At 46.3% G+C, this 144179-nt stretch overlaps 2 protein-coding genes and 1 pseudogene across 4 annotated transcripts; 1 reads left to right on the top strand and 2 right to left on the bottom strand.

Annotated features, from left to right (window-relative positions):
• Positions 1 to 20039: 20039 nt before the first annotated feature.
• Positions 20040 to 37649, bottom strand: LOC149859596 (uncharacterized; annotated as a pseudogene). Its single transcript, XR_016443632.1, has 4 exons — positions 34868 to 37649; positions 33462 to 33617; positions 33146 to 33324; positions 20040 to 24606 (listed from the first exon to the last, which is right to left on the bottom strand). The product of XR_016443632.1 is annotated as an uncharacterized LOC149859596 (transcript).
• Positions 37650 to 46674: 9025 nt separating this feature from the next.
• CXCL12 (C-X-C motif chemokine ligand 12) lies at positions 46675 to 66589 on the bottom strand. 2 transcript variants are annotated; one of them, XM_090056852.1, is made up of 4 exons: positions 66194 to 66589; positions 60492 to 60609; positions 56673 to 56759; positions 46675 to 51190 (listed from the first exon to the last, which is right to left on the bottom strand). In XM_090056852.1, exons 1-4 carry the CDS (start codon positions 66252 to 66254, stop codon positions 51175 to 51177), a joined length of 282 nt encoding a protein of 93 aa, XP_089912978.1. In that variant the 5' UTR covers positions 66255 to 66589; the 3' UTR covers positions 46675 to 51174. The 2 variants fall into 2 exon arrangements, with proteins under 2 accessions (XP_089912978.1, XP_089912979.1); XM_090056853.1 differs by lacking the exon at positions 46675 to 51190 and having other exon boundaries at positions 51197 to 56759; positions 66194 to 66382.
• Positions 66590 to 135877: 69288 nt separating this feature from the next.
• On the top strand, positions 135878 to 139833 carry LOC149859598 (uncharacterized). Its single transcript, XM_090058045.1, has 5 exons — positions 135878 to 136000; positions 137904 to 138065; positions 138484 to 138639; positions 139036 to 139139; positions 139581 to 139833. Exons 1-5 carry the CDS (start codon positions 135878 to 135880, stop codon positions 139654 to 139656), a joined length of 621 nt encoding a protein of 206 aa, XP_089914171.1. The 3' UTR covers positions 139657 to 139833.
• The last annotated feature ends 4346 nt before the right edge of the window (positions 139834 to 144179 follow it).

The raw sequence follows: 144179 nt of genomic DNA on the forward strand, positions 1-144179 counted from the left end.
CTGCATCACTGTAGACTCACCCACTGTGACCTGGACTGGCAAGTTACTATTTGGGTCCTTCTTTGGCCTTTATCCTTTTCTTTCATGGGTTACTTAAAGTATGAAATATTTCAAACCCCATTTGAATCTACTGTGTAGCAACTTCTTGTTCAAAGGACGTGCTTCATCCCCTGAGGAAAGGACCTGGAGGACACTCAACAAGCAGTAACAATTACTTGTGCACTCCAGAAGACAACAACCACTAAAGGAGAGGAGAGGGCACAAAGGATGCTATGGTGAGCCTGGGAGTGCCGTGGAATACCAGGCCTTCCTGACAAGCAGAGGGGAGAGTCCTTGACCCCTCAGTGGCACACCTTGACTGGAAGCTCTAATTGAGTCGTTCACTCACATTGCTAGAGCAGGTCAAAATCTTTCCAAGAAAAGTTTCTGTAGTCCAAAAATGTGGTTTGAAGACACAGCTATTTTTCATGGCAATGTCTTGAAATGCTCAAAACTTTGTGTTTTCTTCCAGAATTTCTTGTTTGTTTGCTTTGAAACTGTGCAGTAACTTACAGGTTCAAGTTTACCTTTTTTCCTAATATTTTTATACAAAAAACAAGGCAGGATTAAAAGAATAAAGGGATTTTATGGGAAAGGGGTCAAGAAAACTAACTTTTTTCATTTTTTTTTATTTCTCAACTATTTTTTTTTTACTATTGGGGAAAAAGGGGAAATATGTTTTAAAACTAGAGAAAGGGGAGACTTTATTAAGAAAAGTGAAATGAAATAAAATGAGAAATGGAAAAACTTTTTTTTAAAATATCCCCAGAGATATTTGGCATAAATTATAACTATCTTAGGAACCATATTCACTAGTGCAGCGTCTCATTTTCTTCAAGATATTAATCTTAATTTTCTTCAAAATATTAATCTTTCCTACAGCCCTGCTAAGCAGGTAAATGTTATAATTCCTAGTTTGCTGATGGATAAATGAGGCACAGAGGTGCCAAGAGACTTGCTCAAAGTACTACCAGAAATCATGTAGGTAGAAAAATTTGAACCAAGATTCCCAATTCTTTTCTGAGGCCCTAATCAACAGCAGGCAGTTCTTACTTTCTAGAAAAGATGGATGAATTGTAACAGTAGCCACCAGACTGAGCAAATATATATCCTCCTATCTGTCAGATGCAGTTTTCAGCACCAGGAGGTGAAAAAAAAAATGTAACCTGGAAACTCAGCACTCAGATTTTGGACACTACTGAGAGGCAGTAAACATGCCACTCCACTGCAACATAGGTAGAATGACTGTACTCCAAGTCAAGTGATATCAATCGAGACAAGATAGAATTCTAACTTTCTGTTACTGTATAGCAGATACGTCTGCTCCCTTCCTATGTAGGTATGTTATTAATATCATTATATCCTCTTAGAGCATATTATGTTCTATAAACCTTTGAGTGCTTCGCTGTGACACTAAGGCTAATAGGGATTAATGCTTATTACGACTTTACATTTTCAAGTCTTTATCTTTGTTCCATAAATATAGGTGTGTTAAATTTTGTACGAAAGAGCATGCTCCTGAAAGTTGAGTTTCTGAGCACTAGGGAAAAGCAGAAGCCTAATGCAGCCTATACATCATTTGTATTCCCAGAGACAAGGTGAAGGTATATTTCTAAGGGCATCTGCTCCTCGGGTTTTTAATAATTCTTGGCAGTCACAAAGAAAATATTTTCCAGTGTGGGAGTGCAGATGTGATACAGTGTAGATCCCATTTCCCTTATTGCCTCAACTGTATAAATATAAGGAATGAAATGCATAGGGGTAATGAATAGCAGATTGTCCAAGTATAAACTTATAAAATGTTTTCTTATGAAAAAAACACATAATAAAAGTCAGTTGCATAATGGAACTGAGCTGTCCATATGTTAGGGTACTGGTACACACCATGGTGTTTAATTCTCATTAACTTAACAAGTATTAAAAATATTAAACTGGTTTATTTTGGCACATCGGGTTTGTGTTTACACGCACCAGACTTTCGAATGAATTAAGTCCCATGTGTAATTCCCCGCAAATTCCAGCAGGGGGAGCCAAATACCAACCTACCCCCAGTTATGCCTTTCCTAATGATTTACAGCAGGAGGCGCCTGCTCATCAGTAAACCAGCCTCCACAGTCCCCACCCCCACCAGAAGTCTCATGGTAAGCCCTCCCCAACCCCCCACAAGCCATGGGGGACTGGCTGGTGTTGTGATGGTGTTGTGTTGCCAGAGCAGATGTGCGCCATGAACGTTTATTACAAAACTAACGGCGTAGTATTAGTACGGTGTGTGGCAGGTGGAGGTGTGGGGGGCACGAAATCCAAAAGTTGTTTGTTTTCTGGGTTTTAGGACTACATTTCTCAGCATTCCCTAGCTACCCAAGCTTGGAACAGTTTCCATGGGGATCCCTCACAGGGGCTGCTTCCCCCACTCTTCTTCCCTGCCTATGTGACACTGTGAATACCTGCAGCCTTGTGTGTTTGTGTAGCACAACATACTGTTTTGTGAAATGTTGGGGTGTTGTGAAATGTTGTTGAAATGGTGGGGTGTTGGTGGGGTTGGGCTTGGGGTTGAATATTGACTTCACCCCCTCCTCCAAACTTTCCCAGTACAATGATGCAGTAAATGGAGACCATATCTTTACTCCAAAAAGTGTTCTTTGCAGTTTTGTATGAAATTTGGGAATGAAGTGGCTGTAGGAAGATTTTGGTGCTGCCTCCCGATAACCTAGGCAAGAAAACCCCATTCTCTGCCCACCTCCTCACCCCCTGTCCACACACACATATAAACTGGACTCCTGCAGGCTGCTCATGCCACTCACTCCCCATCTACCCCCCACCTCCCTCTGGCCAGTGAGGAGTCTAATTAACCCTTTTGGAGGACATAATCCAGGCTGACTAGGTGGTGTTGCATAATAAGTTGCTCTCCACCCCCCCCCCCGAACCAATGCCAGCAATAGCCCCCTACCCCAGTTCACCTCCCCCCATGCCCTGCTCATCCTCCACCCCATCCCCTCCCCACACACACCCCTGCAGACAAACATAGATGTTTGTTTTATAAATAGTAAAATAATTTATTTTATTCAAGAACAACCATTACTGGTGTTGGCAGCATCCATAACGTGCTGCCAGGCAATCCCGCACAAGGACTGCGCAACTAGCTTCCCCTTATGGATGTGCCCCATTCCCTGCACTGCTGCCCATCCACATCTCTGACTGGCCACTGCCTGTTGTGCTTCGTCAGCCCATGACTGGCTGAAAACCTCTCTGGAGGGCTCACAGAAGTATGCAGGCTACTACTATACAGGCCATAATGTTTTCTGGCTCCAGCTCTAACTGGCAATTAAGCGCCCTCCATTGTCGTTTCAGCCAGCCAAATGCACATTCAACAGCCACCCTTCATTTGCTTCAATAAAAGTTGAAAACCAGCTTCTGCGGATCTATAACATTCCCTCCATAAGGTTGCATGAGCCAGGGCTTGAGGGGGTCAGCAGCGTCCATTATAATAAGTGGGGAACAGCAACACCACGGATCACTGCTTCCGAGACTCTGGGTGCATAGTGTCCTGTCTCCATGAGACCAGGCAGTGGAGAGTTTCTGAACACGCATGTGTCATGCATGCTGCCAGCCTACCGGATACAAATGTTCATGAACCAGCCCTGGTGGTCCATCATGGCTTGCAGGATCACAGGAGCAAATCCTTTCCTGTTTGTGAATGACCTCCCCCTCCCTGAAGGGGACTGCACTGGGATGTAAGTGTTGTCTAAAGCCCCAATGCAGTTAAGGAACCCCATGACTTTGAAGCCATCTATGACTCCCTGAGGATTCCCAAGGCAAATATAGTTGTTTGCCACAAGTATGCAGATTGTTTGCCCTGTGTGAGGAACCCACAAGCCTAAAGGACAAGCAACAATTAAAAATCTTTATCTGCCCAGGGAATAAAAATACTGACACCTCCCTCTGTCCACCCCCACCCCCATTGCCATTTGGGTGTTTGAGGATGCCAGGCCTTCCTAGGCATAGTCATAGGGTTTAGGTAAAGAAGACATGCCTTTTGTGAGGTTTTAAAATCCTCTCATGTTATGCTTTTCCCCTCTGTTAAGATTAAACACTTCTTTGGTTCAGGAATGGTGTTTGGATCATTCCATTCTCTGCTGGACTCAAGCACCTGAAGAGAATAACACCAAAAAATGCAGTGTTTCATAGGAAAAAAAATTTCAGTCCTCATGAGGCTTTACAGCAATTCAGGTGGATGGAGAAATTAAAGTAGATTTGAAATAGAACATTTCATTTATATTATCCTGGTGGACATTTTTTTCAAAAATTGATCTTTTCCCCTATAACATTGGTTTTGTTACAGCTCTTTTTCCATAGAAAAAAATGGAACATTTGAAATTTTCCAGACCCTGAGAATAGCTTTGCCCAGTAGTTTGCAGTCCCTTAAAGGGTCCTGAATTAAAAGATGCCCACCATTATATGAACATTTGACTATCTTCATTATCTGCAATGTTACTTGCTGACCCAAAATTTAGTTAGCACAGCCCTCTCACCCCAACTTTTATAGCAGCCATCCTTCCAAAATGGGATAATTGGGAGATTTTGCAAGGACATTTCCAAAGACAAGGGTTTTTTTTAAGTGTTATACGATAAAGCCACACAACGTGAGAGTTCTGGGAAGAGTTTAGTCTAAAGCTGGACTCCACTCAAAGGCATGAATCCTAGAGTTACTGTTATATCTTCTATCACATGGCCGGGATCTTTCTTGGCACCACAAGCTGTTGCTACACCTGGTTGGCGCAGGAAGCACACCTGATCCAGGGAGAGGCCCTGTCCTTTCTGTATCAGCGCTGAACCATATCATTCTATCCCTATCCAGGTTAATGTTATGGGGCATTTATACAGGTGATCCAGCAAGCAGGAAGGGGGGGAGGGGCACTTTAATTAGACTGGCTCTGAGAGCTGATCTAATTAAAGCAGCTGGAGCATCACATTTATCTATGTCTCTGCACTGAAAAATGCCTGTGGGGGCACTTTAGCTATAGCTCATAGAATAAGATTTAGTTAAAGTGCCTCCACCACCATTTTTCATCACGGGGGTGCCAATACAAGTGATACTGGAGTCTGCTGGAATCGAATCTGCTCAAGCTGGCTGCAATTACAACATATCAGAGCCGTTTCAGTGCATGTGTATTGTATTGGGTAAGAGTTGATTAATTTGTTCAACTCAATATCAGGTTTAATAAAACTCTTCATACCTGCAAGTACATGGCCTGGTGGTGCCATTTCACTGGACTGTGTGTGCTGTTTTTCTTTTTTTTTTTCTACATCAGTAGAAACCTTCTGGCATGATTGTAGTCCCTCATTACCTTACAACTGAATGAACAAAAACAAGCACCAAAACATTCTTGAACATTAGCAAACGCACACATCCACACAAGCAGAAACTTCAGAACAGTGCAGCCAGACCTGTTGACAGCTAGCAAGGACATTTTTTTTCACTTTTAAACAAAGTGAAAACTGGAAAGCTAAAGTGCAAACTGAAACCTCAGTTGAAATGCAACTCAGCAAACTGAAGCTCAGAACAGAAATGCAGGGAGGTTTACTGATGGTAATACCCGCTGCTCCTGTCATCTTTTTTTACTTTTCATTCCCCTCCCATTATCTCCTTTTCCTCTGCTGTCCTGCTGTGCAGGTGTCAAGTGGGAGATGATTGTTTGCCTCCCTATAAGTGTCAGAGCTGCTCAGGAGATTCATCAACAGTTTTACTTCCTAAACTGTCTGCTGGTTATGATAGTACACTAGACAGGTTGGAAGAGCAGGGGGTTCAAGAGGTCCTTGTACCTAATTAACAGGGATCCTGGTTTTCCCTGATAAAAAATACCAAATTCTCTGCAAAAAAACCCAAAATATGTGATTAAAATTAAAGCCCTCCCCCACACCCTCACCCTGGCCCTGCAGGTGCCCTTCACTCCCCACCCACATCCACCACAGCCTTGCGGAGGGGATCCGCTACCAGAGCTATGGACCCAGGTCCGCAGCTCCCTGCCCGCCTTCCCCATCTGCTGAGGGCTCAGGCAGAGTGGCTCCCCACTGCTGTGTGCACTCCCACAGGGCAGGAGGGATCCACGCTCCCCCACTCTGTACCAGAGGTAGGTGCAGGCTGAGGCTGCTGCACAGCCAGGTGGGGCTTTGGGCTTGGGGCTGCAATGTGAGGCTGCAGGGCCCCAGCAGGAAGCAGGACGGGGATTTGGGTGGCTTGTCTGCAGGAGGGGGAGGGCCAACTCCCTCCTGCCACATGCAGTCCAGGGGGGCAGGAGGGACCCTTGCCCCTCAGAACTGTACCCAGGGCAGGCACAGGTTGTCGGCTTGAGCTCCCGCCCTGCTTCCCTCCCCCAGGGCCTCCTCAGCCCAGAGGGTATGACCCACTGCGGCTGGGGACAACAGGACCGTGTGGGGATTCCTTGCTGTTGCGAGCTGCCCCCCCCCCCCACACTGCCCTGGCAATGCACCTCCAGTGCCTGCTACTCTTCCCTACTGCCTTGCTTCCCTCCCCCACAACCTAGCACAGCAGGGAGCAGAGAAGCCACACATAAAACCTCCTTGCCACTTTTCACCCACCTGCTGCCCCAACGATGTGCCTCCTGCACACAGGGCTGCAGTGAGGGCAGCGGCATGGGGCTGCACCCCTCAAAGCAATGGCAGGCACTGGAGGCACATTGCCAGGGCAGCAGGGGTGCAAGGGGAGGAATCCTTGAGCAGCCCCGCTGTCCCCAGCTGCACCAGATCATGCCCGCTGGGCTGGGGAGGCCCTGGGGGAGGGAAGCAGGGCAAGAGCTTGAGCCTGAAGCCTGTACCTGCCGCAAGTACAGATCTGGGGGGTGCAGGTGCTCCCTACCCCCCAGGAGTGCATGCAGCAGTAAGAAGCCTGCCCTCCTCCTCTCCCATATGAGCCACCGGTGGCCCCATCCTGCTCCCTGCTGGGGCCCTACAGCCTCATATTCCGGCCCTGGGCCCCAAGCTCCACCCATCTGGGCAGCAGCCCCCTCCCTGCCCAGTTCCCTCCCTACAGGGGCCTTAATCCCCCTCTCCCTCTGCACTTACCTGCTGGAGCTTCTCTGCAGGCTGCTTGGGGCCATGTGCACGTCTATGTACATGGTGGCCCATCTTTCCACCTTCCTCCCACTCCCTCCCAGGGAGCTTGTTGCAAAATGGAAAAATTCACAGGTAAAATGAAAAAATGGTAAAATGAGAAATCCACGTTTGCTTTTGATAAAAGGCAAAATCCATGGTTTAGGGTCCCCTCCCCTCTGAAGCTCTGCAACAGATACAAACCTCTTGCAGCCCCAGTAGAGCCTGCAGAGCTGCCCAGCTCCTGCAAATAAGGGAGGAACACACAGCTACCATCCCTGCTCTCCCTAAGATGAAATGCAGAGTGGTTGTTGTGGGAGACTCCCTCCTGAGGAGGACTGAGGGAGCAATCTGCCACCCCGATCCCCTTGCCAGGGAGGTCTGCTGCCTCCTGGGAGCCCATATCTGGGTCATAGCAGAGAGGATCCCAAAGCTTATCCTCCCCTTCGACATGGCTGTGTCATGAGTGGCTACAGGGCTTTGGGAGTGTGACTTAGGGGGTTGGGGGCACAGGTGGTCTTTTCCTCGATCCTCCTGGTTTTGGGTCATGGGCTGAGGAGGGAGAGGAAGATTGAGGTAGTCAACTGAAGACTGTGGCACTGGTGTCACCATGAAGGTTTTGGCTTCCATGATCACAGTCCGCTCTTTGGTAAGAGAGGCATTGGTCTGCTGGGAAGAGACAGCCTCCACCTCACTTCACTGGGCAGGAACCTCTTCTCAGCCAGAATGGCTGACCTGCTTGACCTGGCTTTAAACTAAGCCTGCCAGGGGATGGGTGGACAACCGCCAAAGCAAGCCCACTGAGCAACTTCTGCAAAACCAGCAGGTTAAGACACTCAAGGGAATCCACCCCCACCCCAGCTCTGGAACCATGTCCTCCTGGGAGTCCAAGGAAGCCTAGGGCTTCCAATGGGTCACTTACATGCCTGTACACCAATGCCAGGATCTTAGGGAACAAACAGGAGAAATTAGTCCTCCTGCTAAACAAGAATGCCTATGACCTCATAGGGATAACGGAGACCTGGTGGGACTCCACCTATGACTGGACCACAGGTGTAGATGGCTATACCTTGTACAGGAGATATCACATAGACAAAAACGGTGGGGGTGTAGCTCTCTATGTCAAGGAAAGCTATACGTCTCTGCAAGCCGATATTGGCATCCAGGGTGGATGACTGGAGACCCCCTGTGTTCAAATAAGTGGAGAATGTGGCACAGGGGGCACAAAGGTAGAAGTCTACTGCAGACCTCCTAATCAGGAACAAAAGCTTGACCAAGAATTCACCAAGGAACTGACTGAGGCTGAATGGTCGTCATGGGAGACTACAGCTACCTGAACATCTCATGGGAAGAGTACTTGGCCAAATCCAAACAGTCACAAACCTTCCTCACATGTGTGGACAAGCTCTATCTGACTCAAGAAGTCTGTGCACAGGCAAGAGGTAAAGCGCTGCTTGACCTGGTACTGGCTAAGGGTGATGATCTAGTCAGCGATCTAAGAATCGAAGGAAAGCTGGGAAACAGTGACCACAAGCTGATCATTATCACTAGCCAATACAAATCTGGCAAGTCAGTCAGCAATGCAGAAGTCCTCAACTTTAGGAAAGCTAACTTTGATAAGCTCAGGAGGCTTGTTGCTGAAGTCCTAAGGGACCATGGGAGGGGAGTTCAGGATGAGTGGTTGCTCCTTAAGGGAGCAATCCTGAAAGCACTAGTGATGTCTATCCCATCTCAGAGGAAAGGTAGCAAAAGGGCACAACACCCCCCTTGGCTCTGCAGGGAACATGTGGACCTCCTGCATCTAAAAAGAGAGGCTTATAAAGGATGGAAGACTGGATCCACCTCAAAGGAGGAGTATTCAGTGTAGGCCATGTAAAGGAACATCTTGAGAGGCTGGGCACCTTCAAATCATCTGGTCCTGACAGTTTGCACTCCAGGGTACTTAAGTAGCTGGCAGGCATCAAGTGACACTCAGGTGAAGTGCCCAAAGATTGGAAAAAAGCCAGTTCTGTGCCTATCTTCAAGAAAAGGAAGAAAGTAGATCTGGGGAACTACAGGCCAATCAAACTGACCTCAATCCCTGAGAAGATCTTGGAAAAAAATATCAAAGAGGCTATTCTTGACAAACTGGCTGATGGTAACATCCTGACAGACAGCCAGCATGAGTTTGTTGCGGGTAGGTCTTGCCTGACCAATCTCATCGCCTTCTACAACCAGGTGACATATCATCTGGACAAGGGAGAAGAGACTGACATCATATATCTGGACTTTAAAAGTCTTTTTCTCCTCATGGAAAAATTACTCAACTGCGGCTTCGGCTACACCACAGTCTGATGGCTGGGGAATTGGCCCCGAGTTTGGACCCAGACAGTGTTAATTGATGGAAGTGAATCATCATGGTGCTCCATGACCAGTGGTGTCCCCCAAGGCTCTGTCCTTGGACCTATACTCTAACATCTTCATTAATGATGTGGACATTGGTGTTAAAAGTGGAGTGGCCAAGTTCACTGATGACACCAAAGTTTAGAGTAAAGTGTCCACACATGAGGATAGGCTGATGATCCAACCCGACCTTGACAGGCTTAGAAAATGGGCAGATAAAAACCTGATTACATTTAATACAGAAAAATGCAAGGTACTCCACCTTGGTAAAAAAAACCAACCCTCATCATGTTTATAGGATCAGCAGTGCTACATTTGCTCACACCATGGCCAAAAAGGACTTGGGGGTCATGACTGACCACAAGATTAATATGAGCCACCAATGCAGTGTCACTGCTGTTAAAACGAACAGAACTCTGGCTTGCATCTATAGATGCTTCTCAAGCAAATCTCAGGATGTCATCCTCCTGCTGTGCTTGGCCTTGGTGAGGCCACAACTGGAGTACTGCATCCAGTTTTGGGCTCCACAATTTAAAAGGGATGTGGAGAAGCTTGAGAGAGTCCAGAGGAGAGCCACGTGCATGATCAGAGGGCAAGAGAACAGGCATTATGATGAGAAGCTGTGAGCCATGGGACTCTTCAACTTGGAAAAGCACAGGCTCAGGGGTGACTTAGTGGCTGCCTTTAAGTATATAAGGGGTGTACATCAGGATCTGGGGGAACACCTGTCCACCAGAGCAACCCAAGGGATGACAAGATCCAAATGTCACAAACTCCTCCAAGATCATTTTAGGCTGGACATAAGGAAAAAATTATTTACTGTCTGAGCCCCCAAGGCCTGAAATAGACTGCCTCCAGAGGTGGTGCAAGCATCTACTCTGGACTCTTTTAAGAAACATTTGGATGCCTATCTTGCTGGGATCCTTTGACCCTAGCTCACTTCCTGCCCCTGGGGCAGGGGGCTGGACTCAATGATCTTCTGAGGTCCTTTCCAGCCTTAATGTCTATGAAATCTATGAAATTCCACAGCTCCTTTTAGGTTTTTTGTCCGTTTATTTTAATGTTCACTAACTTTGAAAGGATAGAAACTTGTCTGCCCAAGGTACATTTTTGAGTGGCTCTAATTTGTTTCAGGCTGGACAATATACTGAGGACATAAACATAATGAAGGTCCTGAAGGGTAAAGAAAGGTAGCATTCCAAATCAATGGAAGAGTATTCTGATCTATCCAAGGATTTGTAGGCATCTAGGCTAGGAACAGACATTCAGAAAACCTAAGCCTGGACTGATTCAACCTGACTAGGCTGAACCAGTTTGTAACTGTGCAGACATCCCCTTTAGACTGGAGAAATGCAGGGACATGCCTGCAGTGGCTAAGTCTAGAACGTGGGGGGTGCTAGAGCTACCCTCCCTTCCCTTCCACCGTACTGAGCTGAGGCAGGGCATGGCCCAGATGCTCTGATTAGGGAGGGTTCCCCACCCCCCACCAGCCCAGCAGGGAGTTGATAACACAGTGTTTATCAGCCTGATGAAAAAACAAAATCCTCTCTCATTAGTTCAAGTTCTTCTTAAAAAACTTTTTCCGAGGAAGGAATGGAAGGACATTACCAGTTGAGCTTTTGATTAGCTCCAAAAGCCTTAAGTGGACACTGTCCTATCTGCCTCACACAGACATCTCTCAGCATTAGCTAGCATAACACATGCTAGCTACAGTCATTGTGGAAGAGGGGAGGAGGGAATCCCTGCCTGAGCAGCGAGCAACAGCTGGGTGGGGGGTGAGAGGGGGCAGGGCAGAGGAAACCAGGCAGAGCTGCTGTGCCTGCTGTCTCTACCAGACCTCCAGCCAGGGAGCAGAGGGGAGGGGCCATTTTAGCTGTCTGGACCAGAGAGCCCCGCCAGAGCTGCAAAGCATCTGGAATGCTGGGGGACTCTGGTTTAATTAAGTCAGGACAGCACCTAAATTAATGGCACGGTCTAGTTGGTTACAAGAGGGGACAAGCAGTTTGCTTTACTGAGTGAGCTAATAAAGCAACTATAATTCATACTTAAATGACAGTTTTGCAAGAAAGGACTCAGAATACATTGATAAACTGTGGACTGCCACCCCTCATCCCTGACCTCCAACCCCACAGAGAGGAGAAATGAAAACTAAACAATTTGGACTTTGTCATTGAGAGCTGCAGTGATTTCTTTCTGCAGAAACTGTAAACACACAATAGAACCCTTGCCAAGAGGCATCAGGGATGGCTGCCACCCCCACACCATTACTAGGGCAGCTTCAATAGAAATAAACTTGCAAGGACTGATGACTTTTATCATTAACAAATGCTGTAAAATCAAGAGGCCATGCAGTTCCCAGGAAAAGCCACAACTTCATTCTCATCTGAATTCTTTGAAACTGCAATCCATGAACAATATGCTTAAACAGTTTGTGGCACTGCATTAGACAAAGTATCAAAACTGATAAGGCAGTACTAGGAGACATTTGGCGCTGCATTTAGAGATTTTTTTCTCCACTCTATGGCCACCTTGGGACACCCATAACATAGTGGAGAGAAGGGCTGGGAGGGGGAGAAAAGGAGCTCCTGTGTAAACCCCTTACATAGTTCCTGCTCTTAAACAAAGGCATTTATATTATGGGGAACAGAAAATCCCCCCACACTATTCATCCATTGGCCATTCACCAACAAACCCTTCCCCCTGTACTCAAATACTGCCTTGAAGGCAAGAGCAAACATGGCAGGCAGCACTTCTTTGGCCAAGACTCCAGTTGCTCAAGTTTCATCTCCATAGGGCTGTCGTCAGGCTCAGCACTGAATAGGTTGTCAGAAAATCCATTCCTTCTTTCTCTCTTTCAGTAATGATTGCAGAAAAAATGATTGACTGATTAATGAATGAGTGATTTGGTGAAAATATTATTTTTCTTTTTCACGTTTCCTTTCCTCAGTTTTTCATTTCAATTTTGACAAATTAAAAATAAAAGCAAGCTTTTGTTTCAGATTTAAATTACTCTTTCCCCGTTTTTCTCATTTTGAATGGTTTTGCACTTAATGTTTTTCTACTTCTGGTTTCTCTTCTCCCCTTTTCCATGAGAAAATGGAACAAGGAAAGAGGAATTTTTTTAAGGAAAAAAAAGGGCTGGGAAATCTAAATACATTTTTTGAATCTGGAAAAAAAATGAGTTTGATTAAAACAATTCTATCAGCATATAACAAATAAATGAAAAATCTTGCAATTTTATTTTTAAAAAATTATAATTAAAAATTATTTTCCTCAACTTTTTTCCACAAAGCTTAAATTTAAAATTTTAAGCAGCTTTACTTTCAGCAGATGCTGTTACTCCCTGACATGCATTTTGGGAAGCAGTGAGATTTCCAGCTCTCATGGTTTACTTTGTTATGAATTACAAGCTCTGCATGGTTTAATGTTACTTATTTTGTCCATGTGCTCTCTGCCTTCTATTTTCTAACAAACACTGAACATATGGTTGGTCTCAGGAAAAAAACCACTCCTTGTGTCCTGGAGCAGGAAAGCCTGTGGTGAGGTGTTCCTTGGGCCCCAAGAGCTGGAATCCTGCTGAAGAATACATGCCAAAGTCTGAACAGTTAGGATGGCAAGATGAAAGCTAAAGATAATCTAATTTAATTCACATGCAGACATGTTCAAAAAGTTGAGATTTTAAAGTCCTGAGGAACTAGTAAAACACAGTCACTGAAAAGTCCAAGGGAAGCTACTGACCCATGTTCTGATCTTGGTCACGTGGCATAAATACAGAGTAACACCCCTGACTTTAATAGAGAATTCTGGGATTAAAGCTAATGAACCTTATATCAAGCAGAGCCTGTGATGGGCTCAGTCCTCTGGCCCGTACTATTCAACATCTTCATCAGTGACTTGGACGAGGGGGTAAATAGCACCCTGTTCAAATTTGCTGACGACACTAAGATGTAAGGGGATGTGGGCACACTAGAAGTAAGTAATAGGTGATAATTGGACCTAGACAGGTTACAGGAGTGGGCAGAGCAGAATAGGACGGGATTTAACACTGACAAGTGCAAGGTGATGCACCTGGAGAGGAAGAACCAGCAGCATACCTACAGGCCAGGGAACTCCCTTCTCATCAGTACAGAGGCAGAAAAGGGTCTTGGAGTCATCATTGATGCCAAGATGAACATGGGCCGGCAGTGTGGGGATGCAGTCAGGAAGGCCAACTGCACCTTGTCATGCATCCACAGATGCATCTCAAGCAGGTCCAAGGAGATGATCCTCCCCCTCTATGTGGCACTGGTCAGGCTGCAGCTGGGGTACTGCATCCAGTTCTGGGCACCGCACTTCAAGAGGGATGTGGACAACATGGAGAGGGTCCAGAGGAGGCCACTCGCATGATCAGGGGGCAGCAGGGCAGGCCCTACGAGGATGGGCTACAGGACCTGAACCTGTTAAGCCTCCACAAGAGAAGGCTTAAGGGGGATCTAGTAGCCTGTTACAAACTAGTCAGAGGAGACCAGAAGGCATTGGGGGAGTCCCTGTTCCCACGAGCACTACCAGGAGTGATTAGAAATAACGCTCACAAGCTGGCAGAGGGTAGATTTAGACTAGATATCAGGAGGCTCTACTTCATGGTCAGGGCAGCTACGATCTGGAACCAACTTCCAAGTGAAGAGGTGCTGGCTCCTACCCTGGGCGTCTTTAAGCGGAGGCTGGACAAACCCCTTGCTGGGGTCGTTTGACCCCAGTACTTTTTCCTGCCAGGGCAGGGGTTGGGCTTGATGATCTGCTCAGGTCCCTTCCGACCCTACCAACTATGAAACTATGAAACTATAGCCATTACCAGGCAAAAGACTGATCTCCAGGAATTAGGCAGAAACATTTAAGGCCTGATTCTTGGTGTCACTGAGACTAGTGTAAACGAGGACTAATATGAAGCCATAAGTATAAAGCTTAAATGAATGCAAAATCCATCCCTCAGTCTGCATTGTTGCACAGGGATTTCAGAGTATGATATTTTTGAGCTTTGAACATGCCTATTTTTTCCCTTGATCATTATTCTGCACTTCCTGACTTTGTCTGCAGTTTAAAGCAGAAATGCAAAAAATACTACCCCAAAAGGCTATTTTGGTATCATTTCCAAGCTGAACTAGCATAGATCTTTTTAAAAGAAAGATCATTTCCCCTAAAGATGTAAACCTTACTTACTGTCCAAAGAAAATTTGAGGTATTAAGCTTTTCATACTCTCCACATCTAGATAACACACATGTATATCTAACTCTATTTTTTACTTTAGAGTGCTGCCAGCAACATCTAGCATTGCATCTAAACCTTTAGCTCCGAACCAAATCTCTGACCTTTGAAATTTCAGAGTTCACTAATACACAACAACCATTGTGACAGTGGCTGAACCAAGGGGATGCAAGTGAAAAGGTGCTGAAGGGTTTGCTCAGGGCTTGCAAGCCTGAAGGTCTGCTTCTGAAGGGGGTTGATACTGGGAAAAGTACTTCTGAGAGGACTACTGGCAGAAGAATTGTTGCTGAGTGAGCTGCTACTCAGGGCAGAGAAGCCATAAATTACTGAATACCCAGGATTGCCTGGTATCTATACTAAAGCAGCAGGGTTTGTGCAAACCAGTTCCTCTCCCCACTCTTTAGTTCCCTGGGTGCAGGGATTCACTGGGAGGGAATCAGGGAAGGGGGTTCTCTGGGACAGCTAAAGAAAGTAGCAGGGAATCTTGGCTTTGTGGGAGCTCCAGCAGAGAGAACAATAAAGTACAGCCAAGAAGGGGCACTCCAGGTGCCAAACACAGGGGAGATGCCTTGGGGAAGCATTTGGGGCTGGTGTGATTGTTCGCAGGCATCCAGGAAAGATTGGAAAGGTAAAGAAACCCCTGTCTCAGGAGCAGCTGCACCCAAGGGCTTGACAAATGACTCCATCGTCTGACCAGATAACAGCATTGCCACATCTCTTTTGAGGCAGTGAGCACAGCTCCACAGGGACTCAACTGCAACCATCTCACAACTGATTGCTTTGCTGTGGGCAGAGTGATTCTGGGGGGATCCGGCTGATTAGGTATATATATGAGAGGTGTGTGAAGCTATGATTGTCAATTCAATTTGGAGAATATTTGGCCTGATCTGGTGGCCAAATCATCGAATCTAAATCAAATCAGGAGGCCCATTAAAAGCTCTGAATTAATTCGAAGCATCCGAATTAATTCGGAAAAGATTTGGCAATTCAGAGATTCAGAAGGTGGTCTTGCAGGGAGGAAAGACTGCTCTGATATTGACATCTGTAGCAGGCCAGGGACTGTGATTTTTCCCTGAGTTCCCTTCCAATCACAGTGGTCTGGGGGAGGGACATAGAAACAGCATTTAAGGCTCTGTGTGAAACCTTTCTCTGCCTTTTGTGAGCTGTCTTTCTGGAAGCAACAGTGTGTCAAAGGTACTGGCTGCAGTGGCTAGCTTCCTAGTCAGTCTCTTGCTAGTCTCTCTTCTTGGAAAGGATTGGATACGCCTTACTAATTACCCTTGCCTAGAATCCTTCTACTTATCCCTATCCAATCCATTCCTTTCAACTTATTCTTCCCTCAAAATCCTCTTTAAACATTTAGACATTAAATACCAGATCCTGCTCTGGGAAGATAACTGAGCCAGGGTTGCCTGTGTGTGGGGCTTGCTTAGTGTTGTTTGGTGGGTTGTGAGCTTAAGCATGTGCTCTGAGTAGCAGAGAGGGGTGATTGCTGATTGATTGCTGCCTGGGTGTTGCAAAAGGCACTAAAAAAGGGCCCTTAAAAAAGGGGCCTAACCAGGTCTGGCCCAGGAGAGGTATATAAGGAGACACTGTAAGTCAGGGGTTTTCAACCAGGATGGCCTCAGGGGGCTCTCAGCAGCACATGATGCCACTGGCACTTCCACCACTTTCCACCACTGATGATTAACTGATGGGGGACACCCGCCCCTCACTCGCCCATCAGCCACCAGGGGACTCCTGCCTTCTTGACCAGCTATCCGGAGTACGCTGATCCAAAAAGGTAGAAAATGCCTACTCTAAATGACCAGGGAGAGCAAACAGGGAAGTTTGCCACCCCATTCTTTGAAGGGAAACCTGTAAGATAAGATTTTTCTCTCTTTCTCTTTTTTATATGAAATTAAGACCAACTAACCTATGTAGTTTTATTTTAAGCAGCTAAAACTCAGCAGATAGACCAAAACTTAAGCCTCTTATTCAACTAGAGTCCAGAGCGAAGGGTAGTTTGCTAGGGAATTTGCTTGAAAACTCTCTCACATTCCTTCATTGTAAGCTTGCTGAGAGGAAAGAGGTTTACAGGTAAAAAGGAACCATTCAGGCTCAAGAAACATGTGCTAGGGAAAGAGAGGCAGAAAGTGTGAGGCAGCAGATCAGAAGCCCCAGAGAGATGTCTGGAGGATGTCACAATACCAGAGCCACTGCCACTTCCAGCTCTTCCTCTGCTTCTGCCTGTCAGGTGTCTGTCCAGGCAGGACTACTCACCGTCAAGACTTCCATCCAGGTCCCAGTTATCTTTGAAAACTCGTGATGATCAGGGGATGTCCCAGATGATTGGAAAAGGGCATGTTTAACAAAAGGAAAAATAATCAAAAGGGAGGATCCAAGGAACTACAGACCAGTCATCCTCACCCCAGTTCCTGGAAAAATCATGGAGCAGGTCCTCAAAGAATCCATTTCTAAGCATTTGGAGGAGAAGTAGGTTATCAGGAACAGTTATCATGGATTCACTAAGGGCAAGTCATGCCTGCCCAACTTGATTGCTTTTTATGAAGAGATGACTGGCTCTATGGATGCAGGGAAAACAGTGGATATGCTATACTTTGGCAAGGCTTTTGATATGGTCTCCCACAGTATTGCAAGCAAACTGAGGAAGTATGGGTTGAATGAATGAACTGTAAAGTGGATAGAAACCTGACTGCATTATCAGGCTCAACAGGCAACGATCAATGGCCCAAGGTCTAGTTGCCAGCTGGTATCAAGGGGAGTGCCCCATGGGTCAGTCCTCGGGCTGGTTTTGTTCTGTATCTTCATTAACAGAAGATGGAATGGATTGCATCCTAAGTAAGTTTGTGGATGACACCAAACTGGGCGGTGTAGTATACGCTGGAGGGTAGGACTAGGATTCAAAGTGACCTAGACAAATTGAAGGATTAGGCCAAAAGGACTGTCCTGACATTCAAGAAGAATTGCAAAGTCCTGCACTTAGAACGGAACAATCCCATGCACTGGTACAGGCTGGGGCTGACTGGCTGAGCAGCAGCTCTGCAGAAAAGGACCTGGGGACTATAGGGGACAATAAGATGAATACGAGTCAGCAGTGTGCCCTTGCTGCCAAGAAGACTAACAGCATACTGGGCTGTATTAGTAGGAGCACTGCCAGCAGATCACGGGAAGTAATTATTCCCATGTATTATGCACTGATGTGGCCACACCTGCAGTACCTTGTCCAGTCTTGGGCCTCCCCACTACAGAAAGAATCTGGATGAGTTGAAGACAGTCCAGTGGAGGGCAATGAAAATGGTTCAGGGGCTGCGGCACAAGACTTCTGAGGAGAGGTTAAGGAAATTGGGTTTATTTAGTCTGCAGAAGAGAAGACGGGGAGGGTGGGATTTGATAGTAGCCTTTAACTACCAAAAAGAATTGAGTTAGATTGTTCCTGGTGGTTGCAAATGACAGAACAAGGAACAATGGTTTCAAGCTGCAGTAAGGGAAGTTTAGGTTGAATATTAGGAAGAACTTTCTTACTAGGAGGGTGGTGAAGTACTAGAACAGGTTACCTAGACAGGTGGTAGAATTTCCATCCTTGGATATTTTTAAGGCCCAGCTCAAAAAAGCTCAGGTTGGAATGATCTAGTTGGGGATGGTGCTGTTTTGAGCAGGTGATTGAACTAGATGACCTCCAGAGGTCACTTCCAACCCTAATTTTCTATGATTCTATGATGTGGATGCTGCCTTAGAAGGGAAGGTGCCCTGGGTACTAGGCTAGGACCTCCCTCTCAGCCAAACAGAATTTTTCCACTTATGTTTACCCAAAGAATATGAAATGTAAGAAGCAGTGGATAAGCAGCTTAGGGCACTTTGCTAGGAAGGAGGAAATGCATCTTCAGCCTTGGTCCCCCAGGTGAGTGAGGGGGATAGACACTGGTCCTCCTGCTCCCTGGGAAAGCATCCTAACCACTAAGCTATTGGACAGGTAAGCCTCTGCACACTTCCACCAGAATTTTACTGCTATCAGGTAGCCACCCACAGCTGTTACATTTCACCAGAGGGGGAAATAGACTCCTAAACTGTGTGTTTGCCAAAAGCTACCGTTACACAGTAGGCCTGTACAAAGTGGCTAATATTCTCTTCAGATTCAGACTTGGCCGATTTGGGGGACAGTGATTTGATTCAGTGATTCAAATCACTGCCCCAAATCAACTTGGCTGAATCTGATTTGAAGATTCGGCTACTGCTGAATCGGCTGAATCTCTGAATCGGACAGGCCCCATCCCCCGCCCACTCTCCCAGCCCTGTCAATGGTTGCCCCACCTGGCCCCAGCTCCCAGTTCTTTAAAAAAAAAAAGTCCAAACTCATTGGCTCCTTCCAGGCATGGGGGAGTGATCCCCACTACCTCCCCACTGCCCCACGCTGCATGGGGGCTCTGCCACAAGCCCCCAGAAGCCCCAACAACTGCTACAGCAGCCAATGAGTGGGGGCTTTTTTCTTCTTTTTTTTAAAGAACGGGGAGCTGAGCCAGGGAGGGCAGCCATGGCGGGGGGGGGGGGGCTAGGAGATTGGGCAGGGATGGGGTCTCATTGCAGAGCTCCTGATGCAGAGTGGAGGGGAGCGAGGATTGCCCCCCCCCCCCCCCCCCGGCCTGGCAGCAGCTGGTGAGTGGGGGGGCTTTTTCTTTTTTTTTTTTGACCAGCCGGGAGCTGGGACCAAGCAGGACATCCATGGGAGATGGGGCGGCTGGGATCAGGGGCACTCAGGGGGGCTGTGGGGGCAGGCAGGGGATGGGGCCTGGCAGGGTCCCTCCATGGCCCCCTCCCGCTTCCTCCAGCCTCCCCTCCCCTGCCCCCTACTTACCAACACAGAGTCTGGGTCAGCTTCCTGCAGCAGAGGATGGGGACTGCCCAAATCTCTGAAGCTCTCTGAATCTTTTCTGAATTAATTAGGAGAGCTTTGAATTGGTGTCCCAATTTGATTTGGATTTGGGGATTCGCTCACCGAATCGGGCCAAATCTCCTCCGAATCAAATCAACACCTAAAGCTTTGGACAGCCCTATTACACAGCTGCATTCCTGCCACTTGGGTATGTAAAGTGAAATAGTATTTAGTCCTTAGTTCATAGTACATCTGCTAAAATGAAAAAGGGGAGGCAATTATTATAACAGTTTAATGAAGAACAGGCAGAGTAACTGAAAGCGCCACATAAACAGATGAGAACCCTGAGCCTCCTTCTAGCCCACCACAGACATAGCCTCCTAATGGGAACTGCACAATTGGAGCTTTATTATAACAGGTGCTGAACAACACCTCTAGCCCTGCTAATTTCAGGTTCTATTGCTGTCAGTGTAGCCAGGTCCCATATATTAACTGGGAATAGTTCTTCCGTCACCTAATCTCCCAAGAATTATTACCTCTAGGGACATGAATGATCCAAGTGTGGAATAAGAAGAAATCAACAGCAGAACTATAATGTCTGGTTATATGGCTGAACCCACCCCAAGGGGCCTGACTGCTTGGAAATGGGCAAGAGAAGCTGCCATTCCACCTTCCCCCTCTGGCACCTTGCCTGGCCACAAAAACAAAACTGGCCAGAAAATGGAAACCCCTTCCTTTGTAATGTCTGACATTTTGAAATTCGTTTCCATTCCAAATTGGCACAAAATGTTAAAATTCTGACATTTCTTGGAAGAAAGAAATTTCTGGAAAATATTCTTTAAATATTTCATATTTCATTTAAATTAAATAAACACACTTTGTTTTTTATACCATGAAACAATAAAGTCATAACAAAATGTTTCTTCTTGTTAAAATTCAACATTTCATCAACATAAAAAATCAGCTGCATCAAAACAACTGGTGAAAATTAAAACAGAGCACTGTCATCTTCCTGTTGAAAATGTTATTGAAATTGATGAGTTCCCACAAAATATTCTGGCTTCAGTAAAACTGTATTTTTGGATGGCAGGCTGTTCCACTGAATTTGTTTGCAGACACTTCTGTTGGCAAGATTGCTAACAGGAAATCTTCCCAAACCAGGTCTCTTCCAAAAGTTGTTCCTCCTTCACAAGTGAAGATGACTGCATCCAGCAGGAGGGGCAGGTGGAGGGAGAAGAGAGAAAGGAAGCAGGAAAGGAAAAGGGAGAAAGAAAAGAGAAAGGGAGAAAGAGAGGAAAAGGAGAAAGAAGAGAGAGGAGGGGTTTAGAGGCTAGGTCGCATGGGAATGCAGGTGATTTATAAAGCCCAATCTTTGCCCTGAACAATCTGCTGTAGCAGGGGCAGGAGAGAGATGAGGACTGGACACAAGGGGTCCTTGTTTTCCTGGCCATGTGCTTCCTCACTGCCTCTGCCATGTGCTGCTGCTTGAAGTCCAGTGCTCTGCTCCGGACTGATGACCTCCAGGATGAATGGTCGTGAGCAATTTGCTCCCGTGACTCCGGGTCAATGCCAAAACTCTTTAGGTACACCTTTAGGATCCCTCTTCCAAAAAGCCTTCTGAGAAAGGACCATCTGGCTGTGCCTGCCCTGTGAGTGTGCACTGCCACAAGTTTTGGCCAGAGCCCAAGGGAAAGAATTGCCTAATTGCGAGGACAAGAGACCAGAGGTCCTCTGTGATTGTTTGTTTATCAAGGTGACCCTTACTGATAAAGGGACTAAAACAATCCTGGGTGAATTCCTGCACCCAGAAAAGTATAAAGGAGAGGTCTCTACTCATAGGCCATGTCCACGCAAGCTTGGACATTTGGTTCCCTGGGGACAACTAGCAGTGGGACACCTTGTGCCACTGCTAGTTGTCCCCAGGAACACCTGTGCCATGCACCCTCTGGTGCATGGCAGGTTACCCCAGGTGAGATAGGAGAGGCCCAGGCCAGCACTGGGCTGGCCCCAGCAGCCTTACCTGGATTCCACACAGCTGTTTTAATTTCCTGGGCTGGGTAGTGTATCTGCACAAGCATAAATACCCTTCTCTGAGCACTATGCCCTACTTCACAAGCACTTTGCCATTCCTGTTGCAGGACAGTTGTTTCTCTGGTTTTGAAAAAAAAATAAAAATTAGGATGGGAAACTTCTTATTATATGTTACACAGCCATAAAGGTTTACTGAAGAGCACTCAGGTAAAATCCTTCATGCATACGGGTGGAGAGAAACCTGCTAATGAAGCCTAAGGTGTCATGCTGCAGGAATGTAGGTTGTAGCTGTGTTCGTCTAAGGACATAAGCAGACAAGATTTTTTGGGTGAATCTGATATCTTTTATTAGCCGAACTTAAATAGTTGGGAAAAATGTTAAGCAAGCTTTCAGGTTCAAAAAACCTTCATCAGGCTAAGGAAGTTTCAGCAGTTGATGTGTGCTCTTCCTGGATGGAATGACAAGTAAAGTAAAGAAGCCAGAGGCTGGGCTAGTCTGCTTACAAGACAGGCAATCAGTGAAGATATAGATTGAGGAGTCAATGGGTGCAAGTCAGGCTGCGTGGGGAGGAGAGAAGGAGGATGAATAGTGGAGAAGTACCTGGGGAGTCAGCTGTCAGGCAGGTTATAATGTGTCATAAATCCAATATCTGTATTTAGTCCATGATTTTTAGTATCCAGGAGGTTGATGAAGTGGAGTTCATAGGCTCGTCTCTGGGAAGTGTTTTGTAAGTTTCCTTTGAGGATCAGGACTGAGAGATTGGAGAGAGAGTGGTTTTCTTGTGAGAAATGTGCCCCCACAGGTAATTGGCTATTCCTGTCTTTGATTTCCGGTGTGCATTCATTCTGGTGCACAGTTGTTGTTTGGTCTCTCCTACATATTTTCCATCAGGGCATTTGGTGCACTGGATGAGATATATTACATTTCTGGAGGTGCAGCTGTAAGATCCGGGAATGCTGATGGCTCTGTTGTGGGGTGTAGCAATTGTGGGGGTGGTAGAGATATGTTGTCAGGTTTTGCATTTCTTGTCATGGCATGGTCTGGATCCGTTTAGTGTGTCTGGGCCTGAGGAAGTTTGCTTCTGGTGATGAAGTTAGTGAGGTTCAGTGATTGTTTGAAGGCTAAGATGGGTGGCTTTGGGAAGATCTCTTTAAGAATAAGGTCTCTTTCTAGTATGGGTTGCAATACTTTGAGGATTTTCCGTATAGGTTCAAGGGAGGGGTGCTACGTCATAACCAGCAGTGTGAGATTTGTGGGGGGGTTTCTTCTGTACTGCAGCAGTTCTTCGCATGGAATCCGGGTGGTTCTTTCAAACGTGCGATCCATCTCTCTGGAGGAGTATCCTTGTTGAGTAAAAGCCTTATTAAGATTTGTGAGGTAGCAATTCTGGGCGTTCTCTTTAGTGCAAATTTGGTGGGATCTGAGGTCTTGGCTGTATATCACAGCTTTTTTGGTGCGTTTAGGGTGATTGCTGGTTCTGTGCAGATATGTGTGTTGGTCTGTGGGTTTCTTGTATAATGTGGTCTGTATTTTATCATTCTGGGTACTGATCATCCTATCTAAAAAGGAGATGTTGGTGCTGGAGTATTCTAGATAAAGTCAGATAGAGGGATGATGATTGCTGAATTTCTGATGGAACTCAGTCAGAGATTGCAGGTTTTCAGCCCAAATGATGAAGGTATCATCGATATATCAAGTATAGCAAGGGTTTGATGGCACAGTTCTTGAGTAAGTCTTCTTCCAGGTGGCTAATAAAAAGGTTGGCATACTGTGGGGCCATTTTGGAATTTTTCCTTATTTAGGAACTGCAGGACAAATATTTTAACAATGCTTGGCACATGCTGACATAGGTAGTCCTATTGTTTAAATCCTTCTATGAACTGGGGCTGCCCAAGCCCATCTGCAACATTTTAAAAGTCTCTGTGGTATTTGAAGGCAATCAGAGAGTGTGTGCTGGAAATTATATATTTATCATTTTATATACAGCTGTAGTTCTAGATGTTAAAGTGGTTTGGCAGTACGCTCCAGGTGTGTGTGTGTGTGTGTGTGTGTGTGTGTGTGTACTGGGTTTTGTTACACAAATTGAACAATATGCAGAAAATCTCTTCTTAACATACTTCCATGAATGACTTGTGCCCCCTGAGACTAAGGGGGCACTATTTATAGGCAGCAGCAGGAACCACCCACAGACATGGTGGTGTTGCAGTGGCAAGCGGCGAGTGCCAAGCGGGGACTGCCTGCAGATGCCAGTGGTGGTGTCAGCAGTGGCAAGCGGCGAGTGGGGACTGCCCACAGATGCCAGCAGCTGCATCAGCAGCAGGGGGTGGGGGGGCGGTGATGAGCAGCGACTGCCCTCAGAAGCTGGCGGCAGCCAATCTCACAGGGGGGCACATGCTCCCCAGTGCCTGCCCCCACAACACATTGCATATGCAAACTTCTGCTTTTAGTAAATGAAGGTGATACATAAATATCGATCATCAAAGCCAAAACATTCAACTACTGAAATAAAATAAAAGGCATTTCAGGCAGCTAGAAGTGATTTTTGGATAATCAGGCTGCAAGAATTATACATATCTTTGATGATTTAATAGGATACAGCAATATTTCTAAGCTTCTCCCTTTTTATTCCTCAGAATATGCTCTTCAATGTCCTTTTAATAGCCTGTCAGGATTCACATTGAACTTCATCGTCCTGTTCAAACTGGAGGTGAGCCAAGATGGCCTGATTTGGGTTATCTCAAAACAATTATCATGCGGTTTGGTTTTTCCAGCCCACACAGCAATGACTTCTGATTGGCTTTTCTATTCACCAGCAACAGGAAGCAATGAAAGGTTGCAGTTCTTCTTGAGTAGCCCTTAACAGTAGCTGGACTTAACAAAAATAAATAAAGCTAATAATATGAAAGGGAGGAATTTAAGTTCCAGGGTAGCACTTCTATATAAGAAGAGAAATGAGAATAAGTTAGTTGATGACATAGGCAATGCAAAGGGAGACACAGAGGGAGCACATGCCCCCCTTCCCTCCCGATTTCTGCACCAATGGCAGGACACAGGGTGCAGGGCTGCAACACAGCTGGAGCCAGTGTCCGGCAGCAGTGTGGGGCAGCAGTGGCAGCACAGAGTTGTGCTCTCCCACTGCCAATGCTTATGTGTCATCTACAGTTGATGGAAACAGCTCCAGAACACAGGCTGAAGGACACAGATGTCTCTGAGGGTGTCTACACATATGCTTTAATGTGCCTTAGCCTATTTTAATACACATTAGGCATCACTTAAAAACCATGGGCACTTTTGCATGTGCTCAGGGGGGTGGGGGGAGCAAACATTAACTAGAGTGGTTCTGAGAGCTGCTCTAAGTAAAGCACTGTAGTGTCTCATGTATCAGTGTCCCCATCCACCAAATGGCAGTGGGATGCTTGAACTAAAGCTCATTTGATGAGCTTTAGTTCAAGTGTCCCCACTGCCATTTTTAAGTGCAAGGGCACTGACATACAAGATGCAGGAGACTGCTGGAATGCAGTAATTACTACACTCCAGCAGACTCAAGTAATTACCACATGTCAGAACAGCCTTTATGCTCATGTACAGGCACTACATGCTCTTTAGTTAATTCACATTAAGACAGGCTAATGAGCATTTTCCTAGTACTTCACAACAGCAGTACCGTACTAGATTTAATGCACATTAACTTGAGCACATTCATGCACGTATAGATGTGCCCTTAAAGTCTGTGGGATCCCACCTCTATATATGAAGATTGTAGTCCCTGATCTGACAATGGAATGCCTAGAGGAAAGAAATGGAAATAACCCCCTAGTCAGAGCTCAGCAAATCAGAAAGTGAACTTAACATTAGACAAGCCCTTAAACCAGAAGGGGGCTTCTCTGAAGAAGCTCCCCCATCTTCCAGGAAACCATGGACACAAAAATCAGTGATAATCATAGTTCTCTGTCCTCCCTTACCCAATTTGATTTCAGTTTCCCCTGACCCATATGCCAACATGTGAAGGGCCCCAAGCACCTAGCAAACCATTTCCAACCATACAGAGCATCAATAGTTTAGTTCCAAGCTTAACTGTGACCTTTGATCTACATGTGTTATTAATCAAAGGCAAGCTGAGGCAATATCTGCTCACATAGAACAAGTAACATTTTTTGTTGAAATTATCCTGCAAAGGAAGTTAAAAAATAGTTTCTCTTTAACCATCTTCCTCAAAAAAAGCCTAAAGAGTATCTTAAAAACAAGAGTTTGCTTGTGTAATTTGTTATGGTACATACTGGTTCATAGGCTATATATGGATGAAGTTTAAGGCGAAAAGGGCTCATTAGGCCGTGCATCTATTCCAGTCTATCACAAGCGAAATAATTTTAACCAGTATTCCATGAATTAAGCCCAATATTTGGCACTTGGCTAAAATACATTTTCATGATTTGCAGGCATCAGAAGATAACGATATTACCATTTCCCTTGGGCTCTCACTGCAATAGTTCATCACCCTCATATGCACTTTATTTCCCATGTGAATTTATATCGATTTAAGTTCATCATTAGTTATTTAAAGGCTGGAAATTGCATGCTTGTTTATCTATAAGACTACTGAGCTGATATAAGAGCTAATGACTTTATCAATGGAGAAGTCAGCCATAAGATCCAGGAGTGTCCACAAATAGACTTGCAATCACAGCAGCTCTGAGGAAACATCCTCAGCATTTCATGGTTCAGCAAATAGTAGCAGTTTCCTTCTCTTTGGACAATCTTGTTGGTTGATTTTCTCTTAGTGTGCAAGAGTGCCTTGAACAGACTATATAGGCAGCATTCCAGACTAGTTGCTGGTGTCCTTAGCTGTGTGGAAGGCTTTTAATCTTAGCACAGCACTGATTAGTGCATGGATTATGGCAAACTCTGTCAGTCTCTCTTATCCATTAGCATGCACCAGTTACTTTATGTCACACTTCCCAGCTGCCTCTAAATCACTGCCTCTGGCCAATCAATATCATGGTCCCCCCGACACTTTATTAACAGGAAAGAATGAAACAGAAAGCAGAGGCTGGCCATTAGGATTGTGCAGAATGGCACCATTTTGTTTCGACGTCTGTTTTGACAGGACAGTGTTCTGCTTCAAGTTTCATTTCATTTTGAAGTCCTGTTCTGTTTCATTATGTCAAAACTGTTTCACTGTTTCGATGTTGTTTTGATGTTTTGCCCATAAACTATAATGCGGAAGCATGAACCTGCCTATAACTTTTTCATTTCTTCATAGATTTTGATGATAACAGCAGAAATGGTAGCCCCTTCTGAGGCCACAAAGCCTGACAGGTTTCATGAAAATAGGTGCAGGGGTTTCTGGAAAACTGCACCTCAAGCCGCTGACAAGCAAAACTCATGATGTGTGACTGTATGTGTGTGGTAAGGCACAGCTGTTTTTCTGTCCCTCCCTCAGAGCACCATGACTGGAAGGGACTCAAGGGAAAGATCACAGACACTGGCCAGCTGCACATGTCAGTATTAGAGCAGTCCTTCCCTCCCTCTTCCCCCTCCCTCTCCTTAGTTTCTGTTTCCCTGCAAGCAAGCCCAACTTCAAAAGTCGAAAGGTTTTGAAACTTTCAAAATGCTTTGACTGTCCTCTTTTAGTTTTGAGGCTGTGTAACCTCCCGTGCCTTTCTCCCAAGTGTTGCGCATTTGGGTTCTTTAAGAACCTCACCGTAGCTGCTTGGACTGTATGGCAGGCTATTGGGAGTGGCCTCAAGTCAGATCCCCAGGGGTCTCTCCTGCTACGTCTTTGATGATAAGAAGTTTCCAGTCAGGAGGACGATGTCTGGTCCTGCCTCCCTTGTCCTTTCCCTTGGCTGTCCTCATGACTGCCTCTTCTTGGGGCTCCACCTCCCCTACACCCCACCTAACGCCAATGATGATGTTGCCCGTTGAGACCGATGTTCAGGTTCTCCTCAGTGCTTGGTGCCTTGGGGCTACAGTTGTTGGCCACTGGTGAAGTTAGTGCCAAGCACTCTCCGCAGACCCTCTTTGCTCTTGGCTTACGCGGAGCTGGGTTCTACCTGGGCTCCTGCCTTCCTTGACATGCCATTGACCCCCCAAGTTTGGTATCTCCTGCCAGTTGTTTGGGTCAGGGTCCCGTCCTCGTTGCATTTGCCAACATCCCAGTAGCTGTGGCTACTGGCTCTGGTCCATGCCAGGTCCGCCAGTGAGTCCTTGGGCCCTCACTGGCCCAGTGTTCCCTTCATGCTCCCTTCCCAAGGGAGCCACCAAGCCTCCTCCTCCAGATTCTCCAGCTGTTCCCACCCCTCTGGGCCAGCTGGGAATGCTCTTTCCACATACCCCTGGCTTCCTTCTGGCTGGGTCTTTTCTGCCAGCTTCAGCTGCCTACCAGCCAATCAGCCTTGGCACACTTTTATACAGTGTGTCCAGGTTGACATGGGAGCCATTCCCAGCTCCTCCTGGCTCTGCCAAGACTTTTTCTTTTGATCTTTGACCATGGCAGCTCCAGCCACTGTGGTTTCACTTTTGCCATGTTCGGCTGTTGGTGCAGCATCCCACTGCCTCTCTCCTGATTCCAGTAAGTTTTCCTCACAGGCTGTTTCAAAGCCTTTCATTTCAGTTTGACTTCACGGTTTCAAGTTTGAATCAAGTCAAAACAGTGTCAAAACGAAACACCTGGTGAAATTTCGCACAGCCCTACTGGCCATGTTGAGCATAGATTTAACATGGAGACAATGTGCTTGCTTCTAGAAGAAAAGAGACTTCTGCTTAGTGTACAGATTGGACATCAGAATGTAGAGTTGGTCCAAGCAAGCCCAACTCTGTCTTGCCAGTGGCACCTCCATTCCTTAGTGACCAGTTGGAGTATTTGAACCACGTGGATTAATACCACATGCCACTGTATATGCTGGCAAGAAAACAGTTCAGGCTGAAAGCAAGTCCAATCAGGTTGTTAGGACACCCATGAAGCAGCCGCAGCACATCCGTGTTTTGGTATAGTTTCATAGGTTCTAGGGTCGGAAGGGACCTGAGTAGATCATCTACTCCAACCCCCTGCCATGGCAGGAAAGAGTACTGGGGTCAAATGACCCCAGCAAGAAGTTCATCTAACCTCCTTTTGAAAACCCCGAGGGTAGGAGCCTGCACCACTTCTCTTGGAAGTTGGTTCCAGATCCTAGCTGCCCTGACTGTGAAGTTGTGCCTCCTGATATCAAGCCTAAATCTGCCCTCTGCCAGCTTGTGACTGTTATTCCTGGTCACTCCTGGTGGTGCTCGGGGAAACAGTGACTCCCCCAATGCCTGCTGATCCCCGCTGACTAGTTTATAACAGGCCAGTAGATCCCCCCTCAGCCTTCTCTTGTGGAGGCTGAACAGGTTCAGGTCCTATAGCCTCTCCTCATAGGGCCTGCCCTGCTGTCCCCTGATCATGCAAGTGGCCCTCGTCTGGACCCTCTCCATGTTGTCCACATCCCTCTTGAAGTGCGACACCCAGAACTGGACACAGTACTCCAACTGTGGCCTGACCAGTGTCGCATAGAGGGGGAGGATTACCTCTTTCGACCTGCTCGAGATGCATCTGTGGATGCATGACAAGGTACAGTTTGCCTTCCTGACTGCCTCCCCACACTGCCGGCCCAGGTTCATCTTGGAGTCAATGATGACTCCAAGATCCTTTTCCGCCTCTGTGCTGACAAGAGGGGAGTTCCCCAACCTGTAGGTATGGTGCCGGTTATTCCTCCCCAGGTGCATCACTTTGCACTTGTCTGTGTTGAATCCCATCCTATTCTCATCCGCCCACCCTTGTAACCCGTCTAGGTCCGATTGTAGCCTGTTGTTTCCTTCTAGTGTGCCCACATCCCCCCCACATCTTAGTGTCACCAGCGAATTTGAACAGGGTGCTTTTTACCCCCTTGTCCAAGTCACTGATGAAGATGTTGAACAGTGCGGACCCGAGGACCGAGCCCTGCGGAACCCCACTGCCCACATCCTTCCAGGTTGAGTAGGACCCATCCACTACCACCCTCTGGGTGCAGCCCTCCAGCCAGTTGGTGACCCATTTGACTGTGTGGGCGTTAACACCACATTCCCCCGTTTCTTAATGAGAACGGTGTGAGAGATAGTGTCGAAAGCCTTCCGGAAGTCCAGGAAGACTATGTCCACTGCTTCCCCTGCATCTAATGATTTGGTGATCTGATTGTAAAAGGCCACCAGGTTGTTTTGATAGGACCTGCCATTGATGAACCCGTGTTGGTTGCCCCTAAGCATGCAGTCCCCTCCAGGCCCCTCGTGGATGTGTGCCAGCATAATTTTCTCAAACAGCTTGCCTAATATCGAGGTAAGACTAACTGGCCTATAGCTTTCCGGGTCTTCCTTTTTCCCCTTTTGAAGATGGGAACCACGTTGGCCCTCTTCCAGTCCTCTGGCACCACACCAGAGCACCACGAGTGTTCATAAAGCTGTGCCAGGTGTCCTGCAATGACCTCGGCCAATTCCTTTAGAACTCTAGGGTGGAGATCATCCGGACCGGCTGACTTGAATACGTCCAGTCCCTCCAGAAGTTCCCTAACTAGTTCCTCACTAACCCTTGGCCCAGGTGTGCCTCCCCTGGGGCCCGAGGGGGGCCCAGCAGGGAGGTGACGGTTCTGGTCCCTACTTAGAAAGACGGAGGCAAAGAAATCATTAAACATGTTAACATGTTAGCTGGTGTGACAACCAAATTCCCCAATGCGTCCTGCAGGGGCCCCACATTACCCGGAACCTTCTTTTTACCCCCTATGTATTTGAAGAAGGACTTCTTATTATCCGTAATCTGGGAAGCTAGCCCTAATTCCATCTCTGCCTTGGCCTTCCTGACTGCTCCCCTACATCCCCAAGCAACTGCAGTATAGTTATCCCTGGTGCTGTTCCCTTCTTTCCAGTGGGTGTATGCTTCCCTTTTAGCAAGGAGACATTCCCAGATGCTTTTGGTGAGCCATGGAGGCTTGTGTGCTCTCCTGCTCCCTTTGATCCTCATTGGGATTACCTTCCTTTGGGCTTGGAGGATCGTCTCCTTAAGGAGTGACCACTCTCCCTGGACACCTGGCTCCCCTCCCCTCTGGGACCTCAGAGCTTCTCCATCTATCCTCCTAGTATTTTCTTTGGATTCGTATCTGGCCAATTTAGGAGACAGTGATTTGATTCAGGTGATTCAAATCACTGTCATGAATCAACGGGGCAGAACTTGATTCAGAGATTCAGAGAGCTTCGAATGGATTTAGACCTTTTTATTGGTCCCCTGATTCGATTCAGATTTGGAGATTCAGCCACCGAATCAGGTCATATCTCCTCTGTACCAAATCATCACCCAAAGCTTCACACAGGCCTACTATCAACTGTGTATTTATCATCCCCACCATGCCAGCCCCCTAACTTCAGACTAACAGGGCTAACTACCTCTTTCTGAATAGCTACACCAGGATGAAACCAATAGACCAGTGATTCTCAACCAGGATGCCATGGCATCCTGGGGTGCTGTGAGATCCCCTTAAACAGGTTATGGGGTGCCACACCATGTTAGCACTGTTAAGTGTGCAAAGATAATTGACAAGATAAACTCAGAGATTTCAATCAAGAATCCCCCATTATCAAAAAGATTCTGACTTGTTGTTTCTCAGTTCTTTGCAACAAATGAATTGCTCTGTTATTTTTCAGTAGTGAGGAAATGAGTAAAAGCTATGATCTGGCATTTTCCAAGGCATGTTTTGAGTCTAACAACCATGAGAACCACTGCAATAGACCTATTTATGTTTGGTATTAATACTAATGCAGAATTCCCTGAGCTGAAATGAAAGGCCATATAATACAGAGGGTAGCAGAGTTCAATGCATTCAAGTTTCCAGGTGTTGCTTTGCTTTTTCTTTATTTTTAATTGTGTTTAAACTGCAGGTATAATAAAAAACAGTTTGGGATGAAAGGCCATGTGTATGGAATAAGCAAAAAACAGAGGAACTCAGAGCATTCAAACCATCTGCATTTACCTTCTGTGCAGGGTTGCCAACACAAGACAGTTTTTTTACTGACAATCTGCAAAGTTTTTACTGATTAGACTTTTTTACAGACATATGTTTTACGTATTGTAAATGTAAACTTTCTGCCGGACCTGGACAAGGTCTGGGTTATGCCATAGTAAAAAAGTTTGAAGATTATTCATTAAAAGAATGTCTTGGGTGGGTAACCCTACTTGACTGCAGCAATGATTTTACACTATGCTGCACCTCCCCCCAACAGGGGTCACCTACTAATACCTACATCCTGGTATCCCTATTAGGTCTGTGAGAAATTTTGCTGGAATGGGAGGGGGAAGAGGAGGAAATGACTGCTCTGATACTGACATGTATAGCTGGCCAGTGACTGTGACCCTTCCCTGAGGTCCCTTCCAATCCCAGTGCTCTGGGGGAGAGACAGAAAAACAGCATAAAAAGCATTGTTTGAATTGAGCTTTCTCTGTGCCTTCACACTTACAAGTGACACAAGTTTTGCTCTGAACAGTCTGAGGTTCAGTTTCCCTGAAACCCCTGCACCTATCTCCTTGAAACTTGGCAGGCTTCATGACCTCAGAAGGGGCTACCATCCCTGCATGTTTCATCCAAACCAGGCAATAAATGATAAAGTTATAGGCAGCTTTGTGCTTTCTGATTATAGCCAGTGGGTGAAACATCAAAACAGCATTGAAACAGTGAAACAGTTTCACCTGTATAAGGCTTTCACCTGTATAAGGTTTCATTTCATGTCATTGAAACAGTGAAACAGTTTCAATAACATGAAATGAAACAGTGCTTTCAAGACTAAACAAAACTCAAAATGAAACACTGTCCCATTGAAATGGTTAAACAGAAGTCGAAACAACACAGTGCTGTTTTGCACAGCCATACTGACTATACTCCACACTCCTCTGCCCCACCCAAAGTCCTCTGCTCACCCCCACATCCTGGTATTTCTGACTGTACCATGCTACCCCCACCCTTGAGTCCCCTACTGACCTCCACACCCTGGTACCCCCAAATGCATGCCACACTATGGTACTACCCGCCCACCCTTCACCCTTACCCCCAAAAGCTCTACTCCCCCTGTCCCAGCACAGACCTCTGAAGAAAAAACATTGTCTGCAAATGCAGATGTCATATTTAAGCATGATTAGTTAAAGCACATTAATGCATGTGTAGATGTGACCCAGCACTAACGTTAATCCTGGGTACGCCCAGCCACTAGGGGCACATGGTGGGGCTGCAGGGACTCAAAATTGCTTAATGAGCATTAGCTGCATGTGCATTAAATGTAGTCACACTTAAATGCATGTGTAAACCTGCCCATTGTGGATCTTTTAAATCTCCTCAACATCAGGATTTTTTTCCACCTTCATTTGTCACAGTATTTTTATTCTCCTGATTTGAAATTATTAATGAAAATAGCAATAAATAAAGCCTTATACAGGTGACCCTTACCATTTCTAGGGGATACATTCTTGAGATCCTCGTGAATGGCAAAATCCATGAATATGGCACTGCATTCATGAATGTCATGGCAGCTGTGACGGGAAGGTATGGCTGCACTGGCAATGGCAGGAGCCCAGCAGCAGTGATGAGAGCCTGGCAGCGGCAAGCGCAGAGCTCCCAAGAAGCTCCTGTAAGTGTATTTAAGATCCAGCTTCGGCATTCATGAGCATCCCAATCATAAGTCCCCCAACACCCACAGGCCCCCCACAATCCACCCACAGACTCCCACCCCCAAGCCACCCTCACAAACCCCTTTTCCACATACCTGGCACTATGGGTCAGAAGTGAGGGGACTGGGGCAGGGGGGCAGGCTGTGGCTTGAGAGTGAGGGGCAAGAGCAGGGGCAGGGTGCTGGCATATCAGTGCTGCTCAGTGATGCACATCTTGGTGAGTGTAGAGGGTAGAGGCAGCTCTGATTTTTCTATGAGAAAAAAGCCAGAAGTAAATGCCAAACTGTATAGATATCTAGATTTGATTTTATTATGAACTGGTAGGCTGCCAAACTGATTTAACATTGTAAATCTATCAATAAAACATTGCCCAACTGATCTCTCTCTCTATACATACATATATATATATATATATATATAGTGGTCTTTTGTCTTTATTGTGGAAGAACATAAATTTTGTGGTATCTTAAAGAGTGACCTTGGGATTTTTTTTATCAGGGATTTTGCAGTTTTTAAATAGGGAACACCAGAATTCCTGCTAGTGAAGCAAGTGGCAGGAACCAGGTAGAGGAGTCTGCTCAGAGCTGGAACCCGGGACCCAGTTGGAGGTGGCTTACCTCCTGGCCACTTGGGGGTCTCTGCTGGGTGTGCCTCAGAGTGTATCTGTGGCAAAAGAACCAGATGTGCACCTTTCCCACGTCCCACCATCTCCAAGCCAAGGGGCAAGGTTCCCATTGCTCCTGCCAGGCCAGTCAAAACTCCCAGAGGGCCTCCCTGAAGCCCACATCCTCCATCAGACTGGCATTAAAATGCCAATAAGCTGACCCCAGATGCACAGACTCCAGTGTGGGCTGGACCCAGACAAGGTGGTGATCGCTGAAGAGGGTTGGCCGGACACTGGAAGAGTGGACCTGGGCAAAATGTGGCAATGAGATATAAATTCAGTCCAACTGGGAGTGGTACACCTGCTCCTCCCCAACCCTTACTTAGGTGAAGGCGAGGGCTGTCAGGGGGAGGCTCAGGACCTCTGCAGCAACCCAGTGTCATCCTGGCCAAAAAAAACTCCAGTGCCCGTCTCTGGAGCCCAGATAGGATCTTGGGGGCCCAGGCAGGGTGTGTAAGCGGTGAAGAAGTTCTTTCTAAAGTCCAAACTATATTTGCTGTCTGTCAATTTGTGGACATTGTTCCCAGTTACTCCAGAGGGTGCTCTAGTAAACAGAGCATCGCCTATTCTGTGCTGTCCTCCCCTGATGAATTTATAGGCAGCCACAAGATCACCTCAGCCTTCTCTTGGGAAGGCTGAAGAGATCTAGGTCCCTCAGTTGGTCCCTCAGTTGGTCCCTCAGTTGGTCCATCAATTGGTCCCACAATTGGTGCCAGTTTCCCAGTGGGGAGGAGTTTGGGGGGACAGACAGACCCCCAGGTAGAGCAGCGAGCCCACCCCCCAGCGCATCCCACGGAGCACAGGTGAGAGTGAGCCTACCTGCCACCCATTACTCACCGTTAGGCCAAAACTCTTGACCCAGCTGACCTGCGCAAAGGAGGCTGCTGAGTACAATGCCTGGCAGGCCTCCACCTGTGTGAGGTCACTTGAGTCCTGAGCCATGAGGAGTATGTTTTCAATGTATGCTAACAGGACCAGCCACGCCACCACCTCCAGAAGCATCAACCCTGCCACCCGATTCCACAGGAGGATGAGGAAGGGCTCTAGGGCCAAGTCTACAGCTGGCCTGACAGTGGGCAGCTTTGACACCCCCACCTCCTGAATGGGATGGTCTCCGTCAGGGTCCAGTTGAGCTTGACCAAACACTCTGCAGAAGTGTACAGCACCTGGAGAGCCCACATGAAGTGGAGCCCAAAGCCAAAGGCCCACAGCATACCAATGAGGTACCCATGATCCACTCTGTCAAACTCCTTCTCCTGGTTTAGGGATAGGAAGGTGAAGGACAGGCCCTCCCAGCGCACTAGCTCCAGGAGGTCCTGAACCAGATACAGGTTGTTGAAGATGGAATGTCCAGGCACTGTGTATGTCTGGTCAGGACGGATCACTTCTGACAGCATGAACCGCAGGAGCAGTGAGATGGCCTTTGCTGCCACTTTGTAGTCCATGCAGAGGAGGGACATGGGGCACCACATCTTCAGCTCATGGGGATCCCCCTTCTCTGGCAGGTGAGTCAGCACAGCCCTCTGGCACAACAGGGAGAGCTCCCCACTTCCCTCAGCTTCATCCCAGACCACAGCAAAGTCTGGGCCGAGGACATCCCAGAATGCCCTGTAGAACCTCTCAGTCAGCCTGTCGATGCCCGGCACCTTGTTGCCAGGCAGAGGGCAGCCAAAAACTCAGCCAGAGTCAGCTTCTCCTGGTTGTCCGCACTGATCTGCGGGAGTCCCTCCCATATGGTCCAAAAGACTTTGGCAGAAGAAGAGCTCTTCATAAAAGGCCCATGGGCACTGGCGCATCTCACCTGGATCTGTGAGGGATGTGCTGTTGTCTGCCAGAAAGCAGCTGAGGTACTTCTTGGCCCCCCACCTCCTCCCTAGGGCATAAAAGAAACAGGAGCTGCAGTCCATCTCCCAAAGAAGCTGGATGTGCAAGTGGACAAATGCACCATGGGTGCGGTAGTCACCCAGAACACAAAGCTCTTCCCAACCCTCCCAACATTCTGAAGAGGAATGGGGTCACCAGGCACCTCTCCAGCTTCAGCACTTCCCTTTCAAGATGCTCCTGGACAGCATTCCTCTGCTGGGTGTACCCCAGAGTGTAGCTGCGGCAAAAGGCAGGATGCACACCTTCCCCATGTCTCACCATGTCTGAACCAAGGGGGAAGCTGCCTATTGCTCCTGCCAGGCCAGTCAGAACTCCTGGAAGGTCTCCCTGAAGCTCACATCTTCCAGCAGACTGACACTGAAATGCCAGTAGGCCAACCCCGGATGCCCAGGCCCTAGCGTGGCCTGGGCCCAGACAAGGTGGTGATTGCTGAATGGGGTCGGCCAGATGCTAGAGGAGTGGGCCCGGGCTAAATGTGGCAAAGACATATAAATCCAGTCCAACTGGGAATGGAATGCCTGCTCCTCCCCCACCCTCACATAGGTGCAGGCAGGGGGGCCGGTAGGATGACAGGCATGCCAGACTTCCACCAGGGAGTAGTCCACCAGGATCTCCCCTAGGTCTCCCATGGCAGCTTCATTCTGCTCCCTGCCTGGCCAGTCTTACACGTCTTGAGTGACATTAAAGTCACTGTGAAGGACCAGGCACTCATGAGGGTTGAGGGTGCTCATGTAAGTGGCCTCCTGGCGGAAAAAATCTGCCAACTCTGGGTCCTTCACAGGGTCATACACATTCAGAAGGTGCAAGACCAGTCCCTGAACTTGGACCCATAGGTGCAGCAGGAGGCCCAACACCACCTCAACATCCTGAAGAACCTCTGGTTGCAGGCCTGGGGAGAACACAATAGGTGGCTGAGAGGTGACTAAAAAGACCCTGCCTCTCCACTCCATCCTCCAATTTGACTCATCAGCCAGAATACAGGGCTATAGTCAGGGTCTCCAGCAAGAATACCATGGGATTACCCCCCCACCCCCCGCAGGAAGGAGAGCACCCAGCATCTCTGGAGACCCTTCCTGCAGCCATGGACATTGAGGGTCATGACCTTTAAAGACCTCATGGCTGGTGGGGGTAGAGTAGATGATTCAGCAGAGGCCTCACATATCTCACCACCCAGTATGGGGCACACTGGCTTGCACAACACCTTCCCATAAATATAGAGGGCATTTACAAAACTGGGGGCCCACCTATAGATCTGGGCATTGCAGCTTTTGGGCCCCTTGCCTTCCCCTGCCAGTGCCCTGGCAGTGGCACAGATGCTGTCAAAATCTCCCCAGTAGTCCAATGTGAGATGTACCTTATTGGCAGACTGCTGGATGTACTAACAGTCAAGAAACACAAGTAGCTCACCCTAGGGACCTCCAGGACCGAGAGGTCTGCAGGCTCCAGGAAGCCTACCGGATATTAGGTGTCCTTCTCCTGGTCCTGGGGTTCAGCGGGATCCTTAGGTACTGTCTGAACCCCATGGTCTGCTAAGACCCTGAAGTCCAGTTGGGATTGGGAGAGTTCTGCATCCCCTTGGGATGGGGGTTGGGGTAAGGGTGGGGGCAGGGTTCCCTCACAAGATGGCAGGGCAGACCTGGAACCCCTGGCAGTCTGCACAAGGTCCCCAACAACATCAGACTGTTGGTCTGGGGACCCCACCCCAACCCCTTGGTGTGGGACCATTAGGCAGGCTAGGAGTGGGGTTTGACTGAGAATGGGGAGGAGGAGACCTGTCAGGCACCAGGGTGGCATCATTGCCTGTCTCAGAGTTTTGGGAGAAGGGAATTCCCCCCCTCAGGACTCAATGGGGTGAGCCCCAGGACCCCTGTCTCCCCCAGATCGGAGGGGGAGGGCTCCACTACCAGATCCTCCATTGGGTTGGCCAAGGCCTCAGCCCTGCTCCCTCTCTCCCCGTGGCTGCTGCTGCCCTCTCTGGGACTCCACCAAACTTTGTTTGAGGGCGTGTTCCCTTAAGATGACAGCGGGGCTGGATAATGTAACTGCAGTGCCATTAAGGCCTGAGAGGGGAGGAACACTGGTGGCAGGAGCACCCCTGTAGCCAGTGGGACCCACGGATGCTCTCTCCTCCTGGCTCATGGGTCACTCTTGACACAAGTACCCCAGGGCATGGCACTGGATGCACCGCAGGACCCCCAGTGTATAGAAAACCCTCACCAGGGCCCCCTAAAAAGGAACTGAAACTCACCCCTCAGCTTCCAGCCATGCTCCTGCCACCAGCTGTATCATGACCTGGCAACAGAATGAATGCACATGGCAGGGTCAATGGTCTCAGCACCTCAGCTAGAGGGTCATCACTGGGGACATAAACCTCCGCAGGGTTTGGAGCTGGGGGAGCAGGGCCCAATTAGGGATATAGGGAGGGATGGAGCTAAGGAGCACCCTGGTCCACAGCTCTTCTAGGGTCTTATTTGCCCTCTACCATTAGCCCCCTCTCCACCACCTTCTGTGCAGCGGCCTCCAAGGCAAGGAAAAAGACCCCCTTGCTATGAAAGTGGGAGGCCACCACAATCTTGGGGGCCCCCACTACCCAAGCCAGGGCCTGAACCCAGGTCTCAAAGTGCAGGTTGTTTTTGGGTAGTGGGCACTTCACCCTGTGCCTGTGAGTGCCAGAAAGGGGGCGCACCACCGAAGCTGGAGAGGCCAGCAGTGGAGGATCCAGGCCCCATGGCTTTGGGTCACCCTACAGCTGCTTGTGCATAACTGTTATTCCCATGCTGGGGGGTCACCTTGGTGGGGCCAGAGCTAGAGACAGGGACAGGCTGAGTGGGTGTGCTGACTGGTGCAGCACATCTGGTCCCCTCAAGCACTGGTGGTTTAGGCTTGGGGGCAGGGCCCTTGTCCTTCCAACCTCCAGCTCTGGAGGAGGCTGAAGAGGAGCCCCTACCACTGCCCTTTCCCTGAGTCCTTGATGGTGGGGGAGGGGGCTTGGGAACCCCTCTTGGGGTGGCCTGGCCAGGGGGGACACCCTGGCCCTCCTTGCTCCCTGCTGGATTCTCACTTACCCCTACAGCAGAGGTTGTAGGCTTCTCTACCTCTGGAGGAGGTCCATTGGACTCTGCTTCCAGGATTGGGGATGCAGGGGCATGTGCCCTCTTGGGGACTACGCTAGGATCTTCCCCCATAGTGGAGGGCTGCAGGAAGTTCTGTGGGGCCATCTTCCCCTCCAGAATGTTCCTGCCCTGCCTTGGGTTTACATAAGGGTCAGGAAACTAATGAGGAAACACAAAAAATACAGCAGGGCTAGTGAAGCTAATAGGGGCAGGCTGGGGCTGTGGGAGAAGCAGGAACAGGTGGAACAAAAGGGGTCTGAAACACATTGAGCTACAGCCCCAGAGAAAATCGGGTGGGCTATGCGTGGGGAAGGTGGGTGAAGGGAGACACACACACAAAGACTGGGGAGTCTCAATCTGGCTTACTCAACCACACAACAAACACTAGGGCAGGGGGAGTGGACCACAGGACTTACCACACAAGGGCAAAAACACCCAGGGAACACTGCTGAGGTAGATGTAAAAGATGTCTGGAGCAGTGGAGGGGCTTTGTTTGTTAGAGATCAGTCTATGAACCCCTCAGGCCTCCAGCCAGGCACTCAGCAGCAGGACACTAGGCAGGAAAACAAAGCAAGACCAGAGGCAACTGTAGGGGAGCACAGGAGTAATCAGTCAAGTAGGGACTAATCCAGTGCAGCTGTGGTGTTGATTGGTGCAAGGTGGTGCAGCAGGGAATCTCCCTCTCACCTGAGAGGGGGCAGCAGCGGAACAGGTGGCAGCAACAGCAGCAGCAGTGGTAGCAGCAGTCCAGTTCAGCCACTCAGGGTGTGCTTAAGGTAAAAGTGGAGGTGAAGGTGGGGGGTGGGCTGCCAAGGCAGCTGGCAAAGGCAAGGCACCTTTAGGCTCCTGCAGTGATGTTGGGATAGGGACCCACAGGAAGTGCAGGCTCCCTCCCCAGGCTGTCTGCCGACTGTGGCTTGGCAGCAAGCTGGGCAGCGGGCTAGAACAGGAGTGCAGAAGCTGGGGTGTGTTGCTGGGGTGTGGTGCTGGGGTGCAGTGCAGTGTGGTGGGCCCCTCCTCAAGGGGGGGCAGTGACATGCAGCAGAGAAACCCCCCATGGGTGTTGGTGGCAACAGCAGCAGCCTGATTCAAGGAAGGGGTGTGGCCAGCTTTTTTCCAGAATCTTCTGAGAGAGCTAGCAACAGCACTAGCACTAGCAACCTGGAGCAGGAAGGGGCATGGCCAACTTTCCCCAGAAGCTCCTGAGAGTAGGCTAGCAACATAAGCTTGGGGAATGAACAGGAGGAACTTGTCCTCCTGCTAAACACAAATAGCTATAATGTCATAGGGATAACAGAGACCTGGTGGGACTCCACCCATGACTGGGCCACAGGTATAGATGGCTATACCCTGTACAGGAAGGATTGAGAGGACAAAAGGGGCGGGGATATAGTTCTCTGCATCAAGGAAAGCTATGCATCCCTGCAAACCAACATTGGCACCCATGATGGATGACTTGAGACCCTCTGGGTAAACATCCATGGGTAACATGGCACGGGGGATACTATGATGGGTGTCTACTACAGACCCCCTACCCAGGGTCAAGACCTCAACCAGGAGTTTGCCACGCATTCCTGGTGTATGGAGACTTTAACTACCCAGACATCTCATGGGAGGAGCACTCAGCCAAATCCAAGCAGTCACAAAGCTTACTCTCATGAGTGGATGACTCTATCTGACTCAGGAAGTCTACGAGCCAACAAGAGGTAAAGCAATGCTCAACCTAATACTAGCAACCGGGTATGACCTAATCAGTGATTTAGATATGTGAGAAGTTGGAGGAAAAGCAAGGGCAACGTTGGACCCCTGCTAAACCAGATGGAACAACTGACAACTGATGCCCATGAAATAGCAAATTTGCTTAATGGGTACTTTGCGTCAGTTTTTCACCAGTCCCATGGGATGCCCCTGCCCACTGTGGGTCAGGGAGACCTGGGTGAGGGAGATTCCTTGCCCTCCATAGAAGCTGACCTCATGAAGGTACACCTTGGCAGGCTGGATACCTTCAAGTCAGCTGGCCCTGATGGTTTACACCCAAGGGTACTCAAGGAGCTGGCAAGCTCAGCCCCTGGCACAGATCTTTCAGAACTCCTGGCGCTCTGGTGAAATGCCTGAAGATTGGAAGAAGGCCAATGTGGTGCCGATCTTCAAGAAAGGGAGGAAAGTACAGGCCCATCAGCCTGACATCTATCCTGGGGAAAGTCTTGGAAAAGATTTTCAAAGAGGCCATCCTTAACAGACTAGCTGATGGCAATATCCTCAGGGATACCTAGCACAGGTTTGTTGCAGGTAAGTCTTGCTTGACCAATCTCATTTCCTTTTACGACCAAGTGACCTATCACCTGGACAAGGGAGAAGAGATTGATGTCATATATCTTGACTTTAAAAAAGCCTTCGATCTGGTATCCCATGATTACCTCTTGGCAAAACTGGCTAACTGTGGCCTTGACCTTACCACAATCTGCTGGCTGGGGAATTGGCTCAGTGGTAGGACTCAGAGGGTGGTGGTTGATGGAAATCAATTGTTGTGGTACACTGTGACCAGTGGGGTCCCTCAAGGCTACAGGGCCTATACTTTTTAACATCTTCATCAATGATGTAGACATTGGTGTCAGAAGCGGGCTGGCCAAGTTCGTCGATGACACTAAAATCTGGGGTAAAGAATCCACACCTGAGGACAGGAGGGTGATCCAGGCAGATCTTGACAGGCTCATGAAATGGGTGGAGGAGAACCTGATGGTGTTTAACACCAAAAAATGCAAGGTTCTCCGCCTTCGAAGGAAAAACCTGCAGCATGCTTATAGGTTCAGAAGTGCTACGCTGGTCAGCACTACAGATGAAAGGGACTTCAGGGTCATGACTGACCATAAGATGAACATGAGCCTTCAATGTGATGCTGCAGCTAGTAAAGCGACCAAAACGCTGGCTTCCATCCATAGATGCTTCTCAAGCAAATCCCGGGACGTGATTCTCTCCTTGTACTCGGCCTTAGTGAGGCCGCAGCTGGAGTACTGCGTCCAGTTTTGGGCTCCACAATTCAAAAAGGATGTGGAGAAGTTTGAGAGAAGAGCCACGTGCATGATCAGAGGTCAGAAAAGCAGACCTTACGATGACAGGCTGAGAGCCATGGGGCTCTTTAGCCTGGAAAAGCGCAGGCTCAGGGGTGATCTGTAAGTGATCTGCCACCTGTAAGTTTATCAGGGGTGACCACCAGTATCTGAGGGAATGTTTGTTCACTAAAGCGCCCCAAGGGATGACGAGGTTGAACGGTCATAAACTACTACAAGACTGTTTCAGGCTGGACATAAGGAAGAATTTCTTTACTGACCGAGCCCCCAAAATCTAGAACAGCCTGCCATCGGTGGTGGTTCAAGCACCTACATTGAACACCTTCAAGAGCACACTGGATGCTTATCTTGCTGGGATCCTATGACCCCAGCTGACTTCCTGCCCTTTGGGCGGGGGGCTGGACTCGATGATCTTCCAAGGTCCCTTCCAGCCCTAATGTCTATGAAATCTATGAAATTAGTATGCAGGTTAATTTGCACCTGTTTTCACTGTTTGTGGGCTTGAATTAAAGTTTGCAGTTGTGAAGGACAGGTGGAAAGATTTGGGGCCTTGTAACATATTAATTTAATGTGGCTCATAGAGCTCTTAAACTGGGATTGTCCACACACGAACACCTGAAACTAGTTTTAAGCACACTTTAGGCAGCTTAAAATTCCACCACTCCAGGGCAGGTTTATCTCTGGTCCATGTTGCCCAGCTTATGTTGCATTAATGTGCTCCCCACAGATGAACTACCCAAGTTGCAGTCCTTTAACATCCCAGGATGCAATGTCTCCTCCCACATTCTCCTGCTCTATGTGGACAAACTTTCTGCCCCCTGAACTCTAGGGGAACTCCCAGGGCGTACTTCTGGCACTAAGCCAACTTCCCCTCCTGCCCCCATGGGTGTGACCTTCCCACCTCAGGGGTACAACACTATGCAAATAGCCTACAGAGCACATGTCAGATATTCGGGTCACAGGGCATGGACAGATCCAGGAGTACAGTCTAGGGGAGTCGGGGGGGCAGCTGAATCAGGTCCACATGAGTTAGGACTTTCTTCCTGGGGCAAGGGCAGTAGGTCCCTCAAAAGCACCTTCCCTCATTGCTCCCAGCTATCCTGGGAAGTATAACCAGCATCCCCCACAGCCCAATCCCAAATCCTAATTTATTAAAACATAGGACCTTTAATTTACTTCCTCTTAATTTCTTCTTCTTTTTTATTTGAACTTATTTTTACTTTATCCTTCAGTGGCTAAATTTCTTCTTTTCCTCACCCTTCCCCACCCTCATTTCCTTTCCATCTCTCATTTCACTACCCACCTCCATCCCATTAACTCTATGCCTCCCAGCTTCATGTTCCCACCCTCCTGCCCCAATCCATCTTTCACACACACTCCCAACAAGAGCAGGGGTGGAAGCCTGTCCTGGCTCACCAGCCTTGTAATAGCAACTCACAGCTGTAGCTCCTAGTTAGGCCCATGTTTGTGAGCCCACTAGTGGCAAGTCACAGCTGTGTAGGTGGAGGACAGTCAGAGAAGGTTTTTAGCCTTAAGGTGTGAGTGCTCCAAATTTGAGCTAGCACAAACACTGATCAACGTTTGAACAGCTCAAAGTGCAACCTGTAACAAGGCCTTTTGTGTCCTCTGGCCCTCCCTTTCCAAATAGTGAAGTTTGTAGGCAATTAAAAGTTTTTGATACCAAGTTATGCAAAGGCCAGTTTAAGGTGAGACTTCCTTATAAGCTGTGCAAAAGTCTGCAGTGGGATGGCTGTCAGTGCAAGTGGGATGTATGCGAGAAGCAGGAAAGTTTTCTGGCAGGAGTCAATCTTGGGATGGTTTTATGGATCATTAACGTCTCAAAGGAAACTGCTTGTGAGTACAAGCCATTTTAGTGAATTCAGAGGAGAGCTCGGCATTCAGTATAGCTAAGACAGGGGTGGGCAAAACATGGCCTACCAGGCCATTCTATCCAGTCCATGGGGCCCCTAAAGTTTTAGAAAATGTATATTTATCTTCTCCTGGATGCCTGTAAAAGATGACAGGAGACAGGGGCAGTAGGACCCGGGGGCGGGGAGCCAACAAGGCTCATCAGCAAGGCCAGCCTGGCCCCACCCAACCCCCAATCCCCTCCCAACCCTGCTCCATCAGTGTGTGTGTGTGTGTGTGTGTGACAGAGAGAGAGAGAGAGACTGTGTGTGTATGAGGGAGAGATGCTGTGCATGTGTGTGGAAGGGAGAGACTGTGTATGTGTGTGTGACAGAGAGAGACTGTGTGGGAGGAAGAGTGTGTGTGTGTGTTTTATAGGATGACTCCCACATGCACACCGCACCATACACATGCATCCACAACCCCCTCACACTGCCATACGTGCAGACCCCCACACCCACACCTCCTCACACCCCAGCCACCCTTCCCCACAGACATCCCCCCACAAACCCCCACATGCTCCCTCACCCCATACACCTACACCTTTCTCCCCCACAGACATGCCCACACACTCACAGCCCCCCACAAACCTATACCCACTCCCAATGCCCCCCAGCCCTAGTATACAAGCATAAGACTTCATTTTAAGCTATTGTGCAATCACCCCTATGTACTCTACACAAACTCAAGAAAAAATACTTTTTGAAATCAAACTAATGAATGTTGTAGATGCTTAATTTTTAGAATTTGGTATTTTTCTGGTTCTGAAATGTCAAAACCCCTTGCTGAAAGGAGTATGTGCAAGGGCAAGGGGAGGAACTTCTGGTGGCAAAGGTTGGGGGTTAGGAGGCAGGACTTCCAGTCACAAGATGGAGACCAGGGGGCAGGGCACTTGTCAAGGGGTGGGGCTACCAATGCAGCCCTTGACAGCTTGCCAAAACCCTGTAAGCAGCCCTCCACCCAAAATAATTACCCACTGCTGAGCTAAGAGCTGAGACTCCCTAAGCTCAAGGTTTGAAACAGATCAGTCTGAAACAGTGGTGGTTGGAGAAGTGAAGACCTCTAGTGGCAGCAGCCAGATCAGCAATCCTAAGCATCACCTGCTAACAGTGCTCCTCAGCATGAGTGGCTACAACTCTGGTGTGGGTCTCCCTATGCAGCACTTGCTACTTTTTCTGGTATAGGTGGCAAGAGTCCCCAAAGCACAGCAGTAACCCCTGGCAGTAAGCAGCAACAGGGCCTCTGGTGCAGGTCTTCTTATACACTTGCTACTTTGCCTGGGATAGGTAGTAAAACCCCCAAAGCATAGACCTGAATGAAAGTCCCTTCCCAACTGACTGAGCTAAGTGGGTTGGTTTGCTGGTGACTGTGATCTTTTTTGAGCTATAGTTAAGGGTTAATAGTTATGTTTTTCCTTAAGTTTTATGCTTGCTCCCCTTTTTCCTTATAATAACATTCCTTAAAATAACCTGTTTAACATTTGCTTGCAAGTGGCAAAGTTTGTTCATGTTAAAACACCCAGTTAAAATTTATTTTCCCAGATTTATGGGTGGGGGGCTTAAGCTAAATTTGAGAAGTGGTATAAAACACCTAAAGTTGGGTCTGCCCTTTGTTACTCTCATCCAGTGCCTGTCCTATACAAGCTGATAGGATGCAAAACCCCTCCACTGTTAACCTTGCTTCATCCAGGGTTTAAGATGATGAGATTTAGCTCACCTGCATTTGCAGGATTGTGTAGGTATATGAGATAGGTGGTAACAGCTGATGCCTGGTGTAACAGGGTGGTGTGTTCCTTTAAGAAAGAGCAGTCAGCCCAGCTGCAGGGCATTTCAGGAAGTGTTCTGCTAGGAGCTTTTAAAATCTCAGAAGAGAGAGAAGTAGCAAATTGTGAGCACAACTGCTTGCTACAAGAAGGCTGCTGCACAAGGGGCCAGAGGCAAAGGGCTCACCTTCTAGTGCTGAGACAGGGCAGAAGGGTTTGGTTTTATTTTTTTGTTGCTTAAAGACTGTGGGTTTTTTGGGAGTACTGGCTGAGGCGCGCCTCCAGGAGCAAAGTCTGCCAACCGAAGCAAGAAAGCTAGGTGACCTGCTTACATGTGGTTAAAGCAGCTAAAATATACTTTTGTCCATACCTAGACTGTCTTTTGTATATTTATATTCATTTCTCTTTTAACAATCCTGCGGATGAATGAAGTAGTGGAACCTGGAATTAAGATGGGTCAAACTCACCAAGCAACGGAAAAGTTACCACATTACAAAAATGTAAATGTCAGGAGTGGAATGGGAACTTCTAGATAAAACACTTTTCCCCAGAAAATGCTGATTTGTAGCAACTGAAACTTCTTTTTAGGACAATACTCAGGTCTGTGCAAGATTCTCAGGATGGAGTTTCAAATATGTTTCAAATATGTTATCTATAGTCATCTGCTATTAGGGACAGAACCTGAATATCCCAGGATCCTGCTGCCCACAGTCATGTGACCATCCATTTTTTGGGTAACTGTACTCTGAGTCTGTGTGACTTCAGGGAGACTTTATTGAGAACATAAAATTAACTAACCAAAAAGGGCACACGTAAGTGCTCTTCTTATTGGACGCCTCTGTTTGCTGCTTGTGTATAAAGAAGAAGCAGGGGAACATATCTTCTATTAATTTAAAACAAATGAAAATATCATTTGAATACAGATTTTATTAAGAAAATTATAAATGTATACATATTACTGAAGGACATTATATAGATATAAAATATTTTTATCTTCAAAATATTATATGAAAGCAATAGTTTAAAAAGTACAATGTATATAACACCTCCATACAGCTGCCTTTCAGGAAAAAAACTTTTTTTCACATTATCTGGGAAGAGATTTTTTTTCTTTAACAGAAACATAAAATACAGTATTTACCACATTACAACAACACTGAGTTTTCAATGAGTAGAAATGGAAGAGACACATAGCCTTTCTATTGTGACAACATATACCTCCTTCTTTGGGTGTCATTGAAGCTTTGTACTTACAAACAAGGTTGTTATGTAATTGGATTGTTTGAAGAAAAAGCTTATTTTGGTAATAAGTGCTCATAAGTATCTGGTTACTGTAAATAACATATATCAATAAAAAGATTTTGGAGAAGAGGGATTGTTAGAGTTTGCAACAAGGCAAAAGAGCAAAATGGAATTATACAGAACTTCATTCAAACATATACATTCATCTTGTAATACAGCCTTCATTGCCAAAGACCAACAAGCTCAAACACCACACTTGTTAGCAACATATTGAAAATTTACCCTTCATTCTTCCTCAAGCAGAATTCAAATAATGTCAAAAGCTATTACAATTATAAAATGAATATAAACATGGATTTTGGTACAGTGATAAAGACCATATTTTCTTTCCTTCTTATTTTTTTTTTTTATATGGAAGCCTATGACTGTAATTTAAAATATCCACGTGTAAGGATTTCACATCTACAGAAAATGCACTTTTTGTGTCATTTCAATGTTTGGTCCCCTTCCTCTTCACATTGAAGTATGGCCACTGCCTTAATCTTGTATTCTACTGTTTCCTTTCCCTGAATTTCTCGTTGGTCACCTGTTAAATGCATAAAGCAAAGCATACCACAAATCCTTCTTTGTGGACTGGGTTCATGTAACTGATGTGTCATATCTTGCTAAGAATGAAACAAGACATGGGAACACAGAAACACACACGGGATGGACCCCCCCCACCAGTCATCAACTTCAGTCTTAAAGGACTACGAAATGAAGCACAATTTAAATAATAGTGCAAGAAGCTTTACATTTTATGGCAATTATTTTTCTAGTGTAAATAGTGTCTCTGTCACTTGATTCCTGATCAATGTTCCTGATGCAGATAGAAGTAGGCAAACAACAAGTCCTCTGTTCAGATAGGTACTGGCTGAGATTAAATGTTGGTCTATAGTGAGGTCCCAACTCTGCACCTGACATTGCAAACTCCTAAGTTACTAAGAAAACAATCGGCTCCACCATATCCACTCAAGCAGGCAGGTTCTTTGGGTAGATGTGGTATCTTTTATCAGACCAACTAAATAAAAGATATCACATCTACTCAACGAACCTTGCCTGCCTATGTCCTTAGACCAACAGGGCTACAACCGGCAACTCTGCACCATATCCACTCTGCATTCAGGTCAGCAGAGATACTGGCTTAGTCAACTCTTACTGTAGGGCGAGGGTGGAGGGAACCAGGCCACCTGTGAATATCCCCATTCATTTCAACAGCATTAGTTATGCAAGTAACAAGGATTTGCAAAAGTAAGTGCTGCAGAATCTGGTCCATACTGAAAGACAGTCAAGTAATAGTGCAGGCAGATATTCAATAGTCAAGAAAGAAATGACCTGCAAGATACCCCAGTGAATCTCTGGTTGTGGACTGTTACTCTTTTCCCCTGCCAAACATCTACTTCCTTATCTAGTGTGGAGACTGCTCCAAGTGAGGCATGTCCTTCTACCCGTGTGACCTGCACTAGCCTTGCCTAGTCATGCCAATAGCTGAAACTCTGAGGGTGACCCAGACCATAGCAAACACTGTTCCTTGTAGGGGTGCCCCAAAGGAGGATTTGGCTGGGATATTCAGGAAAATCCAGGCAATGGCACCATTTCAGCACTTCTACCAGGGTCCCCAAGGAGGATCACAACCAGCCACCACCGCAGATTCTGAGTGCACTGCCCAGTCCAGCCCACAATGAGCATAACAAATGAGTTGTAATACCTTCAGCCCTCATCCTGCAGATGGATCTGGTGCAGAAAGATAACCTTCCCCTCCTCCATACCCTCCCCCCGACCACTGCTTCCCCAAGTGGGGCTCCAGGCAGTCATTTATTTGTACCTCTAGTTCCAGTTGCAGAATCAGGGCCTTAAGCACCACACAAGAAATACATGTTATGTTTAGTGCAAAGCTAACATGGTCTAAGGAGGGAGGCAGCATGGGTAAGAGTTAAACTCAGTGTTCTCTGTCTTATGTTATGTCACAAGGCTCCTCACACTGTGAGCTGTTTAAAGAAACAGAACTGCTGTTTTGCCTTCCATGAGGATCCCTTTTAAAGGAACACTGGTGATTTTAATAGCATCTCTTAATCCCAAACCACCTTAGCCACTCCTGAAATTTATAACATAGATTTCTAGTTCTGACTCAAAAGCCTATTTCATTCTAAATGGACCCCAATAAAGGTTTAGAAGAAGTGTGTGAGGAGTCCACTTTCCAGCTTGTGAGAAAGACAGATTAAAATTGTGTGCTAAAACAGGCATTCCTATACACCCTCCCCAGAGTAATTCTTGCCTCTAAAACTGTTGCATTCATTTCCAGGCAAATCAATGACAATTACAGATGCTTGTACAAAGAAAGCATCTGGACCTGAGATAAAATAAGCAACACAGAAAATGAGTTATTTAATGGATATCTTGGTCCCATGAGTTCTTCCTGCCTTTCCACAAATAACAGGATCATGTTATTTAATGGTGCACAAGACAAAAAGGGGTGGAGCAGGGGTGACAATCATGTTCTTAATTTTTGGGCAGAGCTTCTAATTAATTTCTGCTTAAAAGCCAATGGGATGACATGGCCATAACAGAAGCAACATCTTTTTTCAGGAAAAACAATACTTAACTGGCCGTGTTGACTAAAGTAGAAAATAAAGCAGTCTAGAGTTGGACAGACTGTTTTTGGCACTGAAGTTACCTGCAACAGAGGACTGCAGAGCAAAACAACTCTTGCCCTTGCACAGAATACAGGCTCATGTATAGTACATTCCTTCTGAAGAAAACTGCCCCAATACATAGATGCAACATTGGACATTTTTTACAGCACGCACACATACAAGTATTTTGCTAAACACTGCATTCACAAGACGTGCTTTTCCCATTCCTCAATGTACAGTAATCAAAAGATTGCAGGGCCTCTGAGATGCTATTTCCTTATGCTTTATATTTTATACACTTTTGTAAATGGTTATAGAGGTGCAAATCAGGGAAGAAATAACAGGCTTCGTAAAGGGTTGCAAGAGGTGGTGTTTCTCTGCCCTGGGTGATGCCCTTGTGCAAATGAAGCTCTAGATCAGTGTTTCCAAACTTTTCCTCAGCATGACCCCATTTATGGCCCCATTTCCTCAGCATGACCTCTCACTCCCAACCCACAGTCCCCTACCCCTGTGAGCCCATCTGCTGATGTTGTGACCCCATTTGGAGTCATGACTCACAGTTAGGGAACCGTGGCTCTAGATACTAGATCATACCATCAGCAAACAGGCATCTCCCCACCTGTGAATAGTAAATGCTTGACTGAATGTGCACTCAGAAGAAATCCATCTCTGCTGTGCAAATATAGGCAATAATGTTCCTCTCCTGTACCCTTTTCTCTAATGTAGGCCTGGAAAACAGTTTGGCATATGGAAACAGGAAAGCCCATTTCTTTTTATGTTAAGTCATTGGGAACATAGGAACAGTCAGACTAGATCAGACTTGTGTTCTGTCTCTGGCAGGGATCAGCATCAGCCACTTCAGTAGATGGTTGTAAGACATAAAAGAGCAAATCTACTCCCATCTGGGGTTCATCCTGATCTCTAACATTAGAGAAAGACTGTAGTGCAGAAACTTAAGCATAAGGCTTTAACACCTTCCAAAATGGTGGTCATCAATATAAGCCTGGATGCTTTTCATACACATGTCCAGTCCACTTAAGAATCTTCCTGTGGTCTTGGCTGAAATGACTTCTTGTGGCACTGATTCCTGCAGTATACTTATATAATCTGAGTGCACTTCACACCTCATGACCTGCTAGGTAAAATCTCCTGGAAGTTGGCATGAACCAGAAGTGACTGCTAATTAGTGCAGGGCCTCTATTATCAAAGACAGAAACAGTCATGTAGGGTTAGTCTAAATTCATATTTGCCACCAGTGCTTTATGATAAACAAAACTGTATAAAAAGTTCTCTCTTAAAAACAAACATATCTTACTACATAAAATAGTACTGGGAAAGCAAGCCAATTTGTGCAAAAAAAGCGCCTTTGGAAATGCATGGAGCCTTGCCTTTGTGCTGCATGATAACAGTGAAATGTATTCATTCCCTAATACTGGTTATCTGTTCTCTGGTCCTACAGTAAGAAATCCTGCAGACGGCTTACAATGCTTGCCTCTTACATCTTGAACCTCCTGTTGATGAAGAACAGAGTGAAATACTATTAAGGTTTATTTCGGAGGAAAAGATCTTCATTATCAATTCTACTCAAATAAGGGTTGTGAATAATCTGTGTCAAGACTGTAAACCAAAGGCAATTCTTTTGCAAACCCTCCAACCACTATTTGCAAAACTGTTCCATGATGTCCTCCAAAAGGAGCTGTTGGGACCCTGAAGGGGGAGTCCAGCAGCAGTGGTTATTTTGGTAGTTGATGCCAATCACAATTAGTAAGGTGTTCAGAGATAATGCAGGCTAAGCAGCTAGTACCCGTGAGCAGGGAGATGCAGTGAAGAAAAAATGGGGAAAGGAAGGAAAAGATGGGCTAAAATCCAATTTTAATTGTGTAGCTGGCACCAAGATCCCTCAGAAGTCCTCTTGGCCCACCCAGTGAGCAGTAGCCTCAAACAGTCACCTGACCGCAACAGTTTTGCTAAACATTAATTAAAATATTCTCTGCAAAAAGACACAAGATCTTAGGCCCAATATTCCACTCTCTTTAGAACGGAAAATCCCAGGTCCATACATGCATCAAAGTGGGAGAGTAAAATTTTTGCCTCTATATCTTGATCATAAAGTCATGATCCAGTTTCCATTTTATCATGGAAAACACAGTTCTCTTCCAGTTTTAGCTTATTTCAGCCTAATCTACTAGTTCCAACAAAACAAGTGACATTTTCTTAATAGGCCAACTGTTAGCCAAAGTAAATATCTACATTGCCACACCCACCAGTGTTTTTGCCATTGAAATTATCAATGGAAAAATCCAGAGATGTGACTTGTTACTTAACTCTGCCACCTTTTCTTATCACATGGACAGAGCATAAAGCATATGACTGGGGCCAGAAGTTGCTGAATCTTTATCCTGGCTTTAACTATGGCTCCTTGTGAGGTTCACTTGTCCATGCTTGTGCCTCAGTATCCCCATCTAGAAAACAGGAGGATAGTACCCAACTTCAAAAGGATATTATGCAAATGAAGCAGTTAATAGCTGGAAGGTACTCTATAAATACAAAGCACGATGCTATTATTTGCCTCTCTGCAGTATTTTAAGTACAATACAAACTCTACAGAGCACTTTAAAAGCTTTATATTTTTTTAAGAACAAAGATGAAATGTGCTATTTCATGTAACTGTACACAGTGCAAATTAGGAAATCCCAGTCATGTGAATGTTACCTGGGGTTTCACATGGGATTGCTGTTATTTCACTGACAAATGGCCCATATTTTTAGGATGTGCCACTGCACAAAGTTGGCTCTCCATTTAACAGTGTGGAATCCCCAGACCCTCTTGCCCATTAAGATAAAACACAGCATGCTCTGCACTTTCTTACCACTAACAGGGTGGGTCTACATGAGCTATTTACTGCACAAGTAACTAATTAACTGTGCAGTAAATGTCTCAGCATCTACATGTACGCCCCTATTAGGGCTCAGGAAACTAATAAATTCTGGAGCAAGGTAGTACTTGTAAATAGGCTCCCTGGGTCATGAGTGCTCTAATATTAGATCTGCAGGGCCACAGTTCATCCTTGATGTAATGGCACTTAATACCGTTATTCTAGTTTTACACTGGTGTAAATGCAATCAGATCACAATTCCTTGACTCTCGACCTATAGCATGTACCAGTCCTGAGTACCTCACTGTAGTTAATGCATTTATCTTCAAAAATCCTTCTGAACTAGGAAAGTGTTCTTAGTCCTATTTTACTGGTAAGAAACTGAAGCACAGGGACTTGCCCAAGATCAAATAGGAAGTCAGTGACAGGTTAGCGCGTCAGCCATAGGTCTCCCTAATCATAGATTAATGTCCTAACTACTAAACCATCTTTGCTTCCTAAAGTGTAAACACACTTGCATGGGCCTAATAGGGCATGTTACTGCTGCTGTTTATTTTTTATAAGGGTCAAGATGCTGACCAAATTAAAATTAAGGAGTTTTTAAGAGCATTTCAAATAGATTCAGCAGGGAACCAAGGCAGGGAGGTCAATCATTTGATTTTGCATTCACTGCTCCTATTGAAGTGAAAGGGAGTTATGGGTCCTTCAATAGAAATTCTAAGCACTCTGCACCTTGAAAAAATGGGCCTTGTGTGACACAAATACAGGAAGGGCTCAGTGGAACATGGGAGGATATTCACTGCAGTGGACTGTACACAGTTATTATTTACAGATAAGGGTAATCAGAAAGAAAAAGCTGCCACTAATTGATTTAAAGGATTAAAAATAACACAGAAATCCTTTGCTTCTATTACAACTGACCATTCAAAGACAAATTACCTTTCCCTTCCAGCAGTCTACTCAGGGTGAGTCCTTTTCTGTTTGTTTTTTTTTAAATCATCTTTGCCAAATCCATCAGCTTTCTTGCCTGTGCCAAGACTGACAGCTGAGTTTAATGAGTTCCAACATCTCAGGCTTAAATAGGCTTTGGATTTTGGTCTACACTAACTTGACAATGGACAAATGAGGAACAGGCTCTGATCTCTATTTATTCTTACATCTGCCCCTTTCTGGAAGGCTTAATTTTGTAAATCTTTACTTGACTAAGGAGGAAAGTGAAGGATTGTCAGGACTGATCTTGTAAGTTATTACTAGGACTATTTGAAAGTGAAATATGATTTGTTACCAGCTTCATGAAAAGAATAAATTGCTCCGTGTCTATAACAGTGGCTATGGATTGAATGATGATGTCTGCAATGGTTATGTCACAATTTTTTAAAGAAACTTAGGGGATCTGGACTCCCACTTCCCAATTGTTTTAATATATTTTACTGATTGCACCTAACTATGGGCACATCTACACAAGTTGCTTATTGCGCATTAGCCTAATAACACTGCACAGTAGCATGTCACAGCAAAAACCATGCCAATAGCCTACTGAGCAATGTTATTAGGCTACTGTGCAGTAAGTGCCATTACATAACCATGCACATTTAGTTAGTACTTTATTAAAGAAGTACTAAGCTATATGTGTAGTATCTAAGGCATATTAATGAACGTGTAGAAGCACTCTGTGTGTGTTCCATGAGGGTACAATTAATATAAAGCCACAATAAAGGTAAGCAGAATGAGTGAGCAAAAAGCTTTTCTACTGAAAACCATCTTCGATTTTACAATCAAAGCAATAATTCCAATACTGTAATTTAAAAACTTTGTCTTCCCAACACCTACAATATTATACGATAAAAATACCTAAGCATCAACAAAGAATAAGAAACATTGACATCTGGATTTAATTTAAGCAATTTACCAAAAAAAAATAAAAAATAAATTCCCACATACAATAGGGTTTTTGTAGCATAAAACAATTAGTCACTTTTATTGCTAGTGCATATAGTGTAATGTCACATTTCATACAATTCCAGTACAAGTGAAAAAATATATGGCTGCTTGAAACTGATAGGCTAAATTAACATTCATAGATCTATATATATTTATTTTACAAACTGTTAGTAGTTTATAGATATATCAATTTTAAACTACCAACATTCATATGGCTCCATTTCAAATGTATGAATTATTTGATGAACTATAAATATATTCTGAAATATGTTTAACTGACGACATCAATGCTGTTCACTAAAATATATCAAACACATGCCCCATGAAAATTTTATAGATAGCCCTGATTGTCTTTGGAGCACAGAAGTGTCATTGGTGCTAGCCATGATTATAGGATTAGAGGACATACATATACACTTGTTCTCTTCTTGTTTAACAGAATTTGGACCAGTTTCTCATCTGTAGCCTGGTATAAATCTACTGAATTCTGTGGAGTTACTTCTGGATTAAAACAGAGTAGTTAAGATCAGAATCTGACCTGGGGTCAGATTCAAGGCCATCCGACTTCAAAGGAGATGACCTCAATCTTTACTTGTGTAAATTAAAGAAGAATGGGAACCAGCTGGATTGTGCACTTACTTAAGACAAGTAAGATGAAAGCCAATGACCAAATTCTGCAGATTCAACAAGACTCCTAAGCCTGTTCCTCGTTTCACATGTGCAAGTAGCCCCACTGACTTTGGCTGAGCTATCCATGTGCCTATACAAGCCACGGAGCTTCAGTACTTTGTTTAACTGGGACTCTTAATACAGTCAAAATTCTGTTGGGTTCAATAAAAAACAGCAATTTGTAAAGGGGACCACATGCTGCTCTTAGTAACACCATCTTAATCCAGAAGCTTTCCAGTGTAATCAACTGAGATTCATACCAGAGGGATGAGATTCCAGCTCAATGAAAACAGGATAGAGCGCTGGCAGTGGAGGAAGGCACAGAGCATCAGATGAGAGGGGAAAAGCTGGCCCAGTTGGAATTGCTATCAATTTGCTTTCTGGGTTTCTTTCTATCCTTTCTCTCTCCCCTCCCCATGGCACTGAAGGACCCTATCTGTCTCTCTCTGGTGGAATCTGCCTCCATTTCCAACCAGGAAAGACTTCTATCTCTGGCTCATAAAGACAACTTGGAATGCACCAACCAACCTGCATCACATTTTATTCTCCTCCTGGGGGTTATACTTCTGCTTCCCCCCATCCTTACTCAAGGGCTTTTTCCCCTCTGCAAATAACTGGATTGCAGCCCTCCTTTAGCAGACACTGGGACAAAATCTGGCATGGTTACTGAGGAACAGAAAGTTGTTAAGCTAGGTTGTGGTGGATTCTGCAAGCATAAATGGCCTTGCTGCTCTGAATGCTGCTGCTGGATTTTCATGGGGCTGGGCCCTCTCCAAGCAAGGAGCTCTTTTCCCCATTCCCTGAATCCATCCCCCATCTGAGGAAGGCTGAAAACTCCTTTGGCACAAAAATGACTGATGTTCTCAGCTCTGGGCTTACTAACCACAACAGTCAATTCAATTTACTCAGAAAGGGAATCATATTTGACTACTGTGAGGGGAAAAAAGGCCTATAATTTGCCAGATGCATTTGAATTTCCTCTGGCAGGGTGGGAGAAGGTTTATTCATAGCAATGTACCTTGTCTTGGCAGATATTAAATAGGACTTTGAAATGACCAGAAGAGGGATGCTTTTGCCTACTAACTCCCATGCACACTCAGCTGCCTGTGCAGACAGACTCACACTGTAAAGTGGATAAGGAGCTGCAATGATACTGAAATAAGAGAGATGTTGAAGTAATGATGGATCACGTTGGGCATGCAGAGAGGGGTCATAAAGGCAGCAATTTCCTTGGGAGAACTGGTCTTTTAAAAGGGTGATTTAGGGAAGTCCAAATCAGACTCATTAGGACATCTCTTGCCCTTATACTGGCAAATCTCTCTTAGTAGAAAATACAAAAAATGCTACAAAACACTGTTATAATACATACTAGGAAAACTCTAAACCCATCTTCACAGCAACGCCTGATTCCACTGAATACTTTGTCCACATAGTTAAAACCAGCCCTTAAAGTTCTACCCTTTAATAACATGGGATGTGTTAGCTAAGTCCTTTTTTTTTCATCTTACTTGTTTAAAGCTTTCTCCAGATATTCCTGAATCCACTTTAACTTGGGATCAACGCACACTTGCTTGCCAGTGTTCTTCAGCCTTGCACTGCCAAGGGAAGAGAAGAGTTGCAGTATGAATGCAAGGGATAACATTCTACAGCAGGGGGGTACTTGAGAAGTGGCTAGGGGGTACGTGCAGGCAGACAGGGATGGAGCGCTGCCACCCACCACCCTGCGACCAGATGCAGGGAGGGTAAGGGGAGCTTGCATGCCATACCCACCACCCCGTGCTGCAGCTGCTCCGCATCTGGCTGCACATCCCTCCCCTCCTTCCTGCCGCCCGTGTCCAGCCACTGCGGGTACACTGACTAAAGAAGGTTGAGAGCCCCTGTTCTACAGAATGCCTCTTGAACCAAATTCTGCTGCGAATGTTGTTAATGTCTAGCAGGATTTAGCTCCTCATCTGCCTTTGGCTCATTGGCTTTTACTGTGCTGTATGAATGAACACATAAATTCACTCTACATTTTATAACTAGCATCTGAGTTGCTATCAGCTATGGGCATGTGGGAACTGTATTTTACTTCAAAATAAATGACAAACACATGCAGTTTAAGCAAGAGGTATGGTAGGTAACGAGCATCACTGAATGCATTTACACGAGACGCTCTGAATGCAATAGACTAATTCTACTGCGCATTAGTACAGCAGGCAAAAATCCATGCTAATGCACAGTACATTTAGTCTGCTGAACATTAACATTACAAGCAGACTATTAATTTGCACCAATGCGCAGCAACGTCGATTAAACTTAATGCACTGTAATTACAGCACATTCATGAATGTGTAAATGCAGCCAGTGAACCTTGACTCTTGCTCAAACTGGATTTTCATACAATTTTACAACAAAAGCAGAACCGGACCTTCTGGAGGTTCTGGTCATAAATTTCAGGATCCAAGACAGAGAATGATCTAGTAGTACTGCCACATCAGAAAACAACTTTTTTCATATGTTTTTTTAGTCAGCATTTGAAATAGGATTACCAGAAATCTCTTGAGAAAGATTGTCCTCATGAAATTTCTGATCTGGATTTGCAGATTCAGGTGGTTTTTAGACTTTAAATACAGATGAGGACCTATATTTCTGCGCACTTATCTGACCAAACTCTATCTCCCAGCCTTTAAAAACCAAGCAATATCACCTACCCATCTCAGCTTGACTCTTAGGTTAAATGGGATGTGTCAGGTAGAAACAAGATATACAGTACCTCGTGCATTTCATCTAAAGTTCAGTGTGCCACAGCTCTAATCCTTTAGGTACTGAGTACTTCCTAAGAGTGCTAAGGAGCTTCACCTCAGGCCAAATATAATGGGAACTGGCATTAGCTGCTCTGCAGTGCCATTGAGGCACAAATGCTCAGCATCTTGCAAAATCAAGTCCTTCTTGCATAAATCAATTAAGCAAACCAAAGAAGTAAGACACCTAAAATGCTGCTAATTCTGAAGTCTACTCATGTCCTTGTCATAAATGTGAACAACTAAGGAATTGATCCTGCAGTCTTTACATAAATAATATTCCAAGAGGATCTAATCGATGTGTTTTACAGTAATGTAAATCTAGAATACCTCCACTGAACTCAGTGAAGTGATACTAGTGTTAAGTGAAGGCAAATCAGGCCCACTTTTTCTTACATAGGAACAGAGCACAGAGATGGAATCAGACTTAAAGCACTTACAAACATTCTCTGTATATAGATTAGGGCCAACTGGCTTTAATGGGAATCTTTCTTCAAAACTTCAGGACTGGCCCATAAACTCCTAATATGGGATTCTGATTAGATTCTTCAATCCAAAAACTGATGGATTTAAAGTGAGTAATCTGAATATTTATATAAATCAAACATGCTTGTAGCATGCACTCACTGAATTCAATGCCCCAATAAATTCTGCTAAAATGGGATTTTCTATGTTAGAATTTATTTTTAAAAGGTTTTTAAGAAGTGTCATATCCTGTATGTAGATGTGCCCTGGGTTCTAGCACATTTCAAGTTCAGGCTCTACTTCAGAAACATCTCTTGATTTAAGTAATAAAACATGAAAAAACAATGGCGTATCTGTTTTGTATATACTAACAAACTACAAACAATGGCCAGGCCAAAATGCAGGTCGTTTCCACTTCAAATATTTCACAGTCATATTCACCTCTTACTACACTCCCATGTTCATCAAGAGAAAAAATGTATATTGCATCAAATCTAAAATACCTTTTTCTTGAAACTACTACAGATAAATCCAAATCCCCACAAAGTTTTTACAATGAGACTCTTGTGAGGAGTAATAGGCAGCTCCAGAAGTACATAAATTCATGTATGCACACTATTTTTTCCAAAGGAAATTAGGGGACTTGTCTACTTCTACATCTTACCTAGGCAAACACACTTGTTTTTTTGCCACTTTCACAAAAAGCAAATTATTCCTTAGCTTGGACTAATTTTTTCTCCCCTGTACTGCACAACAATGAAATGTGAGGCCTCTGCAGGAAAATATACAAGTTTTATATACACTGGATTCTTTTAAGTAAATACATACATACTGTATATTTTTCAACTGAAAAAGCAATTGTATTCACAAAACGTGTCCTTGACAAAACATTTGCATTTTTGAGGATAGTCACTAGAGCACAAGGTGTTTTGCATGCAAAAATATGCCAAGCAACAAGGGATAGGGCTGGGGGTGGGAGGCAGTTTGTTTGCTTTTTTTAAGCTGTTACACTTTAAAGGGCCAAACATAGCTCTGGATCAGTGAAGGTCCATGTAGAAGAATCTGTGTGGAACTGATCTGGAAGTTGTTGAGATTCTCCATCTCATGCAGGGGGCAGTAGAAGCTAATTGTACTTAGGTCTGGTTGCAAAATTATTTCCCTGCTGTAAAATGTCAGTAAAAATAAATTTAACTAGTTTTCTTCTAAATCTGCCTTTCTAATTTTGAGGATTTCATTCAGAAAAACAATGTATATTTGATTTTCTGCAAATCCCTCCTAAATGTCAAGGAAATTAACACTTTAAAGAAAACGTATTAATTCATCAGAAATTATTTTCCAATGAGAAAATTTGTCTGGAAATTTCTAACTAGCTCACCTTGTAAATACAAGCATAGATGGTACCCGACACAGAGATAACATAGAACACCTTAGCTTCCTATATTAACTTCATGAGTAGAGAGAGACAGTCAGCCAAGTTTGTCTTAAGTCAGGCAAAAGTCTTGGCAGGGTTACACCTTTAGAAATCAAGGAGACTTTGACAAAGTAGGCTGTCACCTACAGAAGCTTAAGCCTCTCTGAAGTAGTTAGTCTCTGAGGGTGCATTTAGATGAGCGCATACATGTGGTTTGTGGCACAGCAGACCCATCTGCAGCACCACAAACTGCACATCGCACATGCAGGTGTTCACCGCGCTGCTTATTAAATCTGGTGTCAAAAAACCCCACACCAGAAAAAAGCAGGGCAGTGCACATGGCAACAGGGTGCACTGCCCAAAACTGGACCCTGGCCAGCCAGAGCTTTGGTTGCCAACCAGGCTCCACATGTCTGGATCACCACTGCTGGAGCCCCAGGAGGCCCCCAGGATTCCAGGTAAGGCTGCTAGGGCCAGCCCCGGAGGGGCCAGCCCAGGGGTGTTCCCCAGGGACAACTAGCACCACCGCTGCTAGCTGTCCCCTGGGAATGCACGTTCCCACTGGTGGGGATGCACCCTAAGTTGCTACCATGCCCTGTCTTCTGCCATATTCACCCCACTTACCATTTAAAGTTAAGCAATGTGTTTAAAAATGTTCTGAGACTTACACAATCTGAAGCGAACAGTTGGGTGTGCTCAGGATTTTGAGGTGCTTAATGTTGGCTCTGGCCACGTTGCTCTCGTAGAATCGACAGGGACATCGGTAAGTCAGGCTGACAGGTTTCTCTGTGGGATACAGCCAGACAGAAGATACACATTACCTGTACTATCCGCTGCAGAGTATTGCCATGCAGCATGAGGCCACCTCTTGGGTCTCTCCAAAATATAAAAAAAACCATGTATGTAAAGAAAGACATAGAAAAGCTCTGTTTGTCAACAGCTCCCTGTAACAGCTCTTTCTCCTGTTCCCATGGCATCCTTTAAATCCCACTGCTTGTGATTTTAGAAGACAAAGACAAGTGTGAGAAATTGTAGCCTGAGAAATGGAGAAGAGATTAGAAGAAGTCTCTCTTCATTGTCCAGAAAGCTTTCTAGTAATTAGACAAGATAACAGCTAAAAGAGTGGAGCGCTTGTCCTCAGTGTTATTCTTGCCAAATTATTCTGACCTGAGGCCAAATGAGGAGAGAAAAGAAAGCCATGAATTCCAAGGAGGCCAGAACAAAACAAACAGCCCTGCTCAGGTGCAAGCGCTTCCCTGCTACAGTGTCTTAAGGAGCTTTCCCAGGGTCCAGTGGCTAGACCTTTACTTGCTTTGGTGAGCCCTTACTCTCAGAGGAATGGGACATGTGAGAAGCTGCCTCCCAGTGGTAGTCAGAGCTGCAGGATCTCAGCACTTTTAATGAGCAGATCTGGAACCCTTTAGACTACCTGCATCTGAGATAACAATAGTACTTTATAACACTCTGGGTCAGTCTGTGAATTCTCCACAGAAACTTCTGGAGGGCCCCATTTTGGTACTATCATAATCAATGGCCAGCCTGCAGCCCGCTTCAGTAAGAGCAGACAAGCTCAGAGCCTCCAAGGAATGCACATGCGGAGCTGAGGGGAGCAGCTTACTTTCATTCCAGCATCTGACCCTGGACTCCTTCCTCAGGGCTGGACTCTCATGACTGTTTGGAAGGACTGTCTTACCAGGACTCCTGCATGTATACAGCTGAAAATCCAACCTTGTCTAGAAACTTCAAAGTCCTGTATTTACTGTGAGAGCCAGAGGCTCTTTAACTTGCCAGGAGTTGCCTTGAGACTCACAAATTTCTAACTGTTTCCTGTTGGGCAGTTTTTCAGTCTCTAATTGTGAAGTCTTGGAGGGCAGCTTGTTTATAAAGATGGACCCAAGCATGGAGTTTGGATTAAGAAATGAGGTCAGATCCAAATTCCCTTAAACTCTACAGTAGTTTTGGACCCAGTTTAGCTACACAGCAGAGCTCACAATATCCAAACAGAGCGGGCCTCAAAGGCAGATGCACTCTCAAGAGCAGAAAAGGGCTGTGTGGCTCCTAAAACTGCTGAGGTCAGAAACGATTCACCTTTTATAACTGCACCTGATCTTCACATACAAAAACCCTGGGCGCCAACAGATGCTTATCTGTAGCTACTATCAAACATACCCTGGAGCTTAGTGGTAAGCAACAAACCCTTTTCCAAGAAGGAAACGGCAGGAAAATGCTTGTCACAAACAACTTTTATAGCAAATTATTTATGAAACATATTCTGATTTCAATTGCAGGAGTGAAAATGCAGAGAAACAGCATTAACTTCAGTAGAATTCAACAAGTTTTAGATAGGTGATCAAATCTAGGCTGGTGTATAAAGAATGTGGAGGATTCCTTTGGTTAGCATTTTTCTCCTAAAGGGAACCTGAATGTTGTCACAGACTAAAACCTAATAACTCATTATATAAATATAAACAAATAGATGAAAGAGAGAGACACTATACAAGGATATCTATGGCCTTTGCAACTTTAGAGAGCAAATATATTTAAATAAGTTTTATCCTAAACAACACACAATTGGTGTAGTCTTAAACCCACTTATTTTTGCACTTTGTATCTAAATCCAGTTGGCGCGATTAATACTCAACTAATAGAGATGATCTAAAGATGAAATCTTGCTCCTTTTGTAGCCAGTGGGAGTTTTACCATTAACCTCAATAGTTCCATAAATTCCCACTCCATTCCAAATTCTTCCCTTTTCCAAGAGAATATATACAATACATAGGGAGGGAGATAATCTTGCACCTTCCAACAACAATGGCTGTTCCCTTTGTAAACAAGGAGGAAAATGCAAGTCCCAGAAACCATCTAGGTTTTTGAGTGAAAAACACAAGAGGGTACAAAGCATTTGCAACTGGTCAGTCCAAGTCAGGGGACCTCTCTCCTGTAGCTGCCCAACTAGTGCTCTGGCATACTTAGCCAGCACACACATCTTTCTCAGTTCTGACTGCCACCCACCAGGCCTGCCTTCAATGACACAAAAGGTATACTTTTAACTTCTGTAAAACTCAAGTGGTGACAAGGCACTAGTTCTACTGAGGGCCGGATGGGGGAAGCAGCCCTTGGGGCAAGAAACTTAATGCTGCGCTTATGCAGATATTAGCTATCCCACTGTAAAGCTAAAAAGAACCATGCACTTTTAGCTCAAATATGTCAAAAATCGACCAGAGCCAACTGGGCACATCAAGTCAGCACAATTAAGGCACATCAGCTTCTATAACCAGTAGCATGCAAGACACTGATGCAGACAGCATCACACCCAGCTGCCTTTGACTCCCAGGACTGAATGACAAGTTAGGCATTTACTGCTGAGCTGGGGCGGGGGGTGCTTAACCATTGACCATCACAGCCTAGTTGCCATTGCAGGGGTAACTATTACTATCCTGCTGTGGAAGAAAGGACCTCACACAATTTACTGACTGGTCAATATGTGAGGTTGGCACTCTATCAAGAGCTGAGAACCTATCTTACCTTGCAGGAAAACTACCTTATCTTGTGTCCATGAGTTTTTACAACTCAGAATAGGTTGACAAGAGAAAACTACTGCCTAGGAAAAATAGCAACAACCCAAACAACTGCAGGGTGGCTCCTTTCTCTGAATGCAGCCAGTTTAGTTAGGCGCACACAGTTTGGATTTCTCTACACGGAGGAGTTCATTGGATAAGGTGTGAATTTCAAGTGCACTGGCTAATGTGCACCAACAACAGCGAGTGGTAGGAGCAAGGCTTTTGTGCAAGTTGGCAGATCCCACTTGCAAATAGTTAACTTGCATTTTGTATAAACTGAGCACGTCTAAGCAGGGAGACTGACAGCAGCAAAGCAGAATAGCTGATGTCCCGCAAATGTATACTTATTAACTTCCCTGTGCAGACCAGCTGTTAAATCTTGGTTGTTATATTACTGCACCCCCCACCCCACCCCCACGCTACATTTGGATTTAAAGTGGTTCCCGGTCTACTTTAACCCTCTTCCAAAGTGAGGTAAGAAAATCCACTTATACCGGAGCAGGCAAATCCAGGCGGGAAGTTATGCCCATAAACTCGAGACTGCTTGCAGTGCCGGGAGCCTCGCGCCGGGGCTGCGGAAACCGGCGGAAGAAGGGGCTGGGAGGTATGCGGGGCCAGGCATCCCGGCTCTCACCGCCGGAGGAGCCGCTGAGACGCCTGCATCACCCCGGGGACCCTCCTCGCTGCGGCTCGGGACCTCCCGGCTTCGATGTCGGCACAAGGCCCGGCAGGAGCGGCTGCCCCTGGTGTCTTTGTCGGGCGCAGCTTTGCAGCCAGGAACAAGCCTGTGGGGCTGCGCCCTTTGGGGACGGGGTTTCCTTTGCAGAAAGGCTGGTGTCTACACAGGCTCCGCACCACCTTGGGGCTCCCCCCAGCCGTCCTGGCCGGGGGCAGACTCGCACGAGCCCCGGGACACAGCCCCCGCCCCCCGGGTGCTGCTAGGGCTGCAGCGCTTCCCATTCACGCCGCTGAAGTCCAGCTCCCCAGGTCCTGAGCTTGAATGGAGGAGAAGCCTCCCCGGCGAAGCGGAGGAGCGAGGGAAGCCCGTGCACCGCCGCAGGCAGCGCGGGCAGGGTCGGGCCCGTCGCGGACCCTCGGGCGGGTGAGGGGTGCAGTCAGTCCAGGGCCGGCCCCTTCCCCGGACTTCAGCCCCAGCGGGAGTGGATGCCGCGGAGCGAGGAAGGGGTATTTGCTCGTATTTCCCGTCCTGGTGAGACCGTGCGATCCCCGCGTTACCCCCGGCCGGACCTGAGAGCTGGGGCAGGGAGGCGCTGGCGGCTGAGGAAAGCTTGGCCCATCCACGCCGCTGGGAGCTCGTCTAAACCTAAAGGTGAGCCCAATTTGTCGTTACAAGTCTCTCGCTCACGGCAGCGCTGTCACCACTCGCCCCCGCCGAGCTCTGCACGTCCCTGGTACCCGGCGCCCATCCAGGGAAGAAGGGTTTGTCCGGTGGCCTTCACTTCCCTGCTTCGCGTTGAGCTCCGCAGCAGAGACCGGCGTCCCGGACCCGCCTGTCTGCGAGGCGCTTCCCTTCGTCCTCCGTGCGGGGCCCGGGGGCGCCCCTTGGCCGCGGGATCCCGCCCGCCCGCACGTGCGTGCTTGTTCCCCGCCGGGAGGGGCCATTTCTGGGAGGGATTGTTACCGCGGGAAAAATGTCCCGCGAAATCGTGAGTGGCGCTTGGATGCAATCAGCCGCCTAAACACATGGGGGTTAGAGCCTGTCCTTCCTCGGCCGGGCTGGAAGGAGACATCCAGGTTTCAGTCCGTTGCCGAAGTTACCGGCCGCCCTGTCCTGTGCACGGCCAGGGATCTCTTCAGTGGAAACAAAAAGCCGCGGGGCTCCGCGACAGGCGAGGGGTGCGAGAAGCACCCGCGCGGGCGGGGCCGGGGAGCGGCCGATGCCCAGCAGAAAGCCGCCAGAGCAGCCCGCACGGCCGGGGGCGGCCCCTTTCTCCGCACCTGGCCCGGGCAGACGCGGGGCTGTGGGAGCGGAGCGGACACAGCGCCCGGGGCCGGGCGCCGGCGGACACGCACCCGCACCCGCACGGCCGCCGCACACACGCCACGCGGGGCAAGCCCCAGCCGGGGGGAAACGGCCTTCCGCGGACACGGGCCAGCCCGTGCACTGCGGGCAGCGACACCGGACCTCGGGGACCCCGCTGGGGGCCCTCGTGCCGCTGCTGCCGAGCCCCCCGGCTCCTCCCGCTGCTTGCCGAGGCGCTGGCCCAGGGACAAGCGTGTCGGCGCAGCGCGGGCGGTGTCGGGACAGCGGGTGCAGGCGGGACTCATTGCAAACGCACCCCTTCCACCCAGAGCCGTCCCGTGACCCCGCACCAGCGGCCCGGCTCCCCCGGCAGCTCGCTGCTCCGCGCGGTGCGCTCGGCTGTCCGGAACCGGGCGAGCGGGAGGCGGAGGGGCGGGGACGACGCTTGAGTCTGAAGACGTGGAAAGCGCTGGGAAGTCTGGAGCCCCCCACCCTCCAGTTGTTTGCACTGCAGGAACTTGCAGCGAGGCCAAAGCCCCAGCCTGTCCCTGGGAAGCCTGACCGGGGGGTCGCCGCAGCCTCCCTTGCCTGGCCCCTCGTCTGAACCTAGACCCTGCGGGAACTTGCCGCGCGCGGCCCGGGGGTGACCCCGGCCCGGCGGGACCAGAGGGATGAGGAGGTCGCGGGGGGAGACGATGGCTCCGGCAGGTTCGCTTCTGTGGCGCTCTCCGGAGCTGAGCTTTCCCGGCCCCGAAATCCCGAGGGGGCGGCAATGCTGAGGGGGAGAAGCGGCTGTGCAGAGCAGCCCGCCGCGGCCCGCACTTACCGTCGGAGACGGAGACGGCCGCCAGGATCAAAGTCACGAGCGCCAGAGCCTTCACGTCCATGCTGGGCAGGCGGCGGGCGGCGGGCGGCGCGGGCAGAGGCTGGGGCTGGAGCCTGGGGCAGCTGCGGCCGAGCTGTGCGGAGCCGCCGCCTCCTCCTCCCTCTATAGCGGGGCCGGGGCCGGGTGCCGGGCGGGGCGGGGCCGGGGGAGTAGCCGCCGTGCGTTACTGGTCTCGGCAGGCTGTTATATCCCGCCTCTGCTGGTAGTGCTGGACATCAACCAAAGAGCGAGGCTGCTGCTCCGCAGCCGGCACGGACCAAGGCACAGCTCGGCTCTGGGGCACGGAGACTATCCCTCAGGTGGCAGGCCCGCGCCCCCGGCTGGCCCCGGCTCGGCGCCGGGGTTAAGCCCTGGCCCCGTGAGGGGCTGCGGCCGCACTAGCAGGGAAGGTGGAGGGGGGGCGCTGGCACCTCTTCCCGGGCGGGTGCCCGGCACCACCTGCCAGGTGAGCCTGTGTCCCAGACAGGACCACGGGATCCTAGAAGGGCGGGAGGGGACATGTGCAGATGGCCTAGTCCAACTCCCTGGGGAAGCACGTCGGCTGCTCTTGGGGTGGGGGGAGACCCCCCCCCATACACGCATTGATCCTGATCCCCCTCCGCTCTGGAGGGGATGAGCCTGAACTTGGTTATTTACTCCCAGTTCCTTCTTCCCAGTTCTTTATTCCTGGTTCCTTTTTTCAAAGCTAATCTATACCCAGTAAAAGCTTATTAATGAATTACACATCCTAAAGAGAGAGAATTTCATTAGCTATGCATATCTACTAATTAATATGTAAAATAATATCCCACATCAAATACAGAGCCCTAAATGAAGGTCAGATTAGGATGGGATTATGGGGCAAAATACTTCTTGGTCCACCCCAAATTTCCTGTCGATGCCACTGGAGGACTGTCCTGAAGAACCCTGACCACAGTCCTGCCCGGCCCAAAGCATGGGTTGGCTGAGCCAGGCTGCCAACAGACAGCCCCCATGCCCACTGTACTAAGTATAGTTAAATAAGAAACTGTTTTTTGGTGCTGGGATTATGGCTAGAAATCCTGTTTGGGCAACCTCACAGTATACTTCTGTGCCACCAGGGGACTCTCCTGGGCACATCTGACCAGAGTCTTGCCCTGTCCAGAGCGCAGTTTGTTCGTGCCAGGCTGCTAACTGGCAGCCCCCCCTGCCTACTGTACTAAGTATAATGGCTTGAATAAGGAACTGGTTTGGGCTGAAATTATGTTTGGAAATCTTGCTTGGACCACATCACACCATGTCTCTGTGGCACCGGGGGACTCTCCTTGACAACTCTGGCCAGGGTCTTGCCCAGCCCAAAGTGCTGCCAACTGACAGCCCCCCCATGCTCACTGTACTAAGTATATGGGTTTGAATAAGGAATAAGACTTGGGCTGGGTTTATGATTGGAAATCTTTTTTGGGCCACCCCACGCTGTGCCTCTGTACCACTAGGGGACTCCCTCGGACATCTTTGGCCAGAGACTTGCCCAGCCCAAAGCAGTTTGGCTGTGCCAGGGTGCCAATTCTAAGAGAGAGAAAGTCTCTCCCTTTAGGATGTGTAATTCATTAATAACAAGCTTTTATTGGGTACAGATTAGCTTTGAAAGAGGAATCAGTAATAAAGAATAAGAAACCAGGAGTAAGGAATTAGGACTAAGCAACCGATTTCAGCCTCATCTGGAAAGGTGGCCCTGAGCTTGCTGTGGGGAAACACCTTAACTCCTTTACAGCCCTTCCCACCCCATTACTTCAGTGACTGTGGGATAACTGAGAACAGCATCTGGGCCCAGTTATTTCAGTGGAGTTACTCCGGATTTACACCAGCCCATTTGACATGACAACCAGGCTGCCATGTGAGGAGAGGATTGCCTGGGTTCTCTTGTACCTATACCTAAATGGTGCCTTTTCTCTCATTAGCCAGACCTAGCTCCACAGGTTCTCCCCCATCTTTCTTCCTTTGTCTTGCAAAGGCTGCTGCTTAGGATGGCACCTTCACTGAAAAGCCCTATGGCGTTGAAGAGCAGGGCAGGTTGGCAGGGGGCACTTACCCTGAGCATTGTCAAGTGTAACTGATTTCAGCATGTCTTCATTGTCTAACATCCAAGCCCACAGGACCCTGCTTGTTGCCATTCAAGACTTTAAATAAACAGGCTTTGACTGAATCCAAATCCTTGACTATATTTAACAGGCACCCAAATGCTAGGTGAGGGGCATAGGACAGGACCACTGGACTGGGGATACTGGGCCTGTCTGGAAGTACTCCTGAGACAGGACTTACACCTGTAGGCACAATAGCAAGGGCTCAGGAGGGCAAGCTCAGCCCTCTGGCTAGCCCCAGGCTGATGACTTAGCTGATGACTCCCAGCTGGCAATTCAGGTCCAAATGATGCAAGGCTCCTCCCAGGAAATGTAAGGGGCTCCACTGCCTGTCCCACAGCCCATGTGAGGCCATGGAAAGACTCCCACTGCTGTGACTGGGAGATGGGCTAGCATTCCCCAGGGCTCAGCACTGGCAGGCCCTTAGAGAACCAGAGGCAGGCCCTTAGGGCATGTTCAGATGAGCACAGTCATGTGGTAAGTGCCACTGCAAACACGTTTGCAGCGCCACATACTGCACAGTCCAGTGTTCTCCATGATGCAAGGGTATGTTGCCCGAGCATGCGTTGTGCCCAGGTTTTTTTCCACAGGATATCCAGGGGTCAAAAGAAACCATGGAAAAAAAATGGAGCAACACACTCGGCCAGCACACGCTGCTGAAAAGCAGAGCCAGATCGCCCAGATCCATTGCACTGCCAGCCAGCTGGCCCCAGCCTCCCCTACCCAACCAAGAGCAACTTGCTGCATGCCAAAGCACGTATGGCATGAGCATTCCCCGGGGACAAGTAGTGGCGGCACAAAGTGCACGACCGCTACTTGTCCTAGGAGAACCAAACATCCATGCACACCTGGATGCACCCTTAGAGTCTGTTTTATTAAACCACTCATCACATTACTATATGAGCCACTATAAGTTACCTGTTAGGAGCTCAGGTTTTCACATGAAAAGTCAACAAAACTTGGACTCTTGCATCACTTACACCTCTTGGAAATAGACAACTGCCAGAACTGTACTAACAAATGGTGCCTCATACACATGATGGGATTTGTACAGCAAATGTTTAAAAGGATAATGGCTATTTCCCAATTGCTATAGGCACAGGCAACAGCAGTGAGACAATGCAGAATTAGTCTCTTAATAGTTTCTAAGTAAGTGCTAATGTGGAGAGACTAAAGGAAGGAATAAAAGAAGGAAAAGAAAGTCCTCAGACCATGACACATGAATGAGCAAGTCAAGCTGTCCTGACTTTAAAAAGCTGTGAACATGATACAACACCTAAAAGCACTTTTGCCTGCTCCAATAATGGTAATTTACCCCAAACAAAAAAGGGGCTAAATTTACCAAGCTTTCAAATGCCTGCCTTTGAATGCAGAACCTGAGGCTCTTCACACTTCTGAATACACAGATTTATCTTTGTCCACCCTGGTGTGATTTGCTCCAGTCTTATGCCTCTGGTTCCCCTCTTCCTTTATATGTCTACCCAAAATTGGGGTTAATCACAGCCTTTGTTGTTTTCATAAAATTCGGAATGTAGACCCTCGTGTCGCAGGATAAAAGCCTTTTATTTCACTACTTGCACAACTGATTCAAGTACAGTTAAAACAGAAACAGGCTTGCAAATTCTTTGGGATCTTGTTTTGTGTAACTGGCATAATGGAAGGAGTACTGCCACCACCACTACAACCTACAAAAGCATGCACACACAGGCCATAGTCACACCAGGTTAATAGCAGAAATGGTTATTTAAATGCTAGTTTGTAGCCCACTCCTAAATACATCACATAGCAATGGTCCAAATTCACTCACCATAAGGGCATGGGCACAATTTAAAGTATGCCACACAAAAGAGGAAAAAAAGTCCAAACAGTTGGCTATTGGGACCATGAGTAACAACAGGGGAGAACCAGAAAAAATATGTGGGATACATCATTGCACCAACAAAACACTGCACCAACATACCTCTAGCACATAGTACCAGCAATTATTCATATTTTCCCCGCTCTCACCCTTCCTCTGGTGCAAGCCTGCAATCCTTATTCAAGTAAAACAGCTATCACACACTTATAATAATCACACCTTAAATGCAAACTCACTGTCTCCTCCTTGTGGGAAACTGGCTAAGATGCAACCAGCAGCACACTTGATAAACAAATGCCCAGCTGCACAGGATGGGAAGTGGAAGCATATCAAGCACTATGCACAGCTAAGATGATGATATTGATTGTTTCAGGTGAAAGAATAGTGTGTTTACAGTAATTATGGCTGGTCAGAGACACTTCAGACTTCAATGTTTTTCATTGGAGAGTGCAGACTGTGGTAATCAATTTGCTTTGCAAAATCACATCAATATCACTAACATCTCCTTCTTTCTTTCTTTCATTTGGCTTTAGGAGTAAGAGCTATCATCACAGTTTTAATTCCAAATTCCCCTACCAGACCAGTGCCCTGCTGGAAAGCGAGTGTAACTCTAGGATGTCACCCTCAATTTTGTATCTGGGCAGGATATTATTGTATGCCCCATGGTTTGGTCAAGGTTTCTGCAGTCACAGCCAGGTGAGATTTTTCAGGTGGCCACACTGGCTATGTCCAGTGCATATCCTATTAAGGGTTGTCTGCACGCTCTGTGGACGGTTGAAGCCTGGTTGTTGCACTGCTGGGTCAGAAACAAGGGATAGGGACAGACATTACACATAAACCAGTTTACGTGATCAAAAACTGGTTTAAACCTGTAACAAAACAGATGTTCAGTGCACATACACCAGTTTAAAAATGGCTGAAACCAGTTTAAAATAACCCTGGTTGAATATAGGATCGGATTTAACTGATTTGGGTCAAACCGTCTTACGTAGTGTCCGTCCCAGACTCCTTGCTGGTTTAAGATAAACCAAACACTCCCAGCATCCCAATATGCTCTCTAGGCTGGACGAAGCTCTCTGCTCCACCGCATAGCTGGCCCCTTGCCACTGCTCCCTGGCCACAGCTCTGGCACAGACTGCAGGCAGCTGCCTGCTCCCCACCCCTCTCCTCCGCCTCCCCACTGCCTTACAGACACCTCAGCATTAGCTAGCAGACCACGTGCTGGCTACCATCTGTGCTGTGGCAAGACAAAGGGAGAATCAACAGGTAGCTGGTAATGTCCCTTTGTTTTCTTAATGGGGTGATAAACAATGTTATCAATTCCCTGCTGGGCTGCTGTGTAGGGAGGTGACCCCTCCTTGATCAAAGCATCCTGCCAGGGCCTGGCCAAGCCCCCATGAGCTCAGCACTGGAAGGGAAAGGAAGGCTGTTCTAGCACCCCCTAGCTTCTAGCCTGAGCCACTGCAGGCATGTCCCTGCATTTTCTTGGTCCAGAGAGAATGTCTGTTCAGCTGCAAACCAGATCAACCTAGGCAAGTTAGACTAAACTGCAAAGATTGAATCAGTTCAGGCTCAGGCTTTTTGAATGCTTGTCCCTAGCCAACGTGTTTATTTGGAAAGCTGTTTTCGGGGAGGATGGTGACAGCCTTCTCATGTCCCACTCTGTTCAGTCTCTTGACTTCTTGAATTCCTTGAATTTCTCAATTTTTTAATGCCTGGGTCCACAACTAATGTCACCAAAACAGCGACTGAACGCATTCAACAGGCCTCCCAGTCAATGGAGCAAAACTCAAAATCGAAGAGATTTCATAGACATCAGGGCTGGAAGGGACCTCGCGAGATCATCGAGTCCAGCCCCCTGCCCAAAGGGCAGGAAGTCAGCTGGGCTCATAGGATCCCAGCAAGATAAGCATCCAATTTACTCTTGAAGGTGTTCAATGTAGGTGCTTGAACCACCTCCGCTGGCAGACTGTTCCAGACCTTGGGGGCTTGGACAGTAAAGAAATTCTTCCTTATGTCCAGCCTGAAACGGTCTTGCAGGAGTTTGTGACCGTTCGACCTCGTCATCCCTTGGGGCGCTCTGGTGAACAAACGTTCCCCCAGATCCTGGTGGTCACCCTTGATAAACTTATAGGTGGCCATCAGATGACCCCTGAGCCTGCGCTTTTCCAGGCTAAAGAGTCCCATGTCTCTCAGCCTGTCATCGTAAGATCTCTTTTCCTGACCTCTGATCATGCGCGTGGCTCTCCTCTGGACTCTCTCAAGCTTCTCCACATCCTTTTTGAATTGTGGAGCCCAAAACTGGACGCAGTACTCCAGCTGCGGCCTCACCAAGGCCGAGTACAAGGGGAGAATGACGTCCCGGGATTTGCTCGAGAAGCATCTATGGATGCACGCCAGCATTTTGGTCACTTTACTAGCCGCAGCATCGCATTGCAGGCTCATGTTCATCTTGTGGTCAATGATGACCCCCAAGTCTCTTTCTTCTGTAGTGCTAACCAACGTAGCACTGCCGAGCCTATAAGGAAGCTGCAGGTTTTTCCTCCCAAGGTGGAGAACCTTGCATTTTTTGGTGTTAAACACCATGAGGTTCTCGTCTGTCCATTTGCTGAGCTTGTCCAGGTCAGCCTGGATCACCCGCCTATCTTCTGGCGTGGATGCTTTGCCCCAAAGTTTGGTGTCATCGGCGAACTTGGCCAGTCCACTCCTGACTTCAATGTCCACATCGTTAATGAAGATGTTGAACAGCATGGGTCCAAGGACAGAGCCTTGAGGGACCCTACTGGTCACAGGGTACCACGATGAGTGACTGCCATCAATCACAACCCTCTGGGTCCGACCATGGAGCCAATTTCCCAGCCAGCGGATGCTGGGGGAGCCAAGGCCACAACTGGCCAGTTTGGCCAAGAGGTGATCATGGGATACCACATCAAAAGCTTTTTTGAAGTCAAGATATATGACATCAATCTCTTCTCCCTTATCCAGGTGATAGGTCACCTGGTCATAGAAGGAAATGAGATTGGTCAAACAAGACCTACCCGTAACAAACCCATGCTGGCTATCCCTTAGAATGTTAGCCTGGGCCAGTCCCTAAAGGATGGCCTCCTTAATAAACTTTTCTAGGATCTTCCCCAGGATAGAAGTCAGGCTAATGGGCCTGTAGTTAGCCGGATCCACTCTCCTCCCTTTCTTGAAGATCGGCACCACATTGGCCTTCTTCCAGTCTTCAGGCACTACACCAGAGTGCCAGGAGTTTTCAAAGATCCATGCCAGGGGCTGGGCTATGACGCTCACCAGCTCCTTGAGTACCCTGGGGTGCAGATTGTCAGGGCCAGCTGACTTGAAGGTATCCAGCTTCTCAAGGTGTTCCTTCATGAGGTCAGCATTTATGGACGGTAGGGGATCCCCCTCAGCCAGATTTCCCTGTCCCATAGCAGGCATGGGCGTCCCATGGGACTGATGAAAGACTGACGCAAAGTACCTATTTAATAGGTTGGCTTTTTCCTGGGCATCAGTTGCCAGTTGCCCCATCTGGTTTAGCAGGGGTCCAACGTTGCCCTTGCTTTTCCTCCGGCTCCCCACATATCTGAAAAAGGACTTTTTGTTGTCCTTGATGCCTGAAGCTAGTTGGAGTTCAGTTGCAGCCTTGGCTTTCCTGGTTTGCCCCCTGAAGGACCGGACCAGCGCGGAGTAATCCTCCTTGGAGGTGAATCCCATCCTCCGTCCTTTGTAGGCTTTCCTTTTAAGCCACAGGAGGTCCGCTAGGTCCCTGGAGAGTCAGGGGGGCTGCTGTGCCTTCTTGCTGCCTTTCCTCCGTGTTGGAATAGATTTAGCTTGTGCATTGAGGATTGCTTCCTTGAGGAGCAACCGCTCTTCTTGAACTCCCATCACCCTGGGGTCATGGTCCCTGAGGGCCTGACCGACAAGCCTCTTGAGCTTGTCAAAGTCGGCTTTTCTGAAGTCAAGGACTTCTGTGTTGCTGACTGACTTGCCAGCTTTACAGCGGATGGTGAAGGTGATCAGCTTGTGATTACATCTCATTTAAGAAGAAAAACATTTTTAAAAATTCTAACAATACCAACACTAATAATTTCAAAGATATGTTTGATTTTTTTTGTTTTGAAACTACTTTTCATTTGGAATGTTTTATTTTCTCTATATGTACCATATGTATATATAAAGTATAGATATAATTTTTCAAAGGCAAAATGAAAACAATATTTCAAAATGATTTTGTCAAAACAATTTTTTTGACCAAACTAAAATTATTTTTTCAGAAGTTTTCTTTTGTATATCAGTTCATAAATGTGCTTTGTTTAGATGGAGAACAAAGCTAGTCTTAAGAATCTTGAAATCTTGTATAGAAAAAGGAAAATCTTTTATATAGCTCTTTTACAAGTTGTGAGATGTTGAAATAATTTTTTTAAAAACAGACAAAAAGAACAAATAGCAAAAAAGATGTAATCTAAAGAAAACTTATCTGCTGTGCTGAATCATCTTCAAAAATGTTTTATTTTTAATAATATAGAATAGAAAATTAATTACACAACGTTGCCAATTTGTGAATATTTCCTTATAGAAGTCAAACACAATAAACAAATGATTCCCAGATTAAAATCTATGTTAAATAGGATTTAAGGTTAAGATTTAAAAACATTGCACAGAGATTGTGATTATCCCCAAACCTAATATTTCAGACCCATAAAAATCAGAGTTTAAGTTAGATTTCATAAAATAAGTCTAAATGATGTGATTTAGGTATTAAATTTCTTCAGATAGCTTGTCTTTTAACTAACTTTAACTCCCCAAGAGTTAACCTATTCTCTTATAAATTTTTAGAAAAATCCATTCACTATTCAAAGAATGAGAGTTACAATTTTGGGAAAGATGCAATTTATTTTCAATATGTAATAGAATGGTTTGCTTTAACAAACATCAACTGTGAAACTGCAAAGGAATCTTCCGTAAAATTTTGGTGAAATTCACCTATTTTTTCCCAGAACACTAAGAAAGAGAGGCTCTCTGGTCAATTTTAACACAAAATAAAACAGCCTAATTTTAATTGTGAATACCACAACTTTATTATATAATAAATATATAATAGCTCTTGTAAACATTGTTATGTGCTGCAGTGCCTACCATAGGAAAATATTCATGTCCAATTAATTTTTCCATATGGCAATTATAATATAGCAATGCTCCTACTGTCTAGAATTTTGATGAGAAGATTGCCATCACATAAAACAAACAAGTTTTATTTTTCAATTTTAAAAATAATATATCCATAGTACCTTTTCCTAGATGAAGAAAATCAGTGTTTTGTATAACTCCATTAATTCTAAATGCAGTTTTCATTAGTAAAGATTTTTAAGAAAACAGACATCTCAAAAGGGGAAAATTACGTTTTCATTTTGCTTTTATTAAATCAATAAATATTACTTAACATTGATTTTTTCACATTTCATTTTTGATCTATGTATTAATATCAGGGGTATTTATTGAGTTATGTAACAAAATCTGTGAAAAACTGAAAGCTATAGTGACAGTCTATATTATACTTCATGGTAACTTACCTTACAAGGAAGTTATAATTATTATAAAACTAAAAACTGTACTCCCAGGAAATTCAGAAATTCAGTGTTAACATTAATTGAATTTAAAAAATCCAAACAGATTAAAATCTGGAAATGAACTTTTAAGGTACCCAAGCAACATTAATTCTTCTTTTATAGTGACACCAGGCAATAGCCATATGATTGCAATTAAGCCAGTTTCGTATCTGTGGTCCCAGATTAGGTTAAACCAATGTTAAAGAAAGGCAGTTTCTTTTCCCTCCTGCTTCCACTTTTCTTACCCCTCCTCTTCCTTCCCCCGCAATATCACAAGGCAGATATTTGACTTTTGCATGCCAAAGCAGTATATTTCCAGAACTTATGATACCATGACAAGGAAATGAAAAACTCAACTCTTAAAATCAGCAGCCTGGCTCCATATACGAGAGACAGAATTCTATTTCACTTAATGAATGACCAAAATTCAGCTTGTGACCAACTCTGAATTATCAACTGAAGTCAACCACTGATTCTGTTACCCCTCTGGGGGCATGAGTGACTCCAAGCATAGGAAAAGGGAGACATCTGTGCCTGTTTGGATGATGATCCTATGCTTATAATGGGGCACTTATATATCCAAAGTGGGGCAATAGAATCAGCCCTATACTTTGGTTGGGTAACCCAGTGTTGGTTGCAAGTTGCACTTTGATCCTCAAATATGAAAAATAGAATCTATCCTAAATTCTTATAATCAAATAACTCTTGCCATAGGATCACTGGAGCACAGACTTAAAGTTGTTTTGATGCCTCAAGGGAACAAACATTAGACCGCTGACAGACATAGAAAAAAACCCAGTGCTTTACTGGAGGAGGAAGCACATTAGTTCAACCTGGCTCCCCAGCATCTATATAGATCACACATTTTTCAATTTTTATTCATTTTTTATTTCCTTACACTTTCATTTAAAAACTTTAAAGATATATTTTCTTATTTCTTTGTGTAGGTTCCTAACACCGTCTTAAGAAAGCTGTAGCAAGTGCAATATTCAGTATAACAGATCTGTCATTTAAACAGCACAGACTAACAAGAATGAGATGTCTCATTTGCCTGCTTTACTGTGCAAAAAATCTACCAAGTTTCAGATGCTGTTCCAAGTTGTCTGTTCCCATTGCTGTAGATATCCATAAAGTGTGTCAGCCCCAAAAGATTCCTTGGAGGGCAAAGTGAGAGATCAACTAGAGGTCAAGTGAGTACTGTTTATAGATGGTTAACTGAACTGACAGAGAACTATAGTACTGGCTTCTTGTTACAACATTTTAAGATTTAAACTTGCTTCCCTGGGAGTTTCGTATCTGACTTCAATGGAAACAAAGCTGGTCCGTTAGGGAAGAATTTTCCACTGAAATCCCCCCAGTTGCTTTCATCCTAACCTGCCCTAACCTGTCAAGAAGGAGCCCCAAACTATGTACATTTCCTCTGGTTTCAAGTTTTGTGACAATATCATTCTTGGACCACATTTGAAAGCTTTGGGCAAATCTGAGCCAAGTTTTGCCTGAATTACTTCTCTCCCTCAAGCAAGCAGATGCCCAAGGGAAATTTTAGCCAAGATTGTACAAAACTTTCCAGCTTTGCTTGGATTTCACTTTGCAATTTCAGGTTCATTGATTTTTCAGGACTCTACAAACCAAACTAGATGTTTTTAAAAGAGGCTCACTACCACCTGTGCAAAGAGAAACCATTAGGTTTGCACAATGCTGAACTCAGTTCCAACATCTGGATCTCCCCATGGGATACCCCTACTAGTGAGGAGAGCGGAGAATTAGAAGTGCGTATTTGAGAGGAGAAAGCATAGCTGGACTGAAACTTTGGTTACCATCTCATTCCATTCACATATTTCCTTTATTCTCTTTGGAGTTGACCCTTCACTGCTTCTGCTGGGATCTGGAAATGGGCTTGATGAATGAAAGCTGGAATTCAAACACCTGAAAAACTTCAAGACATTCAGGTCCACAAGTAAACTTCCCAGAAATTTGCTCTGTCATCCACATCACAATCCAGAAGCTGGAGAGTCCAAGTATCCCCTAACAGCCACATGGGTCAACTTGACATATTTCCCTAAGCAGCAGAAGGGGAAGGTATAATACACAGGCCAGTTTGTATATGTTATACTGCCCTCTAGTGACTGCAGATTAGAGCTGATTAAAACTATTTTAAAGAAAAACAATACCACAAAAATGAATTTAGTGTAACAGTAGAATAGGAAGAGGATTTCATTTCCACAATTTTAAAGGATTTCCTTTTGGCTTCTGAAAAATGCCCATGGATTTTCTCTCTACATTTTTAGTTTTGAAAACTGAACTATTTAAAGAATTTTGTTAAATATTGAAATAAAAAGGTCAACTTTGAAATGTTTTTAAGAAATCTTTCAGTGTAACAGATAACATTGTAAATAATGTATTGATAAATAAGGGAAAACTATTGAAAATAGGAAAGTAAAAAAAGAGAGCAAAATATGAAACCATTTTTGTCAAAAATTGAATTTTTTGTGGGGGGGGGTGCGCATTAAAATTTCCTTTTTTGAGAAATAATGCCAAATTTTCATTAACTTTTTTTTCATAAAGTTTTTTGCTTTTCTACTGGAGATCAAGGGAAGATAGAAGCGCTACTAATGTTAAAGCTAAAAGAACCTTTCTTTCAGGTCTGGTGCTGGTGACTTGACTTGGCATTGGCATGCTGACACTGAAAGTCCTGAGGTCTATTCCCAATAAAGTCTGTGCGTGGAACAACTAGTAAGCAGGACATCTGCAATATGCAGCCATGGGTGGACAAGAAAGGTGAAGGGAATGAAAGGACTTTTTGGCTCCCTCAGAGGCTCCTGATCATGTGCAGCACAACAGCTGTTAGATTAGGGAGTGGGATCTCCCATACCTGCAAAACAGTACATGGCCTTCCTGACTGTTACAATTCATGGGGGACATAGGGTTATTTTCTTTGGTTCTGAACGGGAAGTTTGGCTCCTCAACACCCAGCTCACACATGTGGACAGAGGTATCAGAGCCCAAATACCAGACAAAACTAAAATGAGACTACAGATTAGTCAAAGCCACAGACACAGACTTGAGATTTCCCAAGGTCTAGGGCATTTGGAGCTGGGATTCAGCCAAATCAGTTAGAAACTAAAGGACCCAGCTGCAAAGTTCAGCCCTGGGGTCAGGCTCCCTTAAAATGGTAAAAATGAGATGGGACTGTTTGGCTCTAGGACTTAAGCTGGAGCCCATCTCTGTTTGAAACCATCCAACCCGGGATGGTTCTGAGATCACCCAATCTTGCACCTCCCCAGACTGAGCAATACATTTTCACTGCATCTGACCATGTTCATAGGAGCCCAAACAAGATGAGTTTGGAGAACTTTTGTGGTCAGGGACACCCTGTCTCCCATGCGTTCTGCTTACCACCCCCCCCCCCGCCACCCTAGAATCCCCTGTGGCCTCCCTGCCATCTGTTACACAAGTGTCTTGTCTCTGCTGCCATGTGGGGTGTGGGACCAAGGGAGAAAGGAAACATACTGTGTTTATGCCTGTTCCTTGAACCACAGACCCTGCCAGACACAGCAGGGAAGGTTTGATTCAAAATGACAGTGACTGGATATGACCAACATAAGAAGGGCAGGATTTAAGGGGGAAGAGCTTTTCCATTCTCCCAGAAATCATGGGGCAAGAAAAGCTAGGGGCACATTTCTGAGGGAAAGAGCTGAAAAGAAAAGGCCACCCCTTTTTCCTCCCACTGGTTACACACATGGGCAACTGGTACCTCCTGAATCTGGGGGGGCACCAGCGGCTGATTGCTAACGGGGAGGAGGGGGCCCCAGTGGCCGATCACTGACCCCAAAAGCACCGGCGGCAAAACTGGAAGTGCCAGCAGCACTTCTCTCGGTGCTCCCACTCCCTGGCCAGCACTGATCTTAGGGGGGGACCAGCCGGCGCTTCTCCTAGTACCCCCACTCCCCACTGCCCCCCCTATGTGTCACCTATAGTTACATGTATGTTCATATTAGTGAAATCTAAGTTCGGGACTATTTCTATGGATGTCATATGCCAACAGAAAGGAATTAGCATGCATGTGTGGTATATACCACAGGGACTGAGGTGTTGGACAATAATCTATTTTGGAAATTGTTTGCAGTGAAAGTTGTGCTCCAGGCTGCAAGCAGCTGTCAGCTCTCAGATGGACACAGGAATTGGGAACACAGCTTGGTTATTGTGGTGGAAATGTTTCATCTGCTGGAAATGTACTGATGTTCATCAGCAAAAGTTGCCACATAGTAAACAAATGCTTAGCCTGCAAAAAGCAATTTTTAACTTCACTTAATTTATGCATCAATCAGACACTGGGTATTATGCAGCAGCATAACAGGCCAGTACTGTGCCCTGAGCGGTCCTCCATTTCTCCCGGATCCAGCTGTGGCAGCAGGGAGGGTAGAGCAGGGTGCAGCACAGGAACAGAATCCAGAGGCCCCCGCTCCTTGAGGGAGAGTGTCACCTCCTGGGCCAAGATGCTGGGTGGAGATGTCATCATGATCTCAGGCTCCGTATGTGCCCGCAAGTTGAAAAGGTGCTGTTGTCTGTGTCAGCAAAGAGTGATTAAGATCTAAACTGTGATCCCCAAGATCGCTCATCCTGCCCTGCATGTGGGGCATGGCAAAAGGTGGGATTGTGGCTCAGATCCCATGCCACCATTAAATTAGCATTTGCTAGGGGCCTATGTGGAGTGTTTCATATATTTCCTTAGATACTATTCAGCCAAGCTATGTATCATTAGGTCATTTCATTTTCTCTTTTAGGTTAACTGCTCTGATAATTTTTTTAATCTAACTGCATCACAGGCCACAGACAGGGCAGACATTGGCTACCATGTGCAGGTGGGTATGAATTCTTAAATATTCACAGCTTTGTTTTGGTTCTTTGGGGGGTTTTTTGTTTGTTGGTTGGTTTTAATTTGGCAAGGTACACACATGTGAAGGACAAATCCAGGATAAACTATATGTTATGAAGTATATCTATTTATATTCCACATGAAATATGGCCAGGCAGCTTTTTGTTTCTCCTCATTCCCTTCTTTTTTCCTTTTGTGGAAAAAGTATATTTTTCCCAACCACCTAAAATTTGAGAAGTGACAATGGCTTTTGCTTCAATCATTCTAGAAAAAATTACATTGGGCAAGAAAAGGAAGAGTTTTGCTATCTTAATTTTAGAGGCTGTGGTTGGTTCCAATATACCTAATTCACTAAATTGTATTTAAATAGCCACATTTGCTGGGTTAGAAACCTCAAACTTGGCTGGTTTTGTAGAATTGCTTGAGATCTAAACAATAGGCTATATTTGAAGAAAATTGGCTGGGTGACTTTAAAATTCTGCACCTAAACATTGATTTCATGCATTCCCACAAAAGATACTTAATGCAAATTATTTGAACTCATATAACTGCAAAAATACTTTAATTAGAAATATTAAAGTTACCTTGCTTTTCTTACAAAGTTTAACTCAAATGTAAAGAATATCAGCCTAGCTACTTAAATTTGACATATTTACCATTTGTATGTCATTCACAAAAGGGACACAGTTTTCCACTGTACATGTTTATCACCACTTTCCCAGTATTCATATATCAGATGATTTACAATTGAATGTTTTAAACGTAGGACCAGATCCCCAGATCTGTTCCAGCCCTTACTGCAGTTACAGCACCACAAAGGGAGAGACATTTCTTAAGAGCCCTGTAGCTGGAATTCTTTAAGTTTTGGGGAATCACCTGTCAGCCACAAGCTAACACATTCAACTCCACAACCATATTCCATCATACTGGCAGGTACTGGAGGCAGAAGGGCTGTGTAACCAGAGCCAAAGCGTCCTGTGTTCTGGCTATTCAAAGCTCTTGGACGGCCACTAAGGGAGTATAGCCAGCCAACAAACCCTATAGGAAACTACAGGGCCAAGAAACCAGTTAGTTCCACTCCCAATACAAGTTGCATGCTGCAGAAAATGTAGTGCTTAAAGTTTCATCTGGTTTTGTACTACAGCAAAATCATCATGCCAAGTTTCTAGTTTTTTCCAGTGCCTTCTTCTATTTCCTTGTAATTCAAAAGCAGAAGAAGGAATTTTGATCAGATTAAAAATAAAATAACAGGCAAATGTTAAGAACTGACAAATTCATCTCTACAGGTGAAGAGTTTGGAAAGGTATCTGAAAACAAAGGGTGGTAATGGATGCTGTTTTGCAACTTTAGTTGCAACAGGAGCCTATTGCAATATCTCCAGGAAAAATTAAAGAATATATCCAGTTAATCTGGAATTAACTGTGTTTGTACTAGTCAATTCTGCACATATAAGAAAAATATCTAATGCTTTCACTCATGGGAAGGTCTATGCATGATCTACAGCATTGATGGTTCCACGCAGGTATATCTTTCTCTTCTACATTTCTTGATAGGGTTGTGCTTGCTGTCAAACAAATGATCTTAAAAGGAAGCAGTGAAATAAAAGCCTTCAGTATCTCCCTCAGAAAGTAGCTTTTTTTATAATGCAAATGCCCTGGCCAGGTGGGCTGTCTGCAGCTGGGATGCAGGGGTTAGAGTGCTTTTTATAAAGGTCATAAAACCCCTTGGGTTCAGTCTTTACTTGCAAACAAAGCAGGTGGTGGATGCTTTCTCCCTGCCTCTCCTGCCCCCACTCCCCCTCCCTGCTACTAATGAGTGTAAGTGAGAACCAAAGCAAAACTAATCAGAGCTTATCTATACTAGCAAAAAAGTCAGACTGATCACCAGTGCAGTGCCAGTGGTGGAAGCATTAGAACAATCAGGGCTTGAGGTTGGGGCTGTTATAACATGGTGATAAAAATGCCTGAGTCCTGCTTTTAATGTGTACAAGAATCCCCATGTACTGATGTGATGGATCATACTTACATCCCTGAGTTTTAATTTTTGGCCAGATATCTACATATCTACCTACTCACATCACTATGCAACCTCCATTTACCACCTTATATGCCTTATGATACAGCTTTCAACAATGTGACCATATACTACTCTTTCCACAAGATGCTTGCTTTGAACAATGCACAGGATGGGCCCTGCTTAAGAATAAGGCAGCTCCTCTGTTTCATTTTATCCTCACCATCCATTCCATCAGGCCTACCGCACACCTGTATTAAATGTGGAATGATTCATTTTACCTGGGCTTTTTTGCAGAGTGGGTTATAGAAACAGCGTCTGAGCACCTGACAAACTTTGGTGGGTATATCTGTGTGGCAGGGCAACGCTATTACTTGCGCTTTATGTATAGGAAGCTGATGCCCAAAGATATGAAAAATAGCATTTTCAGAAGCATCTGGTGTAGACATCCACCACTGATTTTTGTTAGGGCAACCACTGACTTGTTACACGTGACAGTTGTTACCTCTTTCTCTCTTCTGAAAATAGGCTCCAGGAATCATAAGGAAGTGCAGAATACAGTGCTAGCTGTGGTTTAAGGGACTTGCCTTGCATTACACAGAATAACTGTGTCAAAGGCAGTGCTGGCATTTAGCTTTGCAGAACTGCAGCTACTTTTCATAATTATAAGGCCACCTTCACCTATGTGCAAGCCACACCTTGGAAGCTTACTCAAAATAAGAGCTAGGAAAAGTTCAAATTACAATAAATGTTCTTTTTTAAGATAATTACATACACACAAAGAGAATACAGTACATAACTATGCTTGTAAGTATACGCATGACCACACACTCAAACACTGTACACTGAATTGTGTGCACATATGTACTCTGCATAGTGCACTTACTATCTTTTTCATTCAACTGTATTGCATATGGGCTATTTTTGTGGTTGTATTTAACCCCAGTGTGTTGATGCACAAGCACAAAACAGCACAATGTCCACACATTTATTACCTTTATATTTCCATCCAGGCTACATGTTTGGGGAAAGAGGAGGGGATTAATGATCTAGGGAGCCAGCAGGTAGCACCTCTTGGAAAACACATCGTGTATCCTAGGGGAAGCTCCTGGCTATAATTCTGACAATTATTCTGGAAGTCAGTATCAGGACAAATAATGGCAGCTGCAACACACAGTACTATGCCTTATTGTTGACTGACAGTGGTATGATACTGTTGATTTAGAAAATATGGAAAGATACAGATTGATCTGGCCTGCTCTCTCACTGCCACCAGAGTCCAGGAAGGAAATGGTTGGAAAGGAATAGGAAAACTAAAACTGCAAATGGAATTCTAGGCATTAAGAGTTCAAGGCTAGCAGATCCTCAGTGGCCTAAGACTGCTGTCTCCAGAGGTGCCCATGCAGACAGGATTATTTCACTGGATAATGGCCAAGTGAAAATGGGGTTTCCTTCCAAACCTCCTAGCAAGAGGGCTTTACTCAGTCTTAAATCCAGATGCTGTAGAGTAAGAGGAACTGGAGTTTCCCAAACATTTTCCCCTTTTCAGGCCTTGAGTGTTGGATGGTAGGACCCAGCTCATCAGACTGATAGCCCAGAGCAGCTATGCAGGAAATGCCATGTGCCTTTCTTGAAAGGTGCTGAGCTGCTGAGATCCCTTAGGATCTCACAGGGGTTGTTCAGCATCTGGCAGAGTCAGACTCACACTCATGTTTGCTGTCCTGAATCCTCCACCCTCTTAGTGTCGCTCCTTCTTGCCCCGTGCTTTACCCCATTTCACCTTTTCTATGTCTCTTTCCTTCCTCCTCTCTCAGCCATTCTTACTCCCTCCCTTTAGCTTTTTATCCTTAGTTCTTCTGTCCCTTTCACTTCTCAATTTCAACTTTCACTTCTTTAAGTTATCTGTGTGCTTAAGTGTCTTTCTGAATCAGCCCACTTGTGGTGATCTGAGAGCCAAAAAGACATGGCAAGTCTTTAAAATCCCAGGAAGAGTTTGCTGTGGTGGCAGTTAGAAATATATATTTTACCTGTAAATTACGGATATCTAATGTAGAAGTCAATAAGATGTGATCCTATCATGAAAGCTTCTGGTCCAGATAGATTGCACCCAAGAGTGCTAAAGGAACTGGTAGACATCATAGTGCAGCCACTGGCAAGGATATTCAAGAACTCGTGGTGCTCGGGCAAAGTACCTGAAGATTGGAAGAGAGCCAATGTGGTCCCTGTCTTCCCAGGCTTGAAAGACTCCAGAGGAGAGCCACACGCATGATCAGAGGGCAAAAGAACAGGCCTTATGAAGACAGGTTGTGGGCTATGGGACTCTTCAGCCTGGAAAAGTGCAGGCTCAGGGGTGACTTGGTGGTAGCCTATAAGTACATAAGGGGTGTGCATCAGGATCTGGGGGAACACCTGTTCACTAGAGCACCCCAAGGGATGACAAGGTCCAATGGTCACAAACTCCTGCAAAAGGGTTTTAGTCTGGACATAAGGAAAAACTTCTTTACTATCCAAGCCCCCCAAGCCTGGAACAGACTCCTCCCAGAGGTGGTGCAAGCACCTACTCTGGACACTTTAAAGAAATATTTGGATGCTTATCTTGCTGGAATCCTTTGACCCTAGCTGACTTCTTACCCCTTGGTCAGGGAGCTGGACCCAATGATGAGGTCCCTTCCAGACCTAACATCTATGACATCTATGAAATCTGTTAAACATGCTTATGGTGTCCTTTGAAAGGTCCCAGAGAGATGGTAACAAGCTGAATATTTTTATGGAAAGTGTTTGCTTCCCATGGAATTCTTTATTTGTTGTCAAACAGAACAAAAAATAAAATAAGTCAGAACCCAAAAAAGTTTCAGATGAAAATGGAAAAAAAAATCCATTTGAGGGCTCTCCACACCCCATTTTCCATATTTAAAAAGAAAACTTTTCTCCAACCAGCTTAATTTTCAACCAGCTTTAGAGTTAAAGGCATGGTTTTTTAATTACTAAATGTGTAAATCTAAGGTTTTATCCAAAAGTCTGAAATTGACTGCCTATCTCTGCCTGCCTTATAATTACTATTATTCTTTTTTCCATTATTACTATTATGAATACAGGGTCTGTGTCTGTGCAAAGTGGTGCAAAATACTTAGATGTGATATGGAACAAAAATTTAGTTTTGAAAAAAACATTTTGATCCCCTTCTTGGGGGTCATACAGTTGGCTTGGAGCTGCTACCTAGTTAGTTGTTGAGAGAACAGAGGAAATGAGAAGAAGAGATCATACAGTGGTCAGCAGTACATCCCTGCTATGTTCTCATGATTCATCTTCCTTTAAGCAAACCAGTAAAGAAAACAGTGTGGTGAAGTGCAAAACCCTTGGAGTACGTATGATTGATTCGATCTTATGATTCAGAAGAGCTCCACAGACAGAAGCCACAGGATGGATTTCTCTTCAGGATGGGCAGGGAATCCAGTAGGGCTGTTCTAGCCTTGACTTTTTCAGTATAAATCTGATCAGTCTGGAGAGAGTAGGCAGTGGTTTGAAAGCACTATTATAAAACCTTTCTGTCTATTTGAGGAAATGTCTTCTTCAACTACATACAAGAAGAACCTCTGTCCCCACATGGTGCCTGAGGCTATACAAGGAGCGGGGTCCTTTCTGTATCATCCTCCCCATGGTGGGGGTTAGTACTAGGAGAAAGAATGCCCAGGTCAAGATGAAGGGTCCTCTCCCCAAGGGGAAGTCTGATAATAGAGTGGTGCCTGTAGAAACCAGGATGCATTTTTGTACATAAATGCCCCTTGTTCCATATAGTGTAGGGAGCATTCCTAACCTGTTCTGTTCAAACCAGCTAACCTTACAGAAGACATTGCCTGTGGCTATCTGTAAGCGACTGAAATGGTTTAAGACAACAAGTAAAGGTTCTGTTCTTTTAATTTGCCGAATCAGATGGTGTGATTCATTCCAGTGCTGAGATGAAGCTTGGAGCTGCTTGAACATCTGCAGTACTGCAGAGATCAGCAGCTGACAACACTCAGATTCATACTCTCTGACCTTGAAAACATCTGTATTAACATGTCTGTTTGGAGGAACACTGTCAACTTAAAAATAAGTTTTTTTTTTTTTAAAAAAGAAAAGACAAAAAAAATAGAATTGGGCAGCTGCAAATCCAAGGGTCTTGATTTAGGATTTTAATCTATGGAGCAAAGAGTACAATGTGCTTCACAGGATAATGAAAAGAGTGATTATGCAGCACTAATACAAAGTCTCACAAGATATAGTTTTCCCCAGTGTATGAACGGGTTGGGGGGGGGGTTTGAAGAAATTTTGTGTTGTTGTTGTTGCTATTTTTTCTGTTGCAAATTCTATAGGGTAATCAATGGTTGTCTTATTGTTTCCCTTGTTCTCTCTTTTTCTACAGTGTATTCTGGTAGAAGGGCTGTGCCCTCAAAACTGGGCTTTAGTGTTGGGCTGAGATTCCTGAAAGAATGGACTTCCTTAATATTGTTTATTACTGCTTTTGTCCCAGATCTGATATATGTAGGATAAATAAAACAAGTTATACAATGGTTATATCCATACTCTGATTTCCCACATACTGTTTTCTTCTCCCTGGAATGACAACCTTCAAGACCTGGGGCCTCTAATACCACTCAGCAGAGGTGTCAAGCAGATCACTAGTGTTGGAAGATAAATGACAAAAGAGCCCAAAGGAAATATACCTTAAGATTTAGACTATCTCAACCCAAATCATTGGGAATCATGCTTCAGCAGTTGCCCTGCTTCATGGCTGGAGCCTCCATGGAGAAGAAGTTGGATGTGGGGGGGGTTCTAATGTCAAGCTTTTCTCCTCTGCATTAGCTGTGATGAATTTTGCATCGCTGAGTTATGCTTGCTTATATGCCTGCAGCTCTGTTTATTTTGAAATCTCTTTCTGGGATTGAGGAAATTTATGAGCCAGCAATATTTCTGCTTTAAGGCACTTCCCTTGTTCACATTCCTTTGTCTGGTCATTTACACGGGCAGGGACTGCTAGGAGAGGTCAGGGGGCGTTCAAGTGGTATCTAGGGCTCAGAATGGGACATGTTTTCTCACACAAAAATAAATAAAGGAGAAATATTTCCAATGAAAAAGAGGAACAAGGCTGTATTATCTGCCTAGGCTACCACAAAACTGCAGGGTGCCCAATCCAGGAACATAATACTTCGCAACTGGCATATATGCACAAAACATATGCATCCTGTTAATCCCCTTTGGGCATTCCTATATTTTCAGATTCAAATGGAGAGAAGCTAAAACCACCATATGCAAGATCCAAATATTGCAGCGTGCAAGCCAGACCCATATCCAGAAATCTGCAAATGGGCCTTCTCTGTATGCTAGATAAGCAGAAGATATTATAGTGATGTAAGCATCCCATGAGACAGAATTGTGGACTTGTCTCCCCTCTGAGACAGTTTACTTCTGCACATACAATGGCAGCCCCTGTTGGGCCAGATTTGGGGATGTCTTTCCATTGGAAATACAGGACACAGAAAACAGGTGAACATAAGGGATGCACTGTTGATCTCTGGACTCTCAGTGGTCTGCAATCATGACAAATCCAGAGCCAAGCCCAAATATGAAAACTGGAGGACATCTCAGTTTTAAAAATGTTATTAGTGTATTGACAAGCACCACCTTCACAGCTCCCCACCAGCAAGCCAGCTCCTTACTCCCACTCCTCCCAGTCCCAGGGCCATGGGGAGTGCATTTGAATCCCAAGCCACTACAGACAGTGTTTAGGCTCCACAGTGTACTGAGGGCACATGCCAGTGCCTTGGGGATGGAGGAACTCCCACAGGCATGCTCTGTCAGATAGGGTCCTTACTGCTCCTGGAAAGTCACTCCTTGGCCGTAACCCTGTTGCCTCCCTTTCCCTCTGGGACACCAAGTCAGGCTTTGGCTTGGGTTCAGGACAATGGAGTGAGTGGTGCTGACAGGTGTCTCATGGCCTGTCATGCCCAAGTGCTGGGTGGTGGCAATAGGGTGGGTTCCCACTATGTTTCTGGCTATTTCTCCCATGTATGTAGGAGCTGGTTTGTGGAAGTCCAAGCAGCCATGACCGCCTCACATCCCCTTCCCAAAGACTGTTCTATAACTCAGTTTGCTGCTGTGGGGTAGAGGGGAGCATGATTAAGCCATGCCCCTGGAGGAGACAAAGCACAGTGGCCATGGTGATAACGGCTGTGCATTTACCCAGCCTTTTCGTAGAATTCTCCAAGGCAATTAAGAGGTACCTAACCCAGATAATGTGGCATTTCACACTTCCTCACTGCAGGATGCTGAGGGGATCATACACTGGATTCATGCACTTCCAAGGGCAGCATCTCATGTTACCAGTTTGATCAGAGGTCAGGAAAACAGATCTTACGATGACAGGCTGAGAGCCATGGGACTCTTTAGCCTGGAAAAGCGCAGGCTCAGGGGTGATCTGATGGCCACCTATAAGTTTATCAGGGGTGACCACCAGGATCTGGGGGAACGTCTGTTCACCAGAGCGCCCCAAGGGATGACGAGGTCGAACGGTCACAAACTCCTGCAAGACCGTTTCAGGCTGGACATAAGGAAGAATTTCTTTACTGTCCGAGCCCCCAAGGTCTGGAACAGTCTGCCAGCGGAGGTGGTTCAAGCACCTACATTGAACACCTTCAAGAGTAAATTGGATGCTTATCTTGCTGGGATCCTATGACCCCAGCTGACTTCCTGCCCTCTGGGCAGGGGGCTGGACTCGATGATCTCCCGAGGTCCCTTCCAGCCCTAATGTCTATGAAATCTATGAAATCTATGAAAAGCAAACCTCAGTTCTTCAGCAAGCTTTGCAAATTGTATATGGTAGTGGAAAGTCATGGCAAGTATGTGTCTGGACTGGAGAGCAGTCAGATGACCCTGTTGCTCCTAGGCAAAAGCTACATTGATGGTTACTTCAGTTAACTCCAGGTCTTCGGGAGTAAAGTAGGTCAACTACCTACTGAGGTAGCTTTTAAGTTTGATCCTCACATTTAAAAGGATGCCTGCCCTCCCCCAAGACCTGCCATCCTTTCAAAGATTCTTATTCGCCCTGCAGCAGCACGTCTTGCAGAAGCAGGAGGGCATACATGGATATGCTTGCCTCTTGTCTGCGTATAGAGGTCCTGCCTGCAGCACAGTGAAAAAGCAGCATTCCTAAAATGAGAGGTCACAAGTTGGACGGTTTCCCTGGTGTCCCATGAGCTGGCAGTGTAGGCCTCGTTGGCGTATGGATTAATACAACCATTTATCAATACATATACAAATCATACAGAGGTCTGAGTAACAGCATGAACTAAAACAGGCATGAAAGAATAACTAAGCATGAGGCCTGTATGAAGCAGCTAGTCTTCACTTCAGATTCAGCCGATTCAGGGGACAGTGATTTGATTTGGTGATTTGAATCACTGTCCCGAACAGAATCACTCAGGCCGCTCTCCCAGCCCCAGCAATGGCTACCCTGCCCACCACAGCTCCCAGCACTGTGAAAAAAAAGCCCCGACTCACTGGGTGCTGCTGGGTGGGGGGGTAATCCCCACTGCCCCCCACTGCTCTATGCTGTGTGGGGAGCTCTGCATGAGTGCCTCAACCCCTGCCCACTGTCCCAGCCCACCCATGCCTGCCCCACCTGCCCCAGCTCCAGTCCTTTAAAGAAAAAAAATCCCCAAAAGCCCAAATTCACCCATTCCTGCCTGGCAGGGGACGATCCCCGCTGCCCCCTGCTGTCCTGTACCACGTGCCCTGAGGCTGCTGCAGGAGCTGCTGAGTTCTGGGGTTTCTTTTGTTGTTTGTTTTCTTAAAGGGCCAGAGCTGGGCCCGGCCAGGCAGCCATGGAGGGGGCCTGGGGGAGTGAGGGAGGGGTTGGCAGGCTCATGCAGAGCCCCCCACACAGTGGGGGGCAGTGGGGGGCAGCGGGGATCACCCTCCTACCAGGGAGCACTTGGTGAGTGGGGCCTTTTTTTATAGCACCGGGAGCTGAGGTGGGCAGGGCAGCCATGGGGGGCCTGGGGGAGTGAGCGGGGGCCAGGGGAGCTGCTGGAGCAGGCAGGGGATGAGGGCTGGAAGGGGTTCCCCCATGGTCTGCTCCCGCCTCCTCCAGTCCCCCTTTCCCCACCCCCTACTTACTAGTTCTGAGTCTGGCTGCAGCTCCCTGCTGCAGTGGGCAGGGACTGCCTGAATCATCAAACCTCTCTGAATCTTTTCTGAAGATTCAGAGAGCTTTGAATCAGTTCGGACCTTCTATTGGTCCCCTGATTCGATTTGGATTTGGAGATTCAGCCACCAAATCGGGCCGAATCTCTGAATCGAATCACTACCTGAAGCTTCTCACAGTCGTACTAAGCATACCATATATGGCTAAAGCAGAAAAGTTATAATTTTTAGTTTTCATAGATGTCTCAGAAGGCCAACAGATGAAAACAATGGTTAAGACTGGCACAAAACATCAAAAAAGGATCAGAGTGGCCTGGTCAACAGGTCCTCCTATCTAGTAGGAAAGTCACATTATTTGATGAAAACTATATGTGAATGTTGTCAAATAAAACGGTTTTAGTGATTGGTGAGAACTAGGATGTGTGTGATACAACACAGAATTGTTATGATCAAGGTATAAAAAGGGCCTGGGAACCTGGAATAATTCGTACTGATCTAAGGGCTGTGTTTGAAGCTGGTACTGTGTATGCAAATAACCCTGCTAGCATTATGCATTGAATGGTCATGGTTGCTACCGTCTAGGCTTGTTTGTTTACAGTAAATCTGGCCAAGCTTTTGCTATTCAGAGATGAAGTTTGCAGTCTCCCTATTATAACAATGAGGTCATTAGGAGCAGTTGTATAAGATCACAAATGGCATCCTGTCAAAGCTGTCACTGGACCAACTTAAACTGAGGGATCCTGATGTGACCAGCAAACCTATCCCTCTAACAGCACTTGACAGTCTGACACTGATGGAATCCTAAAGGCAGTTCCCATACCCACCAGGAGCCCCAAACCCCATATGGAACAAGATTGGACAGGCTTTGGCACAGAGAACTGTAAGTCAGTTAAACCTGCCATTGTTAGGTTTGACTCACAGGCCATATTTTGCCTACCCCGATATAGTTACTTTTCCTGACCAATAGGGAAGAATAGATGAAGAATGTGAAGGTGATGGGAAACTTGGAATGAAGCAACACAATACGATAGAATTCATGATCCTAAGACATGGAACGTATGAGGTCAGAAAAACTAGGCTGCTAGATTTCAAAAAGGCAGATTTCAGATGACTCAAGGAGTTAATAGGCATGGTGCCATAGGAAAATAGACTGAAGTATAAAGGCTTCCAGAAGGGCTGGGAGCTTGTACAGGGCAAAATATTGGAAGCCCAACAAGAAACTGTGCTGACACAAAAGAAGCACAAGAAGAATAACAAGAGACCAACATGGCTGTCTAAGGAGCTTCTAAGATGCCTCAAATGCAAAAGGAAAGCATACAGGCAATAGAAAAATAGGCAGTCACTAAGGAAGTTTATCAGAAAATAGCAAGAATCTTCAGAGACAAAATCAGGAAGGCAAAGATAAAGAATGAGCTGCACCTTGCAAAGGAGGTTAGGGACAACAAGAAGAGGTTCTGTAAATATGTTAGCCACAAAAGAAGGACCAAGGATGGTGGGGGTACTGTTGAATAACCATGGGAAATGCTAAACAGGAGATGCAAAAAGGACGGAGCTACTCAAAAGCTACTTTTCCTATTCTTCACAAAAAATTTAAGCTGCAGTCAGATACCTAATAAGGATTAATTGGGTGAGGAAGGAGACAAGCTGAAGGATGAGATAACAAAAGATACAGAGAGCTGTTTATTAGTTTGAATGAATTCAAGTCAACAGGGCTGAATGAACAGGAGTACAGGAGAAACTTGCAGAGGAGATCTCGCAGCCCTTCATAATAATCTTCGTGAAGTCATGGGAGATGGCTGAAATACCAGAGGACTGGAAAAGGACCAATACAGTGCCCATCTTTAAAAAGAAAGGCAAAAAGGAGGACTCAGGGAACTACAGATCAGTTAGCCTCACCTCAATACCCAGGAAGTTACTAGGGCATATCCTAAGAAAGTCCATTTGCAAGCAGATCACAAGCAGCCAGCATAGATTTAGTAAGAAGAAATTGTGCCAAACAAACTTTATCTTCTTCTTTGATAAAGTAACTACTTGGATGAATGAAGGGAATGCTGTAGATACAGAGTACCTGGACTTCAGCAAGGCTTTCACAAAGTCCCACATGACCCTCTCATAAACAAATTAGAGAAATATAGACTGGGCAAAACTACTATAAGGTGAATAGACAACTGGTTCAATAGCTGCAAGCAAAGCATAATTATTAACGGATCCATGTCAGAATGGTAGAAGGAGTGGAGTCCCACAGGGTCTATCCTGGGCTCAGTGCTGTTTAACATGTTTATTAGTGGTGTGGATGCTAGAACTGATTGCTTCTTGAGCAAGTTTGCAGATGACATGAAACTGGGAAGGCTTATGAACACACTGGAGGATGGGAGTGCAGTTCAGAAAGGTTGTGACAGATTGGAAAGCTGAGATGGAAATAACAGGATGAAGTTCAACACTGACAAATGTAAGGTGCCACACCTCAGGAAAAATAATGAAAAATACAAATGCAACATGGGAGACATCTGGCTGGATGTGTAATTCTTGGCTCGGCACTTAAAAAAACACAGTAATGTTAGAGTGGATACAGAGGCAGGCAGCAAAAATGTTAAAGGGCTTGGAAGGCAAGTCATACAAGGAGTGGTAGAAAGAAATAGGTATATTTAGCTTGTGGAAAAGGCGCTTAAGAGGAGACGTGATAGCAGTCTTCAAATATCTGAAGGACTGCTATAAAGAAGAGGGAAAACACCTTTTTCATTGAGTAGGACACATACCAATGGCTTGAAGTTCCAGGTTTAGATTGGATACGAGGAAAAAAAAATGGCTTCACTGTTAAAACAGTGAGGCAGTGGAATAGCCTGGCTAGGGAAACCTAGAGTCTTCATCCCTGGAGTTGTTCCAGAAGAGGTTGGACAGCCACTGGTCAGGGATGATATAGGTACAGCTATGTCTGTGATGATGTGTTATGGGTATTTCCCTTGCTTCTGGGCTTTGCTGGTTGGCACATGAGGATTGGAAGAAATTCCCCCCTTCCCTCTCCTGTGCTGTCAGATGAGTCAGGTTTTAATTAAGTGTTCCTCACAAACATTGGAATTGGCATTGGTGACAACCATGGCTGGGATTTGACCCTAGTGTGTCAGTGCTCTTACTGGGACTTCAGTTCAGAGGTACCTGGCTAAAAAATCTTGTCCTTCTGCTCAGGGTCAGGCCTGCTGCTTATTTAGACTAGTGTAAATATAAAATAGCTCACTTGTGGTCAATGCAGTGGCATCTGAATTTACACCAGTGTAAGAGCATCAAGCCTCTAATATTTGGAGTAAATAACTGTGACATTCCCCACCCCCAACACATACCAATTCAAAGAATAAAATATTTGCCATGACACGTGCCTTTCAGATTTTGTAAGTGTCAAACTAGTTGTTCTGCAGATCTAAGCTGTTACAATACTGGCTTCAATTTTCGAATTACACTACCCTAGGTACACACATATGGATCTGTTTAATAGGACTGTGCAAAGCTTCGGTTGCTGATTTGATTCAGCGGAGATTTGGCCTGATTCAGCGGCCGAATCTCTGAATCCAAATCAAAACAGAAGACCCTTTAATTTCACCAAATCTAATTGGAACCCTCCAAATAGATTTGGAGAGATTCAGAGAGATTTGACAATTTGGCCATAGACACAGCTTTATATGTTTTTTCTACATACTTCAAGGTATCAGGTGGCTCATGAATGCTGAGATGATGGGGAGAATGGGGCATCCCATGGGAGCATGGGGGAGGAGGCTGTCCCCAGTGCGCTCGGTGGAGGACCCAGAAGTGGACCAGAACATGTCCGGGTCCTCCACAGAGCACGCAGCCCACAGGGTATAAGGTCTGGAGGCCCCAGTGAGGGCAGAGTAATGGCCCCAGTAGGGTGAACGGCGGGGCCAGGAGGAGTCCAGAGTAACTGTGTGGCCCATGAGCTCAGAGAGTGGGAATAGTGTATGGAGGGGACCGAGAAGGCGGACCCATATGGGAGAGAGAAATAGCTGCTCAAGAACCTAGCCAGAAAACCTTCAACTGATAAATGCTGGGGCCAGGAACCAGGACAGCTGAAAGGCAATAGTGCCCACCACAAGGGATGGCCAGAGGCAGTTGCCTGGAGTCCCAACTGGTCTAGAGGTGAGGCCAGGACCTGTGAGGCTAAAGGTCCTGGAGGGGGCCACTGCCAAGAGGGAAAGGGGTCTAGGAAGTTTGTAGTCCAGAATAATGGTGAAGGTTAGGCTGCCTGACAAGGAGGGATCCAGGTCAAGATCCATAATGCCAGTCTGGAATATAGTGGGGCCTAGTATGGGGCTGGAGACACATAGTAATGCCATCTGCAAGGCATAGGACATGGTAAAGGGGAGGTTGGACCTATGTATAACACCAGTGGCAGGCAAAATACAGCCCACCAGGCCATTCTAGCCAACCCACAAAGCCCCTAAAAATTTTAGAAAATTAATATTTATCTGTCCTGGCAGCCTGTCAGTGCTGACAAGAGCCAGGGGCAGTAGGACCCAGAGAGAATCTCAGCAGGACTGAACAGCCCAACTCCACCCACCCTCAGCCATTTCACTTCCTTCCTGCCCCCACCCTGCTCCAGCACCATGTGGCTGCCAGCTGCATGGCTGGACCTGAGAGCAGGGGCCCATGTTGGTATGGGTGCGTGTGTGTGTGCATGTGCGTACGTATGCAGACAGGGTCAGTGGGGGGGCAGGCAGGGATAGTGTGTGTGTGTGTACAGACATGGATAGGGTGTGTATGTTTATGCAGGGATTGTGTGTGTGTGTATGCAGGCAGTGATCGTGTGTGTGTGCATGCGCAGGCAGGGGTAGTGTGTGTATGTCTGCTTGTGTGTGTATGCAGGCAGAGATAGTATGTGTGCAGGAAGGGATAGTGTGGGTGTGTGTATCTAGGGATAGTGTATGTGTATGTGCGTGTGTGTGTGTGTATGCACGTGCACAGGCAGGGATAGTGTGTGTGTGTATCCAGGGATAGTATGTGCATGCAGGTAGGAATAGTGTGGGTGTGTATATGCAGGGATAGTGTGTGTGTGTGTGTGTGTGTGTGCAGGCAGGGATAGTGTATGTGTGTTCATAGGCTGAGTCCCACATGCACACCCCACTATACACATGCACCCACAGCCCCCTCACACTGTTATACATTCAGACCCCACACATCCCCTCACACACACCAGGAACTCAGTCCCACACAAGCCCCATACCCACACACACCACACAGATCCACACACATACACCCACATCCTCTCTCACCCCACCACAGTCCCTCACAAACCTATACCCACTCCGCACAATATGCAAGAGTAAGACTTCATTTTAAGCTATTGTGCAATCACTTCCATATACACTCCACAAACACATGTGAATCAGGACAAAAATATTTTTTGAAACCAAATTAATGAATGCTGTAGAAGTTCACTTTTTATAATATAATTTGTTATTTTTCTGGTCTGAGATAACAAAACCTCTTGCTGAAAGGAGTACTTTGCAGCCAAGGGAAGGGACTTCTGGTGGCAAAGGTCAGGTTTAGGGGAGCGGGGTTTGTGGTCACAATATGGCAGCCAGGGGCAGGGCATCTGTCAAGGGGTGGAGCTACCAATGTGGTCCTTGACAGCTTGCCAAAACTTGGTAAGCGGCCCTCCACCCGAAATAATTGCCCACCCCTGTATTATGCCCTTGGCATCAGGGCATTAAATGGGCAGCCTCCCACCTATCAACAACTTTTCTGAGTTACATCAAAGGCATGGCAGGAGAGGCAGCTGGGCGGACTGCCCTAGACAGGTGGGTGGGCCAACATTGGGACTGGCCTCAGAACGGCCACTTGCCACACCATTTACACTAGCAAAAATCAGGAGTAACTGCACCAGAGGCATAGCTAAGATTGTGCTCTGTGTCTCCAGGAAACATGGTGCCTTTAAGCCATCTCATTTTGAAGTTGTGCAACCCATGTACTGCCAGGAGTCTCCTCTGCTCCAGTTGCATATAAGCTGCCTCTAGTAGTCAGGATTTTTCATCACTCTGTGCTTGGGGATACCTCTCCTACTCCTAATGTCAGGGGCCCTAACAGGCTGCCCAGCCTGGGCTAATTGCCTAAGTCACCACACCTACCTGGAGCCCTGACTGGCAGCTGTACCCCACCTAATGAACCAGCTATCCACAGTCTGGGCCTCCTGATTGGCTGCTGGGAAGAGCACCCTCCCCATTTATTTCCACTTATGGCAGCCAACTGCAGGCCAGCCAACAGTCCTTTTGAAGTTTTGTGCTGCTAAGCCTCTCTGACCCTGTACTCATGATTCCCTGACCCTGCTTGGCTCTGTCCCTGGACTTTGTTTTTTTGGATATTCCCCTTGGACCTAGTAGCACCATCCTGGTTCACTCTTTCAGTTCTGAACCTTGCCATACTGGCTCTGTCTCCTGATTCTGGTTCTGGCTCCTGGTGTACCCTGACTTTAGCTCTGTCTCCTGACTTGTTCTGACTTTGGCATTGGCTTCTGACTCCTGAACCTTGATTTGGCTTCTGATTTGGACTCTGACCCAGATTTCCCTTTGGATCTGGTGGCTTGTCTCTGATTCCTGACCCTCTGACTTGGCCTGTGGTTTGACCTAACCACTAAGCTAGACTGCCAATGACCCTCACATAACATGTCCCCAAAACTTGCCTGTATCAAGTTATTTTTCTTGCACCTGGATGCGGGACTCTTAATGCCTTATAATGGCCTGCATGGGTTGTGTTTTGGAGACAGAACCATTCTCATCAGTTTGAAACCAGTGCTAGTTAGATCACAATAAGGATGCTGGAGAAGCAATGGATCTAGACTTTCTGAGCAAGTGATATCTGACAGAGATCAGCACTTTCTGGGAGTAGCAGAGGCTTTAATTCAAGGACCCTGAAAGGGCTTTTCATGCAGAATCCCAGGATGAGCCAGAGAAGGTGGGATTTTAATTTTGCCATTTACACAAATGAGAAAATATTAAAAGTTATTTAGAAAATTCAGACCCGGTCCGGGACAGGAGAACAAAGCAATCACACAACCGTTGTTGCAACAGGAGAAAATTGTTTAAACACGTTATTGGAAAGAAACCACTGGTACAGGAAATAAAAAAAAAATATGGATGCAGTGCTAGCTGTTACCAATACACTGGGTTAAATTTTCTTCACAGCTGCACCGGTGGAAGTCCACTGAGGGGAATATATGGCCATATATATTTCAAACAGCACAGTGGAGAAACGTTAAGACAGATTCCTCCCAAAAGATCACAGGAAATCATCTGCAACTCAGCATAAATATAGTTTATGGAAGACTTCAACTTTCCAGGGTCAAACACAGAACGGAACCCCTTATGTTCCAGTGCCTCTGTTCTGCCACAGCTCTGGCATTTGGCACCAGTCCATAGACAACCATAGCACAAGACAATATCATGTACTAAATAAGAAGGTCAGGACTGAAGTGCCTCAGTCTTTCTCCCTGCCTGCAAGCTATGTCTAGAACAACTAACTTATTGTTTTCATGGGAACTGAACCAAAACAAAAAAGGATACCTTACCCACTCACCCATTATTGGAAGCAAAACATTTGGTGAGGAGTTTTCAACATGTGCAAGGTTTGCCTCTCAGCCTTCCTATAACATTGGGAAAATATACTACTCAGCTTGTTTTCTAAATGGGGGAGAAAGGAATAAGAGCAAGGAGAATACATTGAAGAAGCTAGAAAATCTGAACCACCCCTGGAAAAAGAGAAAAATCCAGGTTGTGCATATATTTCCTTTGTATTCAGAGAGCCCATGAATCTAAGAATGTATTTCCTTCTAGGACCAAATCCTATTTTGCTTATTAAGTGTCTCAGTCAACCACAGTGTCTAAATGCAATTTAAGCACTTTGTTGGAAAGAAGCCATTAGACAATGAAAAACTATTCCACTCTGAGTCGCTGAAAAACCATTCATGTACCTTCCTTTTTAGTATGCTATCATTCCAGTCCTAAGACTAAAAAAACAAACAAACAAACAGGAGGAAGGGGACCCACCTACCTTTTGTATCAAAACTGATATAAAATTGAGAGACTGATTGACACTTGCCTGGCAATATTCAGTAAATGAGGGTTGAGCAGCCCTAGCTCTGTCTCAGTAACCACGGGGAGCTTCCTTGTCCAACAGGCAGTCAGCGTGAGCAACTCCTGGGATATCTAGATTTTATCCCATAAATTGGATCTGGCTGTATTTCATTTACCCCGAAGTGTCACTAGTTTCCAGGACAGCGAAACCCTGGTGGGAAGCTAGTCCAAGCTTTTCACCACTAAGAAATATCCTAGTGCTGGGCCCAGACTGACATTTGGATCCAAAATTTCCAGTCCCAGCAACACAATTCACCCCCATTTTCAAAAGAAATGCTACCACAGCGATATACCTAAATGCAAGAAGCATGTCACCCTACACAGAAATAGTTCTTCTTTATGGGCTGTGCCTGCATGGACCTGGGAAATAGGTGGCACAGCTACTCATACTAAAAAGAAGGTGGTGTGTACTTGAAGCCTAGCCAACTGGCCTAGAACCTAACTGATGTGTACATAATATCTTCTCTCTGTGCCCCCAGTAAACATAGCAACTTTAACTTTGCCCATGTAGAGAAGTCTAAACCTGGCCTAGTACAGCACAGCAATTTTTGTTATCTTCTTCCAAAGCTTCAAGGTCATGGTAGTGGTGACAATATCTGCAGTGTCTAATTTTTCCTTCTTCTACTCGTGCAGTGTTATGGTCTGTTCATTATTGTTTCAGTAATTGCTCCTTGTAGTTGTGAATGAGGGTTTGAAGTGGAAATTGTGGGGCATTTTTCAGTTACTGATGGTCCCCAAATGCAGGGGACTAGAGTGGACTCTTCCAGTCCTATGTCCCTAAATCATGCTATGTGTAAGACCTACCTAGAGGTCACTGAGCCATGACATTTCCCATAAATTGCACATACTATTCTCAGATGGTGTTACTGATGATTCTTAAGGGGGAGAGGATGGCTTTTTAGTTAAATAAATACAAATTATTCATTCTAATGGAACTTCCATTAAGAAAGAGTTTTGCTCTGGCTCCACATCTCTTATGCCAGGCAGAATTATCTCAGTCGCCTTGGAGTGCCTTGAAATAGAGGTGTGTGATGGAAACAATGATGGTGCCTTGACCTAGCAGCAGGACTGACACTGGATGAATGATGGACTACCCTCTTATGGCATGAGAACACAGTATGTCTCATGGGAAACCACAGACCTGGTAACCTCAAAGTGAGAGTGCCTGGTATTATGAATGGGTTGTGATCAGATGCCACATCCCCTCATACGCTCCTGGCTGCAGCATAGTCCTGCCCCATTATTAATATTTATTCAAAAGCATAGCCTTGGCAGGACAGGGGAATATTGTTGAAACTCTTTCCCTTAGAGATAGATAGGTTATAATTTCCAGCTCACCACCAAAGCCTTTGAGCCAAATTCAGAACTGATAGGTAAGGTGATGTAAGCTAGGCTTCTCAAAGGTTCCTGGCACCTCTTTCTGGGCTCATATGTCTATGCAAAGAGGTATAACACAGAATAATTTCCTACATAAGGGACTACAAGAAAGTAGAAAATTAAAAAGAGTCTGTGACTTCCCTCTTCTTGTGCCCTTCTGTAAGCTGCTCAGTTTGCTACACACTTCTCCTCTGCCTCCTCAATGTGGAAGTTACAGCAGCATGCATTCCCTTAGTTTTACAGGGCCATATGTGTGGGAGGTATAAATAAGGGAAGCCTGGCAAAGTAGATGTAAGTGGAGGACTGGGTCATAGACAGGCAGTCCAGGTGGAGCACGCTAGGTCATGGGGGAAGGAGGTGGTATCAGTGTATAAGCCAAAGTCAAGTCGGATGTCAGCTTGAATCCAGGATATCAAGCTGAAGCTTGAGACAAGATTGTTGTCAGGCAAGCAGTTGATCCAGGCCAGGAAGTCCCAGAAGAGAACAGAAGCAAACAGGAACAGGCAAGAGAGTCCAAGCTAGAGGTTCAGAGCACAGAGTCGGGTTTAGGAGTTCCGAGCAGGCCAGAGGCACAACAAGGCAATCCGTTGCTGAGACAGCTCTCTGCTGTCTGTTTTGAGTTTATACAGGCATGCCCTGCCTCTCCCTGAGGGATGCCTTGGTCAGACTACCTGTTTACTTCTTGTTGGGGCCTAGAACTGAATCAGCCCCAGCTGAGCCTTGTCTTATTATGGAAGAACCCTGCACTGTGGAAGAAAATAGAGGAAAGCATAACTTATACCAACTCTAAAGTTACTCCACTCCCATACCTGCCTCTGGATGTGGTCCTCATTCATCAAAGCAAGGTCAACATTTGCTCAGACAAAGACATTGTTCTGGTTTTACCTGGATTTTCAGACTAATAATTTACACAGAATCATAGAAAGAAGGACTGGAAGGGACCTATAAGATCATCAAGTCCAGTCCCCTGCCATGGGCACGAGATAATTGGGCTCAAACGACCTCAGCGAGGTATTTGTCCAGCCTCCTCTTATACACTGCCAGAGATGGAGACTGCACCACCTCTGCTGGAAGTGTTCCAGATTCTAGTTACCCGTACAGAAAAGAAGCTTTTTGTTATGTCCAGCTGAAACTTTTCTTCAACTAGCTTGTGTCCATTGGTCTGCATCTTCCCGGGGTAGGGCAGGGAGCACGCTTTTCTGAAAAAGTTGTTCACCTAGGTCCTGGTGTTCTCCCTTGACATATTTGTAGGTGGCTATCAAGTTGCCTTTCAATCTTCTTTTGCTCAGGCTGAACAGTCCCAGATCCCAAAGTCTTTCCTCATAGGGCCTGTCGCCCAGGCCCTTGATCATGTAGGTGGCCCTTCTCTGTACCCTTTCAAGCTTGTCCTCATCCTTCTTGCAGTGTGGTGACCAGAACTCGATACAGTACTCCAGCTGTGGCCTCATAAATGCCAGACAGAGAGGGAAGAGCACCTCTCTGGATCTGTTGGCCACACATTTGCTGATGCATGCCAGCGTTCTATTTGCTCTGTTGATGACTTCATCACACTGGTGGCTCATAGTCATCTTCTGCTCAATTGTCACCCCTAGGTCCCTTTCAGATGCAGTGCCAGCCAGTGGACCAGTGCATCAGAAGTGGGTGGACCCTGCTATGCTCGCCCGGTGCATGGATTTACCCACGACATGTGTAACCTGCCATCTGGTCCAGGAGATGAAATCTACCCTACCTCCTAATGCCCTTGCCTTTGTTGACCAGGTCCAGTGTGGTGGCAGTCCCTACTCCCCCCACCCCTGTGTCCTCCAGCCCACCGGGGTTTGTCATGGGGCTTGCGCCTTGCCTGGCCTCACGGTGCTCCCCGCTTCACCACCTGAGCTGACTGGAGGACACCAGACTGGTCCACTTTTCCACCGTCCATTGCTGCCATTTCTACATGCTCATGCACTACACAATCCATCATGCCACCCTCACATCCCGTCCAGACACTAAGTGGCAGCAAGTGCTCGGCAAGGGTGTGGCTGGAGCACACCAGTGGTGGAGTCTGTACTCCACCCTCATCCCACGAGCCACTGGGGACCTCAGCTGGCAGCTCCTCCATGGAGCCTTCACCACAGGCGTGTATGTGGCAAACCTCACAGACACCCCATGGGTGTGTGGGTAGGTATGGAGGGAAGTGGGGAGATGCAGGTCAGTGTGTGGGTAGGGGTGGGGGGACTGTGGGTGTGGGGAGACTGTGTGGGGGGGCTGCTTAGGAGGGGTGGGGCCCCTCCCACACAGCACATGGACTGCCCTGCCTGCAGGGTCCCAGCTGCCCCCTCCCCCACTGGGGCTACAGCACCCCCTCCCAGGGAGGGAGGCTGGAGATGAGCAGAAGAATGAGCAGAAGGCTAGAGACAAGCAGGGGAGCATCTCCAGCTCATCTACGGGACTCGTCTCCAGCCTCCTGCTCATTCTCCTGCTCTGTCTCCAGTCCTCCCAAGGCTGGAGATGAGCAGAAGAACAAGCAGGAGGCTGGAGATGAGCGGGGGAGTGATCAAGAAGCTGGAGACAGTTTAAGGATTCCCCTGGTCAGTTCCAGCTTCCTGATTGCTCCTGACCTGGCTCCAGCCTCCCATACCACCCACAGCTTACCAGCAGCAGCAGCAGCATTCAGGGTTGCTCAGGGCCTCATGGCACAGCTCCCCCATGCAGCACGGGGCAGTGGTGGGGCAGCAGGGCTCGGCCCTGGCCACCTGGCACCAACACTGCAGCTGCTGCATTGACTGGGTGTGGCCCAGCTTGGCAGGGTGCTGCATACTGTCTGGCAGCTTGGGTGTACTGCAGCTGTCACCTGGGGCTCAGCATCGCTCAAACCGAGCAACCTGGAGCTGCAAGACAACGCGCAATGCCCTGCCAAGCCGGGCCACACTCGCTTGGGCTAAACTAATTTACTGAGCAGTAAATGGTGCACATGTGTAGATGGTGACACTTTATTGTGCAATAGATTAATGAGCAGTAAAGCATTTCATGTAGGTACACCCTTTGAGAGTCAATGGTATGCAGACTATAAAGTGCCTACTTCTGAATATTAGAATTAGACTCCTAAATCACTTGAGAGCTTTTCAAAATATTATGTTCTGTCCTAGAACTCCAGGGATATCCTCAGAAATGACAGCATAATGATGTCCAAAGACCCTGAAGGCTGGGTTATAATTTTGTCTTGCCTATTTGCCTTTGGTTAGAATTTTGGAGTGCTTGGTAGCACTAATTTAACTGAAATGCCTGAGAAAAGCTTTCTAAAGAGCGTTTTGTTAATGTTTCCAAACCCCTGACTTCATCTGAGAAGTGGGAAAGTTCTCAATACACATGTAATTATTTTTCCATATCATAGCTCTCCCTGCAGAAGGATAACTGATCTGAGGCTTTAATTCTTAATGCTCTGATACAAAGAAAATAGTCACTTCTCTTGCTATTCTAGAGGGCCTCTGATTCCATCCCCTGAGGTCCCATCTTGTTCTTCAGGGGTGGGCTAGTAAATTGCTCACTTGGCTGCCTTTCTGGCCAAGTTCACCCACACACATGTGAAGTTCCAAGTAGTATAGTGCCAGAGATCTTTATAATAGGACTGACTTCTCACTCTACATATAACTACTGGAAACATGGCAACATTTTCTCTCTGGTGAGCTAAACTAGATAAACTGGAAGCACAGGCCATTGACTGTCCATGAAACAGATGAAAGGGGCCATCACACCCAAATTATACACCTATAAACATTTGATTTTTTTATATAAACTCTGTGCACGCATGTACTCACATTAATGTGTGCATATACTGTGATATACATACTTGGTAATGGGGACACAGATACGAAGTGGGTAGAGTTACCATCAGCATTATCTATGAACATTGAGGGCACATCTACATGAGACATTTACTGCACAGTAGTCTAATTAGCTGCACAATAAAAATCTTGGTATCTATATGTGTGCCCTGCCTGCCAGCTAGCCCCACACTGGAGCACCCTCATGCTCCAAGCAGCCCCTCTGCAGCATGTTGGGCTGGGTCAGAGCAGACACAGTCTAGAAGGCTGACCACCCTGGCTTCCTGCCAGCCAGGGCTGGTCCAACCCAGCTCAGTATGCTGTGGTTCCAGGCACAAGTTCAAATGGTAATAAATTCTGGAGTTTATTAGTCTGGAATTTATTTCCCCTGCATGCACATTCAGACAGTGTGCCTGAGAGCAATAAGCTCCGGAGTTTATTGCTTCACATTAATTACACGTGTAGATGCACCCTTAGTTCACTAAAAGCTGTTTCTGATTATAAATATGACTCCCAATAAGTCACTCCCAAAGCAGCTACAGAAACATCTACCCTCAGAAATTCTTCCCTCACCACCAAGAAGAGGGAAATTGCTGGTAGATCTCTGGGCTTTTCTCTCTTCACAGATGACCCAAATCAGCTCATGTTAATGGGAGGGTGGTAGTACTTAGGTATCCTAAGTCAACTCAGGCTGCTACACTACAGAGGTACCAGCATTATATGGATATCAGAGCTCAACAGTACTCCCTGCTCCTGAGTTCTGCCTGGGGAAGGTGCCAAATACAGGTTCCCATGGCCAGATCTTTATCCAACTTGTCCTGAAAAGAGCTTCTGATGGAGTCCATGGATTTTATTTTTAAGTTTATAATTTATGCCAAATCCATGGCCATAAAGTAAACTCCATAGCCAGAGGAAAATGTGTGCTCAAACTCCCTTGCAATTGCTAGAACTGACATCCAGCTATGGAACTAACAGGCACTATGAGTATCATTTACTTGCAAGATAAACGCATTGGACATCTACAAAAGGCCCCCATTCTACAGAGAAAGAAGTCCTTTTTGCCTAGAGGCCTGTATCTGAGAGAGCACCTAGTCAAAACTCTTCCTTGCCAAAGCCAGTTTTATCAAATGCCATTCAGTTCATCCATTCATATCCTTTCCACAACACAGAACCTTCAGTGCAGCTGGCCTTGGGCCTCCTAAGAATTTCTGTGTAGCCATTTTATAACCTAGCAATCCTACTAGCAATCTCAGTCTGTCTAAGATGAGAGATAAAAAGGAGAGGTCTACTTGCTCCCCTGCCAACACATGTTTGCCTAACGGGTGATGCTAGAAATGAATAAAGGTGCTGGGCAGCAAGGCTAGCAATGCTTCTTCAGGGCATTTTAATTCATGCCAGTTCTCAGGGTTATTTTATGTTATGTGGCCATGACCATTTTATGAACACAGGAGCTGAAAAGTTCACTGGCTGAGAGAAATTGTATTCTTCCCTCTGACACTACTCTGTGTGTCACCAGGTCAGGGTAGGCAGGTTTCAGTGTGCGGGAAAGCAGGTTGTACACTGTTTTCTGATATCTGGATAACACTAGAGAGACTTTGAGTGAGATCCACAGCCCCCTCTGGTCTCTTTTCACTGGACTGGATCAGTTTAAAGAAGTGAGATCAGCCCCAGATCCAGCCATTGGAAAATTCTCCCTGTGTAGACACCACAGAGAAAACTATAATACTGTCTCTGAGAATGCCGTCACAAGTTCTGGTATAGAAGGTTTGGGGCTGGGAGGTACATGTTGATGCATAAACACTAACGAGGCTCTCAAAAACATATTAGCCCATAAGATAGCCCCAGGGAAGCTGCTCTGGAATGCAGCCAGGAATTTATAGTCCCAGAGTCCCAGCTTCCACCTCCCCCCACCTCCCAACTGGGATTGGCAGACCACAGGAACAGAAGTGGGGCCTTTTTTGAATCCTCAAATCAAGTAAGAATCCCCCCTACACACACACTCTTGCCACCCCCTCGCTTCCCCTTCATGATCAGAAGCATGACCCCTACCCTCCTATTCCCTCCCTCTCCCATCTGCCACTGGCCTGTTCCCACTGTTCCTGACTTATCCAGGAACAGAGGCAGGGCTCCATAGATTATTTTGCCGCATGCCATCTGAGGACAGTGGCATCGTCATCAGCAGTGTGTGAATGCCTCTTCTTTGCCTGTCTCCCTGTGTGTCCCCTACCAGCCTAGAAGCAAGTGCTGGGAGGGCCTGTTCCCCACCCACCCTCCCATTAGCTAGTGACAGTGAGGATGATAGAAGTGATTGGGAAGGTGGGGGTGGAAATGAAAGCAGGGGGGATGTATTGCTGAGAAGGGAGGGGAGAGATTCTTACCTGCTTTGGGAACTGCTGCTCCCATGGTGGGGTGTGAGAGTAGGGTGCAACTGTGCCACTGAACCCACTCTGTATATGCCCCTGTGAAGTGCTGGGGGGCTATGTAGCCCCCTGCTTCTTGTTGCTGGGGGATGCATGCTCCAGGGGCTCCCAAAGATGTCCACAGTTTTTTAACTCCTGCCTTGAAAGCCATGATGGCAATTTTACTTCCCTGCTACAGACCCTGTGCTGCAGGTTGCCAGGCTCATTTGGGGTAAGGGGTAGGAGTGGAGGGGCTGCCAAGGATTGGGGGAACTGTGTGGTTTGCCTCCCTCTTGCCTCAAATAAGCCCGGCACACCACAGTGCAGGGGCTTTAGCAGGGACTTGAGATTGATAGCATGGTTTTCAAGACACTAGTTGAAAAGCCACAGAGATCTTGGGTGACCTGTGGGGGGAAGTTGGTGGGGATGTTTAGGACATATATCCACATTTGAAAACCTTAAGCAGGGGGCCACACAGCTCCCCAGCACCTAGTAACCGTTCTGTGTGGATACCTTTAAGAGAGTTATGTATTAATTGTTATATTGGCCTAGGGATGGCAGGAGAGAACGGCAGATCAATAGGCTAAGAAGGGCCTCTGAATAAACAAGCATTATTGTTCTATAAATTTAACTCCTTGGTCTTTTGAAAATAGCACATGGTACCAGAAGTGAGGCATGAAGAAAAACAGAAAAATAGAACATCTCAGAATTCCAGAGGAGTTAAAGTGTCCGGCAATGCAGTAGAAAACTGGAAGAAATTTAAGCAGAATTTCACCATATATATGATAGCGAGTGGAGCTACACAAAGGCATATTCACTCAAGGTAGCTATTCTTTTCAATATAGCATGCCCAGAAACTCTGTCTCTTTATAATAACCTATAATTCTGAGAAGCAGAACAGAAAAGCTATGCCACAGTAATAAAAAAAGTTTGAGGAATATTGTATACCCAAACAAAATGAAACTTTTGAATAGCATAATTTCCACATGAAACAGCAGAAAGAATGTAAGACAATAGAGGAGTTTGTCAAAGATGTCAGACTGCTGAGCCTGACATGCAACTTTGGAGACCTAAAAGAGGCCATGATCAGAGACCAAATAGTATTAAGTATAAGGGATACAAGTCTCAGGAAAAGACGGCTAGAAGATCCTGAGCTTAATTTGGAAAAGGCAGCTAGAATGTGTCAAGTGGCCGAGATAACAAATATCAGGCTGCAGAACCTAAAGGTAAAAACAGAACAAGCTGAATTAGACAAGATTACAAAACCTAAAAAACACATAAACAATACAGAAAGGAGTACTTTACTATGAAGCAGGCAAGCGGAGGCCAAAGAGAATTGCTTGAAGAAACAATGGTTAGCTGCAGATGGTGTGGGGGTTACCACAAACCTACACAGTTCCCTGCATTTGGTAAGTGCTGCAACAAATGCAAAAGATTCAATCACTTTGCAAGAGTTTACAGAAAGGACCAGGATGAAACAGCTGATGCATGCAGTATGCATCAAGGAAGAGGAAGAATTCCTCATTGACACAATGCAAGAAGTTCATTCTTCTGAAGATTGGACAATACCCTGGACACCAATGGACTAAAGGTAACTTTTAAATTAAATACAGGGTCACAGGTCAATGTAATACCAGAATACATTATTCAAAAAATGAAAATGAATCCTGTGTACTATGAGAATAAGAAAGTGAAAGGCTCACAACTTGTTGTTCCAACATGACAACCCAAGATGGCAACCTCAATTGTTTTTAATGACCCAAGAAGGCAACCATGAGCATTATGATGATACTCACTGAGCGCTAAGTGAAATCAGGTATCAATTTAAAATGAGTGTTATAGCAAACCAGCACTGAGCAAAACAGCATTAAGTGGGGGTTGCCTGTATATAGAGGGCATCTAAACATTGAAAAATGCACAAGGAGATCAAGGGGTGCTCTATGTTGGCCTAACATAAATAATAATGTAGAAGATGCTGTAAAGGCTTGTGGCAATGTGCCTAAAGTACACATAAGTGCAAAGAAAAGAGCTCATGATGGTCATGGAAGAGCCCATAACTCCGAGGTATCAAGCAGGCATTGACTTATTCATATATACAGGAAAAATGATGTATTAGTGATTTTTGCTAGACATGGGATTCCACAAATTGTGAAAATGGACATCGGACTTCAGTTCATCTGCCTTAATTTTAAAGAGTTTTCAAACAAATATGTATTCTGTCACAACACTTCAAGTCCTAAATACCCACAGTTAAATGGTCTGCTGGAAAATAGAGTACATATAGTGAAGAAATTGTTGAAAAAGCTAGGTATCCAGGTTGTAGCCATATTGGTCTAAACAAAAAAGCAATCCGAGCTCATAGTAGAGGTGATTTCTTTTATTAGACCAACAAGATTTTTGCAAAAAAAACCCAAACTCTTTAATTGCAAGGTTTTGGGCTCAAACACCCTTCACCAGGCATCAGAGAAAAGACTGTAAACAGAGCTAACAACAAAGCAACAAGAAATGATGGAGAAGATTGAAAATGACACAGACGTAGAGACATCTGAACAAGAAAACCAAACAAGAACTGAAACAATAAGGATTGAGAATGCAGAGAAACTGAGATCACTTAAAGCTAAAAAGCCAACACAGAGACTAATAGAGACCTGTTAAAATGTGCTTTAACAATGGCTTGAACTAAACTTCCAATGTTAGTATTACATGGGGATACGTTACATGTAGAGGGGAAAGATGTGTGTATACCTTTTAAGACTTTTATGTATAAACTAGCCAATTGCCCATCAAGAATGGGCGGGGGGCGGGGAGGGGGCTGGGATGGAGTGCCACCATCTAACGTCCCATGCTGCCAGTGTTCTGTTTCTTGCAGGGAGCAGGGTGGGGGAGCCAAGGCCGGCACTGCTGGCCCCAGCTCCCTCACCCTCTGTCCAGTCCTCGGTGTGAATAAAATATTACAGACAGACAGACTTAGGCTTTTATAATATTAGAATTGTTACATTAGCTTAGGATGGCCGGAGGGAACAGCAGATCAGCAGGCTAAGAAGGCTCTCTAAATGAACAAGCTTTATTGTTCTGTAAGTTTAATTCCTTGTTTTTTTGAGAATAACACACCTCCTGCTCCTCTGTGGAAGGCATGATTGTCTGTGTACTCTACCACTGTCTGGTGACATTGTGGGAGAAGTGCATCCAGTTTTGGGCTCCACAATTCAAAAAGGATGTGGAGAAGCTTGAGAGAGTCCAGAGGAGAGCCACACGCATGATCAGAGGTCAGGAAAACAGACCTTACGATGACAGGCTGAGAGCCATGGGACTCTTTAGCCCGGAAAAGCACAGGCTCAGGGGTGATCTGATGGCCACCTATAAGTTTATCAGGGGTGACCACCAGGATCTGGGGGAACGTCTGTTCACCAGAGCGCCCCAAGGGATGACGAGGTCGAACGGTCACAAACTCCTGCAAGACCATTTCAGGCTGGACATAAGGAAGAATTTCTTTACTGTCCGAGCCCCCAAGGTCTGGAACAGTCTGCCAGCGGAGGTGGTTCAAGCACCTACATTGAACACCTTCAAGAGTAAATTGGATGCTTATCTTGCTGGGATCCTATGACCCCAGCTGACTTCCTGCCCTTTGGGCAGGGGGCTGGACTCGATGATCTCCTGAGGTCCCTTCCAGCCTATGAAATCTATGAAATCTATGAAAAGGTGAGGATCAGAAGCCTTAGCAGTGAACCAGTGGATACTTCTGTCCTGGGATAATTCTAAACCAGTTCCCAATCACTGACATTCTTGGAATTGTTCAAGTGTTATATCTGTCCACATCTGGAATCTAGCACTGTTATTCAAGACCAGATAAACATGCACGCTATGAGCTTTTCTCTCACCAGCCGACTGGTGAGACCAATGGGAACTACGTGCATGCATCTGAGGACCAAATGCAGCTTTAAACGAATGAGCTGGAAACTGTTTGAAACATTTTAGTTCTGAAAATGGATCCATATTTGAACCAAGTTAGTAGCCTTGTTGAACTCATTCAGACTTCTCAACTGTGTAATCTCACTCAAGTATACCAGTATTTCTAGGATCAGGGCCATAATATGTATGGCTCAGCTAAGAGATTTGGGGAAGGGGCATGAGAATCCTAACAAATTGGTAATGGTTTGAAGGTTGGTTTGAGATTTGGTTTGAAGGTAATGGTTTGAAGGTAATGGTTTAAGATTTGAAGGTTGTATGAAAAAAGTATACATGAGTGACAGATTAGTTATAAAGAGGTAGAAATAGCAATCTGGGAATCCAAGCCACCCAACATCTTGATAGATGAAAGGAAATGTGACAAAGTCAGTCAGTCAGTGGTGTTTGGCAGTCATGTGGGAGAAGAGCCCAATATGCAAGCAGTAAACCTTCCCACAATAGCTACAGGTGCACTTGCAAGATGGAGCATGAAGCACGCTCTGGTTCCTGGCTCACCTCTGGGCCTCAGCCTGGGTTCTCTGATTGCTCTCCACAATGACTACACCAGACTTGACCCAGCTTCTTCAGACTGAGTGACTGTGGGCAGGGTTCTCCCACTTGTCAGTGGAAATGCTGAATTTCTTGAGACCTTGCTTGACCTTGTGATTGTATTGGAGCTTTGGCCTTCCTCTGTATCGTGGGTGGTTCTTGAGTTGGCCACAGAGCACATCCTTCAGCAGACAATCTTGAGGCATGCACTCCACATGTCCCAGCCAGTGAAGCCTGCAAGTGTCCAGCATAGTCTACATAGACTGTAGGCCGGTTCTCTCAAGGATCTTGTTTTTGGTAATCTGTTGGTCCCAAGTGACTCCAAAGATTTTTCTGAGACAGCAAAGGTGGAAGCCATTCAATCTGTGCTCCTGCTTGGAGTACATGACCCAGCTTTCACAGCCATAAAGGAGGGTACTGAAGACACAAGTGTGATAGAGGGACACCTTACTGTTCAGGGTTAGCAACTTGTTGTTCCAGACGCATGAGGTAAGTTTCCCAAAGGTGACAAAGGCTTTGCTGGTTCTCATATCAAGTTCTCCATCAAGGCTAAGTGAGCAGGTAAGAGTTGAGCCAAGATAGCAGAAGTGATCTATACTGTCCAGAGCTCATTAGTGACAAAGCTTTTGGGTGGGATGTTGGTGCCTGTGACATGATAACTATTTTCTTATATTTTCATAGTTTCTAGGGTCAGAACGGACCTGAGCAGATCATCAAATCCGACCCCCTTGCATAGCAGGAAAGAGTACTGGGGTCAAATGACCCCAGCAAGGTATACATGTAGCCTCCTCTTAAAGACCCACCATTTCTCTTGGAAGTTGGTTCCAGATCCTAGCCGCCCTGACAGTGAAGTAGCGCCTCCTGATGTCTAATCTGAATTTACCCTCTGCCAGCTTGTGACTGTTATTCCTGGTCACTCCTGGCAGTGCTTGGGGGAACAGGGACTCCCTCAATGCCTGCTGGTCCCCTCTGAATAGCTTGTAACAGGCCACTAGATCCCACCTCAGTCTTCTCTTGTGGAGGCTGAACAGGTTCAGGTCCTGTAGCCTTTCCTCATAGGGCCTGCCATGCTGCCCCCTGATCATGCAGGTGGCCCTCCTCTGGACCCTCTCCATGTTGTCCACATCCCTTTTGAAGTGCGGCGCCCAGAACGGGACGCAGTACTCCAGCTGTGGCCTAACCAGTGCTGCATAGAGGGGGAGGATCACGTCCCTGGACCTGCTCGAGATGCATCTGTGGATGCATGACAAGGTGCGGTTGGCCTTCCTGACTGGCTCCCCACGCTGCTGGCCCATGTTCATCTTGGAGTCAATGATGACTCCAAGATCCTTTTCTGCCTCTGTACTGACGAGAAGGGAGTTCCCCAGCCTGTAGGTATGGTGCTGATTGTTCCTCCTCAGGTGCATCACCTTGCACTTGTCGGTGTTGAATCCCATCCTATTCTCATCCCCCCACCCCTGTAACCTGTCTAGGTCTGATTGCAGCCTGTTCCTTCCTTTTAGCGTGCCCACATCCCCCCACATCTTAGTGTCATCAGCAAATTTGAACAGGGTGCTTTTTAACCCCTCGTCCAAGTCACTGATGAAGACGTTGAACAGTGTGGGCCCGATGACTGAGCCCTGCGGAACCCCACTACCCACATCCCTCCAGGTCGAAAATGACCCGTCCACCACCACTCTCTGGGTGCGGCTCTCCAGCTAGTTGGTGACCCATTTGACTGTGTGGGTGTCGACACCATAGTCCCCCAGTTTCTTAATGAGAAGGGGGTGAGAGACACTGTCGAAGGCCTTCCGAAAGTCTGAGAAGACTATGTCCACTGGTACCCCTGCATCTAAGGATTTGGTGACCTGGTCGTAGAAGGCCACCAGGTTGGTTTGACAGGACCTGCCACTGATGAACCCGTGTTGGTTGCCCCTAAGCATAATCTCCCCTGCTGGCCCCTCATGGACATGTGCCAGAATAATTCTCTCAAAAAGCTTGCCCAGGATTGAGGTAAGACTAACTGGCCTATAGTTTCCCGGTCCTCCTTCCTCCCCTTTTTGAAGATGGGAACCACATTGGCCCTTTTCCAGTCCTCTGGCACCACACCAGAGCACGAGTGCTTGTAGAGCCATGTCAGGGGTCCTGCAATGACCTCAGCCAATTCCCTCAGTACTCGAGGGCGGAGATAGTCTGGACCAGCTGATTTGAATACATCCAGTCCCTCCAGAAGTTCCCTAACTAGTTCCTCACTAACCCTTGGCCTAGGTGCTCCTCCCCTGGGGTCAAAGGGGGGCCGAGAGGGGGGTGGCTGTTCTGGTCCATGCTCAGGAAAATGGAGGCAAAGAAATAGTTAAATATGTTAGCTTTGTCATCTGGTGTGATGACCAAATTTCCTAGCTTGTCCTGCAGGGGCCCCACATTACCCGGTACCTTCTTTTTGCCCTCTATGTATTTAAAAAAGGACTTCTTGTTGTCCTTGATCTGGGAAGCTAGTCCCAGTTCCATCTCCACCTTGGCCTTCCTGACTGGCCCCCTGCATCCCTGAGCAACTGCTGTATAGTCCTCCCTGGTGATGGCCCCTCCCTTCCATTGGATGTGCACCTCCCTTTTAGCTAGGAGACATTCCCAGATGCTTTTGGTGAGCTATGGGGGCTTTTGCGCCCTCCTGCCCCCTTTGATCCGTGTTGGGATTACCTCCCTTTGGGCTTGGAGGATCGTCTCCTTAAGGAGCAACCACTCTTCTTGGACACCTGGCTCCCCTCCCCTCCGGGACCTCAGTGCTTCCCCGACTATTCTCCTTGATACTGATTACCATGCCAAAGTTGGTTCGTGTATCAGATAACTTGTTCATCAGGGTCTGCAATTTATCAGGTGAGTTAGAGCTGAATGCAGCAGCATCTGCAACGAGTAAATCCCAAATAGTGAGCTAGATGACATGCTTTTTGCTCTGGAATGGTCTGATGTTGAACAAGCTGCTGTCTATCCTTGATTCAATTTGTATGCCAGATTGATCATCTCCAAAAGTGTACCTGAAAAGAACAGAAATGAAGATGCCAAAGCCAGTAAGTGCTAGAACGCAGTCTTGCTTCATGCCAGTATCAATCCTAAACTCAGATGAAGTTTCATTTTCATACTGGATGGTTGCCTTCATTCCCTTATGGAGTTCTTTGAATAGGGGAAGCACTTTTTGTGAAGAGCCAATTTTCAGCAGGATCTTGTAGTTGCCATTCCTGCTAACCATGGCAAAGGCCTTTTTTAGGTCAACAGATGAGAAGTGCATGTTGTTAATGGCTTTTTTCTTGCAACAAGCACAGTGTGACGGACATGATAGATGTGAAGCATCAAGCTCTGAACCCACAATGGCTCATAGAGTAGACGCTCTCAGCAAGGACTTAGAGTCTTTTCAGCAGGACCCTTATAAGCACCTTGCTGACTGTCCCCCTCCCCCGTAGCTGTTACAGTCTGTTCTGTTCCCTTTATTTTTGTATAAAGTAATTGTCTTTGCATCTTTCAGATCCTGGAGTGTGTGGCTTTTCTCCCAGAATGTACAGAGAAGTGTGTGGATATCACTCGCAGGCTTTTTCCCCCTGCCTTTAGGTGCTCCTGAGGTATCTTACTGTTGCTGGCTCCTTTCCTGGGCACAGTCCCTTTGATAGCTTTCTCACTGAACTCATTCAGACATCCCAGCTGTGCAATGTCACTCAAGTATCCCAGTATTTCTAGGATCAGGGCCATAATATGTATGGCTCAGCTAAGTGATTTGGTGAAGGGACAAAAGCATCGTAACGAATTACAGATATTTGAAGATTGTATGCAAAAAGTGTGGATGAGTGACAGATTAGCTATCAAGAGGCAGAAATAGCAACTGGAGAAAGAAATGTATGTAATAGAGTGACTATCAGGAAGAATGTGCTGACAGTCTGTAGAATAATCTCTATTACTTTGGTATTTAAAACTAGACTGGACAAATTTCTAAAAAATATGGTATAAAAAGCCATTCTACATTCATTTCCAAGGGTGAATTCAGATAGCTTAATACAACTTTTCAGCTATAATTTCTATGTGTCTGTGAAATACAAACTCCTCTGAAAGTGCCGTTTATATGCATGTGAACCAAGGCCAAAGGGCCAAATAGCTTCCTGGTCTCATATGCAGTTTATGTGTTTGCCTCTTTCTGCTCATCTCAAAGCAACACCAGAGTTTGTTTCCAACCCAGACCAGATCAGGATGTGCATAGTGGAGGAACTGTCAGTGCAGAGGTCATCCCTGGCATGTAATCATATGGATCTAGCTGTTTTGGATTTCCTCAAGCTTTTATTGCCAGAACAATGCAAGGAAAAGTCAGAAGAGAAAGGATGTAGGTAGGAAGAATGAAGATGGGGAACCTCACATGGCTTGGATTCTATTTGCTCCAGATACTGATCATGAATACTGACACTATCTGAACAACTTGAGCCTACAAAACTGGGCTGGAAACATTATTTAAACAGGAATTTGTGTTTTGTTTTATCCCTCTTCCATTGCCCCAAGATACTTTTCCAGTTCTGGTTCAGACACCAGTTGGAGCCTGGGAGGGAAGTTTGAGTTAGGTTCTAAAAATGGAAAAATATTTGTGTCAATTCTGTTTTGTCCATCACTGTTTTCAACCCGTGATGTGATGCCAAAAGTTGGATTTTTTGGTGGAGATTGTGTGTTTTGCTAATAAGTGTTTTTTTCTCTTCAATGATTAGCAAAGCCCTGAAAGTTTAAGGAAGCATAAAATTACAAGCCAAGCTTCTTAGCTTGAGACATCATAGGAATTAGCTGCATCAGGACATTCCCAGTGCATTATGGCTCCAGTAAATCAGAATAGCTTTTCTACTGGCAAATTAGGATCTCTCCTTCCATGAGGCCCAAACTATTGGGCCTAAAAGAAATTTTTAAGTTCAAATTCATTTCAAGTTTTGGGCTCAATCAAGCTGGTTCTTGTAGGCTGTGTGTAGATGAAATGGGGGCCCTAAATTGAAGCGGTGGGTTTTAAAAAACACTGCTTCAATTTAGAGCCGATTAAACCCCTATGTCATGCACACACCCCGCTAACTTACCTGCCTATCCAGCAGGCAGGGGCATGCGAGCTACTGGCAGGCAAAGCAGTCCCTGGGCTGTGGGAGGGGCTGGTGCTTTCCTCCATGGCAGTGGCAGTCATCCCCCAGGTGACACCCACCTGCAGGCACCTGGCTCAGGCAGTCCCAGGGGGCACTGCAGCTGCAGAGGGAGGCTCGGGGCCCCTTCACAGCTCAAACAGGCTCCTTCTTTTTCTCTCATCACAGTTTTGGCTCAGTGTACTTCTACATTGATCCAAATTGAGTTATTACTGTTATCCACCAGAGTAAGTATGAGGAGCACCTGAAAACTTCTATTCATGGAGCAGGGAAAGTGCTGTGGCTTCCCTGCTCCCTGCAACTCCCCTGTTCTTCTGTACCAGTTGCCTTTCCAGCATGATCTACAAGGCCCTACCAGATCTGTGGCAGAATGGTAAAACATGTTAATCATGTCTTCCTTCAAAAAGATATGATGGGAAAAGGAAAGGATGAAGCAGTGGGAAAAGGAAAACAATGTTTTTCCATATTTAAATATTTGAAAGACTGCCATAAAAGACATGTGAAAAATTGGTTTCCCTTGCCACAGAGGGAAGAATACATGACAGTGGGTTTAAACTATATTAAGGCAGGTCGAGATAAAATTGAAGGAAAAACTTTCTATCTGTAAGAGCAGTAGAACAAGCTGCCAGAGGAAGTTGTGGAATCGTCTTTACTAGAAGTTTTCAAGAAGAGGCTGTATACGGATCTCTCTGGGCTAGTTTAGAAACATCAAATCCTGATGATGTGGGGTTGGAGGGGGAGGGTTGGATTAAATGAGGGGTGGCCAACCTGTGGCACTGGTATCATAAGTGACTCGGGCAAACTTTGTGTGTGGTATGTGGCAACTGGAGAGGGAACAGGCAGCTCAGTGACAAATAGGGCTCGGGACAAAAAGCAGAGCATCAGATCAGGCAGGGCATCAGAAAGCAAAGCAGAAGCTTGGTCAGGGAGCATAGGACAGGAAGCATAAAGCTGAGCAGCAGATCTGATAAGAAAAAAAGAATCCAGGTGGCACTTGGGGAGGGTGCAGGGCTAATGTGTGGCATGCCTGCCGAAAAGATTGGTCTCTGCTGGACTAGATGATGCCTGAGGCTTTTTCCGTGATTCTAAGGCAGAGGGTAATGTAAGAGAGGATTTTTCATGATAAATTCTGCTGTCTCTTCCAGTCCTATATCTCCTGTCCCACAGGCTAGTATTGAAGTGTATCTGTCACTAATTATTAAGCCATAGAAATAGAAACGAAAACAGCAACGCTAGTCCTTCCCTAAGAAACCAGGGTAGAATTGCTCCTTATCCAGGGCATGCATTATGGGCATTTGTAGCCAACACATGGTTTCCCGTTTTGGCTGCCACAACTACGTTTGTGTTTGCATGATTGGGATTTCCCACTACTTTAAAATTCTTTTCAGCACTTTTAGTTAACCATGCTCAGAAAGGTTTTCTTTCCCGGCTCCCTGGCTTACCACGCTTGACTGTGTTGTGCACACACTGAGAATCTCAAAGCATCTCAAAGATGTGTAATCCCTTTCCTTCGCCATCAAGTGGCGCTGTGAATTTATTTTACGTGTTATCTTTAACTCCTCCTTCCCACTGCTCAGCTGACCAGGTCTGGTTTTGACTAAGATGCGGCTTTCAGAATATATTATTTTTATACATGGGTAGGATAATGGCCAAGCAAGAGCAAACCTGTGGTGTGCAACAAGTGGTAGTTAATTACTCCTGGTAATTTTTTTGCCACCTGTAATGTATGTGCTCCCTGTGTACCCACTGCCCATGCCACCCACCTGTTGTATCCACAGGGTTCGTAGCTGCCCAGCATTGAGGCATCGACAGAATGGTAAGCTTGCAAAGTTTTGAGTTTGCTAGCTACCCCTACCCTAAGACTTCCTGGAACATTTCTCTTCTTAAACCTTCCTATTTCAAAGAGATTCCTATTCCAAAACCACAGAGAATAGTTCAGGTGGACACTACCTGCCAGACACGTTGTTTAACATATCCACCGACCCCTGGTTTTGTCTCTTTTCCTCCCCCTCCCTCCAAACAATGCAGCAATCCCTCTGACCAATAAAAGATAGAAAAAAGAAGAACAAAGAACGATAGCGTTTAGATTTTGTATAGATATTTTGTATAGATGGAGATAGTTTTATAGATAGAACTATAGAGATATTTTTATAGAGACAGCTTTAATATTATTATTTATATATAATTTTCCTTACTTTATCTATTTTTTAATTTAAGTACTTTTACTTTTTTTTGATAAAATATGTACCTCTTTTTCTGTTAATAAAAGTTTTGTAATTTTTTGTCTATATATATGCGTGTCATGTTTTATTTCATAGGCAGAGTGTCATGGCTAATCAGGCCTGTGTGGGGTGGGTTGGCAGACCTGATGACCACGCCCTCCTTAACCAGCATGGGGATGCTTTGCCTGGGTGGGGCTATTTATGGAGTCATGGTATTATCGGAAAGAGTTGCAGGGTAGGCTGTTACTGGAGGTCAAATGTTTGTCCCCATCCTCCCATCCCAATGTACAGTGACCCCCATCCCCATCCAGAGCAGCAAGCAGGCAAGAAGGCATGCATGGACTCTTATTGAGGGTGATTAGCAACTCTTTCTTGTATTATAATGCATGGTCCCTGGGGGGAGGGGTGTTGTCCCCCTGGAATATCTTCAAGCAGTGTTTTTTCTGCCTATCCATCCCTCCCCCTGCTTCCACACCACAGCTGACCACAGGGAGCCAGGTAGTGAAGGTAATGGCGGAGCAATCTATTATGGGACGTTCAGTTGTTTTGGTCTGTAACAGGGAACCCTACCCCTGTTACTGAGAGACAGGCTGGCCCCTTTAAGTCCAGAACCTTCCAGTCACGCCAGCCAGTCAAGTAGGGGCTAAGGCTCAAGCCCTGCAGCTGGTCAGGTGACAGGAAGAGGAAGTCCATCCCCCTACAAATGGAGAGTGGAGAAGGCCAGAGGGGCAGCAGGGAGGCGGACTCCTGGTGACTATGGTGCCACAGCTGCAGTCTCTGATGGAAGACTACTCCATGCCAGAAGCCATCCTCACAATCATCTAAAGTTAGCAGGCATGTTGCCTCCCTTGTTTGATGTTAACACCAGTGGTTTGGGTGAGGCTATTTGGGGAAGGAGGAAGCCTCATTGGGGGCCCACTGCAGTGTGGGGACCCCAGTGCCAGAGAGGGCACAGCATTCGGGGTGAGCTGACCCCAGCCCCAGAGAGGATGCAGTATTCAGGAGTGAGTAGACCCCAGCACCACAGAGGGACAGGACCACGAGTGAGGGTTTTTTATTTGAGAGTTAGAGCCTGGGAGTCAAACCCTGATTAGTGGGGTTTTTTTGACTGACCGGCCTAGCTAGAATAAAAAGGGCCCACAGTGGCCTAGACCCCAACATAAAGAGGAATTTACAAATACCATCTGTGAGGCTTGGGCTGTGGTGTAGGGGAGGAACAGAGCTGCAGATAGCACTCCCTGGCATTGGGGCATACAATAGGCAGCCTCCCACTTCATTAACAATTAATTAACAACAAAGCGGGGCAGGCGAGAAGGCTGTTGGCCCATAACAGGTGGGTGGGACCACCAGTAGATGGACCCTGAAGAGGCCCTCTCTGTTACATGGTCCTACCACTAGGTGCTGCTCCCCGCTGCGCTTGTCTTCCATCCAGCACCAGCACCCCTGCCCGCTGCACCCAGCACAATATTCAGCATGGAGCGCAGCAGCATCTCCAGAATGGCAAGTTTGCAACAGAGTGTGGTAGCCCTTAACCCTTCAATATTTCAAACCTTCCTATTTCTTATAATTCACTTTCCCATTACAGTACCTACTCCCCACGTCAGCTGTGCCCACCAACACAGTGTTCAGTACTGAACAGCACAGCAGCATCAGCAGAAAGGTAAGTTTCCAGCTTTCTGGAATTTGGTACCTACCTACTTTCCCTTTTACCATTCAATATTTCAAACCATTCTATTTCTTATATATTTCTTATAATTCACATTCCCATTCCAGAACCACGACAATTAGTCAAGGTGGTTGCTGCCTGCCAGACTGTCCCCCCACACTATAAACTGTCCCTGGTACTATATAGGTAATAAATGTCCCAGTGACCTCGGGGGCGGGGGGCGGGGGTTCGACTTTTGTTGGTTCAAACCCCATCCTTCTTTTTTCTTCCCCTCCCTGCAGAACATCTGAGATAGAACATTTTCAATATTGATACTATCTAGAAGCCACTTTTGTTCATTACAGTTATAAAGTTCAGAAACTTGAAATTGTGTCAGTTGTGTTTTTTTTCATTCCTACATGCATACATACATAGGCAGATTGCATTTTGGGAGTGGGTGGGATTAGTTGGTTGCGAAGTGCTGGCTGTGCCTGCCCTTCTCAGCCTGGGGATCCTATGCAAGATAGTTTTACAAAAGACAGGAGGTCACATGAATCATTCACTGTTAACGATTGTTAGCATTTATGGAGTCACAGCATACTGGAAAGATGGGAGGTCCTCCAATGTTTTCTTTACACCTTGTTGTACGCAATAGTCATCCCATCGTCCCCCACCCTGTCTGCCCATCCACCCCAGAACTGGACAGACAAGAAGAAAAGCAGCAAGTGGCAATACTTGGCCAGGTATGCATGCAGAGCTCTTGAATGAGGGCAAGTCTTCTGTGTAATAATTGCTTTTATTTTCCCATCACTCATCTCCAAAACACCCTCCCCCATCAATCAAAACACCATCCCCTCCCCAATCAATCAATCAAGCAGGAGCAAGTACAAATCAGCATTTTTTCTTTCTGCTCTTTATTTTTTCACAATAAAATGAAATGCCATCTATTCTGATTGGTAAATCACAATACAGCTGAAACAGTATAAACATTTTTGTTTGATTAATATTGATCAACATTGATCAGTATTACTACTATCAAGCATGTAGTAGCATAAGTGTGTGTGTGTATGCACGTGCATGAGTGTGTGTGCATAGACAGGCTGGGAATTTTCCACCACCAGAAGCAAGGTCATATTTTGGCCTCAGCTCTGGGGCAACAGGCAGGGAGGGAGAGGTCACAGCCCTGGGTGCAACAGAGGGATACTAGAGCCAAAGCCTGTTCAGAGTGTCATGCATGGCTTCTGAGGGGTGAGACACCACTTGCACTTTATGAGAATGTGATAACATGATTTTTTATTGTAATGAACACAATATTGTAAGCACCCAGTTCCTTGGTCTCCCTTGCTTTCACCCCACCATCACCCTGAACCTGCCCTGGCTCCCTGAACCAGAATGGTGGCCACCTGGTGGCAGTGTTACGGCCCTCCCCTGACTCAGGTGCATTTTGGGAAGCAGGCTCAGCTGTACTGGCTACCTCCTAGACAGAGGCAAGCTGAGGGGAGCTACTTTTGCCTTTCTGTACCCACTTTTTGAAGTGGAAATTCAGCTGGGATCTGCTTTAACACTCAGATTTCACCATTTTGTCCAGGATATCATGTATCAAGTCATATGACCTCTGGGATTCCACAGCTATCTCTACCAGCTTCTGCACATTTTCTCCCATGTTCTTCAAGATGGCATCATCTGAATGCATGGACACCAGGCTTCCTCTCATGATAGTCTGGCTCATTCCTACTCCACCAAAACCTCCATCAAGGTTTCTTGGGAGCATCACTGCTTCCCGTGTATATCCCTGCAGTGCTCTGCTGTACTGTGAGCTGGGGTCTGCAGTCGGGGGGCACATCCCTGGCTGCCATCGGGTGTGAGTGTGGTAGCTGTTAAACAAATGAAAAAAGTCTTCCTTTTTCTTCTCCCAAGAGGAGGAAACTACGCCCCCCACCCCCCTCCACCCCCACACACATACACCCTGCAGTGGAAAAAATGCATGCAGGCACAGAAAAAGAACTCAGCATTCATACTGACCAAAACAATGGTGTATACCCCTCATCCACCACCCCTGAAACAGCATGGTGACCCACCACCAGCCACACATGAATGTAACGCCCTGCCCCAGCCCACAAAGCACAACCTGAGCAGTGCAGTGCCTGGCAGTGACAAGTGGCATGTTACAAGATAATTACAAGTCATGGGTCACACATCTTCTTGCGTCTTGGGAGCACAAAATGATGACTGAGTGCTGGGAAGAGGACCCGCATCGACTGCATCAGTTTCTCCCCGTTACTCCTCCTCCAGCTGATTTGTGTTCTTCTCTGGAGTCAAGGGGGACACTGACACTGGAATCAAGTGTAGGGTGACTTGGTCTTCTTCTTTGCAGTGCCCGTCCACCGTACTTCTCCGACATGCTCACGGTATGACTCTCAAGAGGAACTGCCTCTGTCAGCATGATCTCCTTCTCCTCCTCCTCAACCCTGGTCCTGAAAGTCAGCATACGTGGAGCGTCACCATGCATCCTTGGCAAGACAGCTGGACAGCTGGTTATAGAAAGGAGCAATTGTGCACCCTGCCCCAAAGCAAGAATTCGCATCTTTGGAACTGTAAAACACAGATCTCAGGGCCTTGATCTTGCACTGGACCTGGAGCTGCTGAAGGACATCGCTGAAAACAAATTTATCTGCTTTGGGAATCCACAGCAGGTCACAGATGGCTTCAATGAGAAGGGATTCCCTAATGGCATGGGGACTCTAGACAGCACTCACATCCAAGTGGTGTGCCCTTTGAGGAGGGGGAGGTCTTTCACAAACAGGAAAGGATGTCTCCATGATACTGCAAGCCATGGTAGACTACTGGGGCTGGTTTACAAACATTTTTACTAGGTGGGCGAGCAGTGCACATGACATGTGCATGTTCGAAACTCTCTTCTCCCTGGTCTCATGGAGAAAGGACACTATGAACCCAGAGCCCACAAGACAGTGATCCACAGTGTTGCTGTTCCCCTGGTTATATTAGTGGATGCTGCCTACCCCCTAAAGCCCTGGTTCATGAAGCCTTATGGAGGGAACATTTCCAACCTGCAGAAGCGACTTTTCAACTACTATCTGAGCAGCTGCAGAATGGCTGTGGAATGTGTGTTTGGCCTACTGAAAGGACATTGGCGGGTGCTTTCGTGCTGGCTCGAGCTGGAGCCAGAAAATATCACAGCATTTGTAGTGGTAGCTTGCGTGTTGCACAACATCTGTGAGATCTGTGGAGAGGTTTTCAGGGAGTCATGAGCTGCAGAAACGCAACAGGCAGCAGCCACACAGAGACATGGCCAGGCAGCAGTGCAGGGACCAAGGAAATATCAACAAGGAGAAGCTGGTTGAGTGGCACTTGTGCAGGACTCCCAGGCAGCACATATTGCTGACAAAAATTAGCAGTGCTCTTTCTTTTCAGTGCAATAAATTCTTTTAAAATTTACAACTAAATATCTGTTTCTGTCTGCAGGGGTGTGCAGTGTAGCAGATGCGGGGGTGGAAGGGAGGGGGACAGGGTGGAGGAGAGGATGAACAGGGCAGGTGGAGAGGTGGACAGGGGTAGGGGGTTGCTGCTTGGAGGCTGGCACTGGTTTGGGGTGGGGGGAGCTCATTACACAGCAGTGCCTATTGTCCTGTGTGTGGAAGGGTTAAATACTTTGGCGGGGGAGGGGTGGGGAGGGCACCTGGCAGCAGGCATGGGGGATGGGTCAGGGGGTGAGTGAACAGTCTGAAATCCACCTTAGGAATGTGACTGAGAGGGAGGTGGGGGGTCATATTCCACCCAAAGCTGAACAGCAACATTATTTAATTTTTTTGTACTTATGTACCCACCGCCTTTTTTTTAAATAAGGTTTTGTAAATTTTGTAATAACGTCTTGTAATATTTTTGTCTACTTATGTGTGGCATGTTTTCATGTTTTCATAATTTCATAGGTTCATAGATGTTAGGATTGGAAGGGACCTATTAGATCATCGAGTCTGACCCCCTGCCCTGGGCAGGATAGACTCCTGAGGTCAGATGACCCCAGCCAGATGTCTGGTCTGTCCAATCTCCTTTTAAACACCTCCAAGGAAGGGGACAGCACCACCTCTCTTGGAAGCTTATTCCATATTTTGGCAACCCTCAAAATGTTTTATTTTTTCATTTTTTCTTCCTTCATGGTGTTGGTTTGGAGAGGCGATGCATGACCGCACCCACTGGTGATGCTTTCTTTTGATGCAAATTTTTGCTTGTACTACCACAAAAGAAAGGTGTCAGTCAATCTCAGGAGTCATTGTCTTTCATTCTATTACTGTCTTTGGTTTTCTTTTCAATAGCAAAAGTGAGAGTGAGTTACATTTGTACTTACATTTGTATTACATGGTTTACATTTGGGTTACATGGCTTACATGCTTTATGTGGGTTGCAAATGTACTCACATTTGTAACCCACCCAAGCATGCTGTTGGTTGGTAGTCAATAATAATAATTTACATTTACATTTACATTTATAGTGGGTGACCTCCCTGGTGGGACAGAGTATTCAAGCCCTGGTACAAATTTACCTTGCTTCAGACCTGAGGAATGTGCTTGTCAGTGCAGTGAGTGTGCACTAAGTGTGCATATATGTGTGCATATGTGTGTGTGTTATTATAATTCTATATAGTCTATATAGAATTATAATAACTTATAATTATTATAAGCTAGTTATAATTATATGTTATTAGTCATAACTATTATTATAACAATTATATTATATTGTAATAATTATACTATATTATATATAGTATAATCATGTTATAATTATATTATACTTACAATAACTTAAAGTTATATAGACTTATACAGTCTATCTAGTACTGCATAATTCTACAGACATCAGGCTATATACAATATAAGTCTATATATGAGCCTATGTAATAAAAGTCTACTATAAGTATAAACATGCTATAATATGTAATAGTATACTGTTTAAGAGAAGGCTGGACAAAGCGTCTCTCAGGCATTTCTGCTTCTTCATCTTCTTTTCCTGCTCTGGAAACAGCATGCAGCTAGCAAAGGAATGATATGTAAAAATTGAAGGGAGAGAGCATAAAAGCACAATAATATAATATGGTATAACACTATACTAATACTAGCAAATTGCCCATCAAGAATGAGGCGGGGGGGGGCGAAGGCAGGGACGACAGAGGCCTGCATCTGCCCCCCCCACTTTATTTACCCCCCTCCCCTTCAGGGTGGGGCTGGGCTAGTCCCACCTCTCCCTGCTGCTTCAGGCTAGGGCTGGGGCCACTCCCCACCTCCCCCCACCACTTTGGGCCAGGGCCTGGCCACTTCCCCCTCCCCTTTGGGCTGAGCCGCTCCACGCCTGCCCTGCCCTGTCACTTCAGGCTGAGGCCAAGACCCTGGGCCACTTCACGCCACCCCCTGTTGCTTTGGGCCGAGGCTGGGGCCAGAGCTGGGGCCACTCCCCACCTCCCCTTGTCATTTCAGGCCAGAGCAAGAACTTAGGCTGCTTCCCTCCTCCCTTTGAGCTGGGGCCTAAGCTGGTCCCCACTTCCCCCTGCTCTTTAGGCTGGAGCTGCGGCCTGGGCCACTCCCCACTCCCTACCATTGCTTTAGGCCAAGGCCAGGGCCAGGGCCACTCCCCACCTCCCCCCACTGCTTCAGGCCAGGGCTGAGGCCTGGGCCATTTCCCCTCTCCCCTTCAGATCAGGGCCTGAACCATTCCCCACCTCCCACCCATTGCTTTGGGCTGAAGGCCAGGGCTGGGGCCAGGGCTGCTCCCCACCTACCCCTGCTGCTTCAGTCCAGGGCCTGGGCTGTTTCCCCCTTGCCTTTGGGTCAGTGCCTGTGCTGGTCCCTGCCTCCCTCCATCCCCAGCTCCCCCTGCTGCTTCGGGCTGAGGCCGGGGCCTGAGCTGTTCCTCCCCGCCCCGCTGCCCCTTCAGGCCAGGGCCATTTTCCCCCTTACCTTCAGGCTGGACTGAGGCCACTCCCTGCCTCCCCTGGCCGCTTCAGGATCATGGGGGTTGCGCTGGGGAGGGGAGGAGACGGCTGCACTGGCAGCGGCACATCGCTTCTCATGTACCCCTGACCACTTCTCCACACCACTGGAGAACTCTATATAACAAAAGTTTAATATAAGTAATACATACTACAGCATATAGTTCAGAGAATGCTGAAGCAAGTGGCCTCTTCCTCTTCTGGGACCAGCCACCATGGAGCTACCATGAAAGCATAGAAAAAGAGGATAGGATTTTTTTTTATTGAAAACCAACACACACCAGCTACAAACAACACTTACCCTCTACCAGTGAATGCACACACCAGCTACAAACAAACCTCTACCCTCACTTACCAATGAATGCATAACAGTGCTGCTTTCTTTCAAGTTGCATGCTGCAAAGCTGCGCTCATCCAGGTACTTGAAGATTCCCTGCACCCCAGGTCTGTGGCTTGCATTCTTGTCGAATGCTGTATTCCCAGTTTTTCTGCCTCTGGTGTTTAGCCGTGTCTCATCCACCTCCCCTCTCTCGTCAATACTGCAAACGTGCAGCACGACCACTGTTCCTCAAATTTATAGGCCTTGAGCAGGGCAGGTTCCCCCACCACCACTACCCAGCCTTATTTTGGTGTGAAAAAAAACCCAAACAGTCTGGTGTCAAGGTGGAAAAGAGCGGGAAAAGAAGGCGGGGAAATGGGAAAAGTGGGTAGGATAGCTGTGTGTGTGCAAAGTTTCTGGGTTCTGTGCCAAAGTTCTGGGGTCTGTGCAGGGCAGCCAGATGCAAGCCCCAGAGGCAGAGCAGACTGGCCAGAAGTTAGCCCCTGTGAGGGACTTTGCAAAGTGCCTGGCAGCTTCCCAGGGTGGATTCTGCAAGCAGCACAGGGACCAAAGAGATATCCTCGAGGAGAGGCTGGCTGGGAGAGGCAGCACAAGTGCAGGATTGTCTGGCACCATACAACTAGCAGTGCTTTGCTCTCTTTTGGTTAGGTTGTTAGAAATGGAGTATTGTTATAATATTGTTAGAAATGGAGTGTTGTTAGAAATGCACAGTTTGCATCTCGTACCTGATAAGAAAAAACACTGCCAAGGACTTCTTTCCTTGGCCAGCCTTGCTACAGTTTTTCTTATACTAAATCACTCTCTCCCCCACACTCCCCCAAGCCTTTCTCATGCAGATTACAGAAGCTGGAATTCAACTGGCTGTATCCTTGAAAGGGGGGGGATTTAAACTCTTGGTGACCTAAAGAACTTTCTGAGCATGCGCAATTAGCTGATGCATATTTACTTCTCCGCCCTGCATACTTAAGTAGTTAATTATAATATACATGCGATGGATGAAGTGACGTAGCCACATACATGTTTGTATGAAACGGAAATGAGCTGTAAGAGTTCCTGTTTCTGCACACGTGCCCAGGAGGGAAAGGATAAATACCAGCTGAAAAGTTCCTCAGGGGTTCGGAGTAATCTGAGTCTCTGGCTCTGCTGTGACCCTATTTGCAAATACACCTTTTGTGCCATCTAATGAGTGTGTGTCTGTGATTTTAGTGGCCTCCAGAGAAACGAACCGCTTTTTGCATCAAGGTTACAATAAATTCTTTTACAATTTACATCTATGTCTGTCTATCTCACCCCATGGGTAAAAGGGTTAACTATACCTTTCTTGGGGGCTGGAGAGGGAGGTGCAGATGGTTGGGTTTTATACCTCTACCTCTCTTTGGCCAGTTGGGGGGAGCGGATGAAGACCGAGTATAGCAGGGGCGGGGGAGGAGGGGTGCATGCTCCACCCGAAACCCAACAGCAACCCACCATTTCAAAAACATTTCACAATACCCCCACCAAACGTTGTATGTTGCACTGCAAAAACAGATTCACAGTGGAACATGGGCAGGGAAGGGGGGTGGGGAAAGCAGCACCATTGACATGTCCCCATGGAAACAACTGGACACATCTCCATGGAAACTTTTCCAAGCCCTGTCAGCTTGGGAAAGATGGGAAATGTAGTCCTTAAAAGCCACAACCACTATCATCAGCTGCAATCACTAAGCGACACCCACCCACTAATCTAAACCTTAACCATGAGGTCACATACTGGGAGACCAGCCTGAGCCTAGGCGGGTGCAAATGGCAGAGTTTTGGGGTGAATGTGCCCAGTTTGGTAGGGGACTTACCAGGAGACTCCTGGAAAGGGCAGGGGGTGGGAACTGTGGAGGCCGGTTCACATGTGCCTCCTGCTGTAATTTCTTAGGAAAGACATTGTGGGGTGGGGTAGATTGGTCCTCTGCTCCCCCTGCTGGAATCTGCAGGGAATGACACACAGGACTTATGTCGCTCAAAGAGCGTGTCATTCAAACAAAAATGCATGGCACCAAATTAACCCAGGCTAAAATTTTAAAGGTGCAGTTGATTAACAAGGACTAAACATTGTGTCATCTACAAATGTCCTAAGATAATGAAGCAACAGGACCTTTATCTCTTCCCTTACAATTTCAAAATATACAGGCAGAATGGAAGGGTAGCTTGGAAGAGTAACATAAAGAAATGGCAGAGTTCAACATGAGGAGATGTAGGACTAAACTCACTGCTGGGACAAGGAGGGGCAACTCACTGGTGTTGGAAGTGAACTTGACACCTTTCTTTTCAGATTAAATTAAATCCTGATCTCATGAGAATTTCTTTGAAAAATGAGATGTTGGTTCCTGTGTCTTAACCAATGTCATGCTGGGTAGTTATTTTTTGCTCGCTCTCGCTCTTTCCCCCATGTTGTTAGGTATGGGATTCTTCACTTCCAGTACCTAAACTGTGCTGTGCACTGTTGAAGAGAGACTGCATTTTACTATTGGATGAAGAGATTCCTGTACATATACATATACTTAACTGCTTTTAGAGTCATTAAGATAAAAAAAATATAAAACCACTATTGAGTTGTTACAAACATTGGGCCAAATAGACTCAGATCCATCCAATTCACTGTAGTTATCCCAGAAATCTATGTCCAAATACCAAGAAGGTTTGCACATGACACTGTTAACCTGATCCTTATAGCTTGCATTTCTTCAAACTGCCTCATGAAATTAAGCTCCATATCCTCAGTTAATGTAAATCAGCATAGCTCTGAAGGCTTCGAAGAAGATGCACAGAATTACACCAGAGAAGGATATGGCCCAAAGATATTTGACATCTACCACAGCAGGGAGACAGAGGGTTTTTTGGCAGATTTACTTAACTTCAGATTTAAAAAATGAAAATAAGCTTTATTGCTTTTTAATTGGGGCAAAGGAGGAAGAGTGTTTCCTTTGGAATTCACTCCAAAGCAGGCAGCTGTTGGTGGTGAAAATAAAAAGCTTTATTAGTTCTCCTCTGATCTTACTCACTAAGCAAAACAAACCAATGAGGGGGCCTTCCCCTCCACATGAGTGCTCAGCACAGGTCACTCCCCTTTCAGATTCATAAGAGAGATAAGAAGCTCTATGCTCCAGTTACCAGTAAGTTATGGAGTCTGCCATTAGAGGACACATACACAGCTGCCACGTAAAGGAAGGGGAGGTGTAAAGATTATTTCCTCTTTTCTAACCCTTAAAATCCCTTAAAAAGAGACCTCTTCTTCATATACCAGGCTGATTGTGTGCTAAGTAAAGAGACAGGTAACATAATGTTTCATAATCTGCTCTGGATATTTTATAATTTGTTCTTTCTTTGTTTTCTCCCTAAGCAACATAAGCCATCCAGGTAGAGTGTGCCTGTTTTTCCCCTTGCATGTAGAAAAGATTACTCTTGGTCTTCCCAAGAGCTGTGTGTAACCTCCAGATATTATAGCAGATAGGCTTGCTCATTGCCTTAACTTTAATCTGGCTCAGAAACAAAGTCCTCAGACTTTTTCCTGTTTTATTTGCTTACCCTTCCCTGTGTCAGCACAGAAAACTGTACATCCCATTTCTGGGAATCATTCATTTATCCTTCACTAGGGACAGCAGCCAACAGCAATCCCACGCTGTAAGTTAGCACCCAGCCAAAAACATTTCAGTGTTGAGTGGGACTTTCTTCCAAAATACCAAGGAAAGTGTCTCAGAACAATTCCATGGGCTCAGGCAGCATGAAGTTTCCAGTCGCCAATGCCAGGTATGCTCCATTCCCAGTCAACACTAGTGAAAAGGGTTAGAATGAAAGCCTTGGGGCCAAATGCCCAGATCTCCAATGGTATTCAAACATCTAGATCACTTTGACATCCGTGAGAATCAGGCATCTAAATACATCTAAGGATTTTGGCACGAGGTCCCGTGTCCGACAACAGAAATGCAGACATCCCATATGTGCCCCCTTTTTCCCCCCACCCATGGCCCCAAGTGCTTTAAATTTGGTTTCCACTGTTCATTGAATCCTTTCTCTGAAGACTGATGCTTTAAAGGAGGGGGAAGGGTAACTTGTGTCACCTGTTTCCTTTTTGCCTTGCTGTGAACTTCGGTCTCTTACAACTGAAACCACTTCCATACTTAACATAGGAGCCCCTGAACAGCCCTCAAATGATAATGTACAGTGCTCAGGTTGACCTAAACCTGGAGCCAAACTACGGAGTTGCATAAGTCTATCACTTCAGTCCCAATGTAAGGTGTCTCTAATTTCTGCTCTAAGATGCAGGGGGTAATTAACAGCTAGCAGTCTAGCCAGCAACTGCGGCCTATTTATTCAACAGTCAAATCAGCAATTAGGTGTAGGTAGAACAGAAGGGAAAATGGGCTGATGTCAGGGAGGGAAGGACAACATGCTGCTGGGAAAGTTTACTGCCTCCCCTTAGAGGTTTTTCCTGTCTGATTCTAGCACTTTTACTTTGGACATACAGACCGGCAGGCTGGAAAGCAGCACCTCTTCACCACCCACACTAGAGAGGTAATGTTCACAAAGGAGTCCATGTCACATATAACTGTATCAATAGAAGGCAAAAGATTAAAAGCCTCTGATATGGTGCAATAACAGAGAAATTCCTGTGTTAACAAAATCAGCTGGTGTAACTGAGAGCAGGGTCTCACTCACTGGTTACAGGGAACACTGAAATCTAGGCCTAATTAGCAAAGTAACTCCTCCACCTGCAATTAACTGGCACATATGTTTTTAATTGGGCTCAGAGCCACAAGTGGCTGAAAGTGCACAGGGCAATTCTGTTCAAAAGCAGGTTGCAGAAGAAGTGTCTCTTGAGTCACCAGTCAGTCTGCAGATCCAGACTTTCAGGAGACAGTAACAGAATCCATATGAGGCTGTGTTTTGTGACAGCAGGAAAGATGAAGGGCCAGTGTCTGTAGCAGCCCGGTCAGTAACAATTCAAAGTTGCAAACTACCTTTGCAAAGTGAGCGTGCAAATGCTTTTTCCAGGAGACAGAGACTCACTGCACAGCAAATATCATGAAGGACTCTAACTGTCCCCTCCAACATGAACCAAAGAATAAAGGGGCTCTGCAGAACAAAATCTGTTCTCTGAAGAGATGAGAGTGCCTTCCTGTAGTTTCTGGGGCAGTGCGGGAAGGTCACTAAGAGGCTGTAGTGAGGAGTGCCCATGTTCCAGAGCTATCTGGAAGCCTCTTTTTTTCTCAGCTTCAGACAGACATTTTCAAGGAAAAATATACAGCAAATTTCCAATAAGTCTTGACTACTAATGGCCATCCTAAGCCACAGCCAGCTGAAAATCCTTGGAATTTGAGGGCACATTAATAAAGAGTGTCTCCCTCTTTTATGGAGATGAAAGTCCACAGATCACCTGACACCTGTGGCTGCCCTCTCCACTCTGGTTCACCCAACAGAACCATGTTTTGGTTGCCCCTGAGGCTGGTTCTTCAGGCAGAATTGGTGCCTGGTGGAAAAAAATAGGCCAGGCAGGGCCCTGGTGTAATTCTATAGTTTCCCATGGGTGTAATTCCATGGTTTCCCATGGATTTAGCACAGTGCTGGATTTGTGCCCCCCCCCAAAATGTAGGTGCTATGCAAAAGTACCCAGCCTGCTGTGAACTCTTTTGTTCCTACACTAGGGCCAGTTAAGTTCCTCAATCACCATGTTACTAGTAAATTGTCGACTGTAAGTGTTATTATCTGATAGGAGAGTGATATCATCGCTTGGGACCCATACAAAATGAACATCTTGAATTCTTATTTAAGATTCTTGGGATGCCAGCATCAGCATGCCATGCTGAATACCCAACCTACCTGAATAATTGATAACTCTGTCATTAATCGAGGTAGACCAGTAAGCACTTTTGAGACCAAACCTTGTAATATGTAGTCAAGATATTTATCCAAAGATGTGGAAATAACCTTGTTCCAGACCGGGGCATAGAAATAAAATGGCTTAATTGGCACCAAAAGATGATCTCCCCATCTCCGTGGAGGACAAGCATCCATTTTCATCCTTAGTATGCTACATTACACACTTGACCAGAAAATGGACTGAGCCATCCATTCAGCCTTTTTTGTAGCTCCATTGAGATGTTTGTAATGCTGTAGGTTTAGACCAACTATTTTTAAGTCATTCTGGGAAAGAGGATGGTAGCATCAGGTGTTACCATTGAGTCATTTCAATGCTCAACAGTGCAAATGAGTTGGTATTTTCAAAAGAACCTAGGGAAGTTAGGCACTCTGTAGGTTTTACAGAAAATCCCAGCTTCAGTGTTGCAAAGACAAGTGTTGCTATTCTTCCCAGAGTACCCAGGACAGATAAGACCCAGGTCCCACATGCTTACATGACCATCTTACCTGGGTGTTTGGTTGTCTTAGAAAAGTTAAGTTAGGTTCTGCTCCCTCCTTGTTTCTCTACAAAAGCAGAATACATCCTCCCTCAAAATGCCAAATCAGGCACAAACTAAGGATGTTGGGAGACCTGCTGTCCTCTGGAGGGTGAGAAGCACCAACACTCTGTACTCTGTTCCAGCTCTGACTAGCCAGCAGGCACTCCTAGAATCTCAACCATTGGACACCAGAAAAACCCTGTATCACGGGGGGGGGGGGGGGGGGTGATATGATGATGGCATGGAACCAGTTGTGCCTTGTGACGTGACTGTGCACAGATTTGCCTGCAATGGATAAGAAGAAGATGCATTTGCCTCTACATTGTGGGATAGGGGTATCAGTTTGCCAGCAGCAGTAATATGTAGTCAAGCACCTGTCAGCTTGCCTGGTCACCACCTTCCTTCCCTTATGTTTCTGGGTCAGACTGTGGCTTTGTCAGGAAAAAAAGAAAACTAAAGCTCCCCCCCCCACCCATCCAGGATGAGTATATGGCCCTAAAGGATGCTGAGGAATATGAGACAAACTCTATGGAAAAGGACTGGAGAGTCTTGGTAGATCATAGGCTCAACATGAGTCTACAGAGGAATGCAGCTGCACAAAAGGTGAATACACAGGAGGTGATAGTGCCTCTTTACTTGGCACTGGCTAGAACTCATCTTGAGTACTATGTGCAGACAGTCCAAAAGTGGACAACAAAAAGGATGAAAGGGTTTGGAAAGCAACCGTACGAGGAGAGGTTGAAAGGAACAGGCATGTTAAACCTGTGCAAAATGTGCTTAAAAGGGACATGATAGCAGTCTTCATAGACCTGAAGGGCTGGTATAAAAGGCACAGATAGAAACTATACTTGTTGTGCAATTGCTCCCTTGAAAGTGCTCTACAGCCATGCCCTAACAGAAGAGCACAGCTGAAGAGCACTCCGATCATGTGACAAATTAACCCTTTGTTAAGTTATACCTGCTGCAGCCCAACCTCAGCCCTGGTGCTATCTCAAGCTGGGAACTCGGGGGAGGCAGAGAAAAGGAGATCCATTCTGGGGTTTGCCTAACTGTAACCTCTCTCACTCGATCAGTTCCAAATTGGAGCTTGATCCCCCACCCCCCCGACCCAGGAGCTAATCTCTGTTGGGTTGGGAGGGTTGGTCTAGCTCAGGGGTGGGGGATTATTTTCAGCGGAGGGCCGCTTACTAACTTTTGGAAAGCCATCAAGGGCCGCATGACAGGCAGCCAGGGCCAGCTAAATATTAATTTTCCAAATTTTTTAGGGGCCCCGCAGGCTGGATAGAATGCCCTAGTGGGCACTGGACCAAAGCTAATGTGGAATGGCCAAGATGGGGAAACGGGGTCTCAGTGTCATCCCTGATGAGCATCTGCCTGCTACTTCAAGATCAGCAACTGTATGGTAAAAGTCCTGGCCTCAGAGCACAGAGAAGAATGATGTGCAGACTCTGGTGACATGGTTTGTATGGAAATCCTGTCTAGAATCAGAGATAAACCTGACTCTGCTGGGCCAACGCGGCAGGTCCCAGGCAGCAGAACACCTGGTACAACATTCTCTGTGACGAGGCAATGGTCATTAGAAAGGTCATTTACTAGGGTGGCCTAATTTAGTTGTGTGACTTCACCTCCCTCCTCCTCTGGCCCAGGAGCAGGACTGCTAGACCTGCCTCAAAGCTATTAGGCATCCGCAGCTGCAGCTGGAGGCATTGGAGCTATAGATGCCCAGATGCACAGAGGACAAGCTGCACATGCCCAATGCTGATGTTCCCAAACTGCAGCCCACAGAGTGTCCTGGCTTGGCTCTATAAGGGACAGAGAGGAACTGCGTGCAGCCAGCAGTTTCATCCCTCAGTGTGCCTGCCCGGCAAACCTTTGCCTTCGCTTGGAGAGGGGAGTATGCAACCAGGTACTACCCAGGATATACATGTATGCATTACCCAGGACACCCTCACATGTGTGCAGAGACTCCCAGAACATGGGCTCCTTACTCTGTGTGTGTGTGTGTGTGTGTGTGCGTGTGTGTGTGTGTGTGTGTGTGTGCTTGCGCGCTTGTGTTTGTATGCATCCAGCACCCAAAGCCCAATAACCCGTAAGCCACCTCTCACCAGATGCACAAACACATCTACCACTTGAGAGCACAGGGCCGTGCCCCAGGACTTCAGCTTTCTCTGCAGTACCCCCAGCTTCTCGATGCCATGGAGCCAGACAAGGGCCTTTTCCTGTTCTTCCAGCTGCTGTTTCCACCAGTTCCATTTATGGACTGGGAAGAAAGCCCAGCACCTTTGAATTTTTAAGCAGTCATTGATACTTCTGACATCCTGCCAGGAAACAGAGCATAGTCCCTTAAGCACCTTGATATGGCCATGGGCTGGGGTTACTTCTGCTCACTCTGCAGGATCCCGAGTCAACAGCAGCCCCAGGAATCACAAGGCCCTGCCAGGCAGCACAACCTCCTGTCCAGGGTTGCATGCCCAAGAGGTCTCCTGCCCAACTTGTCTGAACACAGCCTTTCCTGGAGCAACAGGAGGCCTGAAGCACCATTAGCTCCTAGATCGGGGCAGGCAATTATTTCAGGCAGAGGGCCGCTTACTGAGTTTTGGCAAGCCATCAAGGGCTGCATGGCAGGCAGCCGGGGCAGGTAAATATTAATTTTCTACATTTTTGGGGGGCCCTGCGGGCCAGATAGAATGGCCTGGCGGGCCACATCCAGCCCACGAGCTGAATTTTGCCCACCTGTCCTAGGCACTAGACCAAGACTATGTGGGACTAGTCCTCAAAGCCCAGGGCTCCCAGGCCCCATCCAAGGCTCTACCAAAGACTCCTTTCAGCCATCACCAAGTCCTTCATGCAGCCTGTGCCTAACCTGCCACATCTACACAAGGAGGCAATAAAACCATGGTTGGAAATGCTCATGACACACTACACTTCCCAGGTGGCTGGGCACAGTGATTCCATTCCAGGAGCCCAAGCTACAGACCTCGAGAATTGAGGCCTACACTAAACAGATGGAGAAGCTGCAGGAAAAAGAAACACAACATGAGGCTAAGAGACGGCCAGAAGAGACCCACCACAGCAAGAGACTGCAAGGAAGACCAAGCACACGAGCTGGGAGAACATACAGCAATGCACACGGTGTCCTGCAGTGGAAAGCTGCTCCAGGTGAGAGAGAGGACCAGCGTGCAAGACTTTACAACCAAGAGCAGCAGAAATGAAGGAGAACCCCTAGCAAGCCATGGACTGGACCTGGGAAAACCATCAGGCCAGATGAGCTTAACATCACTGTTTTAGAGCACAGGATCCTTATAAGAACCTTGTCGCCCACAACGTTCTGTTTTGTTTTGTTACAGCCATGAAATCGAATGTAAAGGCAAAAAGAAGGAATACAGCCGCAGGAAAATCTAGACAGCATTGAAAGGAAAACGCCTGACACAGTTCTCCAGGGCTGCACAGGGGAAATCAGACATGTTTGGATTCCTGATCCTATAAACAAGCCTAGGAAAATGAGATGTCATGAAAAAAGCATCACTTTTCCCAAGTCATTGGGAAGGATTTAAATAAACTATTGATCAGATCCAAGACAAAATGTCTTTCAGGAAGATATTGCTTCTCCATGTGGGGGGACAGGCGTGGGGAAGACGGCAAGAGGAGGCACAGGAAACTGAGAAATAGCTCTTCCCCCTCCCCCACTGCCTTGTTTTTATTTACACAGAAAGAAATTCACATGCATGTGTACACTCAAAAAGAAAAATGGAAATCTGAGGCAGCCTGGTTGGAAACCCAAGCTACAGGGCCTGACACAGGCTGCTTTAAGGCCCGTGCTGCTTTATGACACGTGCCATCACGTTGCCATGGAGACTTGTGATGTGGGAGGGGAATCAAGTATTTTTTCTCATACCTCTGCTGGTATCCAGAGAGAGTGTTTAGCTTAGCGAGGTTTCCCAGGTCTTGCGTTTTATTGATGGTTGTCTGTCTTTTGGTACTATTAGTGAGTATAGCTTAGTTAGTAGGTTAATATTAGTTAGTTTATATAGTTTCTGGCTTTATATTAGTTGTCATAGAAATTAGTTTTTAAGAAATTATTAATATCCCCTCTTGATAAGATACCCCATAGATTATAAGGATAGTGATAGGAATAAAAGAAGAATGGAGAGAAGACGAGGATCCCGCCCGCTTCGCGTAAGTGGCTTGCTAGGGGTTCGCCTTCATTTCTGTTGCTCTTGGTTGTAAAGTCTTGCACGCTGGTTCTCTCTCTCACCTGCGACTTACGGATGCAGGACATTGTCTGGCTCTCTGCATGTTCTCCCATCTCATGTGCTTGGGGTGCCTTGCAACCTCTTGGCTGTTTAATTTGTGAGTCTCTTCTGACTGTCTTCCAGCGTGTCGCTGTCTTTCATTTTCCTGCTGTTTCTCCAGGTGTTCAGAGTAGGCCTCTATGCTCCTGGCCTCTAGCTTGGGCACTTGAAATGAAGTCACTGTCTAATGGCACTTTGGGCATCTGCCAGCTTGCAGTGATGAGCGGGCTGCCTCGCAGAGGCATGAGGAGAAATGTAGTGCCCTGAGCAAAGGTGGTGGTGAGGGTTGGCAAGTGTAACACTTGCCCAAGGTTGGTGCATTCTGGCCTCGCTCTAGACATGCTAATGCTGCCTCATTCCTATCTGACCAAATAGCTTTACAAGGTGCCCCCACCCGGTCTTCTGCAAAACCATGTGGGATTTCTCAACAATACAGACCCACATAACTACACAAACGTTGCCTCCCATGTCCTCATCCTCACCCTCACCTTCTCCCTTCAGTTCCTGCTGCTGGAGATTTCAGTAGCTTCAGGCCCTACAATATCTCCTCTCAGAGCACCTGGCCACACAACCAGCAGAGCTTTGTCGTGGGAAGCAGGGACTATACTAGTCTTTGGCAGGACCCAGGACTTCAGGGCCATGGGGTTCCTCACTAAGTAGGGAAGGTGCCCCTCCTGCTTCCTCCCAACTTGCAAAAGAGTAGGTCATCCCCACCTGGGGAGACTGGGCCCCAGATTGCCTTCTGCCAACCATCTCTTGTCTTCCTCCAGTTCCCGGAGCTCCAGGTCCCTGGCAGTTGGCCAGACAAGCCCGTCCCGCTAACGCCTCCTGGAAGCCGGACAACCACTCCCTCTGGCTCCAGGAGCAGCTCCTCCCCACAAGGCTGGACAAGGGCAATGGGCAGATGTTTGGTGCCCGGCACCAGCAACCAGGTGAGTGTGGCATGACCTGAGCATTTACAGCCATGTGCCTATGGTCTGCTTGTAGAGCAAGAGCCGAGGCACAGGCTGCTTGAGGGACGTGCTGATGGCTGCAAAGTCATTGGTAGACCACGGAGCCTGGGATCCCCGTGCACTGGGGCATAGTCCCATGTGGTCTTGGTCCTTTGCCTGGAGTTAATGGTGCACCACAACACCTGTTCCTCCAGGAAAGGCTGTGTTCAGACTGGTGGGCAACCCTGCGCAGAGTCTGAAACTGCCTTCCATGTCCCTGTGATTCCTGGGGCCACTAGGGCCAGTGTGCAGGCTGGCACAGCCTCCCATCACCTCAGGATCCTATAGAGCGTGCAGAAGGAACCCCAGCCTGTGGCCATGTCAAGGCGCGTAAGGCACTGTCTCTGTTTCTTGTCAGGATGTCAGTAACCTCCATGAATGCCTAAGCATTCAAAGCTGCCGGGCTTTCCTGCCCGTCAAGAAGTGGGACCAGCGGAGCCAGCAACTGGCAGAAATGGAGAGAGCCCTTGTCCAGCTGCACGGCCTCAAGAAGCTGGGGGTACTGCGAAGGAAGGTGAAACCCTGGGGCATAGCCCTGTGCCTTGCAATGGTAGATGTGGCTGTGCGTCTGCTGACAGGTGGCTTCTGGGGCTCTGGGGCTGTGGGTGCTGGATGTGGAACAACACATACACAAATATGCCTGCACTGTGGGAGTGTGTGCTCATATGTGAGGATGTTGTGGGAAACTCCCACATGTCCCTGTGCACTAGAGAAGGGTCTATGTGTGTATGATTGTGCACCCCCGGTCACATTCATTGATTGACAGGTGCATAAGTGTGTCTCACGTGTCCCAGAATTGCGGTAAAGAGAGGTGGTTGGCCTGTCAGTGGGGATGTGTCCTGCGGGGTGGCTTGCAGCTGTCTGCCCTGACTTCTCCTTTCTTCCCTTCTGTGTCCTGTTGAACCTCCAGCTGTGGATAGAAAAGGAGCAGCAAGTTGACACCTATTTCCAGGAGCGGGAGCGGGAGTGGGCGGAAGAAGAGGAACGGCTTCAATGCCAGAAACTGAGGCTCAGGTAAGAGGAGGAGAAAGGTGAAGGGCTTGTGCATAGGACCATGTGGGAGCTTCCTGGACATTACCCTCCACCCCTGGCAGCTTCCCCAGGGAGGGCCTTGTCTGGGACTGAGGCTCCGCTTGGAGCCCAAGAGGATGAGCTTCCTGGGTGCATCAGGGTGAGGGTAACAAACCCCTGCAGGGCAGGGAGGAGGCTCCGTGCTATTGCACAGGGGACCAGAGCTGTCCCGAACGGCTGGACAGCACCAGAACAACTGTGGGACTGAGCATCCCCAGCACTGGCAGGAAAGGACAGCTGAAGTCTGGCAGCATCCTGCGCAGTCCAGACCGCCTCAGTTAGCAGCCAGCATGGCCACAACGGGGACCACACAGGAGTTATTTGTGTGCTCAACCTGGGGAATTCAGCGTTGTCCTAACATTTCATTCTTCCATTATCTTGCAGGGACAGGAATCAGAGGCAACCACAGTCCCGGCCCGGACCTTCCCAATTCCCCAAATCAAGATTCCCTCCCCTTTAGTTTCCCCCTGTAGTTTGGTAGTTTAATAAATAATTTAAAATTCAGTGGGGCTCAGGATGTCACACAGCAATGAGGAAAAAGGGGTGGAAAAGGATACCTTTGATGTTGTGGGGTGGGAAAGGGAGGTGAAGGTAAGGAAAGGAGGAGATGCTGCAGCCTGAGGAAATCCCAAAAGAAGCTTGAGGAAAGGTTGGTTCAAAACTGTTAGTATTCAGTAATAAAAACAATATGGTCAGAATAGAAGAGCACTCCACTTTTTGCGGGGCAGTCTACCTAGAAGACACTCAAAAAGGCTTAGTTTACCAGGGATGGCCTACGCTAGGGGTTGGCAACCCTGCAATGTGTGCCAGAGCATGGCATGTGAGGCCATTTTACGCAGCACAGGATGGAGGGGGCAGTGGTGCATTCCCACCCCTCCTGCTTTACTTGACATGTGGAATGAGCTGTCTACGCTCACCGGAGGATCGGTGCAGTCTCCTGCTGAAGTTACTTCTTTTGTGCTGCTCCGGACCCCAGAGGGTGAGTGCAGCCACGGTTCATCACTACTGTTCCTTCACCAAGAGGTGCCATGCAAGAGGAAGTGGGAGGTGGGAAACGGTGGTGCTTCCTTTGGCCCTGTCTCCTCACCAAGCACAATCCCGAGGGGGACAAGTCCAACAGACATCTAAACCCAAGACAAGAGTACACGCTGTCCAAATGTGCTTGAGGCCCTTGTTTTCCCTCTCCAGAAAGGAACTCCTTCCTTTTCTTCTCTCCCCACTATAAAATTAGAAGCACTTTGCACCAGGATTTGGCTCCTTCTCATTCCCACTCCTATTCCTCTTGCAAGGGAAGAGCCTGCACACAGCAGAATTCCAGCTGCATCCAGCAACTAAGCATTGTGCATGGCCCAGCGATGTTTGATTTTAAACCTTTGAGGAATTTTCTTCTGATGTCACCGTATCCAGTTTTTGGATTTAAAAATCCTTTATCAAGCTGAGGAAGCATCTGCAGTTGGTGTGTGCTCTTCTTGGCTGGAATGAATAATGAAGAAGTCTGAGGTTGATACACATGCAAGAAAGCCAGTCAGTGAAGATATAAACTGAGGAGTCAGTGTGTGAGAGACTGAGGGGTGGGGGCTGAATGGGGGATGAAAGGGGATGAATGTAGCAGGTAAATAGTGGAGAGGTACCTAGGGAGTCAGATGTCAGGCAAGTTATGATGTCATAAATACAATGTCCTAATTTTGTCCATGCTTTTTGGTATTCAGGAGGTTGATGAAGTGAAGTTCATAGGCCTGTCTGTGAAAAGTTTTTTGTAAATTCCCTTTGAGGATTAGAGCAGAGATTGAAGAGACAGTAGTTTTCTTGTGAGAAATGTGCCCCACCAGTAGTTGGGTATTCTTTTCTTTAATAGATTTCCAGCGTGCATTCATTCTGGTGCGCAGTTGTTGTTTGGTCTCTCCTACATATTTTCCTTTAGGGCATCTGGTGTATTGGATGAGATATATTACATTTCTGGAGGTGCAGCTGTAAGATGGTTCTGTTGTGGGATGTAGTAATCATGGTGGTGGTGGAGATATGTGGGCAGGTTTTGCATTTTTTGTCATGGCATGATCTGGATTAATGGATATATTTTGGACTGTAGGAAGTTTCTTTCTGGTGTTGAGGTTAACAAGGTTTGGTGCTTGTTTGAAGGTCAGGATGGGTGGTTCTGGGAATATCTCTTTAAGAATTTGGTTTCCTTCTAGCATGGGTTGCAGTTGTTTGAGGATTTTCCATATAGGTTCGAGGGAGGGGTGATATGTCATAACCAGAGGTGTGCAATTCATGGGGTTTTTCCTTCTGTACTGCAGTAATTCTTCACATGGTACCTGGGTGGCTCTTTCAAACATGCAGTCTGTTTCTCTGGAGGAGTGTCCTTGTTGAGTGAAAGCCTTTTTAAGATTGGTGAGGCGGCAATCCCAGGTGTTTTCCTCAGTGCAAATTAGGTGGTATCTGAGGGCTTGGTTGCATATCACAGCTTTCTTGGTGTGTTTAGACAGATTGCTGGTTCTGTGCAGATATGTATGTTGGTCTGTGGGTTTCTTATATAACGTGATCTGTATTTTATCTTTCTAGATACTGATCATCATGTCTAAAAAGGAGATGTTGGTGCTGGAGTATTCAAGAGGTAGTCAGATGAAGAAGTGTTGATTTCTGATGGAACTTAATTACAGATTGCAGGTTTTCAGTCCAAATGATGAAGATATCATTGATACATCTTACATATAACAATGGTTTGATGGTGTAGCCCAGGGGTCAGCAACCTCCAGCTCGCATGCCGAGCATGGCACGCAAGGCCATTTTGCTCAGCACACCACCGCCAGCCCAGGCTCTAAGCAGTTGCTTCCAGCCATGGAACACAGGCTGCTCCTAGCAGGCAGCTGGGAGGCTGCCAGCAAACTGGGCTCCATGACCCGGCTTCAGCCAGAAGGCTGCAAACAGCTGCTTTGGGCTCTGGCATGTCGGCAGTCCGGCACCTTCCGAGGTAGACACTGTGGTTTTTTTCAGCACTCCAGTCAAAAAATGTTGCCTACCCCTAGTGTAGCCTTTGAGGAATTCTTCTTCCAGGTGGCTTATAAAAATGTTAGCATACTTTGGGGCCATTTTGGTGCCCATAGCTGTGCCCATGGCCTGGAGGAAGTGTTGGTTGCTAAAAGTGAAATCGTTGTGTGTGAGGATGAAGTGTATAAGGTCAGTAATATCTTTGGGTTTGTACTCTGAGTTGTCATCTTGCTCTAGTAAGCATGTAAGGCTTGGATGCCATCCTGGTGTGGGTATATAAACTGGTCATATCCACGGTTGTTAGGAGGGTATTGCTGGGAAGGTGGTCTATGTTTTTAAGCTTTTGTAAAAAGTCTGTAGTGACTTGGACAAAACTCACTCTTTGGGTGACAAGTGGTTTTAGAATTGATTCAATGAAACCTGATATTTCCTCAGTTAGGGTTCCATGGCTGGATATGATAGCTCTGCCAGGGTTCCCTTGTTCGTGGATTTTAGGGAGCATGTAAAAAAGGCCCTGGGTTGGGTGGTGCGGGGATCAAGGTCTGTAGTTTTTCTTGTAGTTCTGATGGAAATGATTTTATGGCATTTTTGAGTTTCAAGGTGAAAAGGAGAGTAGGATCTTCCTGTAGTTCTTTGTAGTAGGTGGTGTCAGAGACTTGTCTCTTGGCTTCTTTTACGTAGTCTTCACACTTAAGGATGACTATGGCTCCTTCTTTATCTGATGGTTTTATTACTATTTGGTGATTAGATCTTAGAGAATCTATGGCCTTTCTCTCTGATAGGGAGATGGTGTGTGTTGCTGATTAGTCCATTGTTCATTCTTTCCCTGAAGCCGTCAATATAGCAGTCAAGGTTAGAGTTTTGTCCACTTTGAGATGTCCAATCTGATAGTTTTTTGGTTTTTAGGGGGTTGATCTTTTCCTCAATGTTGTCAAAGGATGAGTTGTTGTTGAAGTGGATTCATTTTGGTTGTGGAAATATTCCTTGAGGTGGAGGAGGCATTGGAAGAATTCTTCTAGTTCTCCACATTGAAGTATTTTATTTGGTTGTTTTCTGGATAGAAATGTAGGCCTTTAGAAAGGACAGATTTTTCTGTTTGGTAAGTGTGTACATGGAGAGATTGATGATATTTGAGGACTGGTTGCTGCTTTCAGCTTCATGAAGTCTGAGGTGTTGGTGTTGTTTCTCTGATGGTAGTTTTGCGGCTGGGAAAGTTGTTCCTGGAGTAATTTGTTCCATTTCTTCTTTTTATTGTGGATGGATGTTGTAGAACATTTTTCGTAGTCTCTTTGTATCCATTGTTTAATATGAGGGAAGATGTCTGGATTTTTCTCTTTTAGGTTGTTGTGGTCATTTCCTTCCTGAGTTTGGACTCTTTTGGAGTAGATTAGGTGAAGAAGATGATTTCCAATTTTCTCTGAAGTTCTCTTACATAGCTGTGAAGCACATTTGGAGTCGTGTGTATTAGTCAGAGGATTGTGGATGTTTAGTCCCCTGGGAATGTTGTTGTGTTTCTTGGATAGGCTTACAAAATCCAACATAAAAAGAAGAAATGGAACAAATACAGGAGAACTTCAGAGTTCAGAGAAGAAGCTAGCACACCAAGAACTCTAGAAGTCTAAGATCCCTGTAAGGAATTCCTCCATCTGTTCTTATCCTACATTCCTGCCTCTTTTCTGGTGAACATAGGGCCCAGGCAGCAATCCTATATTCAGATTTATAGGCACTGATGCACAAATCATCATGCAGAACCTTTAGGCTAAGTACAGACAGTCAAAAAGCCCAAAGCTGAAGTGATTCAATCTTTGCAAATTAATCTAAGCTGCATAGATTGAACCAATAAGTAAGTGAATAGACATTCACTTTTAATTCCACATACCTGCAGTTGCAGAGGCCAGAAGCCAGGGAGCACTGGAGCATACCTCCCTGCTCAACTGCACCAGACAGTTTGAGCCAAGGCTAGCTTGCCCGCACTGTAAGGGGGTGCAGTTTGTGGAG

The sequence above is a fragment of the Crocodylus siamensis genome, chromosome 7 (genome assembly GCF_052110815.1).
Source record: "Crocodylus siamensis isolate JL-2025a chromosome 7, ASM5211081v1, whole genome shotgun sequence".
NCBI lineage: Eukaryota > Metazoa > Chordata > Crocodylia > Crocodylidae > Crocodylus > Crocodylus siamensis.

Excerpts from the sequence above, each read along its gene's own strand:
- CXCL12 (XM_090056852.1), bottom strand. The coding sequence starts at position 66,254 with ATGGACGTGAAGGCTCTGGCGCTCGTGACTTTGATCCTGGCGGCCGTC. Across the intron at positions 60,610-66,193 it reads GGCCGTCTCCGTCTCCGACG|AGAAACCTGTCAGCCTGACT; the intron begins GTAAGTGCGGGC and ends TGTATCCCACAG. Across the intron at positions 56,760-60,491 it reads AACTGTTCGCTTCAGATTGT|TGCAAGGCTGAAGAACACTG; the intron begins GTAAGTCTCAGA and ends TTCCCTTGGCAG.
- LOC149859598 (XM_090058045.1), top strand. The coding sequence starts at position 135,878 with ATGAGGCTAAGAGACGGCCAGAAGAGACCCACCACAGCAAGAGACTGC. Across the intron at positions 136,001-137,903 it reads GCAGTGGAAAGCTGCTCCAG|TTCCCGGAGCTCCAGGTCCC; the intron begins GTGAGAGAGAGG and ends GTCTTCCTCCAG. Across the intron at positions 138,066-138,483 it reads TGCCCGGCACCAGCAACCAG|GATGTCAGTAACCTCCATGA; the intron begins GTGAGTGTGGCA and ends GTTTCTTGTCAG.